Below are 144,179 nucleotides of genomic sequence, written 5' to 3'. Positions count from 1 at the left end.
CATGGAGGTGCCGCTTTTTTCGCCGATATTTTCGAAAGTCATTCACTCTTTTTGATTGACTAGGCTTAATTTAAACATTCGCCACTTCTGGTTTTGCGATTGACGCAAAGGTAAAGACGTCACATTTTTCTTCACGGTACTTATTATTTTATTATTATTCAGAGTCATAAAAGTATACAACGTAAAGAAAGGTATAGGGATTGTTTGTATCAAGGAGTTTTTCATTGGTCTCTGTAAGTTTTAAAGGTGAAATTCTTTGCCTTTGTTTTTAAAGTGAAAGGCAGTAATTAATACTTATATGGTACATTTTAAACATGTTACTGTAGGCGCTAGGTACTGCTTGCCTGCTTCTATCCTTTTTTTTTTTTGCTCAACACACATCCAAAGACCCAGGCAATACCAGGCACCCAGGCTAGTTTAATATGATATTTTTTTTCACTTTTTTCTAATGTTCTCATCAGTTTGTTGAAACTGGGGATGGAACTCCCTATTGGATGCCAACATTCACCGACTAATAACATAAAGTAGCTTGTTTGCCGCTATATTTTGTGATTCGCGATGTATTTTGTTCATCGATTATATAGAAAGGTGTTTTTTTTGGCATATCAAGACTTTTCACGTTATTTAATGCTAAATCCAGTTATTTTGAAGAATTTTTTAAAAAATAGAATATATATATATATATATATATTTTTCAAGTTGGTTTCTATTTAACTCATAGTTGGGACCCTAACAGGTACTGCCACTCCGGGTCAGAGTGGACCTGGGAGCAATTGCAGTTGAAGGGTTACTCAACAGTCCCCATAAGCCCGCAAGCTGGGGCCTCACTATCGCATTTATTTTAAGGTCACATCCAGGACCAATTACATAGAAAAGGGGAGAACTACCGATAACGAATATCATAAATCATTATTGGTGGGTTTGAAAAGAGAAATCTCCAGGCACCGGCAAAAGATGAAGAGGAAATATGTGCCCTTTTACATAAACAATACATGTGTTCAAATCTGATCATAATGACTACGAAATTCCCTAAATTGCACTTCGAATAATTTTCTCAAACCCACACTATTCTGTAGATTTATCCCCTAGTGACTACTAGCTGTTTATCGACTCTAAGAGAATGTTTCGGTGAAAGACATTGCCTAAATGAAAAAGAGATATATGAAACTATGTGTAATTTAAGGCCTAGGACAAATTGTTTTACAAAAAAAAAAAAAAATGCATCGAATTGTTAGAAAGGCGTTAGAATAACTGCATCACATAAAAAAAATGAAATTAGATTTGCCTAAAAAATTTTTTTTATTAATTACGCCTAGGACTTATTGAGTCATATTTTATCGCTCAGTAACGTGTTTCTACGATCAATCGAATCGAAGTTATTGCGACCTTTACTTTTATCCTTGACCTAGTTACTAGAAAATTAAATTAATTTTAAGATAGAGCATGTCCAACATTATGCTCAAGTGTAATGAATAGTGGTCAGGCGAAGTCGATACTGATTACGAAATTCCATGAATTACACTTCGAACAGTTCCCAAACCCACCCTATTATGTAGTATAAGAAATTCTCCAGAAATAAGCAGGCACCTTATTGGTCGGTTTGGCAACCTACGATTGTGTTTGGACCAATCAGATTGTTGTTATTAACTGCCGAGGCGTATTCTTGGCGCTAATTTTTTTTTTATCTTTCAGGGCGCCAGTTTTCAGAAAGACAGCAAGGCGAATGAACGTGAAAACACACCTCTTTGTCCGAGGCATCGAGTCTCAAATCCTTTTGTCTCTTTGAGACGAATTAACGCCCTATTGTGGGGCGAAATGTTATCATCATTTGCAAACACCAATGCCCTTATGTAGGGTGAAATATTCACATATCCAGCCGTTTTCGAGTCCATAGGGAACACACTCACAAAGTTCGTTTTATATAATAGAGATACACACGCACTTTGAAAAATATTTACGTAGTATCGACCAAAGTAAAGATGGAAGAGAAACGCGTGCAACTTGATACAAGCAATGACAAAACAGTAATAAAAGTTCAATCGTGACAGAAATAGCTTTAGCAGCAAACCAAAATTTTGGCAAAGCATCAATAACACATTAAAGCGAAACAAAGTGGTGTCATCATTAGCTGCAAAGCTAAAATAACGCGTTTTTTCTACGAACATAGACTTTCTTCATTACTTAAATAACGTCTCTCAGAGACGAAATTAAGGTCTACATTTTGACCTGCCCTTTGTCCGCCATTCGGACAGTTATTCACAGTGAACTCCATGATGACTACCGGACTCACAGCATTCATCCTTCGAAGGCATCACTCACTCATCGACTTGTTGCAATTATTCTTCGAACAGCGTGGAGGCTTGAATCCTACAAACGTGAAGATAAACCGTGAACTACTACCTTTACGGGTGTTTCTCGCTCTCGTTGCTGTAGAAGCTTAAGATGACATCTTTTGCAACTTGGATCCTTTTACTTGAATAAAATTTACATTGGAGTTTAAAGGGGAGCCTGTTGGTATCTCTGTGTGCTTTATTGCATTCTGCCAAGAGCAAAACCGAAGTGAGATAATATCTCACAGTAAATTTATCCCCATTTCATTTCGGAGTTAAATCAAAAGTCAACTTTCCATCGTCAGGTAAAAGCCATCTAAACCGACTAATAACACAAAGTAGCTTGTTGGCCCCTATATGCTGTGATTCGCAAGGTTCATCGACTACATAGAAAAGAGGAGAACTACCGATAACGAATATCATAAATCATTATTGGTGGGTTTGAAACGAGAAATCTCCAGGCACCGGCAAGAGACGAAGAGGAAATATGTGCCTTTTACATAAACAATACATGTGTTCAAATCTGATCATAATGACTACGAAATTCCCTAAATTGCACTTCGAATAATTTTCTCAAACCCACACTATTCTGTAGATTTATCCCCTAGTGACTACTAGCTGTTTATCGGCTCTAAGAGAATATTTCGGTAAAAGACATATAGCCCAAATGAAAAAGAGATATATGAAACTATGTGTAATTTAAGGCCTAGGACAAATTGTTTTACAAAAAAAATGCATCGAATTGTTAGAAAGGCGTTAGAATAACTGCATCACATAAAAAAATGAAATTAGATTTGCCTAAAATTTTTTTTTTATTAATTACGCCTAGGAGTTATTGAGTCATATTTTATCGCTCAGTAACGTGTTTCTACGATCAATAGAATCGAAGTTATTGCGAGCTTTACTTTTATCCTTGACCTAGTTACTAGAAAATTAAATTAATTTTAAGATAGAGCATGTCCAACATTATGCTCAAGTGTAATGAATAGTGGTCAAGCGAAGTCGATACTAGACTATACAAATAAATAAACTCGTACGAAAATATGACCCCCACCTTGTCGAAGGTAATTTTTCTATTTCGGACAATTGTACATGTACATTCTAAAGTAATTGCGTTAAATTTTCTATTTTTTTTTTATTGGACAACACGTGTGTGCAAATTATTTGCAAAGAGCTATTGGTAAATATATACAATAGTTCGGCAATACTATGATCGTAATCTATATAAGAACAAGTGATCAGACATTGGAATTAAAAAGCACATATTTATCGATTCCTCTATGGCGTTCAGAATTATTGAAAGCTGCTACCATTTTCTAATCTCGGGTAACAACTTTTTACTGAGTAATTCATTTCCTTGAATTGTATTTCATCGCCAAGTACGTCAGCACGTCACAGCTAACTATATCTTCGCATTTTTTTTATAAAACGTCTGTTTGTCACGTTTTAATGCGATGATTTTAAGAAAACATATTAATTAAACGTGTCCAGACATCTATATGACACTGTCCGTCTGTTAGTTTTTCTTTAAAATTCGAAATGGCAATTCGATCGATCTGTCACCCTTAAGTCTGAAATAACATGTTTTTGCTTATTACGCTTACGTTGGTGATAGCTTTGCACCGGCACGTGACACTTTATATTAAAGTAGTTTTCGTTAGTCTATCATGCTTAAGTTTGAAATAGCATTTTCTTTGTTCAATTAGACTTACGATTGAAATAGCCTTTTGTTCGTCTGCGACACTTTATATGGAAATGAAATTTTCGTTTGTCTATCACGCTTAAGTATGGAATAGTATTTTCTTTGTTTTGTCACACTCAGGTTTAAAATAACATTTTGTTTATCTGCTACACTATATTGAAATGTAATGTTTGCACGTCTGACATAAATTTTAAATAGTATTTTTTCTGGCATCCTTAAGTTTCAAAAACGTGATTTTTTGGTCTGTAATGCTTTAGATTTAGTTTTAAATAAAATTCTCGTTTAGATTATTGAATTGGAATTCATTATTGAGAGGAATATTATTTATTAATTTATTTATTGCGAACTATTATTCTCATCTTTCTTAGTTGTTGTTTCACGACATTTCAGCCAACTATTCCTCTGGCAATAAATAAAATTAATAAATAATACTCATCTCAATAATGAATTCAGGACGTTTCAGCCAATTATTCCTCTAGCCTTCGTCAGGTGGTAATCGCGACGGGATAGGAACGCCGAATCTCCTAACTGCATTCTCAACAATTACCACATGACGAAGACCAGAGGATAGTTGGCCGAAACGTTGGGAAACAATACCTAAGAAAGATGAAGATTAATAGTCCGCAATAAATAAATTAATAAGAATTTTCGTTGTTCTATCATGTTAAAGTTTGAAATAGCATTTTCTTGGATCTTTCCTGCTTACGTTTGAAATAGCATTTTTCTTTGATCATTCATACTTACATTTAAAATAACAATTTCATCTCTAAACATGCTGTTCGGGATGCACGCCACCCGTACATAACCGTTCTGGTCAATATCTTCTCAACCTATCGATTATAAGAAACACCAGCGATGTTTTCTTCTATTTCAAAACTGAGTAATTCTTCCGTGTCGTAGAATTGCAGGGAAGAACGGATTTCGATTTAGCGGTTGGAGTTACAGATGCGTATCTCTGTGGAAGTATCGTTTTCCCAAGAGGACCGCACGCACTTCAACATACAACGACAGAAGCTTTGTCCTGCCAATTTCAAACAGTGACATCTTAGTCAGTTATCTATTCCCTAGAATCAGTCTTCCTGTCTTTCTAAATAACCGACATTTTTAAGAGGCTCTCCACCTACAGTAACATGTTTAAAATGTACCATATAAGTATTAATTACTGCCTTTCACTTTAAAAACAAAGGCAAAGAATTTCACCTTTAAAACTTACAGACACAAATTAAAAACTCCTTGATACAAACAATCCCTATACCATTTTTTACGTTGTATACTTTTATGACTCTGAATAATAATAATAATAAAACAACGGTTTAAGTCAAGAGGTTTATTAATAAAAGACAAACAAAGGGTTTCAGAACGAAGATAGTGTTTCCGTGCCACCGAGCATGCGAGGTTAACTCCGGAACTAGAGCCCTACTTGGCATCGTTTCAGTATATATGAACAGTGGTTGAGTCCATTGAGAGGGTGGTTCCCCACAGCAATAAGCACAAGCATCTTTTGATTTCGTTTGTCTGTTTTATGACATTGCAACTGAGTTATATGAATTTCTGGCTGTACAAACCCAGCGTTGCCTGGGATGCAGTGAGGGCCTTTTATTATATATATATATTTGCACATTTTGAAAATTTATACAGAAAACGAAATACATTTTAGTTGCAAGGGAGCTAAGTGGTTTTATATTCTTAATGTAAAAATAAATTATTCCCTCTTGTTGATTTTAATTTTCTGGCCATAATTTTTTCAAATCATTTCTCTCCATGCAACACATGTCCTCAACCCTCACTGTTTCCATTTCATTCGTCGTTACATTGTCTTTTTAGAAATAAAAGAGTGTTCTACGTTCTACCGAGCAAGCGAGGTTTACTCTGGAGATAGAACCCTTACTTGGACCGTTAAGAGTGCTGGTATATATACAGTAAATTCAATAAATATTTTATACAAAGCAAAAATTTAATTTATTTTTATTTCAAAAAAAGCAAAAACAATAACAAAATGCTATTGTAATGTATTTTTGTATGATTTTTTGATACGAGATTCGTATTTATCATACAAAAATACATTAGTCATTGTTTTTTGTTTTCGTGTAATAAAAATAAATAAACTTTTTTGCTTTTTATCGGATACTTATTGCACCCACTATATGCAGAGTGGTTGATCCATTCAAAGGTGATTCCCCTACGACATATAAATATATCGTGGTTCAGTGACTTTGTTGTTTTCTGTCTTTGATACATAAAAATTCAATTTTAACTTATTAGTCTGAATAATGGTAATTATATAGCGCGGCCCACTTTAAAGTAACCCGATATCTTTAATCTTTTTCTAATCATTTTTTTTCAGGTTAAGCGGCCCACTTAAAGGTAGCCTGATCTCTCTCATCTTTCTCTCATTGACCAACTGACACCACAAGACAAAATCCCATTCTTTTTCCAACAAGCCGCACGTCTCACGGATCACTGACACGAGTTAATGACATATTTAAAGAAGAAATAACAATTAGATTGGGTTATGGCCACCACGTTCCCCGGACTTTTCATCATGTGATTTTTATCTTTGGGGAACTTTAAAACCAAACATTTATTCGAATAATCCTCAAAATCTAGATTAATTAAAGAAGAACATTACCAACGCTATCAGGAAACTCACAAGAGAGGATCTAAAGTCAGTATCTGCAAACGTTGTTAAGCGTGCCCAGAAATGCATAGATGTCAACGGGGAGCACTTCAACCATCTTTTATAACACTACAGATAATTTAAACAATAAAAGAATGTTCCTCCTCTATATTATATATCTTGAATGTTTGACGTCATTCTCTAGGCTACTATTCTTATACGACAACTGATTCATTTATATAAATTTGCTGTAAAAAGTAAACCAGATATATTAAGCAAAATGGTTGTTTTGTTTGACGGCATATCAAACCTTTTCGGGTTATTTAATGCCGAATCAATTTTTTATTGGAAATCGTATTCATGTCGCATCCAGTTATTTTGTAGAAGGTTTTTATTCTTCAAGCTTTTTGTATCTTCAATCGCTAAGTTTGTAGAATTTGGTTTGTCTGTTTTATCGTGGATTTTACTTTTTGTTTCCTGCCCTGCAGAACATGAATGAATTTTGCAATGGGACAAGGAGAAGGGTTACAGTATTTATGTTTTGTATATTTTAAGTTAGGAAACCAGTCAGGAAGTGGAGGAGATAGAAAGATAAAAAGAAAATGGAAAGAAGGAAAAGGAGGAAAAGGTGCGTTGTGTTTATTTTTGGTTTTGAAGAACATGATTGAGTTTTGCAAAAGGAAGTAGAAAAACAAAAAAACATCAATGTTAGGGTGCGTTTCGTCTCAGAAAGCCAATATCTTCAGACAGCCTGATCTGGTAGCACCAACATATATATATATCTTAGTTATTTTGATATATATATATATATATATATCTTAGTTATTTTGATATATATATATATATATATCTTAGTTATTTTGATATATATATATATATATATATATATATCTTAGTTATTTTGATATATATATATCTGAGTTATTTTGATATATATATATCTCTTAGTTATTTTGATATATATATCTTAGTTATTTTGATATATATATATATCTGTTATTTTGATATATATATATATCTTAGCTATTTTGATATATATACATATATATCTTAGTTATTTTGATATATATATCTGAGTTATTTTGATATATATATATATATATATATATACCTTAGTTATTTTAATATATATATCTTAGTTATTTTGATATATATATATATATATATGTATATATCTGAGTTATTTTGATATATATATCTTAGTTATTTTGATATATATATATATATATATATATCTGAGTTATTTTGATATATATACATATATATATTAGTTATTTTGAGATATATATATATATATATATATATATATATATATATATATATATATATATATATCTTAGTTGTCCACAGTAATGTTTCGCGGCACCATACCTCTTCAGCATTCATAGACCAGCAACCATCCTAAGCCGGGGATCCAATAAACAGCTATTGAGTCATTAGTCAATATCTCTAACCACCACTGTGGCCTGGTGATTAGAACTTTATAAAGTTCTATATATATATATATATAATGTTCTTTTAAATTTTTTCAATTATCAAAGACGGAAACACACTAAATCAAAAGAGCAACAAAGCTGCTGAAATAGAAAACAACCTCCTGTAACTATCGAGCTGATTACTTACAACGTGTCAATGATATTCCAAATGCCAGCATTCAAAATGGTGGAAAAGTCAATCGACAAAAAAGCTCCATGAACCCAGGCCATTTTTTATTTAATTCATGCCATAATTTTCGCTGTTCTATCACGTAAACATTTTAAATAGCATTTTATTGGATTTTTCCTGACACATTTGAAATAGCATTTTTCTTTGATCTTTCATGCTTACATTTGAATTGACAATTTCCTCTCTAAGTATGCTGTTGGGATGCACGCCACCCGTGCATAACCATTCCGGTCAATATCTTCTCAACCTATCGATTATAAGAAACACCAGCGATGTTTTCTTCTATTTCAAAACTGAGTAATTCTTCCGTGTCGTAAAATCGCCGAAGAAGACTTAGCGGTTGGAGTTACAGATGCGTATCTCTGTGGAAGTATCGTTTTCCCAAGAGGACCGCACGCACTTCAACATACAACGACAGGAGCTTTGTTCTGCCAATTTCAAACAGTGACATCTGAGTAAGTTATCTATTCTCTAGAATCAATCTTCTTGTCTTTCTAAATAACCGACATTTTTAAGAGGCTCTCTACCTACAGTAACGTGTTTAAAATGTACCACATAATTTTAATTGCTGCCATCTCCTCTAAAAACAAAGACAAACAATTTAACCATTAAACTTTATAGAGACAAATGAAAAACTCGTTTATACAAACAACCCCTATACCTCTTTACATTATATATTTTTATGACTCTGAATAATAATAATAAAAATAAAACAACGGTTAAAGCAAGACGTTTATTAATGAAAGACAAACAAAGGGTTTAAACAATACATGTGTTCAAATCTGATCATAATGACTACGAAATTCCTTGAATTGCACTTCGAATAATTTTCTCTATTCTGTAGATTTATCCCCTAATGACTACTAGCGATTTGTCGACCCTAAGAGAATGTTTCGGTAAAAGACATATAGCCCAAATGAAAAAGAGATATATGAAACTATGTGTAATTTAAGGCCAAGGACAAATTGTTTTATAAAAAAAAACAAAAAAAAACTTGGGATCGGTAAGAGTTTCAGTATATATGAACGGTGGTTGAGTCCATTCAGAGGGTGGTTCCCCGCAGCAATAAGCACAAGAATCTTTCGGATTTCGTTTGTCTGTTTTATGACATTGCAACTGTGTTATATGAGTTTCTGGCTGTATAAACCCAGCGTTGCCTGGGATGCAGTGAAGACCTTTTCTTATATATTTTCTTTGCACATTTTTAAAATTTATACAGAAAATGAAAACAAAGGCAAAAAATTTAACCTTTAATACTTATAGAGACAAATGAAAAACTCGTTCATACAAATAATCCCTATAACTTTTTACATTGTATATTGTTATGACTGAATAATAATAAAACAGAACAATGGTGTAAGTCAAGAGGTTTATTAATAAAAGACAAACAAACGGTAATACCAAAGTAATATTGACTTTAAATCAAATAATAAGCGAATAGTTTAAGATGTCTTAATTTTAATATTGTATTCGAAAACCTTGAATGATTTGGGAATCTTTAGGAAAACCTATAATGCATAACTTACAATTATAGTTTTATTCTTTTGACGAACATAAGATGATTAAAATTATAATTATAAATATTTTACTGAACACTTCAATAAAATATTTATCTATTAACGCCTACACTTTATCTTTAATTCGTCTTAAAACTTCCCGTATTATATTTGGGCAAAATTACTTTCCCATAATTTTTATACTTTTTATGGTGCTTGTTTATTTGTGGCATCGCTAATTAAAATTCATCTGATTTTACGTAAACATATTTTTATAGTAAAGATCAGTGACCAAGAAAGGTTGAAAAAATTGTGGTAAATTTGGCCATCCGTAGCTAAAATGTATTTGATTTTACAAGAGCACATATTTGTAGCAAAGGTTAGTGACTAATAAATGTGCAGGAAAGTTGTGCTTCTTTCATGTATTCGTAACTAAAAAAAACTTATTTCACATAACCACATACTACAGTTGGAAAAGATAAAATTCCATTTCGGTTTGATAAAAACTGGTATTCATTTTTGTTGCAGACCATCTACTAGTTGACTGGTTGTGTATAAATCCGAAGAGCGATAGGAGCCTTCTATCATGTCTGAAAGTGACACAATGTTCAACGAACGAGATCGGAGATGCATCGCTGTACAACTCATGCTCTCTCCCGATTCAAGTTATGACAATAGGGCTTTTACCAGCACCCTCAAAATGCAAATCCGAATAAGAGAGACGTGCTTAGGGTGACGTGTGGTTTCAAGTGAGAGCCACATCATGCTACCGCACATATTCGAAGTCGGCTTTAAAGTCAACACCAAAGTGTACCTGGGTATGCTGAAAAGTATGATGATCTCCTGTTGCAATCATATGGCCGCTTACAGACCTTGGATGAGGCAGCAATACTCGGCGCTGGTCCACATGGCAAAAGAGACCCAGGCTTGTCTTCGAAAGAATTAAGTGTATCTTCCTCTCACTGGTATCCCATCTGCTGGACTACTTCGTTTGGCCATACGCCGAGAACATCACCAACATGACTTCCTATTACCCCAAAGCAAAACTGATCTCCGCTATCCGTCGAGTATTCACAGAGTACCCGCCGGCGCTTGTGTACCCTTGCTCCCAGTTCCGGACCCGTATCGAGGATGTGATTGAGGCTGGAGGTGGTTACATTGAATAGCTGTTAGCTTTACTACATAATCAAGTTACCTGAATTGATTCTTTTTTCAACGCAAAATTTAAAATAAAGCTGTAGTGCTGTTTTCTTTAGGGCGACAATTTCATTGTTCCATCCTGTAGCAGCAAAGATTAGTAACGAAGAAAAATAAATAAAATTGTGGTTATTTCGGCCATTCATTACAATAAACGACATAAATAAACGCTTGTAGGGTTAATCTACTTTGGGAATATTGTTAAAATCGTAACAAAACGTCAAAATCGAACCGAAACCTGGAAATTAGATTATCTGCACTTGTCTTCGATGAAGGGGACACATTTGCATGTCAAGTGGAATTTTATTTCGTTATCTTCAATTTATTTCGCCAGTCAATTGCATCTGGATTATTCTCTCCAGCGTTAGCCTTGTCATCGATCAATAATTTCCACGCTATTGAGACACAATTATAACAGTGAATGGTTCACATTTCTGATCTGACTGTATAAACCTTCACAAGGAATACGATTTTATGGAAATAAAACTTAATGGCATCCCTCATAGAAATTTTATTTCAGGCCAGTAAACACATTGTTATCAAACGATATCTGACAAACAAAGGCTGCAGGTCAGTACTATATTATAGTATATTATATACTCACTTGTCGTTTTGGGCGAGTTCATCCTGGGCGTAGTTTTCTATGATAATCAACATTTATATTAATTAAGTAATGGACTAATAACATATAATCTTGGGTTTCTTCGACTCTTCTATCCAATATCTCAGTTTATTGCTGCTGTAATAGAATGCATTGGAGTGTGGTACATAAACTGCTATGTGTCTGCTTAAACAAAGAGTATATATCAAAGTTCATTATTGTCACACTCAAAGCCAATAATTCTACTTTTATCAAACAAAATGATTGGTTGAAATAATAACTTTTACTACTAATACTACTTTTCCATCTTCGAGTACCACCACTACTACTACTACTACTACTACTAATAATAATAATGATAATAATAATAATAATTCTGGTTTCGTTTATCAACGTCTCTCTGGAAAGGGATGGGATTCATTTCCAGAGGATTTCTCTTAACCCCGGCTTCAAACCAGGACCTTCAAAGATCAAGGGTTTTCCTAAGGATGTTGGTGGTATCTATAATAGCAGAGGTCTGAAGGCCGCCTAAAACATCGGGGATTTGTAGCTTTTTCAATGGTCCTTCGAGATGACTTGATACTACTCCTAATGTACCAGTGCAATAATAATAATAATAATAATAATAATAATAATAATAATAATAATAATAATAATAAGAAGAAGAAGAAGAAGAAGAAGAAGAAGAAGAAGAAACATGTACTCCAAACGGTATGGGCAAAATTTCGCTGAAGGTTCATCGAGATGGTAAACATAAGAATCATAATCGTAATAATTATGTAATCACAAAACTCTGTCCACGCGTCCTTCCTTGCTCGCTTGAATCTTGTCGTTGACTGTCAGGCGATTCTATTAAAATACATAGGGATGACAGCTTAATATATACATATATATATATATATATATATATATATATATATATATATATATATATATATATATATATATGTATTTTGGATTACATCTACCAAACCACATTCAACGCACCAACGAATACGACTGCCCCGTATACCTTTCGGAAAATCAATAAGGAGCAACCACGCTTTGTTGCTATATGGGATTACTGCCTTCTCCCCTGGACCAATATTCTGCGTACTCCTTCCGATAATGGACTGTCCAGGTTGTATCAAGTTCCCTTTTCCTATAATTATCTCCATATAATTATCATTCACCACTCCAAAAACTAATTTCAGCCTCTTTTTAGCCTCTCCCTTTGTAAACGAACTTCTCTCCACAATAAAACCTTTAAAACCGAGAACAAGGCCCCCATTGTGTTTCCAGACATGAGTTTTATTCGCCTGAGTTAAATAGTCGATCAACATCCACTAGACGACGTAACCACACAATAAACGGCCCATAAAGGGGAGCAGTCTATATGGAAAAGTGATGACCAAAGAATAAAGAACAGACCACACTTAAAAAGTAATTTTATTAATTGATTTCCGTTTCTTAGTCGGATCGCTCATTATCGACACCACACAATGTTGTGTCTGCACAAATAATTAACAAGAACACGGAAAGTAAAGGTATACAATAATATATTAGGAAGAAAAGTTATATGCATATTTACATGTCTTCAGATATACTTCAGTACGAGATATTCCGGCAGGTGGCGTGTTGCATGTCTTACTGGAGGCAGCTTAAGCGTCTTGCCTATTTAGCGGTCGTTGCCGAACTCCCCCGGTATTGGTGATTGATACCTTTATATATCTTACTCACCCGCCTATGTTTATTAGTAGACGTCTCCACAGCACACAAAATCAGCGAGTACTAGTTTGTTCAAAGCAACATGTACGATTGTTTGTTTAATATTTTATTACACGTAAAACTTAAAGTTGTTTGCGGTTATTTATTTATGAGTAAAATAGCAACTTATGTCCAATAATAGTTTATAATCGTTAATACGTTTCGGCATTAAATAAACGAAAAATCCGTTTTCTCCATTTTTTTAAAAATTCAATTTTAACCCCAAACAAGGCACGGTGCCACTTATAAATAGGAGGCCACTATCGGAAACATAATGTTACAGAGGTATTATGAAGGGAGATGAGTAGCAAGATGTCTGTTCACATTACACTTGAACTTCTGCATGTCAGTACAGTTAGGGAAGCAGGGACCTGGAATGGAATTCCAAAGTCTAGCAGTTCTGGGGAAGAAACTATTGGAGTAGAAGGCTTTCTTACACCTAGGGATCTCTACCGTGAAGGGGTTGGATTTGGCTGCTTGTCAGGTTTGTCGAGGGTATTCACGTCGAGGGGGTACAAGTGCTTGTAGTTTCTCAGAGCATTCACCATTAAAGTACTTGTAGAACAGGCGGAGGGATGCAAAATTTCATCGATGGGACAGAGGCTGAAGCCTAGATGACAGTTCAGGGCCTATCAGGTTGACGACTCTCTTTTGAACCCTGCCCAGGAACGAGAGACAAATAGCAGATGCACCAACCCAAATATGACAACAGTACTCCATACATGAGCGAATGGTGGCCTTATAGAGGTACAGGATACTTTCAGGCGTAAGTAGTTTTCTAGCACGCTAGAGAGAGAGGGAGAGAGAGAGAGAGAGAGAGAGAGAGCCGACCTTATTCGAAGTTAATGTTCCCTGTAAACGTTAGGCCGAGGCGTTTAAAGAAAGTACTTTCGGCTAATATGTTCTTGGTCATTGCTATTGGTGGTAGAGAAGGATTTTTGTAATTATTGAACAAAACAAGCTTAGTTCTGACAACATTGAATGTGACCATCCATTTTGTTCCCATTCCATTACAGATTGGAGGCCATCCTCTAGTGTTTCTGCCATTTCCTTAGATATGTATTCGTTTGTTTTCCCTTCGTGCCTGTTATAGAGAGTGGTGTCATCAACAAATATACCCGTCTCAGAAAGAATTTTATCAGGGAGGTCATTTATGAATATCAGGAATAATAAAGGTCCTAAAAACATACGTTAACATGTTTTCGTTTTCTATAATTCCTAATATACCATTCTACCATTATCGCATTTTCTATTTCGTTGTTTCGGCTTTCTTCTCATTGCGCTGTTTCCCTTTTTCGATTATAATCGCCATATTTCTGTTTATTTCTATTGTTTCCAATCGTTAAAATGAAACACATTCGCTGACGTATTGATTCGGTGTCTCCAGGGAATTTCTTCGATTATTACAACAAAGACTTTGAACAACTTTAAGAATAAAAAACACATAAAAAAATCGGAAATCTGGTTTGGAGATTACGTATAGCTACTTACGTTTTGGGAGCTTTTTGTTGAAGATAATTTGGATAAACTTGGAAATGTTTATGCGAACACAATGCAATAAATATCCCTAGTCGAATTGATTTGATAAATATCCCTAGACACATAATTGCACGAAATTATTTTCTTGTAGTATTTTTATAGTGAACAATACATAAAAATCAATCGACAGACCAGGTATGGTCAACCAACCATATACTGAGTAATTCGACTATTTCTGAGGATAACATCAAGGACTATGTAATAAAATTCGAGGAAGTTTTAGGACCTGGAGTATTTATCTCTTAGTTTGGATTTTGGATTTAGCTTTTATTTTAAATGTAATATTTTAAGTGTCAGAATGTTCACGAATTGAATTGCTGACAAACATTACATAATAATACAGGGTGTCCAAAAGTCATTGAAAGGTTCTGAACTTAAAAAGATTCTGTAATTTAATTATATCTTTCTGTAATTTTAACACAATCTTACTAAGGCATTGAGAAATTAAAAAAAAAAATCATGCAAAATTCAAAAACATTCATTTATGAAAAATAATGTCTTTTAAATGTTGCCCATTTTCAACTTCACATATTTGTGCTCTTTCCAAAACATTATTCATGACAGATTGCAGAATCTCTGGATTGCGATCTAGCTCCATTATTTCATTTTTCGATGTTTTCCGTCAATTCCTGCAGGGTTTTGGTTTGACGTTTTGTGGTCTTCCAGCTCGTGGGACGAAATAAGGGATTATGCAATCTGTCACGGAAGAGTTTTGGGAAGAGCACACATATGAAAAACATGAAAAAGACGTTAGGTTTCATAAATAAAGATAATTTGAATTTGCGTTTATTTAAAACAATTCGCCAATGTCTTAGTGAGATTGTGTTAAAGTTACAAAAATATATCATAAAAAATAAGGAATCTATTTAAGCTCAAAGTCCTTCAGTTATTTGTTGGACACCCTGATTTAGAGATTTGTAAGTATAGATATTTCTTAAGCAACTGAGTTACAGTCAACACAATGCATATATACGAAAGACAGTGCTAGGATAGGGAGAAAAGAGAGTGAATCAAGCAATTTATTCCTTTATATAAGAAATAGTCGAAAATAAAGCGATAGAAAAGCATACACATATGATTCATATAAAAACAGTAGTAAACAATTTCAAAAGTGAAAACTGATCCATGTAGATATTAAACCTTCGAGCATTTTTCTTTCATAATTGTTTTTTATTTAAAACAAATTACGTTTTTTACTATGCCATAGAAATTGTTTCTCTTACACAATCTTTTTAATTACATTTTCACCCCAATCAAGATACAGTGAGACTTTTATGTAAGGAGGCTACATTTATGGGGCATAATTTGCAGGGTTACTATGTAGGGATTTGAATAACAAGATGTCTGTTTATATTACACTAGAATTTCTACGTGTCAGTACAATCAGGAAAGCAGGAAGCCGGAAGGGAAATCTAAAGTTAAGTAGTCCCAGAGAAGAAACTATTAGAATGGAAGGCTTTCTGGAAACTGAGGATCTTTGCTGTGTAGAGGTGAAATTTTGTTGCTTGTGGAGTTTGTCAAGGATATTTACGTCGAAAGTGTACGTCGAAAGGGTTTGTCAGAGCATCTACCACTAAAATACTTGGAAACAGAAAAGGATGTAATATTTCGTCGGTGGGACAGAGGTTGAAGTTTAGCTAACAGGGCGGAACCTATCATGTTCGCGAATTTCTTTTGAATGTGGCAACAATGCTCTGTACATGGGAGAATGGTGGTCTTGTAGAGGTATAGGATACTCTCAGGCATAAGTAACTTTCTAGTACGAAAGAGAGAGAGAGAGAGAGAGAGAGATAGAGAGAGAGATAGATAGATAGAAAGAGAGAGAGAGAGAGAGACCGTCTTCTTTGCAGCAATGTTTTCGATGTATCTCTTCCAACTCATGCTCCTTGTAAACGGTAAGCCGAGGAATTTGAACGAAGAATGGAGAATGGTGGTCTTGTAGAGGTATAGGATACTCTCAGGCATAAGTAACTTTCTAGTACGAAAGAGAGAGAGAGAGAGAGAGAGATAGAGAGAGAGAGATAGAGATAGAGAGATAGATAGATAGAGAGAGAGAGAGACCGTCTTCTTTGCAGCAATGTTTTCGGTGTATCTCTTCCAACTCATGCTCCTTGTAAACGGTAAGCCGAGGAATTTGAACGAAGTACTTTCAGGTAATGTATCATTAGCCATCGGTGTTAGCGGTTGAGAAGGTTTCTTGTAATTATTAAAGGAATGCAAGTATAGTATTGGCAGTATTGAATGTTCCATTTTTATCTCCATTCCACCAGAGACTGGGGGGCATCTTCCCTTAGATTTTCCACTATTACCTTGGACATGTGTTCATTCATTTTCCCTTCATGTCTGTTATAGAGCGTAGTATCGTCAGGAAATACACCCATATCAGGATTATAAGTCATTGTTCCAACTCCTCTTTTTATTTTACTCCTTGGGTAAAGCACTATCGTATAATAATTTCACCTACTGCTTAATTAACGTTATTTGTTTGTAAATAAAACAAAACAGGTCGAGCACTGTAAAAGCGGTGGGCGAGTGCCTATATAAATAGACATTTGATGAGATCGTTAACGAGCATCGATCTTATGAGCCGTAGGCTAGAACAACCAACTATCAACTAGATGGCAAGGAATGGGTGCTAGTCCAGCCGCAATGATAGGCTGTGATACAGCGAAAAAGTCTGTATGTAGATGACTATATATATATATATATATATATATATATATATATATATATATATATATATATATATATATATAAATGTTTAGAGGTACAGAATTTATATATAGTTTAAAATATAAATTTAAACGTAAATAAATTTAATTAGTGTCCCCGTACTTTTGGCACATTTAATAAGTTCCCCATTAGAACTCTTTATTTTTCGACACAATATTATTTAGGTTGCTATCGATTTTCTCCTGACGAGATGATAGCCGAAAGAGCTCTCGAGAAACTTCCGCCTATAATTTTTTTTAAAAACTATATATATATATATCCTTCAGAATGTGAGAGAATATAAAATCATTTCCAAAGCCAGACAACGTTGCAGCTCACAAGGGCCATAACAGCTAACATACCAGAAGTCCAAGACTTGAGTTTCGCTCCCATTTGGCCTCATCAGTTAGACACATCCGAACTCGGGATCGGATTCGAAACCTGAGCTTCTTGCATGCGAGGCGAGCACCCTACCAACCTAGCAAACGCGCCACGCAGAAGAATAGAGATATATTAACTAACACAGATAAAACGAACCACGGCGAAACCCGACAGTAGAATAATACTTTTTCTAGAAGTGATGTGATCATTGCGACCAGCTATAACCCAAGCCGCTGTCTCATAAGTATATATATATATATATATATATATATATATATATATATATATATATATATATATAGACATGGCAGAAATGAAACAGTTTATTTCAATAAAATTATACTTTATAAAACAAAAACAAAAATAATGGTCACAAATTTAATAACTAATATTTGGTATTCATTTCCTTTGCCGTTTTTAACGCTAGGATCCTTCTAGGCATATCATGTTGAGTAATTTTTCTCATGTCTAACGCTAAACGTTCACACTTAGACGATGGCTTCCTTTTTCTTTTTGCGAGGCTTCCGGTCTAACATGTACCAATGGTTTTCAATTAAATTCATATTCGGAGATTGACTCGGTCATGGAAGCTTATTAATCGCATTTTTGTGCAACCAATGCTGTGTCGCCCTAGTATAGTGACAAGGAGCTCCGTCTTCTATAAATAGGGAAATTAACTTGGTTAATTTTTCCATTTAAGAATATTGGTAACATATTTAGCAGAATTGATGTTTCCTTCGCACTGTACCAGGTCTGAGCCATCAATCCAAATTGCACCCCATACCATAACCGATAAAACCTAATGTTCAAACTTTTGTCGAGGGAGCCATTACCCTTTCACTGTCGGGCAATAATGCAAATCCTGACATCAAAGAAAATGATATTGGTCTAAAACGTCATAGGTCTTTCCACCATTTCACAAGACCAATCTTTTCTTCGCTTGATATTGGCAGGACGAAGAAGAGGTTTTCTTTCTCGCAGCTCTACTATAGTAGCCCAGCTTGTGAAGATACTTACAGTTTTTCTGGGACTGACACCAACATGTTGCAATGTCATAAACTTTGCATCAAGGATCCTCTTCAGCATTTCTTTTCACACGACAACGTTTTCTTTCATAGTGGGGCAGGGCGGCCTGACTGAGGTTTTCTTGTACTCTTTTGTGAATTGTACGACCACTCTATTAAAAGTAGAAAGGAGTATTGAAAGATTCCTTACTATTTCACGTTGACTGAGACCACCTTCATGTTGATGCAGAAATTCTGAAACATTTGATACTCCTTTGGTTCGTGACATGCTTCAATGTTGTTAGATGCAAGTTTACTGAGAAACACTAAGTTATTTCAGTATTATTCTTATCGGTAAATATAAAAAAGCATACATTAATTTCAGTAAAAATATTTATCTTGGTGTTTATTCGTTTCTGTCATGTCTGTATACATATACAGTAAAACTCCTTTAATTTGAACTTCCTCTACAGTTGGACTTCCTCTCATTTGGACTTCCTCTCATTTGGACTTCCTCTCATTTGGACTTCCTCTCATTTGGACTTCTTCTAAACTTGGACCTTCTCTAAACTTGAACTGTCTCGTCATTGAAATTGTATTAGCATATTTGATGCGGAGTTGCAGTAAAACCGTTTACATGGTTTAGTCAGATATTGCGCAGAAATGTTAATATTGGTACTATGTAATTAATGTAGATTAGCTATTGATATTTAATTTACACTAACTGTAATTTTCTTTTCAGATTGCTATATTTAAAATAGTGAAAAACAACCCATCACAATGGCTTGCAACTCTAAAAGAAAACAAGTGATACTGACTTTACTCGAAAAACGTCAAATTCTAGAAAAATTAGACGCTGGAGTTGAAAATAGCGTTATATTGAGCGATTATAAGATTAGAAGAAATACGCTGTTTTACATCAAAAAGAAAAAGGAGGAAATATTGAAGGCTGCTACTTTCTCTCCAAATAAAAGACATGTCAAAAGAATGGACTCTTCGCAGACCAAAGCAAGTTGAATTCGATCGAATATTGCATGAGCGGTTTGTAGCAAAACGGAATGAAGGTGTAGTAATATATGAGCCCATGTTAATTGCTAAAGCAAAATCTCTTAAGGAAGAGTTGTAAATCGAAGAAGATATGAAATTCAGTGAAGGATGGCTTAGGAGCTTTAAGAGTAAACAGGGTATAAGACAATTAACAATGTCAGGCGAACAACGGTCTGCTGATACACACGCAGCATCAAATTATTGTGACAAATTCAAGACGATAATTGCCGATTATTTAACACCAGAGGATGTTTACAACGCTGATGAAAGTGCCGTAAATTGGAAGTGCTTACCTACAAAAACATTAGCCGGATCGGAGGAGCAGAAATTAAAAGGATTCAAATTAAATAAAGAAAGACTATCAGTGATGGCATGCGTTAATGCTTCTGGAACTCATAAACTTAAGCTTCTTGTCATCGGCAAATCAAAGAGTCCCCGAGCATTGAAAGGAGTTTCGCCTTTGCCAGTATCCTATTATTCTTCACAAAATGGATGGATGAATCAACAGTTGTTTAAAAAAAATGGTTTTTGCAAGAATTTGTGCCAGTTGTCTAGAGGCGTTTTCTTGATTAGATAAACCTGATTCAAAGTGCTTGCTTCTGTTGGAGAATTGTAGAGCACATCCTCCTGAGTCAGAACTAGTGTTATCTTGTGGAAATATTTTTGTGTGCTACTTACCACCTAATATGACTTCTCTCATCCAACGTATGGATCAAGGGATTATTTGGAACTTAAAATGTTTCTACAGAAATGATTTTATGATGAATATGATAAATAGTACAGTGAGTATCAGCGATTTTCAGCGCCATTTTACTATCAAAGATGCCATATTTTCTCTCGCAAGTGCATGGAATCAAATTCGAGCTAGCACATTAACAAAAGCATGGGGTAAATTATGCCCAGCGCCAAAGGTTTCTGAACTGAACTAATCAGAGAATACATCTGGTCTAGAAAAAATTCTTGAAACCAAACGGTTACCGACCAACCACGCTGTTCTTAAATCACTTAATGCAAATGATGTTGAAATGTGGGTGCAACAAGATGAGGAAACTACTGATCAATATCCTGAAGGCAGTAATGGTGATGAAAATAGCGACAACTCCCATTCTCGTGACCCTAATGTAAATAACCAAGAACGCTCTGATGAAGCAATATCATGGGATGATGCAGAAAAGTCTATGGAGACGGTTATAAAATTTCTAGAAAAAAAGTCCTTACTTTAGTGACAACTATGTTTTGCAAGCAATGTCACTCCGAAGAGATATAATCATAAAGAAGCTACAGAACTAAGACATTGTAGATTTTCGTGATCGCTTAAAAAATACAATGGCAGCGCCAGAGAGCTCAATCGATGAAAATAGAAACTGCAATGAGACTCATTCAATGAATAACTAAAAAAACTGTATTTTACATAAATGTATGTTCTGTAGATGATAACTTAGGTAAAAAAATACTTAACAAGTAAGAGTAGATTTAATTTATTTTCAATATTTTTGTTCCTGGTAATAATGTTTAACAATTCTTACTTTCGATATATCGTAAACTCAACTTAATATATACTTAAAGTATCATATAGCAATGAATTTCATTTACTATTTCTTAATTCTTAGAAAATTAAAGTTAACTGCAGCACATTTTTTTATCACGAAACTTGAACAATTTGAATGAAGCGGATGTTCAAATTATAGGAGTTATACTATATATATATATATATATATATATATATATATATATATATATATATATATATATCGGATTGTATGCATCACATCGTCACGCTGGACTTATTTTGGAATCCATTCTCTCTAAAGAACTATTTTGCATTTCGGATCAATTTGAGAGGATTTTCATGCAAGCTGAAATATTATACGCGGTTTGTTTATATATATATATATATATATATATATATATATATATATATATACATATATATATATATATCCAACATTTTTTACTCTTTATTTGGCAAGTTATAACTAAAATCAATTGCGGTTTCACTTATTGCCTTAACTAGCAAATTCTAGAATTGCTACAAATATAATTTGCTGATTTCTTTATGTCCTCTGATGAGAAGAATAACAAGAATAGCATTCTTTTACACTCCGTGGAATAAGGATTTTGTAAATTGTTTTTTGAATACAGTCGAACAATAAATGTTGATTGTAAAGTTCAACTTAGTTTTAATATTCTTTCTCTTATATATATATATATATATATATATATATATATATATATATATATTACTAAGTTTTACATATTATCAATAGAAACTGAATTGTAATTTCCGGTTGATTGTATGCCGATGACTCAGCAACTAGGATTTATTTTACAAGTTTTGCTGGGGATATAACAGACATTATTTATTTTTGTATATAATTACATATGTCTCCAGTTTTACATTTACGTTACGATTTCAGTCACGTGATCACATATGTCGGAATAGTCAGAGAGCAAATCAGCTCTCGACAGACTCTGCCATAAACACCACTATTGTTTTTTTTATTAAATTTTCACCACAAACAAGGCAGATTACCACTTTGATGTAGAAGGCTACTATCAGGGACATAAGCTAGAGGGGTACTATGTGGGGAGTTGGGCAGCAAGATTTCGGTTCACGGTATACTTGAACTTCTACATGTCAATACAGTTGGGGAAGCAGGAACCCGGAATGGAATTCCAAAGTCTAGCGGTTCTTACTGGTGATTTTATAAAATTATTGTTATATAATGACCTGAATTAAAGTTTAAAATGCAAAAACCAAGTATCATGGTTTGATTATGTATTTAACAGAAACATCTATTTTGAACGTGTCCCTGTCATGTCAAAGAACTTACTGTTGATTGTATACCCCTGGCCATTCTGTTTGTGCGACGATAAAACTTCTCAGATGCACTTTTGATATTAGACTGTATAAGGGTGTTGATTTCAGTCAAAATCGGACTATTTCTTCTTTTATGGGAAGCATGCCAATACAAAACATATCCAAGAACACTTCCAGACACATAAAATACATTTTTGTAGAATTTTTGAAAAAATCGGTCCAGCTGTTTCGGAGTTCATAGAGAACAAACTAACACACACACAGATACACACATGCAAAATGTCCATTGTATATATAAGTAGATATATAAGTGGATAAGTAAATAGAGATATCAAAATATAAACATAGGAAGTAATTAAATTATTTCAAGTATGGTGCCTGTCTTGATTGCACTCCAATATTTAGATTTCCCTGTTATCTGTTTTCTCAGTGTGCCTCGTGTAATCTGCAATTTTTAAGAGCTTCCTGTCTATTTAAACAATACAGGTGGTAACGACAAACTTGCCACCATAGAAAAGACGACATTATTCCATTTCCGTTTTTCTTCATTTTTTGTTGCAGACCCTCTACTATTTGGCCAGAGCGATAGTAGCCTTCTACTATGTCTGAAAGTGACACAATGTTTAACGAGCGTGATCGGAGATGCGCCGCTGTACACCTCATGCTCCCTACTGGTTCAAGTTATGACAATAGGACCATTGCCAGCACCATCAAAATGCATCGTTGGATTGCCGCAAATATCAGGGTTGTGTCCGGAGTGATGAAAACAAAGTTTCCGGTCAAGGTCATGGTCTTGGGTGTGGTTTCAAATGAGGGCCACATCATGCTACCTCCCATTTTCAAAGTCGGCTTGAAAGTCAACACGAAAATGTACCTGAATGTACTGAAACATGTGGTGATGCCCTGGTGCAATCAGGTAGCCACTGGCAGACTCTGGGTTTGGCAACAGGACTCGGCGCCAGCCCACAAGTCCAAACATACACAAGCTTGGTTTCAGAATTAGGTTTGTACCCTTGTCTTACTTTGTATCCCTACTTCCTCGATCTAAACCCACTAGATTACTTCGTTTGATCATACGTCAAGAACATCACCAACATGACCTCCCACAACACCAAAGCCAGCCTGATCGCCGGCATCCGCCAATCTCCCGCCGGCGCTTGTGGAAAAGGCATGCTGCTAGATATGTATCGAGGCAGTGATTGAGGCTGAAGGGTGCTACATTAAATTGATGTCAGCTCTACTACATAATCAAGTTACCTGAATTGATTTTTTTTTCAATAAAAGTTTTAAAATAAAGCTGTAGTGTTGTTTTCCTTAGGGTGACAGATTTATCGTATTGTGTGTTCTATTTTCTTTATTTCGTTACAGAACTTCCAATATTTCTATTTGACTTTACATTTTACTGCTTAATGTACGTTACATGAATAAGACTGGCGAGTACAGCAACCAAAAACTAGGATTAAAGTATTTTGTCTCGTCTTCCAGGCATTAAAACGTATTTGTACTTGAAAATCAGAATTCAGTATAGCGGAATAAATCCAATCGAATTTTACAAGCTGTGAAAACGAGAGTTGATAAGACGGTAGAAAAAAAATTGCATTGGGAATTTCAACAACTGGAACTTCTTTTAGTAAAAAATGTACAGATAATGCGAAAAGATGTATTCGCTCGGAAATCGACATGTTAACATTGATAGAAACATATTCATTGTCTTCTTTTTTTTTTGTGTGTGTGCTTGGACCAATTTTAGAGTGGCAGGTTCGTATGCAGTGGATGACACTCCAGTGGCAATGGTGTCTCTCCGCTGTTCCTGACTTTATTTTTTATTTGTCTTTATGGAAGCGGAAATATAAAGAAATGCTTTGGCGTGAAGCCTACATGAAAATTACTAAATCTCACCACGCACCTTGCTTATACTACAGTTAATAGACCCTTTTTATGTTGAGTGTCAACACGTGGTTAACGCAGTACTCGGCTTGGTCCAATTGCTTAAGTCAATTTAAGAGCAAAGAGGTCGAAGGGTTGAAACTGACCGGGTTCAAACCAAGTGACTTCCATAAACAACGCCTGCACCTGCACACTAGTAAGGGATCACGAGGCAGGTCATTGCGTTTTGAGTACAAGACTCTTAACGTTGGTTACCACCCACACATACACCTTAAAATAAATAGTTTTTATGCATGAGAGAGCTTTTCTTTCAGGTGCGACGACGTCGGGACACAAACCACCCGAGGACACGGACAAGCGATTTGAAGAGGATATAAAAAATACGTTCTGCTTCGTTTTTATAAACCCCTCAATAATGCTGATGTACAGTAAAAGTGAACCAGACTTCCCTTTCGTAAAATTTACATATAAATTTGTTTTGCGAGATTAATGTTTTTACAGTTTTTATTGTATGCACAACTTTTTTTTTACATGGTAGTGACTGCTTATCAAGGCCCGGAAGCCACTCGGGGATAAGGGTTATTGCGTGTACAGTAATCAATGGGATAGTATCGTAGTAATCATTAGTAATGGAGATTTGATAAAGGGTCTTACTTAAGGGGATGGTTTATCAGGAATTTGTTTATGTTGGACTTGAAGACATCCAAGTTGTAGTCAGGTGGGAAACAGGCAAACGGAAGAGAGTTCCACAGGCGTGCACTTCTAAGAAAGAAGCTTTGTTCATGGAATCGACGTCTTGATTCAGGCACAGATAAAGAATGAGTAAATTTATTGACAGTGTTTCAGCTAGACGGGTGTTTTACGTGAAAGGTTGGCGAGGGGGGACCAGGGATTGGAGCTAAGAAGAGCACTTGCCATGGAAATAACGATAAAACAAAGACAGGCTCGCAACGTCTTTTCTGTGGGAGAGAGGTTGTAGGGAAGAGAAAAAGGGCACCTTCCACTAGGTCCCGAAGTCTATTTTGTACTCTGTCAAGGCAGGATAGGCTGTTTTTAGCAGCTCCTGCCCAGATGTGACAGTAGTCCTCCGTCCTTGGACGTACATGTCTTTTATATAGATAGAGAATTGCATCAGTAGTTAGATATCTTCTGGAGTGGTAGAAGCAATTCTAGATGAAGAGAGAAACAAGTGCCTAAGCCGAGAAAGATTTCTCATATTCTGGTCCCAGATGTAACAGATACTACACTTTGTTTCCAGTTCGAAGTGTATGCGTCTAGCAGCAAAGTCCCACCCTACACAGTAAAGATCCCTAGATGTAAGAGAGCATCTTACTCTAATAGTTTCTTTCCTAGAACTACTAGATTTCAGAATTCCCTTTCGGGTTCCTACTTTCCCAACTGCACTGAAATGAAAAAAGTTCAAGGGGAATGTGAACAGACATCTTGCAGCTCAACTCCCTACATAGTATCCCTGCAACTTATGCCTCTGATCGCAGCCCTCTTTATCTAAGTGGCGCTGTGCCTTGTTGTGTGTTAAAATGTAATAAGAAGTACGAAGTATGAAAGGAGAAATCTATGAAAAGTAAGATATTTATATATTTTATGTACATATAGGGAAAATAACGAAAAATCTAAGCGAGGGAAGGCCTATGTAAAACGTAAGTGGGGAAACGTAAGTAAACATTAAAAAAATTATTAGGTTGCTGCAAAAATAATTTCGTTTTTTTAACATATGTAAACGGCCCAGTCGGTGGGGCATTAGAATACGCCGACTGCCCCCCTGCAGAGGGTAAAAGTCTCTCAATGGGAGTCCTGGATATGACCTTAAATTATATCCAGTGGTGAGGCTTCAGCTTGTGGGCTTTGGGTAGTCTGGAGCCACCCTTTAATTACAATTGCTCCCAGGTCCACTCTGACCCGGAGTGGTAGTACCTGTTAGGGTCCCAACTATGGGTTAAATAAAAACCGACGTGAAAACAACAAATATATTCTATTTAAAAAAAAATTTTCTCCAAAATCTTTGGATTCGGCATTAAATAACCCGAAAAGGGTTGATATGCCGTAAAACAAAAACAACCAACCAACATATGTAAAAAAAACGACATTATTTTTGCACCAACCTATTATTAACATAAGTGAGAGAATGTGTTTAAGACGAAACTGATCAGATGTCAAATGAATGATGTATTTTCTAAACATAAAGATTCATTAAGTGAAATCCGAAAGAGATCGTTCCGTTTCTCGCAAATAAACACGGATTAATTTCGAAACCGTCAACGCACGTTTATTAATAAACGAAAATAGAACGCGATTAACAAACGCCAATAAAAAAAATTGTTATACAGTGAACTTGTATTTACACGAGAAAAAAAGTGTAAAGATCTGTTTAGAATTAAAATTTAAGAAAGAATTTGGAAATGAATCATAGTAATTCGATTCGACAATTATAGACACATATAAGAAGTAAACACATTTAAGAAGTAAACACATTTATGACTAAACACATATAAGAAGTAAGCACATATAAGAAGTAAACACATTTATGGCTAAACACATATAAGAAGTAAAAACATTTATGCCTAAACACATATAAGAAGTAAACACATATAAGAAGTAAACACATTTATGGCTAAACACATATAAGAAGTAAACACATATAAGAAGTAAACACATTTATGGCTAAACACATATAAGAAGTAAAAACATTTATGGCTAAACACATATAAGAAGTAAAAACATTTATGGCTAAACACATATAAGAAGTAAACACATTTATGGCTAAACACATATAAGAAGTAAACACATTTATGGCTAAACACATATAAGAAGTAAAAACATTTATGGCTAAACACATATAAGAAGTAAACACATAGAAGAAGTAAACACATTTATGACTAAACACATATAAGAAGTAAACACATATAAGAAGTAAACACATTTATGGCTAAACACATATAAGAAGTAAACACATTTATGGCTAAACAGATATAAGAAGTAAACACATATAAGAAGTAAACACATTTATGGCTAAACACATATAAGAAGTAAACACATATAAGAAGTAAACACATTTATGGCTAAACACATATAAGAAGTAAACACATATAAGAAGTAAACACATTTATAACTAAACACATATAAGAAGTAAACACATGTAAGAAGTAAACACATTTATGGCTAAACACATATAAGAAGTAAACACATTTATGGCTAAACACATATAAGAAGTAAACACATTTATGGCTAAACACATATAAGAAGTAAACACATTTATGGCTAAACACATATAAGAAGTAAACACATTTATGGCTAAACACATATAAGAAGTAAACAAATATAAGAAGTAAACACATTTATGACTAAACACATATAAGAAGTAAACACATATAAGAAGTAAACACATTTATGGCTAAACACATATAAGAAGTAAACACATTTATGGCTAAACACATATAAGAAGTAAAAACATATAAGAAGTAAACACATTTATGGCTAAACACATATAAGAAGTAAACACATTTATGGCTAAACACATATAAGAAGTAAACACATATAAGAAGTAAACACATTTATAACTAAACACATATAAGAAGTAAACACATATAAGAAGTAAACACATTTATGGCTAAACACACATAAGAAGTAAACACATTTATGGCTAAACACATATAAGAAGTAAACACATTTATGGCTAAACACATATAAGAAGTAAACACATTTATGGCTAAACACATATAAGAAGTGAACACATATAAGAAGTAAACACATTTATGGCTAAACACATATAAGAAGTAAATACATATAAGAAGTAAACACATTTATAACTAAACACATATAAGAAGTAAACACATATAAGAAGTAAACACATTTATGGCTTAACACATATAAGAAGTAAACACATTTATGGCTAAACACATATAAGAAGTAAACACATATAAGAAGTAAACGCATTTATGACTAAACACATATAAGAAGTAAACACATATAAGAAGTAAACACATTTATGGCTAAACACATATAAGAAGTAAACACATTTATGGCTAAACACATATAAGAAGTAAACACATATAAGAAGTAAACACATTTATGGCTAAACACATATAAGAAGTAAACACATTTATGGCTAAACAGATATAAGAAGTAAACACATATAAGAAGTAAACACATTTATGGCTAAACACATATAAGAAGTAAACACATATAAGAAGTAAACACATTTATGGCTAAACACATATAAGAAGTAAACACATATAAGAAGTAAACACATTTATAACTAAACACATATAAGAAGTAAACACATGTAAGAAGTAAACACATTTATGGCTAAACACATATAAGAAGTAAACACATTTATGGCTAAACACATATAAGAAGTAAACACATTTATGGCTAAACACATATAAGAAGTAAACACATTTATGGCTAAACACATATAAGAAGTAAACACATTTATGGCTAAACACATATAAGAAGTAAACAAATATAAGAAGTAAACACATTTATGACTAAACACATATAAGAAGTAAACACATATAAGAAGTAAACACATTTATGGCTAAACACATATAAGAAGGTAACACATTTATGGCTAAACACATATAAGAAGTAAAAACATATAAGAAGTAAACACATTTATGGCTAAACACATATAAGAAGTAAACACATATAAGAAGTAAACACATTTATGGCTAAACACATATAAGAAGTAAACACATATAAGAAGTAAACACATTTATAACTAAACACATATAAGAAGTAAACACATATAAGAAGTAAACACATTTATGGCTAAACACACATAAGAAGTAAACACATTTATGGCTAAACACATATAAGAAGTAAACACATTTATGGCTAAACACATATAAGAAGTAAACACATGCATTGCTAAACACATATAAGAAGTGAACACATATAAGAAGTAAACACATTTATGGCTAAACACATATAAGAAGTAAATACATATAAGAAGTAAACACATTTATAACTAAACACATATAAGAAGTAAACACATATAAGAAGTAAACACATTTATGGCTTAACACATATAAGAAGTAAACACATTTATGGCTAAACACATATAAGAAGTAAACACATATAAGAAGTAAACGCATTTATGACTAAACACATATAAGAAGTAAACACATATAAGAAGTAAACACATTTATGGCTAAACACATATAAGAAGTAAACACATTTATGGCTAACCACATATAAGAAGTAAACACATATAAGAAGTAAACACATTTATGGCTAAACACATATAAGAAGTAAACACATTTATGGCTAAACACATATAAGAAGTAAACACATTTATGGCTAAACACATATAAGAAGTAAACACATTTATAACTAAATACATATAAGAAGTAAACACATATAAGAAGTAAACACGTTTATGGCTAAACACATTTATGGCTAAACACATTTATGGCTAAACACACAAATAGAAAAAAATAAGATTTTAGTGGCATCTTATATGCCAAGTCAGGCCCACAATGCAGGCAACGCCGAAGGCAAGATAATGGCGCGATTCGACACCAAATAGAGAAATAAGAAAAAGAAAAGAAATGTAAAAATCAAGGCATAAAGTATATTTTTAAGTGCTGATGCATTAAGATTACGACTTCATTTTCTACATTTTGCCGAATTATTTTGCCTTGTAAACCCAACGAATATGATATTCCTCGTTTAAAATGAAACCAAATTAAAAATAACATAATTTACACAACAACCGCAATTTTCATTTTTCGCTTGCTAAATAATTTCTTTTAGATATGTGAATGCATTATGATATGCAAATATTTGCAGGTGTCTCCATCCATCAACTCCTGTATTAGGATGGTGCAGAAATGGTGCTGTATTAGGATGGTGTAGAAATCCGGAGTTCTTGAAGCGATGAATTCATTGAAGGCCGATTCGGTATCATCTCGGCTTTTGAAGTATTTTTCGCGCAGGAAGTTGTCGAGATGCTTGAAAAAGTGATAATCTGTAGGCGAGAGGTCCAGTGAATATGGCGAGTGAGGCAGAGTTTCGTAGTCGAATCCGTTAAGCTTCTGCAGGGTCAGTTGAGCAACATGCGTTCGAGCGTTGTCATGGAGGACAATTGGTTCCTTCATGTTGACCAATCTCGTGCACATACGTTGGAGCTTCTGGGGCATTTTATCAATCTGCCGTTACACCAGCCAAGGAAAATAATAAAATCTTAACAAACCATTTATTCTTTAAAAAAACACAGTATTACTGTTATCTGGATATATAGCTCAGTGGTAAAGCATTCGACTACAGCTCGAATGATCCTTACTTAAAACCCGGATGTACCTCGTCACTTTATTTTAATTTCTTCTAATTAATGAGTTTGCGATAAAAATATAGGTATCATCTAAAATCGCCGCAAATCATTTCTTCGTTTTTATACTTTAAAATTTAATATTGACCAGAAGTGACCATTTATTATTTTATTTATTAAAAATATTTTTTTTTTGCGAATTAATCCACCGGGAAAATTATTCTTGTAATATATAATAAGCAATAGAAGTTTGATTCTATAATAATACATACGATATCTGCGTGTATATTATTATTATTATTATTATTATTATTATTATTATTATTATTATTATTATTATTATTTTTATTATTATTATTATTATTATTATTATTAATAATAATAATAACAACATTAATGAGAATAATAAAATATTAATAATAAAAGTAGAAGAAAAATAACAATAATAATAATAATAGAAATAACAATGACAATAAAAAACTATAATAACAATAACAATAATAACAATAATAATAACAATAATAATAATAATAGTAAAAATGATAAAAATGATAAAATATAATAATAATAACAATAATAACAATGATAATAAGAATGACAATAACAATAATAATAACAACAACAATAATAATAATAATAATAATAATAATAATAATAATAATAATAATAATAATAATAATAATCTGCATAAATAAATATCACGTTTAAGCGTAATGTACGACCGGACAACGCCGGGCGTTCAGCTAGTCTATTTATACATCTCAGACTGTTTGTCATCACAGAAAAGTTGTTTTGTAGTGTCACCGTTTTTCTGTGTGGTTAGACGTGCAAGTACTCCAAGCTGGGATCAAAACGCTACACACACACACACACACACACACACACACACACACACACACACACACACACACACACACACACATATATATATATATATATGAAATTATTGGATCGTTAACACGATTCGGTAATCGATAGATGCGTAACCAAGCAGATTAAACAGTAATGAGAACACATTTTGTTCTACAACAGTATTTATCATTTACTTCTTGAATATATATATATATATATATATATATATATATATATATATATATATATATATATATATATATATTGTACTCAATCCCTTGATAAAAAAATGAATAATATAATAAATAATAAAAAAAATAATGTAAGGGGAGATACTAATGCTGATATATAGTTAATGAATCTTTTTATTATTCATTATATTATTAATTTTTTTTATCAAGGGTTTGAGTACAATATAGAACCGTTGATTTAACAAAATAAAATACGCAAACAAAATAAAATACGCATCAAGTGCTCTTGAACCCCGAATCACAACGATACAACATACTGAGGATGGAATTCAGCTCCGAAATATATATTTATCATTTACTTCTTTAATATATATATATATATATATATATATATATATATATATATATATATATATATATATATATATATATATATATATATATATATAAGCATAGAGACCTCACATTGCCCAGGTTTGATTGCAGATTAACAAATGCTTCACTCTTCTAGGACTTTTATTAACATCGAAATTCATGTAATCGATAACTTTTCAAATCGATTGCCTGCTCTGGTCGAGGACCGACTTTGGTGTACCGGGAGGAAGGTTCAGATGCCTTTCTGTGGTGACTTATTCAACAATACATTGCAGTCTGCATTGCACTGTAGAAAAAACTACTGAGCTTATTGTTTTCCAAAGGTTTAGTAACCAATGATGTTTAACGAGGTAATTACAAGAGTGCTCAATATCGAAACAGAGCAGATTATATACTTTATTTGTTTTTACATAAGCAGTAATATATTGCTACACATTCATGAACATCTTTCGGTCAGCAAGTTCCCAGTAACTAGAGACCTCCTCAGGCGATGCAGCTTATACAAAAGCAAAGTTTGCAATGAAAATATCATGTCTTCCTCGTTACTATAAGATTTTGTTGTATGTTAATAAGATTCAATAGGTGTACAGATGTGAATCTGTGTATTAGATATAGGAATGAATGGTAAAAGGTCAAACAGTAGGGGAATGTGACATATCTATGCTAAAGGAGTTTCAGATTTAATCGGGATTCTTCAGTTATATACAACATAATTGAAACACCGGTTTCCGCTGGATCACCGAAGTTAAACAACGTTGGACCGGGTCAGTACTACATGGGTGACCATTTAGGACTTCCAGGTGCTGTATGTGCTCTCCGATTATCTCGGCATTTTTTCTCCTTGACACTGGACAAAAACAGTGACAATTCAGGATGGGTGTGGGTTGGGGTTGCGCAACCCTTGTCTCACAATTATATATATATATGTATATATACATACATATATATATATATATATATATATATATATATATATATATACTAGCTTTTATATATATGACCTTTCAAAACTTTACCTAACAGAGTTAAAAACAAAATACCAACACCGAACCAATGTCGGTGTAAAACAAATTCTTGGCCCTATCGGATCCTCATTCGGGGCACTCCTTGCAGCAGACAATGTCACCATCCTCAACAATCCACAATCAATTCTGGATCGTTGGAAGGATCATTTTGCTACTCTACTCAATAAAGAATCTGCTGCAGATGAGGACTTTCTCAAAATGGTCCCACAGTACCCAGCGCAATTATAGATGAATGCACCATCATCATTTACAGAATTTCGGATTGCGATGGAGCAAATGAAAGTAAAAAAAGCCCTCGGGTCTGATAATATCCCTTTCGAACTTATCCAACATGGTGGACAACATCTTAAAACAAGACTATTCACTCTCATTCTTAAGATGTGGGAAGAACGTCAAGTACAAAACAATCTGAAAGACGCAGTAATAGTAACCATCTTCAAAAAGGGTGACCAAAAATCATGTAATTATCCTGGGATTTCACTTTTGCCCATAATGGGAAAAATTTTTGCCCGCATACTACTAGATCGCTTGCAGTAAGTCACGGAATCAGTCCTCGCAGAATCTCAGCACGGCTTCTGTTCCTCAGAAGAAAAGCAGGGAACAACAGAAACCCTCCTTTCTTGTATTTTATGACCTACAAAAAGTATTTGATAGCGTTCCAAAGGACTCAATATGGACATTTCTCAAGCAATTTGCTTGCTCAATCCACTTTGTAGAACACATCTAGGCATTGCATGACGGCATGTCAGGATGAAAACAGGCTCCCTCGACAAACCCTGTACTCTGATCTTAGCCACAGAAAAAAGAACTATCGGCCGCGCTCTACAGCGATACAAGGACCAACTGAAATCCACTTTAAAAAACACCGGATTTGATCTTCACACCTGGGAAACAACAGCTCAGAATCAGTGCCTGTGGCTCTAATCCATCATACAAGATACAAAAGCATATGAAGCAGAAAGAAGACTGGTGGAAGTTCAGAGGCAGGCAAAAAAAAAAAAAAATCGTGCCCAACAACGTCGCCCCCTGCCAAGCATTGCTTGCCTTCTCTGCCCACACACATTTCATGCTCAGATTGGTCTGAGAAGCCATCTGCGATCCAAACAATGAGGGAAGAGGAAACTGAAATTCTTGGGTATGAGAAATCGGCCGAAGATTATATACTAGCAGACCGCCCAACGTTGTCCGGTCGTAAAAACGCACACACACACGCATACACAAACATACACATACGATGTGGGTGCAATAAGTAATGCCCTTGAACCACTTACCATAGAAGTAGAGCAACGACACTTGGCACAGTTATTAGTCTTTCTCTACATGGGAACCACCCAGAGCAATGCATTTCTCCCATCGTTTGATGCAGCTCTGGAGACCGTTTTTTTAGAACACCCCAGGTTGATCCTCCAACCACGACGTGACTTCAGAAATCAAGGCTACATCATCTGGGAAACGCTTTTCTTTCAAAAACAACTTCATGGCTGGAAAGAGGTGAAAGTCAGAAGGTGAAAGGTCAGGAGAGTCGGGAGGGTGGGGAGATTTTTCATAACCACACGCCCGTGCTTCTGATCTTGGCGACATGCGAGTTGTGGACCGGTGAGTTGTCCTGCAGGAGGATGGTAGCTTTGCTGATCTTGCCCCGCCTCTTGATTTTGATAGCTTCACTTAATTTCCTCAAAAGTGAATCATAATAGGCTCCTGTAATTGTAGTACCCTTTGCCAGGAAATCTGTCATCACTATTCCGTCCTGGTCCCAGAAGACTGTGAGCATGACCTTGCCATCGGAGGGCTGCACCCTTGCCATCTTTGGAAGTGGTGAGTCCAAGTGCTTCCACTGCATTGACTGGGCTTTGGTCTCTGGATCAAAGTGATGGACCCAGGTTTCATCCTGTGTAATCAGTCTTTCGAAAAAGTTTGACTCATTTTCTTAGCACATCTCCAAATTCATCCTCGAGCACTCGACGCGTTCTCGCTTCTGGAATGGTGTGATCAAACTGGGAATCCATCTGGCAGACACCTTATGCATATGCAAATGGTCATGAATGATAGTTTCCACAGGCCCTGTACTTATCTTGACATCTTGGGCTGTTTGGCGAATAGTACTGCGCCGATCTTCAAAAATAGCAGCCTCAACTTGACGGAGAGATGCCTCATTAATGGCAGATGGGGGCAACCAGGTCTGGGAGCTGTTTCCACAGACTTTCTGCCATGTTTGAATTCACGATGCCAGCGGTTTACAAGGTCATAGGATGGGGCATTATCACCATAAGTTTCTTTCATGTCATCAAAAGTCTCCTGTGGTGTGCGTCCTTTCAAAATCACTGCTCGACATTCAACAGGCTCTATTTCACGCCTGACTCAGTTCAAACACCTGTAAAACAGAAACCACAATTAGTTCAGAGCTATAATTTACCACATAACCTGTAGAGATATAAATCATTGCACATGCAAAATTTCAGCTAGATCAGACAACTGGAAGTTGGTCAGGGGCATTACTTATTGCACGCCCCTCGTACACACACGTATATATATGTGTGTGTGTGTATGTGTGTATGTCTGTATGTGTATGTATGTATATATGTATGTATGTATATGTGTATGTGTGTGTTGAATATAGTGCTTGTATAGTTGTGTTTTATTGCGTACAAAAAAAAAAAAAAAAAACAGCGTTCTCCCGAGCATTATTTATTAAAATGAATTCCAATAAGATGATTAATATCCTGTTAAAATGGGATAAAAAAAAATCAATGCTATTAGATATCGAAAACGGATCACAAGTATATAAAACGTTTCGAAAGAATGCGAGAAAACATTTATGAAACTCAAACAGGAAAACAATTCCTTAATATTGAAATATCAATACCGACTGCAAAACAATCGATCTGAATGATTTAAGACAGCATTTACAAAGTTTCCCTTTGTGTTCTTCGAACTCATGGTGATGCACCTTTAAAGCACAATATTGTATACACTCTATCTCATATATTCATAAAAGTAGATGTATTTCTCGATCTGGCATTAGTATTAAAAGCCTAGTTGTTCTGTTTAATTTTAAAATTATTTAAACTAACTTTTAAATATATTCAGTAATGGATATACGAGCGACTACGTGACGGTTAAGTAATTTGCCTATTACTTTAAAAAACAAGCATTAATATATTACTTATTTATTTTTAATGGTTGCTTATTAAATAGTTGGTTTACTATTACGCTGAATTCTATTTATGCATAGTTTCTACATTCTGCATAATGGTGTAAAATGGAAGATGAAAACGTTCTAGAACACATAAATATATTTTATATCCACACACACACACACACACACACACAACACACACACTTAACTATATATATATATATATATATATATATATATATATATATATATATATATATATATATATATAGGGTGACCCATACTTCATTTTACAGTTTGAAAATCAAATAACTTTTTCTTAAATTACTGTATTTAATAATTTCTTTTTATTACACAGTTTATAGTGTGGGAATTTGTTCTGACTTAATGACGAAAGGTAATGTTTCTTAAGTAGCCTCCATTCTCAGCTTTGCAATATTATTATTTTTATAGTTATTGCTATTATTATTATTACTGTTATTAATATTATAATTGTTGTTGTTGTTCTTCTTCTTATCGTTATTATTGTTGTAGTTATTATTATTATTATTATTATTGCTATTGTTATTAATATTGTTATTAATATTGTTATAAAAATTGTTGTTTCACTTTTCACGTTTCTTATAATTGTAATTATTACCATTACTATTATTATTATCATTATGAAAATTATTTTTATTGGCATTGTCTTTATTATTGTTATTATTATTATCGTCATTATTATTATTATTATTATTATTATTATTATTTATTTTTATCAATATTGTTATTATATTTGTTATTATTATATTATTATTATTATTATCCTATTAGCATTTATTATTATTATATTATTACTTTTATTTTATTATTATTATTATTTTTTATTTATCATTATAATTATTATTTATTATTATTGTTTTTACTTTATTATTATTATTATTATTATTATTATTATTGTTATAATTTTTATTATTTGTAATATTTTTGCTATCATTACTGTTATTTTTTTATTGTTATTTATATTATCATTATTAATATGTTTATATTTACAATTGTTTAATTTTTATTGGTATTATATCTATTATTTGTTGTTTTTTTTATTATTATTATTAATATTATTATTATTATTATTATTATTATTATTATTATTATTATTATTATTATTATATGGAGTAGTAACACAAGCCATCATCAAAGATTTAACTTTGAGAAAACAATTTGGGGAATTCTCTGAAGTCTGACTGACGACAAATCTCTGCAGATTTGCAGCTCTTCTGAAAACCATTGCAGATAGATTTGCGATATCGTAACAGCCGCTTACCATTGATTTATTGCTGGCAGCAACCATTCGTCTTTACTAGAATTTAAGTGGCAACAAGCCTTTCCAAAGCTTATTATTGTTCTTCTTGTCTTTTTTGCACTCATCCAGCCGAAATCTGGTGCTTACTCTCAGTCTTTTCGTCCGCCTTCATTTTCCTCGTTTTGGTTTGGTGTTTGCTTTTGGACACACACATACACAAACACAAACACACACACACAAACACACACAAAAACACAAACACAAACGCACACAAACACACATACACAAACACACACATACAAACACACACACAAACACACGCATACACATGCACACACAAACACACACATACACATGCATACACAAACACACACATGCACACACACATACACACACAAACACACGCACACACACACATACACACACAAACACACACACATACACACACAAACACACACAAATACACACACAGATACACATATACACATACACACACATACAAACACACGCACACACGCACACACGCACACACGCACACACACAAACACACACAAACACACACAGATACACATATACACATACGTGTACACACACATACACACACAAACACACACAGATACACATACACACACAAACACACACACACATACACACACAAACACACACACAAACACACACACATACACATGCACACACAAACACACACACATACACATGCATACACAAACACACACACATGCACACACACATACACACACAAACACACACATAGACACACAAACACACGCACACACGCACACACGCACACACATACACACACAAACACACACACATACACACACAAACACACACACACATATACACATATACACATACACACACGCACACACATACACACACAAATACACACACAAACACACACACAAACACACACACACACAAGCACACACACACAAACACACACACACACACACACACACTCCAGTTTTCGCGATTCCATAGGATTCTCCTTTGTGTTTCACATACACACACGCACACACATACACACACAAATACACACACAAACACACACACAAACACACACACACACAAGCACACACACACAAACACACACACATACACACACACACTCCAGTTTTCGCGATTCCATAGGATTCTCCTTTGTGTTTCACATCTACATCATTTTCTGCATGTCCAGTTTGTAGTTTCTGCGTTTTAATTTCCGCATTCATGAGTTTTCTTTAATATTCAAGCAGTTTTCATTACTGTTATCCTTGTTTCTTAGCAACCATCCCTCTGATTCTGATTTCTCCATTCTCTTTTAAAAATTTTTTGGTATTGTTTCCTAGCACTCCTACTATTAGTGGTGTTATCCCGACTTTTTTCATCTTCCGTATTCCTTTGAGCTCTCTGGCCAGTTCAGTGTATTTGCTCCGCTTCTCCGTCTCCTTGATCTTCACTCTGTGGTCTGCTGGGATGAAAAAGTCTACAATCTGACAAGTGTTTTACTTCTTCTTCTCTTCTTCTTAATCTTCTTCTTCTTCTTCTTCTTTTTAATCTTCTTCTTCTTCTTCTTCTTCTTTTTAATCTTCTTCTTCTTCTTCCTCTTCTTGTTTTTCTTCTTTTTAATCTTCTTCTTCTTCTTTTTAATCTTCTTCTTCCTCTTCTTGCTTTTCTTCATCTTCTTCTTCTTCTTCTTCTTCTTGTTCTTATTCTCCTCCTCCCCCTTCTTCTTCTTTATCTTCTTCTTCTTCTTCTTCTTCTTCTTCTTCTTCTTCTTCTTCTTCCTCTTCTTCTTTTTCTTCATCCTCTTCTTCTTCTTCTTCTTCTTCTTCTTCTTCTTCTTCTTCTTCTTCTTCTTCTTCTTCTTAATCCTTTTCGTCTTCTTCCTCTTCTTCTTCTTCTTCTTCTTCTTCTTCTTCTTCTTCGTCTTCTTCTTCTCATTATTATTATTATTATTATTATTATTATTACTATTATTATTATTATTATTATTAATTGTTAATCTATATTATTTTCAATTGTTTTTAATGTAGTTTCATATTTTTGCTAGTTTTAAATATTCGTATTGCGAGAATGAGTTTATATTTTGTTTTATCGAATTAAATTTTGAAAACTTCCTCTTCTTCTTCTTCGTCTTCTTCTTCTTCTTCTTTTTATTTTTCTTCTTCTTCTTCATAATCCTTTTCTTCTTCCTCTTCTTCTTCTTCTTTTCCTCATTATTATTATTATTATTATTATTATTACTATTATTATTATTATTATTATTATTAATTGTTAATTCATATTGTTATCGGTTGTTTTTAATGTAGTTTCATATTTTTGCTAGTTTTACATATTCGTATTGCGAGAATGAGTTCATATTTTATGTTTTATCGAATTAAATTTTGAAAACTGCAGGTGAATTTGAATATTATCAATATTTAATTGTTCTATTGTTTGGTTTTCTATAAGACATGTATGTTCCATTATTTTAATTAAATGAAATGTCGAAAAGATTAAATTCTTTTAATTTCTACAGTTCTAATTGTTTGTATTATTATTTTTTTTTGATTGGACTATTGTTTTCATCTTGAATGTTAATGTGTGCAACGTTTAAGTTGGCGGAACCTACGACCTTCGTCAGGCACCTTGGAAACAAAAAGAAGAAAAGATACTGGCTCTGCATTCTTGCCAGTTTTTGGTAAAACTTTGCAAGTCTTTTCCATTTTTTTTATTGTTTCTTTTTTATTGCCCCCCCCAACCAAGACACAGTGCCACTTTGATGTATGTGGCTACTATCTGGAATATAATTTATAGGGGTACTGCGTGGGATCTGAACAGCAAAATATCTGTTTACATTGTAGTTGAACTTGAACGGTTTACATTATACTTGAACTTCTGCATGTCAGTACAGACGAAGAAACAGGAAACCAGAAGTGAATTCCAAAGTATAGCAGCCTTAGTGAAGAAACTATTAGAATAGAATGCTTTTTTACATCTAGGGATTTCTATTGTGTATGGGGTGGGATTTTACTGCTTGCCGGGTTTCTCCGGGGTATTTACATCGAGCGGGTACTAGGTCGTAGTCCGTCGGAGCATCTACCATTAAAGTACTTGTAAAACAGGCAGAGGGATACCGAGATAATATCATTATTATATATTAAGTTTTGAGTTTTTGAGATGAGGGCTGATTGTTTATACTACTTATTTTAATTCGACTGTTGTTCTCATCTTAAGTATTATTTGTTCAACGTTTTTTGGGAAGAGAAAAGAGAAAAGTTATTGGCTCTGTAGATATTTTCGTATTCTTGGAGTTAGTCTGCTGTATGGCTGTGGTTTCGTATGTGTGAAAAAAATTGGTTGAAAAAGAAAGTTACTTGCTTCAGATTTCGCCAGTTTTTGGTAAAGCTTTTCAAGTCTTTACATTTTTTTTGTTTCGGGTCCTTCCCGATTTGGTATTACAGTTCTGATTTTTTTAGATGAGGACTGATTGTTTCTATTACTTGTTTTGACCGGACTATTATTCTCATCTTCAGTGATGTTTGTGCAACGTTTTTTAATATCACTCGGTACGAACCAAAAACAAAAAAAAAAGTGGGAAAGACTTGAAAAGCTTTACCAAAAACTGGCAAGAATACGGAGCCAGTAACCATTCTTCTTTCTTTTCCAAGATCCCTGACGAAGGTCGTAGGCTACACCGACCGAACCGTTGCACAAATACCATTTGGGAAGGTTAGGCACTGTATATAATTTACTCCTGACGATGAAACCCGAAGGATTGGAAAGTATTCGGACTTATGATAAATATGGTGATTACATCAGCCAGTTCCTGCCAGAAGTGAAGACTGTTATTCGACCATTTGAAAGGACCAAAAATAGAATTAATAAACAAAAAAGTCTGTTTATTTAATGACATACACACACACGCACACACACACGCACACACACATATATATATATATATATATATATATATATTTGCAGTCATCGACACAGTCCTGTTTCGTGATATCACAACTCATCAGTGCCGCTAGACTAGCACCTCTCCGAGGCTGAGGATTGAAATAAAACTATCGCGTTGATAGTTAGCAGTTCCACCGATCGATCCACGGGAGCAGTGCCCGCAAATAATCTCGCCAAATATCTATTTTAAACAAACATCTGTCCACCATTTTTATAGTGCTCAATCCGCTTATTTATAAACAAACAGCGAACCTTGCATTTTTAAGCCAATTAAGTAGGGGGTGAGATTATTTACAATAGTGCTCTATTTAAAGAGGGGGCTTAAAATATATTTGTAGTCATCGATATACCGTCCTGTTTCGTTGTATCACAACTCATCAGTTAGACTAGCACCTCTCCCAAGCCGAAGATTGAACCGAGAACCATCGCATTGATAGTCAGCAGTTCCACCGATCAACCCACGGGAGCAGTGCGCCCGAATAACCTCACCAAATGTCTATTTTAAACAAACATCTGTCCATAAACAAAATGAGCTTAGGTATTTGGACAATGCCAAAACATTGTTAATTCACTGCCCGCATAGCAGTAGCCGTATAGCGCAACGGTTAGAAGCTCCGACTTTTATATGGCCGATCGGGTTTCGAGCCTTGCTTGTCTAGCCGCTGTGAAACAGCAATGTATGTGGATGACTATATATATATATATGGAAGACTATATATATATACATATATATATATATATGGATATCTCTCTCTATATATATATGGATGTCTATATATATATATATGAATGACTATATATAATTATTTTTTTTACTGTAATAATTAAATACCTACAGACACTAGTGTTTCATCCTTTCGGGATTCTTCAGTGCAGGGTGTCACGATTAACACCAGTCGGACGATTCGAACCCCGCGACACGAGACATCTCTGGCTCGATTAGCGGAGACCGTATCCATTCGGCTACCATTAACCGTATGAAATAGCGTTGAATTTTAAACATTTTAATTTAAATGTTCATTACGTCAGTCAGACAGTGATCTAATCGTTATACGATGATCTATGCATGACTATATATATATATATATATATATATATATATATATATGGATGACTATATAAATATATATATATGGATGACTATATATATGTATATATATTGATGACTATATATATATATGGATGGCTATATATATATATATATATATATATATATATATATATATATATATATACGTTGCTGTAAATTTATCATGCATCAGTTTTCTATATATGGTTTCTTCTGATCATTCTCACTTATGTATACTGTTATACTGCCTTATATATATATATATATATATATATATATATATATATATATATATATATATATATATATATATATTATAAAGACAGGTAGTTTGCTTGAAGCATTGCTGGTAAATAGATATGAAAGATTATAAGGATTTTCACCATACAAATCAGTAAATATGAACTTACTGTTTTATATAACTGTGATGGTAAATATCTTTAATATATATATATATATATATATATATATATATATATATAACGTATTTATTTTACACGAAATACGATTACTGTAAAAGATGCTTCAAGTTACTTGAGCAATGGCTTGCCGATACGTTCAATTAGCTGGGATTTGAATAAGAAAGACAGCCAATATATTATATAAATCCCAAATCGCTTCCTGTCGACGATGTCTCTCGCTCTTTATCTTCCACCCTGTTTTTATCGTTTTCATTAAATATTTTAGTACTTATCTTATTCACGGTTGGGTCTAATAGACTATTCAGATCTTTTTATGATTTCGATTCTTTTGTCACTTTCCTCTGTAAAGAGAAAGAAAGAAAGAGAGAGAGAGAGAGAGGAAAAGAGAAACAGAGAGAAAGAGAGTAATACAGAAGAAAGAAATAGAGAAGTAGAGAAACGCTAATGATATCACTTGCTTGTGTGCGCATTTTATCTGCATATAAATGTTTATGATGGTGCAGAAGAATACTCTACATAGAGGGCGAATCATATGCGAACTAGTCAACTGAAAGTGAATGATACAGGTAAGTAAAACCGAGAAAAAAAGATAAAGATGAAAGAAAGCGGAAAAATGTAAGAATAAAACAAAATTGAAATATTATAAGGAGGAAAGACTCATGGCGAAATGAAGCGAATTCTATGACCTACTAAAACCGGAAAATCATTACGGTCTTCAGATGCAAACCAGAACTTAACGTTCTGTAAAGAGATAAGGATACAACAAGCTACTCTCCTCAGCGTTTTGCCTAACCAAATCGCTTTACAAAAAATGATCAAGTAAAATATCGTCCAAATGCAATTTAGATAATCGGGCCTCGCATCAGCGAGGAGAACCGATACGTGAACAAGCCGCGGAGAGCAAGGCCCCGAAACGGTGCGTATTCTCTCCTGAAGACCCGATATTATCTGGAGGGCGAAATTAAATACCTAACAGAATAAATACTAATATATACAAGTCTACGAGTACATAAACTAAGAAATTTAATGAAATATCCAAAACAAACGATAAACGCAACAATATACTAGTCCCAGTAAATATCTCACTGCTGATGCAATTCTCTATCTATATAAAAGCCAAGCACGTCCAAAGATGGAGTATTGTTGCCACATCTGGGCAGGAGCTGCTAGAAGAAGCTTTTCCTGCCTTGATAGAGTACAAAATAGACTTCGAAGCTTAGTGTGGGATGCCCTTTTCTCTTCGCTGCAACCTCTCTCCCACAGAAGAGACGTTGCGAGCCTGTCTTTGTTTTATCTTATCCTCAGCAGAACCTGACTACACCGTTTAAATTCCTGTCCTGTGGTTAATTTTATGCATCAATTCTAGTTTTGTTTATGAATTGGTGCCTTAATATCTTACTTTGCTTTTCAGGTATAGCAATTAGTAGTAAAATATTAAGTTTAATATTTTTTTGAAGAATGAATCAAGAAGCTAGTTAATCGTTGAGCAGAAGTCATAGAAAATGAGGAGAATTATTGTAAAAATTTTAAATGCCGTAATGTGAATGTTTCAAATGAAATAACTGTGTTGAACAAAAACGGCATTACTTTCTTTCCAACCCGAAAATTAGATTAGATATGATTTGATTGGTTGTTTGGTTGTTTTTGTTTTACGGCATATCAACCTTTTTCAGGTTATTTAATGCCGAATCTAGTTATTTTGAGGAACGATTTTTAATGGAGTATATATATTTTTTTAAAGTCAGATTCTATTTAACCCATAGTTGGGACCCTAACAGGTACTACCACTCCGGGTCAGAGTGGACCTGGGAGCAATTGCAATTAAAGGGTGGCTCCACACTCCCCCAAAGCCCGCAAGGTGGGGCCTCACCATCAGATATAGTTTTAGGTCATATCCAGGACCAGATATGATTTGATCTGACCAAGTGACAATTTGATTTGCTGTTTAGAAGAAAGTTCTTGGGGAATTTTTAATTTTGATTTCAAATGATATATTTTCGTATAAGTTTTCGTTAAATTTACAATAATTTAAAAACAATTATGTCTATTTTTGAACGTTGAATACAAGATAGAAAAAAAGCAAATTCGCACAATTATTTTCAATTCAAGCTAGGCCGAAAAGCTGCTGAAAAAGCTCACGATATCAACAGAACGTTTGGTCTAGGAACCAATACTGAATTCACAAGACAATTGTGGTTTTAGAAATTTCGTGTCGGCGGCCAGAGTTTTGAATATGGTGAGCGTAATGGTCGGCCATCGAGTGCTGAGCCTTAGTCGAAACCAATCCATGCACAAATGTTCGAGAACTTAAAATTGGGCATTACATATATGGTGATTTGCAATTACTTGAGAGAGATTAGAAATATAAAAAAATTACGCAACAAGAACGACCCGTTTCTCGACGGGGTTGCGACTTGCGATGAAATTTGGGTTCTTTACGACAACCAGCGACGCCCAACTCATTGATTCGTCGCCGAGTAAGCTCCACAACACTTTCCGAAGCCAAAGCTGCACCAAAAGAAGACCATGATGACTGGTGGTCTTCGACCGTCTCATGCATTACAGTTTTTCGAATGCAGGCGAAAGCCATTACGGCGGAGAAGTACTATCAATAAATGGATGAAAGGCATAAGAAACTTCGACGACAACACCCAGCATTAGTAAACAGAAAAAGCCCGATATTCTCCTCTACGACAATGCCTGATTGCACGTTGGTTAACTGACCTAGCAGAAGTTGAACCAATTGAACTATGAAACTTTGCCTCATCTGGTATAATTTACAAACCTCTCACCAACCGACTACCACTTTTTTCAAGCATCTCGACAACTTCCTGTGTGAAAAATACTTCAGAAACGTAAGAAATATCAAAAACGCTTTCAGTGACTTCATCGCCACCAGAATACAAGATTTTTACGTTACTGGCATAAATACACTTGTTTTGCGTTGGCAAAATTGTGTTGATTCTGATGGTGCTTCTTTTGATCAGCAAATAATTGTTTGAGCCGAGATATGCTAATCTGAATTGAAAAGTTGAACACCGCAAGGTTTCTTGTCAATCTGATATTATCTTTCTAGCCTAGCGTATCTTTCATTGTTGATGTTTTATCACTGCTATGATGTTTTACCACTGCTATGATGTTTTATCACTGCTATGATGTTTTATCACTAGGGCTATGACAACAGCATATTCTTTTCCTTGTTTTTACTCTCGAGTATATATCCATTGTATATCTTATATATTTTTATGAAGAGTGATGTGGTTCTCGGTTGATTTATTATGTCTAATTTTGTCGGATATATACTCGAGAGTCAAAACAATGATAAGTATATGCTGTTGTCATAGCCATATTTATCAATAATACAGAATACGATTCAAACTAAACCGGTTTCTGCAGAATGAGATTTACGTAAAAAGCCGCTATAGCCGAGTTAAACAGTTTATTAGTACATATGATAAGTTTAGTTTGGGGTTAATTTAAGGTTAGATTAGGATTAGGATCGATCTCTCTATTTTTAATTTTGCCTTTTACGTTAGGCACAGATTTATTTTGCGAGTTTCGACTTGTAAACTGTTTCGTTTGTTTCCGGCTTGTTCCTGTATTTTTTATTCAGTATAAACAGATTGGTTCGTAGGTTATATAAATCACTCCTTTTTGAATATTCATCCTTATTTATCCGTCCATAAAATACGAATAAATCCATGTCTGGACGAACCATGCTAAACCGTGTTTTGAGCTTTGAATAAAATTTAGCATTGTTTAATAAATAATGATGAAAAATACAATGGCCAGTGTGCCTTGTTTAGGGTGAAAATGTAAAAAAAAAAAACAAAAAAAAATATGTCAAAGGAAAATATTGATTCAACAAAAAACATCCTTTCTGTTTTACTATTTTCTCCTCCCTGCATTGGATAATAATGCTGTTCACATTTTCAAAATCGGTTTTACCTCGTAACAATTCACAATCTCTCGTTTTAAACGAGCGACAGCGATTTCTGAACGTTTCTTTTCCTGCTAATTCCCAGAGGTCCGCAGGCTTTTGATTTGACAAGAACGGCTGTTTCGCCTGTCAGAAAAAATCGCTCGCCAAATCCTTTTTCTATTATTGGATCAGGTTTTCTTGCTGGAAAGTCAAGAGTCTCGCTCGCCCACGCGGTATTTATCCATTTATGGAAGGATAGGCCTTTCATAAATATGCCAAACATGTAAGAACCATAATGTTACGCAAACAACTCATATATTTACTAGTCAACCACTTTTCAAGCATGTATATATAAATATAATAATGCTATGATATTTTTATAAGGGACTTCCACTAATCTAGGCTGGAAGGCAACTCGAGGATAAGAGGCAATGAATGTAAGGTCGTAAGAGAGACAAAAGCGCAGTGATTGGCAATGGTGGAAATTGGGTAGACTTATATTATTTAAACAGACAGCTTAACGAGGGCTTGCTTATACTTGACTTAAAGACGATCATGCTTTAGTGAGCTGGAAGGTAGGTCCACGGTACAGAGTTCCATAGGAAAGATACTTCGTTCATAGAATTTTCGTTTAGATTTTGGAACAGATAGAGAGTCGGATGATTGTTGACAATGGTTATAGCTAAACAGGTGTTTTATGAATGCCCTAATCTATAATATAATCTCACCTGTCTGTTTAAAAGTATGTATGTATGCCTTAAAATTTCGACAGAAGTGACGGATTTTCACGATATCAGTATCATTTTTAAGCGCGACATTCGCACGACAAATATCGAAAAATTGGCTAAAAACATTAATTCCATCACCCTCAACTAGGTAGTTTTCTACTAAGAGGATCGTTTTTTTTTGCGTCGCCATTTTTGCAAGGCATCGTATCGGTTGGAATGACTTTACTAATTTCAATGTTCCGAACTTCCGGTCACGTTATGGAGAAAGAGTAAGATGTCAGGTTTTCTTTCGCTTTCTTTTCCGCCTTCACGTCAAGGGTTCGAGCCTTCCTGCCTAGTACCACTTTTTGTTTTTGTTTTGCTCAACACACACCTGAAAAAACACCCGGGAAAAGCCAGGCACCCAGGCTAGTATTCAATAAGTAATACAATGGAAATAAAGGTGAGAGAGTTAATTATGCGTTTGCTTAATTATATTAACGCTTTCTATGTCAGTCTAATACAATAAAACGTCAGCGGTAAGAACGCAGGTATATTTTTATATAGTTCTATAGGCGTCATCAAGATAACTCTATGCAATTTCTTTAATCATTTTAATCCTTAATATTTTAATCAGTTTAAAAACCCTACGCTCGGCACTGTCCGGTGCCATAATGCGTGTGTTTGCTTTTATAATCGCTCTGATTGAGGATAAATTGTTTTATCCTTAAAATACATCGATGCCTGCGTTCAGTCTCGAAAGACAAAGGATACCCTTTGTAGGGGTAGCTGCACGTGTAATTGTGAGGTAACGATTGTGCAATCTCTAATCACACCACTCCTGAATCGGCACTGTTTGAATCCAGTGTCAAGGAGAAGTCCAAGACGACTGGAAACAATGTTAATATAAGCGGAGAGCACATACAGCACTTGGAATTCCCAAATGGTCACCCAGTTAGTACTGACCAGGCTCAACTTTGCTTTACTTCAGTGATCTAGCGGAAACTGGTGTGTCAACTTCATCAAAATACATATTTATCTAACAATATGATTATCTAGTACATGAAAAGTCAAAAAGCGTGGAAATAAAGGCGAGAGAGTTAGTTATGTTTTAAGCGCATAGCTTAATTATATTAACGCTTTCTATGTCATTCATAAACACATGTGTTAAGTCGCGCCTGGTAAACAATTATTTCCCAAAATAATCACGCCAGCTTGTGAATAGGTAACAGCATTTGTTATCATCATTGGCCCCGATTCTTATAAATCAGTAGCCTTCCACATCACATATCTTAAATGTTTCCTGTTTAACAACACAGTTGCCATGTGTCTGAAGCCTATATTTAACAATATCATCTCACCTCCGTCATCTTTCAGGACGTTTCACCACCGAATCTACACGACTTCCTCAGTTCTCTCGATTTCACATGACAGTTTGCACTTTCCAATCTTGTATCCCGTAGCAGGTTATCGGAGTAGGTCATTCTTCTTCTACTACGGTTTGAGTGTCCATCTGTTGACATCCAGAAAACTAGCTTGCTTGCTTTCTCTTCACTGTGTCTCATGCAATGACCGGCTACTTTTGACTCGAAACTTCACTATTTAACAATAAGTCTAATTAAATGAGTGGAGCCAAGACGTTTCACGTTAGGTAAAAATAAAAGACGCGTCCCTTTACCCTCAGTGTGTCTTGGGCAAGAATAGCCTCGTAGTGCCCATCCATGTCCAGGCTCAGAGCACATATATTTATCCATATTAGTATTGGGCAGGCGATACGTCGCTTAAATTCGGTGATCTAAAGGGAACCGGTGTGTCAACATAATTATGCCGTATATAGGTAAAAATAAAATGACAACAAAACTAATTGAATTCTAATAAAAAGTCAGTACAAACGAACCTCTTAAAAGTCCAACTTTTCCTCTCGTGATAGACTCGCTGATAACATAGCTGCATTAGAGCTATGCCATATTGAAAGGTTATTGGTAGAACTATCCATGGGTGGACAGATTTTACATCAAGTGATAGGTGTGTCAGAAACTGACCTTACGAATGCGTGAAATATATTGAATAATTCGACCCCCTGTGTTTCCAAGATTATAACTACTCGAAAAATGTAATTCAAAACCTAATTTTTTTTCAATTAAAGGATCAAGGATCAAGGATCAAGGTTTCATTAAAAAAGAAAAAACAAAAAAAAAACAACCGAATAAACAAAACAACGTGGTTTTAAAAAAAGGTTTTAAACTTCGGACTTTACAAGTAAATTTCTAAAAAACACTTCTTTTTTTGTTTTCAATTGTAATATATTATTTATTGATCTTTTATCTTCAATTACTCACCAATTTACTTTAGTGAGTAAATTAATTATTTACTTTTTAATAGACATTTCAAAATGGGGGGGGCGTGAATTAAAAAAAAAACAACAAAAACGTTTGTCTAAAATATTATATTCAGTTTATTAGTAAGATCATACAATTTCACATTGACCCTGAAAATATCGTAAAAATTGAATCAATGGAAAAATTTTAATAGATTTTTAAAGTTTAAAAATTGAAAAATACTGAACTTGTAACATTCAAAAAATTGAAAAATATTGAACTCGTAAAATTCAATTGATTTCATTACTGCTGTTTTAAAAAAAAAAAAAAATATTATTTCTATTACTATACTATACAGCTTTAATAGTTTATTTTGGAAGTATAATCCATAAAGAAAATAAACAGCCCACTTTTAAGGGAGAAATTACGAGTTTTTTTTATATTTTATTCGCAGTTTCGTTTTAGGGGTGTCAAAAATTCCCCCCAAATTCGGATACACCTAATCAAACGATAATATTTTAAGACCGTAAAATCCAGGAGTAGTCAGCGCCATACTCTACCGTCCCTTTGATTGTCTCTGTTTCTGCTTGTGGCAAACAAGTGGATGTCAGAGTCGAAAACACAAATCAATGAAAATAAAAATCAACGCTGCTTCTGCGTCATTCCTTTGTGTTTTCTTGACCAAATTTTCTCCGCTGAGCTGAGCTGCTCTATGCCAGTGATAAAAACCTGCAATCTTCGAGGTTTAACGGATAACTTTAACCAACGTGGAACATGATACACGAACTTCATGAACTCTAGACAGAAGTCTGACTTAATTAGCAAAAGCTACAGCAGCAGCAGATGAAGAAGCAACAGAGGAGAAAATAGCCCCAAAACAACGTGTTAAAATGAATATAAGTATCCTTTAGTATTATTAAATTGGCTCAGTGTCCTAGGTTGCTAGTAAAGCGTACACTAATAAAGATTATAAGCCTTCTGTACTTAGAAAAGTACCCTATATTTCGGCGTATAAGGCAACCGTCAGATAAGTCAAGGTACGGTTTTGGTTGTTTTGTTTTACGGCATATCAACCCTTTTCAGGTTATTTAATGCCGAATCTGGTGATTTTGAAGAACGATTTTTTTAATATAGTACATTTGTTTTTTAATTCGTATTCTATTTAACCCATAGTTGGGACCATAACGGGTGCTACCACTCCGGGTCAGAGTGGACCTGGGAGCAATGGCAATTAAAGGGTGGCTCCACACTCCCTAAGGCCTGCAAGCTGGGGCTCTCACCATCGGATATAGTTTAAGGTCATATCCAGGACCAAGTCAAGGTACAAAATTTAAGCAAATTTTAATAAATTATCGTATATCGCTTGTATAAGACGACTGCTAAACCACGAAACCATGTTTGTTTAGCCTAGGCTAGAGATTACAACACCCGGTATCATCTAATATTCATTTTTAAGGATGATTTTTTTTAATTTTAGGAGTCGTCTTATACGCCGAAATAGATGGTATATTAGTTTCTTTTTAAATAAATGCTTTCAATCCAGCAATTCACTATTTACTCGGGCCGTCTTAAGATTTTGTGTATGATATCTAACCATTGTTATTTCGTCCGTCTTCTCAGCCCTTTCCAAAGGCATCCATCTTAAGTCTAATTTTCACAATATTGCTTTCGTTTGCGCGCAGTACATATTTCTCTCGGAGACCGGAAGTCTAACGCAACATCTTTATCTGCATGATAAGTAATATTCTTTTATTCGGCTTCATTCGTCGATAGCGTCATAAATAGCAATATATTATACTGTTATCCGGTAGATTTTGAATTGGAGTCGATCGATTGTCTTGTGATTACTAAGGACACCATTGGCAATACGCTATTTCAGTGACATAACATTGAATCGAGGAGAGATTTCGTTGAGGATACTGAATAGATATTCGAAAGTACTTGTCACGAGAAGATTCTAGCTGTATAACATCGCAGGAACAAAAAACAAAACAAAACAAACAACCAAAAATCACACACACACATAATACCCCCTCCCAATAAAAAAAAACACAAAACAAAGGAAAGAAAAAAAAATCCGACTCGGTCCTCTCCTTTTCTATGTGCAAACGAAACGCATTTATTCGTGGTTTCTCCAAAACAATAATTCGAAAGTCTCTTCACACACACATGTGCTTTTTAAAACTCTTTGTCCCCGCCAGTGCCAGCCAGCGCCTTCTCGCCCTAGGATTTACACACTCATCTTACCCGGCAAGCAACTTGCTTCTCTCTGATCACGTGGTGTATTTTTTCTCTCCTTTTCTTAGGACGCAGGCTCGCACACACTTACTAATCTGCATATGTACTCCAAATGCTGCTGCTGCTAATATTTTTGCTAGCCAGCTATCCTTTCAGCTGCTGCTGATATTTTCACATACGCCCATACCCCGCACTGTTACAGCTATTTATCTGAATGGGACTTAGTCAATCTGTATCGGCAATGAACTACTTAGTCTTCCTGGTCTTCAGGTTATGCCAACCACTCGATTAGCGAAATACTGTGCTCAGTGTACCGGATGACTTCCTACTCTAATGGTTTCTCTTCTAAGATAACTTCCCTTGAAAATCTCCGTCATGCTTTCTGCTGTTCTAAATGCATCTACATGTATAAATTAAAATGTAATGTGAACAAAAATCGTCCCACCGAACATAAATTGTCTTCCTCTCTATAAATCTAGCCCTGTCACAGCAGCTACTACGCCACTGTGGCATTATGGCCAGAATAAAAATAAAATGAAATAGACTCTATTAAATAGATTTTCAAACAGAAGTCGTAATAATCTAAACCATAAGAGGCTATATGCCTGTCTGTCTCTCTCCGTATTTTCAAACTCTATCTCCTCCGTAACTAAAAGTCTCAGAGCAGCGATAGGAACCTCAAATAATTGGATTTTTTATGGACCGTCCTTTTATGGGTCTTTAGCCCGTTAAAATAGTTTTTAAGAGTTCAAAAATGGGTCAAAATTGAAAAAAATCGTTACACATTTTGTATAGCCATCTTAGTTTAGTTTTGATTTTAAATAAAGTTAATATGCGTGTTACACTGGTACAGTGGTAACGCCTCCAGTGTTTGAGTCGATACGGTTATCAGTACAGATCAGTAAAGATGGGATAATATGATGCAAGCGTGAAAATATATAAAGATATACATTGACTTTATCGTTCCTAGCGTTACATGTTATGAATTGTGTCAGTTCGCCATTTTTTTTTATCGTTCAACTGCAAGTAGACTTGGCCACATTTATAGTAATTACATCTAATTGTAGGAAAAACAAAAATTGTACACCCTTAAAATTTCAGGGATGCAAGGGAGATAATCCCTGTCGATCTTTATTAGAATCAACCCATTTTTTTCACATACGAAACCACAGCCATAAAACAGACTGACTCAAGGAATACAAAAAAATAATATATAAATATGCATATAGTGAGTGAGGGGGAAAGAACAAGCGAAAGAGAGAAAGAGAGAGAGAGATAAAGAGGGGGGTCTATCATTATGCGTTTCTTTTTCGTTACTTACAGATTGAAATTGAATTTTGTTTCCTTTTCCTTGAATAATTTATATGACGAATATTTCCAGTTAAATCAATTCTTCAAAAGAGGATTAATAATTTTGACATGCGTTTTCATTTGTCCTTATTGGATGTGGCATTTTAAATTAATGGAGATGATGGAACTGCTTTTATTTTTTTTAAGATACGTTACCAGAGTGTAGTCATGGGTGCGAAACCGATAACATAATTTGAATTTGAGCATAAATGTTGTCATACGTGTGTGCGCATTACAATCATATTTAAGTGTTTTGAATTAAGATATCTTCTTGTTAATTTGTGGAATGAATCTATAATCTATACATATAAAAGCGAAAATGTGTGTGTGTTTGTGTGTCTCACAAAAACTTTCGACAGAGGCAACGGATTTTCACGAGTTCGGTACTATTTTGAAGCTCGACATCTTGGACGATAAATATCGGAAAATAGGCCCAAAACATTAATTCCTTCATCCTAAACTAGCCATTTTTGTACAGGGTGGGGTAGCCAAAAAACCGTACTCTCATGACAAGATGGCTGTACGCATGCGCAAATGACGTCGGAACATGAATTATTTTAAATATTTAACAAAAAAGTCCTCTTAGCTCAGTTCATTAGAGCGCGGCGTAATAATCTAAAGGTTGTGAGTTCGGTTCGTGGTGTGAGATGTCTGTTTTTTTTTTCGATTTTTAAAGGTTTAATATTGAAAAAGGGTTATTTAAGCTATTTTTCACGTTCTATGTTTTTTTAAAATTATTTTTCAGATTTTTTAAAAAGAAGTTTTAACGTTCGTTTTTCTGTTTTTTTTTGCATCACATTCGCGTTTTCTTTTTTTGTTTTTGTTTTTCCGATTTTAAGAAATTTTAACATCGTTCGTTTGCCTTATGTTAGTTCTTTTTCGTTGTTTTTTTTTCGATTTTTTTAAAGTTTTAACATTGTTTTTAATAATATTTAAACAGGGTGATTACTTCGCTTATTTTTTTGTTTTGATTTACCCCACCCCGCCCACCCGAGCACACATACCTGTAAACACCTGGGAAACGCCGGGTACCCCCGCTAGTAATCTTATAAGTATCGCTTCCATAACCATAAGCTTATCAAAAGTACATTTATAAAAAAGTTACCGCTTTTGATACGAGTATAATAGCAAATAATAATAAAGATTATGCGAACAATAAAATGGTCGTCCTAGAAAATACGACATGATTCCATTTGGCCACTTATTAACCTGACGAAGGCCGGAGGAATAATTGGCCGCAACGTCGTGGAAACAATAATTAGAAGATAAGAATAATAGTTAAATAAAATAAAATTGACCTTTTACAGGGGTTTAAAAATTAATCGAATTTCTCAAGTAGGTGACATTTCATAAAGTGTTAAATTTCCTCGTCTTGCCATCTCTGATCTCTTTTGTTACACAGTAAAAACAATAACTACAACATATAAAAACAAACATTTTCTTTTCTTCATACGTGTACAAGGTACAAAGCAGAACTTCCATGATCGAAGTTTCTTTCCAAGAACTGTCCGTCTCTAGAGTGTAATACTACGAGATAGTTCACAGCTGACGACATGATTAATATCTTGTTGAGCCGTTCTCGTATATAAAGAACATTCTGTATAGATCCATTCATTGTTTGACATACTCCACGTTTCTTTCTCTCACCATACATATGACAGAAATCCATTAATTCTTATCCGCTTGTGAACTCTGCGCCTTAAAGAGCGGTGTCTCGTTAGTAAAACAGTAAGTAACGTATAGACTTGCGTTTTATGCAACAGAACATACATACTAGCTACTTGGTCCCCCGACAAAAGGAGGGCGGACTTGTAAATTAACGCTTGCCCGTTTATCCGTTCGTCTGTCCGCACTTTTCTCAATAACTACGCAATGTTTACTATAATTACTTTTTCAGTAAAAGAACATGCCACTACGCATATATCTTTCTTTTTTATTACAAAGGATTCGCCACTAATAAAGGCCCGTAGACCACTCGAGTATAAATGTTCATGAATGTAAAGTGGTAGCGTAGTAATTTTCCATGGTATAAATTGGGTAGAATTTGATTATTTAACATTACAGCTCAATAAGAATTTGTTTAGATGGGACTTGAAGGCTACAATATAGTAGTTGGTCGATGTAAGCCAGTGGAACTGTGTTTAAGAGTCGTGCAGTTCTAGGAACAGAGATTTGTCTAAGGAATCTGCGTTTAGATTAAAGCGCAGATAGAGAATGGAGAGGGCATTGTTGATAATGGTTGTTGCTAGTCAAAACGGTTGTAGCTAAAATTTTGGGAAAGAAAGACGATGGATTGGAGCTCATACGAGCACTTGCTATGAAAATAGCGATAGCGCAGGGACAAGTTCGCAATGTCTCTTTTTGGGAAAAGAGGTTGTAGAGATGAGAAATTATCATCAACCATTAGATTTCGAAGCCAGTTTTAAACCCTATCAAGTTATGATAAGTCGCGCCGAGCAGCTACAACCTAGACGTGGCAAGAGCACTCCATTGTAGGACGTATTTTCTATCATACAGAAAGAGGATGCCATCGGCAGTGAAATACCTATTTGAGCGGTAGAATCATACAACTATTTGTTTCCAGCGATCTTCCCAACAAATTTGATGTATGTATTCCATTCTAAATCACGAATAAATGCCAGTCACAGAAGCTTGCCAAGAAATGATGCTCTCCCAAGACGAGAGTCATTCATTTCAATTGGGGTGTGACGGAAGCCAGAACGACTATGAAGAAAAGAGAGAAACTGGGTTTAGATGCGCTAAAGTTAACCAGGCACTCTTTTCCCCATTTTACACTGTGCTTATTGGCCAGGTGTATACCCCTCAAAATTCTGAACTCTTATTTTATGTTTCAAGTGGAAACACTCGAGTATTTCTTAATACTTTGAAAATTAATAATGCCATCGTATATTTTTTTTTAGTGTATTTGTACATTCATACAGAAGAAAAAAATTCTCACACGTACAGTGAGATATTGTTATGCTGTATAGTCACCAAAAAGGTGACATGTTATATACATATATATATATACATATATATATATATATATATATATATATATATATATATATATATTTGCGTGCGTGTGTGTTTGTGTATGCGTGTTTCTAAATCATATGTTCTTATCTATCTATCTATCTATCTATTTATCTCTCGCTTTCTGTCTGTCTGTCTGTCTGTCTGTCTGTCTCTGTCTCTCTCTCTCTCTCTCTCTATATATATATATATATATATATTTTTTTTTTAAATAAAATACTAGGCGGAAGTTTCTCGAGAGCTCTTTCGGCTATCATCTATCTATCTATCTATCTATCTATCTATCTATTTATCTCTCGCTTTCTCTCTGTCTGTCTGTCTGTCTCTCTCTCTCTCTCCCTCTCTCTCTCTATATATTTTTTTTAAATAAAATACTAGGCGGAAGTTTCTCGAGAGCTCTTTCGGCTATCATCTCGTCAGGAGTGCATCGATAGCAATCTAAATAATATTGTAACGAAAATAAAGAGTTCTATTGGGGAACTTATTAAATGTGTCAACGTACGGGGACATTAATTAAATTTATTTACGTTTAAAAACGATTAAAAATATTGGCACAACGAGGGAGAAAAAAAAAAGCGGGAGAAAAAATTCAAAGTTCCCCAAAGAGAAACAATGCGTTTGATGTTTCTTTTATATATATATATATATATATATATATATATATATATATATATATATGTTTTGAGAAAAATAGAAAAACCGAATGACATTTTTTAAAAGTGTATACATAGACATTGAACAACCCAACCTTCCCATACGCACACATATGTTTGTACTTCCCGACATGGGTAGGATTCAAAAACTGTTCTTTTTTTAGTATGGTCTATGACTTTTTCTTTTCTTGAATTTTTACTTCAATATCCTGAAGATGTCCTCTGAAATAGGGACAAAACGTTGATTATTTTAATAATTTCATTCAGTTTTTCTATTTTTCTCAAAGCATAACGTCAACCACCGCTGGTATTTTTATTTTTTTATTTTATATATATATATATATATATATATATATATATATATATATATATATATATATATACGTGCGTGCGTGTGTGTGTGTGTGCGTGTGTGTGTGTGGATGCGTGTCTCTAAATCATATGTTCTTATCTCTCTCTCTCTCTCTCTCTCTCTCTCTCTCTCTCTATATATATATATATATATATATATATATATATATATATATATATATATATATACCAGCTGTACCCGGCCACGCGTTGCTGTGGCCCAGTTTGTTAAAATGGAACACATGTGAAAGAAGAGAAAAGTCTGATTCTTTTTTTCAAGACAATGTACAAATTATTTATTTTTTTTAACAGATGTTAAGAAAATAAACAGAAAAATACTTCCATCATTAATTATGCAAAAAAATAAATAAAATGTTGATTTAGTGTTTCAATATGCTTATAAATTACGATAAAACTTGCTGAGTATGCACTGTTTTACGGTTGTTGTAAAAATGGAACGGAAACTTTAATTTCGCTTCATTTTAATCTTTCTTAATTTTTTAATTGTGCGCCCCCCCAAACGAATATAATCAAAACAGTAACATTCAACAATTGTACTTTATGTATATAAAACACAAAATGGGTGTTTGTATTACTGTACACATAGATTCGAAAAAGTTGTTACAAATAAAAAACTATACAAAAGGTGTTATAAATAAAAAACTATACAAAATACTGTTAAAAACCCACCGAATATATGTCATATATGTTGCTGTAGAAAAAAAAGTACTTGAATTTAAGGGAATTTTTTCGGAGAACTTCATTCCATAAGGAATACGTATAATATAAACTTTTTCGATATTTTCATTTTTTAATGTCTTGATTTACAAGTACCAAAAAAGGGGTTTGTATTACTGTACACATAGATTCGAAAAGTTGTCAAAAAACAAATATATAACAAATAAATGTTATCAAAGGCAAGATAAGTTACTTTTCTACCAAACTGGATATATTTTTTGTGTTTTTATTCAATGTAACATATTTATTCAGCTCGAAAAACGTACAGTGTTTACCGATGTATTCGAAAATTCAAGATGGCGTCTCTCACACCCTCTTTAACACCGTAAGTTTGGGAAAAGGTGTTACAATTAAAAAACTAGATAAAATACTATTAAAAACCCGCCGAATATATGTCAACCTATGTCACGGTAACATATATTGAGCGAGTTTTTAACAGTAGTTTATCCGGTTTTTTATTTAGAACATCTTTTCCCACACTTACCGTGTTAAAGAGAGAATCAGACGTCATCTTGAATGTTCCAATACATCGGTAAACACTGTATGGTTTTCGAGCTGAATAAACATGTTACATTGAATAAAAACACGAAAAATATATCCAATTTGGTAGAAAAGTAACTTATCTTGCCTTTGATAACATTTATTTGTTATATATTTCTTTTTGGACAACTTTTTCGACTCTATGTGTACAGTAATACAAACCCCACAAAATATTTATTAAAAAAAAATTTAAAAAAAAAAAAGTTAATAACGAAAGGGAAATAATTCCATTTTTAAACGAAAAATTCAGTTTACCTAACTTACTGTATTAATGCTATTTTTTTTAAGCAAGAAAAAAAAGGTAAATATCCAGATACGCTACTACAGAACACCGACCACTCTAATTTGTTTTTTTTTTATAGGTAATTGAGGTCGCTGACAACGAATCTGATAGTCAAACTTGGGGAAAATTTACCGTTTGCATGGTATTTACCCCTGAACCCACGAACTGCTTTCCACCATTTTGCAGCATCCGTTTATGCTACGCGCATGCACGCTGTAGCATAAACGACGGCTTCACCAAGCAAACTATGTTGGGGGGAGGGGATTTTTTTCCAGGACATAGAATTTTCTAATTTTCAAAAATACATTATAGCGCTTTTTGGGTGGAAAATTTAAAATTAGCTGAAAAAGAAATAAAATAAGAAAAGGAAAGCACACCAAGTTGGAGTAGGGGGGTAATTTATCTGGTTTTTATTTTTACCTGGAACATCGAATTTTCAAATTTTCCGTAAGTAACACACCGACATTTACCAATTAGAACACCATTTAACATTTTCCGAAGATTTTACTTTGTACATTGGGGGCGCGAACGGGGGGGGGCGGATGTGATGGTGGCGCGCGCGCGCCCCAACATCACATCCCCCCAAACAAATTAGAGTGGTCGGTGTTCTGTAGTAGCGTATCTGGATATTTACCAAAAAAAAAAAATATTTAGGTTTGGCTATAAATTCCTAAACTCATTTCACCTTAAATAATTTAGGTGACTGAAATAGGAATCTAATTGAATCTTTAATTTCCTTAATAGTATCCGATAATTCATTTTTCTTCGAGTTATATCGAATTCATTAATACGGACTTTAGGGGCTTTTTTCGTAATGTTACTGTAAAAATATTTTTTATTGTTACAAATTATGATGCTTTAAAAAAAGCAAAAATAAATTCTTGCGTTTTTTATTTACTACTGAAAACCATAACTTTAGTTAAGGTATTTTTTGTTTAAACAAAATAAAACATTTTCACCAAGAGTTAAGTAAAAATAATTAGTTCATTATATTCTGCGATCATTATTTGAAAAATACTGCAATTTTCATTAAAATTCGTTAATTTCCTGATTTTTGGTGAATTTTTAAGTAAAGGGAGGAGTCAAAATGTGCATACACTTTGAGCGTCGGCATTCATTTTTCGACCACGTGTGGTTAATTTAAATTAAAGTTCAATCACATGGTTACATTATCAATAAACCCATTGAAAATTTACCAATATTGTAAACACATTCTGTTTACATTAAGCCTGTGGTGTTTTTTTAGTGATGCAATGTTGTCAACTGAGATTTAAAAAAAGACCCGCGAGATCAGGAGAAAGAAATGTCCAGAAAATCGCTCGCCAGTTTGGCAGAAAAGTAACTTATCTTGCCTTTAATAACATTTATTTGTTATATATTTGTTTTTTGACAACTTTTTCGAATCTATGTGTACAGTAATACAAACCCCTTCGGGGAGATTGGAATGGCCCCACCCCACCTAAAATGTACTTGGAAAAATCGATTTTATAGTGAGATTTAAGAATGGTTAGTCGAAAAAAAAGGTGAAAAACAAAACAAATAATCAATAAATAATTGTTGTTTTCACGTCGGTTTCTATTCAACCCATAGTTGGGACCCTAACAGGTACTACCACTCCGGGTCAGAGTGAACCTGGGAGCAATGGTAATTAAAGGGTGGCCCCAGACTCCCCAAAGCCTCACCACTGGATATAGTTTAAGGTCATATCCAGGACCCCCATTGAGGGACTTTTACCCTCTGCAGGGGGGGGGGGGTAGTCGGCGTATTCTAATGCCCCCCCGACAGGGCCTTACAGTTTTGACATGTATTATGTAATGAGTGTTATTATTAGATGAAAGGTACTAAATATTCGTATATGTTTCGTTGTTCTTATTTTGTGTTCTTGTTTAGATGACGACTTATATATTTGTTGTTGTTCATATTGTGTGCTGTGAGAGATAGCATATTAGTGACATTAACAGGTGCATGTAAAGAGAGAGACAGTTGTACATTTTTATAAACACAAAGTTCATATTAATACAATTTCACTTTACCTTTGTTTTGGTGATGATGATTTTCACAAAGTTCTTATAACATAAATGGACAATACCTTTTCTGTTGAATAACAACACGAAGACGCAGATACAAAAGATGAAGATGTTCTTTTTATTATTCCATATGACCGGTCAATGGCTTTGCATCCAGGAATTCAAGTCTTACATGAGTTCTTCTTCTAACCTCGCTTCCATGTCAGCTTGCTCTCTCTTCTCCCCGACTCTGATCTTACTCCCATCTCACTCTCGTCTCACTCTCTCTAACTAACTTCGAACTCTTTCCTATATTGAGAAATCACCTATGTCTGCTCAATGTGACTATAAGCCACGTGTCATCAACATGCGCGATTTGCACGTTTTTGAAACCGTTTCTGACGATCAGGAAATTTCCCATTCTACTTGTTGTTTTACAAAGGAATTTAACCTACTTCTCTAATTCTATAACCCATATTTTATTATGCATAACAATGTGAATAGTTTCAAGCCAAATTTGTGTTTATTAAATATTTTATCAGAATCAACAATTTACTGGACATTCCATTTAAAACCTATCGCTCTTTAAAACTTATCTACAGGGTTCGATTCCCGTTTTATCTGATATTATTTTCATTTAACTAATTCTCTCTTTTTAATTAGATGAAAAGGGGACAGCCCTTTTCATGTAACACACGTTTTGACATGTTTTGACAACTTTATCAAAACATAATTCACATCTCCTCGTTTACTTCGCCAGTAAGATAGACATAGAGATTGATCGATAGATAGATAGATGAATAGCTAAACATATAAACAGATAGATAGATAGATAGATAGATAGTTAGACAGACAGACAGACAAATAACAGATAATTTCTATTCTGCTCGGAAACTATATAGCAGTAATCTTTTTGTAGTATGCTCTTTTTTTTAGATCGCTAGTTCCGAACGACTGGAAATTAATTGCAATTCAATTTCCAGTCAATTCACGATTCGTATTTAAGCACATTATTTCGACATAAAAACAACACGCAGCAAAAATGCAAACAACTACAACATATTAAATAGTAACCAGGATTAAATATTAAAATCGATGGGATGAATTGAAAAATATTTTCTTTTTAAAAACATATTCGACAAATCTGTTTAGCAATAAAATCTCACCCCTTCACTGTTGATGTCCCTAAATGCCAGAAAGCTTTCTATTCTAATAGTTTATTTCATCGAACAGCTAGACTTTGGAATTCCCTTCCTGCTGTCTGCTTCCCTGGCTTTACTGATACATGTCAAACTAATAAGAACAGGTGACGGACAGACACGTCAGCCGGTCAGCTATTAGATTTTTCGTTGCAATTTTTCCAGTTTACAGTTTTGACATGTTTTGACATATTTTGACAACTTTATCAAAACATAGTTCACATCTCCTCGTTTACTTCGCCAGTAAGATAGACATAGAGATTTATCGATAGATAGATAGATAGACAGCTTAACATATAAGCATATAAATAAATCGATAGATAGACAAAGTCCATATAATTTAAACTATATAACAGTAATCTTTTTGTGGTATACATTTTTTTTATAGATCGCTAGTTCCAAACAACCGGAAATTAATTGCAATTCTATTTCAGTCAATTCACGATTTGTATTTAAGCACATTGTTTTGACATAAAATCAACACACAGCAATATATTAAATAGTAATCAGGATTAAATATTAAAATCGATGGAATGAATTGAAAGATATTTTCTTTTTAAAAAACATATTCGACAAATCTGCTTAGCAATAAGATCTCATCCATTCACTGTTAATATATCTAAATGCCAGAAAGCTTTCTATTGTAATAGTTTCTTCTCTCGAAGAGCTAGACTTTGGAATTCCCTTCCTGCTGTCTGCTTCCCTGGTTGTACTGATACGCAGAAGTTTAAATGTAACATAAATAAATATCTTGTTTATCTTTCCTAGACATGGCCCCAAATAGTAGCCCCTTATGTCCAAGTGGCGATATGCTTTGTAAGGGGGTGAACACGAGTAATATATATATATATATATATATATATATATATATATATATATATAAATGGATCAAATCTGCCATAATAAACTGGTAAAGAATTTTTTACATTCCTTGTAGAAAAACGCCGTCCATCACAAAATAAAACATTCTTTTTACTTTATACATAGGATTTCAGCTTTATCTGACTAACGTAGCGATCATGTTAGTTAATAGCAGCAATTGGAGCCTCCCCAAGACGAGAGCCATCCATTTCAATTGATGCCAGGCGGGGATCAGAACATTGATGATGTAAAGATAGAAGCTTGGTTTTAGATGCATTAAAATTAACCAGCCACCTCTTTCTCCATTGTACATCAGCAGTAAGGTATCTACTGGAGTAATAGAACGATACTACTATTTTTCCAGCAGCCTTGGCAACGGATTTGATGTAAGTGTTCCATCTCAAATCGGAAGTAAAGGTTAGACCCAGAAGCTTGTCAGTACATGGAGCTTCCCCAAGACGAAAGCCATTCATTGCCAGACAGGGACCAGAACGCTGATGATGGAAAGATTGTAGTTTGGTTTTAGATGCATTAAAATTAACCAGCTACCTCTTTTCACATGGTACCACGTGATCAAGATCAGAGGAGGGAGAATCAGAGAACTTGGTCGTTTTAGTTTCCGATTAAAATATCGATCGTATTAGTTAATAGCAGTAATTGGACATTTTTTTCGTAGGTTATTTTTTGTTTGTTGTTGAAATGTCGACGAAAAATGGTTGTCAGCAATTTAGTCTTTTATGTTATATCCATTCTACAGAGGTAAGGGCGGAGAGAGAGAAAGAGTGCCCCTGTGTGTGTGTGTGTGTGTGTGTGTGTGTGTGTGTGTGTGTGTGTGTAAGAGAGAGAGAGAGGGAAAGAGAGAGAGAGAGAGAAAAAGACAGAGAGAAGTAGATAGATAGATAGATAGAGAGAGAAAGAAAGAGAGAGTTAGAGAGAGAAAGAGAAAGAGAGAGAGAGAACGAGAGTTAGAGAGAGAGAGAGAGAGAGAGAGAGAGAGAGAGAGAGAGAGAGAGAGAGAGAGATCGGAAGAAGCTGTATCAAATATCACCAATCACCATTGAGCATTCCTACGAAAGTCGCCCACGGCTGTCACAGATGAATTATTATTCAGTATTTCTGATAAATCATTATTAAACTCGAACTGAATTTATCCTGATTACTGATCCCAAAAGGGAGATAAATCGTGCAAACGTTTTGGAGACACGACAAAGCGTTCAATTTAGACGATAAATCATTTAACACTTGATTAAGATAAAGCATAGGTAATATTTCGTCAACGCTGTTGAATCGTCATTTTTACTGAATGTCATATAGAATAACATAATTGCTGATGAATTCAGTCAATAGTCTTATTTTTATCTGTTAAATGTTCTAGGCGGTCATTTTTTTTTATTCATCTTTTCGTGGTATTAAAAACCTCTTTCGAATAAATATCTCAGATCTATTGAACAAAGCTTCTTTCTTGGAACTGCAAGCCTGTGGAGCTCTTTTCCGTCTGCCTGTTTCCCACCTGACTACAACTTGGATGTCTTCAAGTCCAACGTTAACAAATTCTTAATGAACCGCCCCCTTAAGTAAACACTTCATCAAATCTCCACACTAACGTAATGTGCGTACTTGAAATAACCCTTATCCCTGAGTGGATTCCGGGCCTTGATAAGTGGTGACCACTGTGTAAAAAATAAATAAATAAATAAAAAATGAAAAAAACTTTGTTTGGCTAATCTTAATATCCTATTTTTATCGGCTACTTTTTAATTAATCTTCTATCTATACTCCTATAGGCCCTGGATATGACCTTAAACTATATCCAGTGGTGAGGCCCCAGCTTGCGGGCTTTGGGGAGTGTGGAGCCAGCCTTTAATTGCCATTGCTCCCAGGTCCACTCTGACCCGGAGTGGTAGTACCTGTTAGGGTCCCAACTATGGGTTGAATAGAAACCGACTTGAAAACAACAAATAAATTCTAATTAAAAAAGTTTTCTTCAAAATCTTTGGATTCGGCATTAAATAACCTGAAAAGGGTTGATATGCCGTAAAACAAAAACAACTAAACCAAACCATACTTCTATAAATTTGTTTTTTTTCGTGTGTATGTAGATTCCTATTAAAAACCCTTCTTTCATATTTATTTAAAAAGAAAATACAACTTTGTTATATATGGACCGTGGAATTGCATTCATTTGCAAAAGCTTTAGCTAATTTGCATATTCTTTTAAACATTCATCTTAATTATTCCTCTGCTAGTTTGTTCGGTTTTCTTATAGAAAGATCATCTTTAGTGAACTATTACGTGCAATAAGATTCATGACAAATATTCTATATGATTTATACTTGCGTAATATTTGCGTAAAAAGGTTATAGTAAACACAAACATATATGCGTAACTATATTTGTTTAAAAATTTTGCCTACAAAACCCCTCTGTCAGTTTTTGGTCTACATACATGAAACTTAATAGATAGAGTATTTGCATACATGTGAACTTCATATTCAGGTTTTAGCCAGGAATATCGGTGCAAAAGTGTGAAAATTAAAGAAATGGAATTTTCCAGGTGAATGTCGAGCCACTGCATTACGAATATGCATGCATAACGTAATAACTATTGGTTCGTGTTTTAATTTTAAGCTTTGCATCAAACATGTCTTCATAGGCCAGGCATTAACGTTAAAGGAAAAAGTAAATCGTAAGCTAAACGTTTTGATTTCGATTCTCAGTGATGGCGCACGAGTCATTTCTTTTACTATATATTGAGTCCAAAATAATCTATAATATAAATCTCACCTGTCTGTTTAAATGTACGTGGGTATGCATGTATGTATGTATGTATGTATGTATGTTTGTATGTCCCACAAAAACTTTCGACAGAGGCGACAGATTTTCACGAGATCGGTATAATTTTTAAACATAACCCTTCGGACGACAAATATCGAAAAATCGGCAAAAAACATTTATTCCTTCACCCTCAACTGGGCACATTTCTTACGGGGGATGGGTCACTTTTTTCGCCGATATTTTCGAAAGTAATCCCCTCTTTTCGATTGTCTAGCCATAATTTAAATCTAAGTCACTTCTGGTTTGACGATAGGCGCAACAATAAAGATGTCACGTTTTTTTTTCACATCCTTTTCCTCCTTCGCGGTACGGGTTCGTGCCTGCCTGCCAACACATCACCAAACCCCTAGGCAACGCCGGGTACTCAGACTAGTATAATAATGAATACGAAATCTGCATTAATCAAAATATCATATTTGAGTGTATTTTATGACCGGGCAATGCCGGGCAGCCTGCTAGTTTAAAAATAAATCTTGAAAATGTTTAATGCTATTCTTTAAATAATGTGCTGGTTTATCACCAGTTCTTCTTTAACATTATATACATTCGACCAGAAACACATATCTACACGAAAACTGCTACTAGTCTCTCGCTTCTAGACAAGGTTCAAAAGAGAGTCGTCAATCTGATAGGCCCTGGACTGGCATCTAAGCTTCAGCCTCTGCCCCATCGACGAAATGTTGTATCCCTCTGCCTGTTCTACAAGTATTTTAATGGAGAATGCTCTGACGAACTGCAAGCACTTTTGCCCCCACGACGTAAACACCCTCGACAAACCCGACAGGCAGCTAAATTCCATCCCCACACAGTAGAGATCCCTAGATGTAAAAGATATTTCTACTCCAGTAGTTTCTTCCCCAGAACCGCTAGACTTTGGAATTCCATTCCAGGTCCCTGCTTCCTTAACTGTACTGACGTGCAGAAGTTCAAGTGTAACGTGAACAGACACCTTGCTGCCCTAATCCCCACATAGTACCCCAGTAGATGTTGTCCCTGATAGTAGCCCTCTACACCAAAGTGGCAATGTACTTTGTTTGGGGTGAAAATAAAAAAAACAGAAAAAGAAAACAATCCTCGATTTCAATACTACCAAAACAAATATATAATACGAAGTACCGTCAATAATTTTCCATAATGTTTTTGTACGGGCACTTTTATTTATAGCGCACTCATGAAACTCTAGTTCCCTTCGAAGTAATCTCCTCCGGTTGCAATGCATTATTGTACCGTTCCAATAACGCCAGGAAGAAATCATCTTGTGTAAGCGTCACTCTGTCTTTCATTTTCTCCATTGTCTCATAACAACAGACACTAAGGTTTTCTCCGAGCTTATGGAATAAGAAAAAAGTCACAGGGAGCAAGGTCGGGACTATAGAGAGGGTGAGAAACGATCTTGATGCCCATCTTGGTCAAATAGTCGGTTTTTCTTTCCGAGCACCCTTAAGACAAATTTCGCACAAATCTTCCGCATCTTCAGTTCGCAATGAATAATTGTGTATACAGTTCCCACACTGACATCAAACTGTGCAGTAATTGTTGCTATAGACACACTACGGTCTTTATCCATGAAATTCTTTATTTGGCCAATCAACTCTAGTGTTCTGACTTTCTTATTCCTCTACACCATTCATCATCCCTCAAAGACTCCTCGCCTTCCTTGAATCTCTTATGCCACTCAAAAACCGATGCTCGATTCATACAAGATGGTCCAAAAGCAGTCTAAAGCATTCCATACGTTTCTGTGGCATTTTTCTGAGTTTAAAACAAAATTTTATTGCATATCGTTCTTCTGAAGTGTCCTCACGTCCAGATTGCATTTTTAAAATTCACTAGTAGTGACAATAAGGCTTTAGTGGAATGTATTCCAATTCATGCTGTCGCTGTTCATTTAAACCTAAAATCATAAGAATTGGTTAATCATCTCATAAGATGTATAACAATAACTTACTGAATTTTCAAGAGTCTACAGCAATTTTAAATGACCGTACAAAAAAGTCTGGAAACTTATTTAAAGCACCTCATACGTCTATTACATTGATAGGTTATCTTTTGTGGTAAACTGTATTAATCAGTTATTTCATTTTGTCTGTTGTGTTAATAAATATCGCCATAAATTTCTAAAATTATCATATTTTGGTTGGGTAAGATAATTATCTTTGACCATGAAACAGGTACATAATTTTGTTGGGAGAAAGGCGAAAAGCATTCCTACTCGTCTTTTTAACTAGTTATTGAACGAACAGGATACAACGGAATTCAACCTATGCGTTAATTGAAATCTCCCTTTAAGCACATAAATTGGTCTTTTAATTAAGCCGAAAACAGACTTCTATGTACATTTCCAAGGCATACAGGGCGTCACAATAAAATGTATACACTCTTTAAATTATCTCAACTTGCAACATGAATACGCTATGCCACGTCCCCAAGAGATGTTTAGGAATAAAGAATGACACTTCCAGCAGGATGGATCACTTCCCCACTATCATCATGACGTAAAAGCATCTGCGAAACAGATAGGTAGAATGAAAAGGAAGTATCGAGTACTGTCTACGCTCACCGGATTGGAGCCGCCCTGGATTTTTCTCTTTTTGGGGGCGATGTAGGGGGGGGTGGGTAAACACAGGATTCACACCACAAAACGAGCTACAATGAATGAGTTAAAAGCAGCCATTGAAAGAGGATATGCGAATATATCAATTGAACTGATTAGGAACGTTTTCGATTCAACTAGTGAGCGTTGTCAGCTGTTCATGCACAACAATGGCCAATAATTTGAACACTTTTCTCTCTTTTTATGAGCGATGTGGGGGGATGGTAAGCACAGGATTCACACCACAAAACGAGCTACAATGAATGAGTTAAAGGCAGCTATTGAAAAAGGATATGTAAATATATCAATTGAACTGATTAGGAACGTTTTCGATTCAATCAATGAGCGTTGTCAGCTGTTCATGCACAACAATGGCCAATAATTTGAACACTTTCGATAGTTAACTGGTTTCTATATTTGTTCACAGCATTTTGGTGTATGAAACTTTTCTTTCTTATAATAAATATTGGTTTTATGGTCATTTAAAGAAGGTATACATTTTATTGGGACACCCTGTATATCATTACTTAAATTTGTCTCGTGTTTCGTTTTTAATACTTTTATTTTCAGTTTTGTTCACCGCATCTTCAAGCGATTAATTTAATTTCGCCAAGACTTATTTGATCTCGCATATCATTTCAAGGGCGAAATTCTGACAAACTTAATCACATATAAAACCTTTAATGATGTCTCAAGAGACAATGGTTACCACCCCGTCAGGGTAGCTGCACGTGTAATTGTGAGGAAAGGGTTAGGTAATATCCAACCACACCTTTCCTGAATCGACACGGTTTGAGTCTTGTGGCAAGGAGAAGTGCTAGACGACTGGAAACAACGCCGAGATAAGCGGAGAGCACATACAGCACGTAGAATTTCAAAATAATCACCATTTGAGTACTGACCAGGCTTAATGCTGCTTAGAAGGTGACGAGTCTCCATAAACATTTTGTAGAGCTTTAATGATTTCCGTCGGTTTCCATTCCAGTTTTGTTAGAAATTTAATGTTTGCACGAACTTCAAATTGGCTCATTTTGGACTGTCAAAAAGTTAATATTATAAAATATTATCTGAAAAAAAAAGAATAAAAGATTTAGAATGCTGTAACTTGTCAAATTTGTTGTTAAGTAATCAGTAGTGCAATTAAACCTTGTTTTGTTGCTCTATTTTCATTTAGATTGAATTTATATCACTTGTCTTAAAACTTTTTGATTTACCCTCGTATGTCTCTATATGTTGTCTTTCAGAATTTAAAATTAAACCACGAAACTTATATATTGCTCTATTCTTAAATATTGAGCTTTTCCTTTTATGCTAGGATCTCTTTAAAAGTATTACTTCAAGTAATATCTATCAGGATTTTTCATCTGAATTCTATCAGTGTCTAATCTACCTACCTACAAGAACTTTTTCTTTTACACTTCCAAACACCCGAGCAACGCTGGGTACCCCCACTAGTATATATATATATAAAAGACAATGACAGCGCGTGTTTTTCTATGTCCAACAAAGGCTTTTTCAGCCAGGCTTCTTGGTGGTGGAGGGGGGTATTCTTTAGGACTTTTTATATACTCACTAGATTTTAATATCTACGATTTGCGAAGGGATGTCATCTCTAGATTTATTTTAATCGATTTTTATAAAATTCACGCTATTCCACCCTCTTGTGTATTTGTTCGTGCTTTTTGTATTAAAAGCGAAACTGAACTGAAAGCAAAGGTATCAACATTATTATGCCATATAGCTGAAAATGTTAGTAAATCACTACACCAGATCTATAACAGTTTTAACCATGATGCATCACGCAGTGAAATATTCCTGTTTTTTTATTAATATATCTATATATTAATACGATAGCGTGTGTGTTATTTTGTGTGTCACACTTACATCTTTTTTCTTCCGAGTGGCTGTCGTTTAATTGTTATGATCTTCCCTTTCTTGTAATAAATAATTTCACCGAAAATTCTTCATGAGTTTTAATTGTTATGAGCTTTAATTTCTTGTAATAAATATTTTTACCAAGAATTCTTCATGGGTTTAGGTTTCGATTTTGATTATAGCTGATGGCGCTCAAATCATCTATTTTTTTAATAAATATTTTAACCAAGAATTTTTTATAAGGTCTGGTTTCAGATTCGATTATAACTGAAGAAACTAAACAGACACACACACACACACACACACACACACATACACGCATATATATATTCTTCATAAGTATATATATATATATATATATATATATATATATATATATATATATTGTGACGTGTCCCTTCTGAGGTTTGCTTTATTATCCGATCATGATAAATTAATTTAAAAAAAAAATAATTTCCCCAGTTCGCGTGAAAGGCCGCTATGGTGCTATGTGCTAGTCCGTATTTAATTGACTTCCTCTATCAAAAAAGACAGTTTTGATTTCGATTATAGCTGATGCAACCAAGTAATACTGATATATATATATATATATATATATATATATATATATATATATATATATATATATATAAACAGAATGCAGGTGGACGGACCTGACTACTCAACGTTTCGCCCGATTTATGCGGGCTTTTTCAAGAGGGATGGTCATTGACGAGAGGGTCAGAAGATTTGGGGCTATATATAATGATGGGGGAAAAGCAGCGTGTTTTCTCTATGTAAATTAGATGCCTATGTACATATATACATTTTGTGATTAGAGAAAATAATAAATTAGAGTAAACTAGCGTAGTGATTTGAAAGATTACGTCTAAAAATGAAAAGTAATAAATTAAAAAGCAATAAATTAAATAAATTGATAAAATGAGACGAGAAAATTAATTGGGCTAAGAAAATATCATAGAGATTTAAAAGATGGCGTCTGGAAATATAACCGTGATAGATTAAGTAAATAAAATGAAACGAGATTACGAAGGGAGTTTTTAAAAATTAGAGACAATTGAATTGAGATAAAATAGCGTAGTAACTTAAAAGATGGCGTCTAAAAATAAGAATAGAAAGTGATAAAATGGCGTCTAAAATAGACAGTGATAAAATAAAATAAAGTAAATAAGTAAAATAAAAATAATAAAATGAAGTCAAATTACGGATGGATTTTTTTCATATATATATATATATATATATATATATATATATATATATATATATATATGTGTGTGTGTGTGTGTGTGTGTGTGTGTGTGTGTATTTACTTTTTAACCTGTGTCTAAATTGTTCTCTTTAATAATTATTTTCGACAGATAGGGAGCAACATGGAAAAAACCCATTTCTTTGTTTAATTATATTGCTGGAATGGGAGATTATAGCCGTCTCAATTAAACGTCGTGTAGATTTGTCATTTACGTGTTTAAGGAAAGTAGCTTCGTTAAGATTAAAATGGTGGTCGTTCTCCATGATGTGACAAAATATGGCGTTGAGTTTTTTTACATCTCTTTTGTGTTCATACATTCTTTTATTTAAATTACGTTGAGTTTCTCCTACGTATATTCTTCAACAATCAAGGTAGGGTATGGAATATATTCCGGCTTTGGTGTTAGTGTTTGTATTAGTCATAATTTTACGCGTTAGATCCCTGATTGTTAAAGAGTTTAGTTTTGTTATTTAGATGCCTGTCTTATTTAGGTTCTTATAGATTGTGTCGTTGTTTTTATTAGTTGGTAATGTTAATTGTCTGTCGTGTATCTGGCTATTTAGGGAATTGTCTCGGTTTCGATTATGGTAAAATTTTAGTGCTTTCCTTTTGTATTTGTCAGAAAATGTTGATGGTATTGTAAGTTCATGAATGTACGTTCGATATATTCAAATTCGTTCTTGATGTATTCTTCACTGCATATTCTCATATCCATAAGAAAAATTCGTATTAGAATACCTTTTTTCACTTCATCATCGTGATGAGAATAAAAATGTATGTAATCGTTTTTATTCATTACATTCCGATGGACTTTAAAACTTAGATGATCATTGTTATTCATGACTGTCCAGAAATGGTATGGAGTTGTTTTTTTCTCTTTCATACGTATAGTTAATAGTAGGTTCGATCTTATTTAATTTCTCAGTGATATTCTCTATTTTGGAAGACATGGAGAGAAAAATTGTGAGGTTTTCGCATGTCTATTTTTGGAATTCATAGAAACCGGACACATGAAATATAAATTTCCAAAGAGCACTTCTTATTATTTGATGATATTATAATTTTCCGCCCCATGTAGTAATTGTCTGTATTTTTGAGATGAGATGCTTTCATTGATTGAGATTGTCGGACTGACTTCCTCATCTTGGTTGTTAGAGTCACAACATTTCGGCCGTTTTGCCCTCCGGCCTTCATTAGGTATTTTGTATCGGGTTCGAGACTCCTAACAAAACGGTTCCCCAGTTCGATACAAAACACCTGATGAAGTCCGGAGGGCAAAACGGCCGAAACGTTGTGACTCTAACAACCAAGATGAGGAAGTCAGTCCGACAATCTCAATCCTCTCCATGTCTTCCAAAATAGAGAATATCACTGATAAATTAAATTTTCGGATTTCATAATGTTAGATTGTCGAGAGAGAGAGAGAGAGAGAGAGAGAGAGAGAGAGAGAGAGAGAGAGAGAGAGAGAGAGAGAGAGAGTACTTACCGTTTCTGAGTTTTCTCGCAATAATTCTTTTCATGTATCAATTTCTATCATGTTTTTCTAACGTTCTTTCGTATGATACTGTAAGAAAAAAATGTCTTTTTTCTTTTTGATGTGATAGCCAAAAGACGTTTAGCTGTGAATGCTTTACTAAGAGGAGCAAAAATGATAGCCAATAGATTACCTTCCACGGTCATCATCACCATATCGTATGAATCCGATGATTCTGTTGTTCGCATTGGTTTCCCCGAGATTTTCTCGTCAGAATTCCTTCTAGGAAGACGTCCGATACGTACGGAAGGACTTACGAGAAATTTTCCAACATCGTAAGCGAAAGTGATTTTTTGTGGAACGGACTGGATTCGAACTTGGACGGACCAGGTCGTCAGTCTGTATCGTTAATCACTAGAGCACCGTCATCTCTCAATTTTCAATATTAATAATGATATAGTAGAGAGAGAGACTAGCAACGGCTCCTCTGTGAGAAAATAGTTTCAAAGAAGAGAAAATATATCTTCTCATAAGAATTTAAGTTAATTTTTTACTTTGGCAACAGAGAAAATAATGCTTTGTCGAGTTCGTCTTAATATGTTGAAGATTAACGCAAAAATTAATATATTTGATACTAAATTATGATGACAGAAACTCGTAAAACAAAACAAATAATTAAAAATAAACGTTATATTGTAAAACGTATACATTGTTGAAGATAAAGCATGTCCAAAAAGTCACTGAAGGGTTTTGAACGTAAATAAATTCCTTATTTTTGATGATATCTTTGTGTAATTTTAACATACTCTAAGATATTTGAACCTTTATAAATATCATACAAAATTCAAGCAATCTTTATTTATGAAGAAATAATGTCTTTTAAATGTTACCCATTTTCAGTTTCGCATATTTGTGCTCTTTCCAAAACATTATTCATGACAGATTTGCAGAATCTCTGGATTGCAATTTAACTCCCTTATTTCGTTCCTGATGTTTTGCTTCAATTCTTGTAGGGTTTGGGGTTTGTTAACATAGACTCTTTCTTTAATATAAATGCAGAAGAAGAAGTCAAGGATAGTCAAGTCTGTTTTGGAAAGAGCACAAATATGCGAAACTGAAAATGGGTAATATTTAAACAGCATTATTTTTCATAAAAAACATTATTTTTCATAATTAAATATTGCTTAAATTTTGCATTTTCTAAAAAAATTCCGATGTGTTAGTCAGATTGTCTTAACTTTACGAAAAGATATCGAAAATAAAGAATCTATTTAAGTTAAACATCCTTCAGTCACTTTTTGGACACCCTATTGATCCTCCTATTACAGTATTAAGCAACAATGGGCATGGCTAGTACGAGATGAGATATCCTTTGGGAATATTAGGCACTGTATAGGTTAGTGGAACAGCACTATTGTCACAGGAAAGGTAAATTGCCTTCTTCCCTCCAAGAGTCTATGAGAGATCCTTGTCAAGGTCAAGAAACCCACTTAGCCACGGTCCTGGATATGACCTTAAACTATACTCGATGGTGAGGCCTCAGCTTGCAGGCCTTAGGGAGTGTGGAACCACCCTTTAATTGCCATTGCTCCCAGGTCCACTCTGACCCGGAGTGGTAGTACCTGTTAAGGTCCCAACTATGGGTTAAATAGAATAAGATTTAAAAAACAAATATACTATATTAAAAAATCGTTCTTCAAAATCACCAGATTCGGCATTAAATAACCTGAAAAGGGTTGATATGCCGTAAAACAAAACAACCAACCAACCAATTAGCCACGAATCAGGGTAAGGTGAGTTTATTGAAAGCGGCGTACTGATGTAATACGGAAGCAGCCAGGAATGATTTTGCACCCGGCTGTGCTGGGCAGAATCCTTTGGCTACAATGGTCAAGACAATCGTACAGTATAGAAACTGCTCGGACAGAAAGAAACTGCAACCTACTCTCTGTACAATTGCAAAAAAGCTGTAGCAATACAAAAAATACTTTCGAGAAACAGCATGAATTAATAATGAGCAACAATGAATTCATTGCTGACTTGAGGGAGATGGATGAATAGAGAATCATAACCGTAAATACCTCTACAAGGTATGATATAATTTTAATGAATGAAAACCGCCTAATTGGTTCTGAAAAAAAAACAAAAAACGAGAGAACTCCAATAAATGTTTGATTGAAAGTAAATTTGTATCTATATATGTTGTATAACGGTTTTTTTAATCGGCTGCATTGGTTTTCCCGAGTCTTTCTAGAATCAGACACTGCCCATAAATAAAAATGGTGCGATGGAAACTTTTAGATTCAAACTCCACGTTATCAGGTCGCCAGCCCGTGTCGTTATTGACTAATATACCTTCTTATTTTCCACTTAATCCGGTAGTCTAATAATCATGCGATCTCGTCTGATCCCGAATGACCGACGAGATTGGTTATTTAATCATTAATTTTATTGAGAGTTTATTTTAATTACAGCCCGAGATATGGATCAACAGGTTAATTACCGGTTGTCTGGCGCAAATATAAACCGGCAATGCAAAGTGCAACCAAAGCCAAAGAAAATGAGTTTTGATTAAAATCAAATTCTAACAATGTTCGAGTACAATTACAGAAAGACAGCAAGAGTGAATAAAGTTCAACAAGGGAGAGATAAAAGAGAGAGAGGGAGAAAGAAAGAGAGAGAGAGAGAGAGAGAGAGAGAGAAGGTGGATCTATGTGCGCTTAACGATGAAAGTGCTGTTTCTTGGCTAGGATCAGAGCGTAGTATCTGTTCTGATACCACACTTCGCCTTTTCTGTCTGTGGAGAAGAAATCCTTCTAGATAGAGCCAATTTTTATTTTTGTCCTCATCCAGCGTGCCCCTTTTTGAGGATCTGGATTTTCCCCACATTAATGACCGACCTTGTGTCTAACTCTGCCCTCGTGGGGAAGCAAGTAAAAAGGAACGATGAAAACGCTATTTCCAAACTATGCGAGACAGACCAACAGTTTGAAAAGTGGGTTCATTTAATTACACATGCGTTCGACAGACGCCAACAACAGTAATCGGATATATAAACATCATTCTGACTTAACTCTAGGCACCCCCATAAAATGCTAGGATTTATCACAACCATATCAGAAGGAGAAAAACAAACAAAAATAAAACGAACAAAAAACAAAAGAACTGTCTAATTTTCTGCAAGTAAATATTTTATTATTCGAAAATTTGAAAAAAAAAAATCAATTTTATTTTTTAATAAAAGGCAATATTTATTAAAAACAATTTCCCACTCGTCTGCTCTTTCTAACTGTTAAATCTTTATGCATGACGTAGTTTTAAAATGTCCGGAAAGGAAGTGAAGAATAATATTGATCTTTTTTGTAATAAACGAATCATGGAATATAAGAAATATTTCAGACATTGTTGCTGTGATATTTTACGCATCATGGACAGAAAATCTAGCTTCACGACTACGTTATCATCTGCACATTGTTTCGGTTGAAACTGGAATCAGATTTTGTAGTATATATAAAATTCCCGGATTTCTGGATTCGTATCGACATGACTTCGCGCTTTTAAATACCACGTGATCGTGTGCATAAAGTATGTCATTTATTATTATTTAAAGAAAAGGCAAGTGTTTGAGCTCAACTCTGGCCAGCCTCGTATCAGCCTCGCTACGTGGTTTTGAATATCACTAAATGCAAAATCTTGAAAAAAACAAAACAAAACAAACAAAAAACAACAACACGTATTTGATCTCGACTTTGCTTGGCATTTTATCAGCATTGATCGGAAGTGGTTACAAATATCACGTGACCTCGCGTCGAAAAAAGTGGCCTTGATTATTCCTAATAAAATAGATACGTATTTGAACTCAGACGCGATTATCGCGAGACGTGGAAGTAGCGTATTTCGGTTTCATTTATTATTTCTCTGATTGTCATGGTTTGAATATTTTATTATTCGAAAATTTGAAAAAAAAATCAATTTTATTTTTTTAATAAAAAGCAATATTTATTAAAAACAATTTTCCCCTCGTCTGATCTTTCTAACCGTTAACTCTTAAATTGCTATAGTGTTTAAAACAGTGAATTTACTTATATTACACGCGTTCGATAGACAAAACAAAACTGTAATTAGACATATAAACATCCAACACTGCATATCATACCAGGACTTATCACCACCATGGCATATAAGAGGAAGAAAAAGAAAAAAAAAACAAAAAACAACAGAACAACTGTCCAATTTTCTGGTTAGTTGTTTTTGGATTACGGCATATCAACCCTTTTGCAGGTTATTTAATGCCGAATCCAGTGATTTTGAAGAACAATATCTTTAATAGAATTTTTATTTTCAAGTCGGTTGCTATTTAACCCATAGTTGGGACCCTAACAGGTACAATCACTCTGGGTCAGAGTGGACCTAGGAGCAATGGCAATTAATGGGTCGCTTCACACTCCCCAAAGGCCACAAGCTGGGGCCTCAAATCGGATATAGTTTAAGGTCATATACAGGACCCCAATTTTTTGAAGATAAATATTTTAGTATTTTAAAATGTCCAGAAAGCAAATGAAGATTACGTGACGTAAAAGGAAATCGACTGTAATCACAAGGGCTATGACAACAGCATATTCTTTTCATTGTTTTGACTCTCGAGTATATATCCGACACAGTTAGACACATTAATCAATCGAGAACCACATCACTCTATATAAAATCATATAAGATATCAACGGATACATACTCGAGAGTCAAAACAATGAAAAGAATATGCTGTTGTCCTAGCCCTAGTAGTCATCACTATGGTATATAAGAGGAAGAAAAACATAAGGAGGAGGAAAAACACACACAAAAAACAAAATAATAAACTGCTAAATTTTCTGAAGATGAGTATTTTATTATTCTTGTAGTGAAGTAGAAAAAAAAAGAAATTAAAAAAAAAAAATAAGACACAGCTGTTCCTTCCAAAAAGGTTGAGCTCTTCAACGTCATAAAAATAATTCACCGCCACTTCTTCCAACCGTCGTTTCACTCTCTGCGCTCTTCACGCCTGCTTTAAAAAAAAAAAAAAAGAAAAAAAAAAGTACCGTTTTTATGCTGCCCATTTCTCCACTTATGCAAATTGACTATCAACCAGAGCCATCTAGTTTTCCATTTCTCCAAACAGCCAATTTGCAAAGGGGGACAACTCAAACCACAATTCTCAAATTTGAAAAAGAGTTCAATTTTATATTTTAATAAAGCAATATTTAAAAAAAATCACACTCCCCTAGTCTTTAAAACAGTTAAATCTTAAATTATTATCGAGTATTTCAAACAATGTTACTTACTACTATAATGTTGTGTGTATTTAGGCATCCTTTTTTTCATTAATACAAACGTTGTTAAAGACAACAAAGAGCTCCTGTTTTATTAGGCCTTTTACTATTTTTTTCAATTTTCTGATTATCTTTTTAGTGTGTAGATCGAGACCATTAATATAAGTGTCATGTGTAGTTCGAAGTTGACCGCAGTGGTGTTTTTCGTCTTTCCAAGAAGACACCACCAGGAAGATCGTGTGAATATTATTTGGGAGGAGTCTGGAAGTTTTTATATAGTAGTACCAGTGAATCAACGTTATTATGTCATATAGCTTAAAATGTTAGTAAATCACTACACAAGATCTATAACAGTTTTAACCGTGATGCATCACGCAGTAAAATGTTTATGTTTTGTTTTTAATCTGTAATTTTATAGACATATAAACATCCAACACTGCATATCATACCAGGACTTATCACCACCATGGCATATAAGAAGAAGAAAAAGAAAGAAAAAAAAACCAACAGAACAACTGTCCAATTTTCTGATTAGTTGTTTTTGGTTTACGGCATATCAACCCTTTTGGTTTACGGCATATCAACCCTTTTGGTTTACGGCATATCAACCCTTTTGCAGGTCTATAGTTTTAATCTCTCACCTGTCTGTTTAAATGTATGTATGTATGTTTTATATAATATTAGTGATGAATGAGTACGAACTGTGCGTGTCCATTTTTGGGAGATATATGTGCCTAATTGTGTGTCAGCACTGCCTGTCTGTGAACACAGTAAAACAGAGCTGCTTCCCGGATGACTATAACATTGCCCTTTTCAAGGTCAATGTAAGCAGATTTTTTGCTGAGCCGTTCTCTTAAATAATCGGTTTGTCTACTCGTTACAATCATTATTACAAATCACATAGGTGTCGCATCGTCTATCTGTCCAACCTAATAACCAAGGAGATATAAGAGCCAAATTGTGTGTCAGGGCTGGGTCAGGTAGGAGTGGGGGTACGACAGGTATTTAAGTCTGTTTTCGCTGGATATCGTTAAAGACCAACAAAAATTTTATTTAAAGCTTAAAAATTACATACCAACGAAATACTCATTTCAAATTAAACTGCAACAGACTACAAAAACGCTGTTTAAAACTCTAACATAACAGAGTAACGAAAGAGCCATTTGCAGCGTGCATCTGACAAGCCAACGAGATTTTTATTCAAACTTAAGTGCGACAGAAAAACGAAAATTTTATTTGAAACTTATGCATGAGAGAGAAGCGAGTATGATATTTACAACTTAATTATAACAGACCAATTGAATTTCTATTTGAAATTAAGTGTGGCAGACAAACTAAAATGATACTTTTAATTCAAATATGAGAGACAAACGATATTGCTATTCCATTGTTACGCGTTCAATGTTCTCTGAAAGAAACTAGTGGTATAGAAAAATTTATAGAAAAAATATTATAAGGAGATATCTTAACAGCAGATCGATGAAGACTTAAAACTGATTGTTATTTAACACTTCTTTATTATTTTGTTATTTTTCCCTTCTCTTCTCTGTTAAGACCAGCATCATTAGGGACGTTTACTTCAACTAGGGTTGCTACTTTCTCCTCCTTGTCCCACATCACTATGTCAGGCTTAATAGCTCCATTTTCTAGGTATGTAGCTGTAGGAATTTCGTACTCATAGTGAGTGGTGTATGACTTATTTCCAACTGTTCTTTCTGGTAAACATGTTCACAAGACTTGCTAGCGTCACCGACTGATTGAGCCTCTCCCTAACCGATAGACGGAGCCTCTTTTGAATATTATTGGACGCATTTAAAATAAAAGATTCAAATAAAATCATATTATTTATCGATGAAAATTATAAAACTTACCGAGGACGGATCGGCCTTACGACCGATGTAATTTACGAATAAAACAAGAAAATGAAAAAGAAAATATGTAATTAAAATCAAATTGGATAGTAATTACAATGAAATTAATACAGTTCTATTATGAGAAAGAAATACCAATGCCTTATAAAAAAAATAACAGAAAAACAAATAAAATTCGTAATTAAATAATTAAGCTGATTAAGTCAATATAAAAAATCATCACCGTTGAAAATACTTTTTTTTAAAGAGATTAATTATAATTTTTAAGTTAATCGGTCAAATTTCCAAGTTTATGTTTCTGACGTTTGAATAAAATGCCCATGATCTTTAGTGTTTAAATATCGATTTGCAGTCTGACATAAAAAGGACAGGTTTGTCTTAGGGCAAGCAATTATACTCCTCATTATCTTTGAGTTGTTTTTTCACGAAGTTTCGATCAACTATTCCTCTAGCCTTCGTCAGCAATTACCTAGAACTGCACACCTGGGGAACTCTCTTCCTTTTACCTGCTTTCCAGCTGACCACAATATGGCCGTCTTCAAGTCCAATGTAAACAAGTTTTTTGATGAGCCGTTCCCCTTAAGTAATCCAATTTACCAAATTTACACTTCTAACGATTACTATGATATTGTCCTTTTGACCACTATACACTCTTTAACCCTTATCCTCGAGTAGCCTATAGGCCTTTATAAGTGGTGATTCCTTTGTAAAAAAAAACATTAATAATCATATATGTCTGTTATTTTTGTTTCACAGCATGGTAACCCTTTTTGGATTGGTTGGTTTTGTTTTACGGCATATCAACCCTTTTCGGGTTATTTAATGCCGAATCCAAATATTTTGAAGATAAATTTTTGATAGAATATATTTGTTGTTTGCAAGTCGGTTTCTATTTAAACCACAGTTGGGACCCTAACAGGTACTACCACTCCGGGTCAGAGTGGACCTGGAAGCAATGGCAATATAAGGGTGGCTACACACTCCTAAAAGCCCGCAAGGTGGTGCCTCACCACTGGATATAGTTTAAGGCCATATCCAGGACCCCTTTTTTGGGTATGGTTCCTAGTGAAGTTTGTTGCTTTTGTTTTATTGAACCTTACTATTTGATGCGTTTTAAGTGAGGAAGCCAGTGAGGAAGTGGGAGGAAAAGAAAAAGAGGGGATTGTTGTTGTTGTTTTTACAGATTTTGATTATGTTTTTACAAAACAAAAAAACAAAATAATTTAATGTAGGATGCGTTCGAGCAAGGAAGCCAATATTCTCAGACGGCCTGATTTAGTAGCACTAGCATAATAATACAATGGATCTGTTCATCCAAACCAATAACCTCTATTATCTCATCGGTTGATTATTGTTTTGAACTAAAAATATGGTACCATATGTGACTCGATGAAAGCCGACTGATTTAGAGTACGTAAAGTGAGTTTAGGAACAAACAGCTGATTATAAAGATGAGTAATGAAATAAACAATGTTCGTTTTTCAGAAAGTTATTTTTACAATGCTTCAAAAAAGGTAAATGATCTCCCTTATTTCGTTGACTGTTATAGCTGTTAATTCAAAAACTATATATTCGATTTTACTTCGGAAGACATTTTTTTACTAAGGGGTCAGTGTTTTTCAAGACCAAAGGGTTAATGAATGTCGGGTATACTGTAATACTGTTACAATATTTTTTAACTATAATGGGGTATGATCCCACATAGCCGGGAGATTCTATTTATAAACGATGCTGCTAGGAACTGACGAATCGAATTAATTCACGTTCTGCTACCAACGAATCAGAAACCAGAATTAAATATTAAACCTTTCTGTAACAATTTCGCATATGTTTTGTCCGTCTCAACACGGGAAGAATCTTTTGCTCTGTGGATTCCAACTTGAGAACTGTCTACTGCAAACCAGTCACCTCTCAGGACTTGTGTAGAACAACGAACTATCGGAAACTGTTCTGTCTGCTGCAAACAAGTCACATCTCAGGACTTGTGTAGAACAACGAACCATCAGAAACTGTTCTGAAACTAAACATGGCTTACACTTCTAGAAATACAATATCGTGATTATTAGTACATTGAAATTAGGCTAGTGCGTGATTATTTAAGAGGAAAGCGAAACAAGAATCTATTTATTTAATTAATTGGATTTCTTATTAAGATTAATAATTTTATTATTTATTAATTTATTTATTACGGGCTATTATCCTCATCTTTCTTAGTTGTTGTTTTACGACGTTTCGACCAATTATTCCTCTGACCTTCGTCAGGTGGTAACCGCGACGGGATAGGAATTCCGAATCTCCTAACTGCATCCTCAGCAATTACTGCCTTCCATAGTTGTTGTCGTCTCACCACGTTTTTAAGTAGGATTGAAACCGCTATGTTCAGACAATGCTCATCTGAAATCGTAGAGCTTCTACGTCTCTATCAATTATATCACGAGCCCCGAAGGGCGATCAAGGTTGGATTTTTTTGTTTTATACATCCACATTTATTTGTTATCTAATCTGCCATTGTCGGATGGTATATTATTTAATTGGAATTCTTATCAACAAGTAATTTGTATTATTTATTTATTGCGGACTAGTACCCTCATCTTTTAGTTGTTGCCTCGCAACGTTTCGCCCAACTATTCCTTTGGCCTTCGTCAGGTGGTTAACTACAATTGGATAGGAACTCCGAATCCGTAGTGCAGTAGATAGAGATGTTGAATTTCTACGGTTCCAGGTGAGCATTGTCTGAAAATAGCGGTTTCAATCCTAACCAAAGCCGGTCAGAGGATTAGTTGGACAAAACTTAGTGAGACGACAACAACTATGGAAGGCAATAATTTCTGAGGATCCAGTTAGTGGGTTTAGGAAAAAACAGCTGATTATAAAGACGAGTAATGAAATTAACAATGTTCGTTTATCATAAAATTATTTTTACAATGCTTCAAAAAAAAAAAAAGTAAATGATCTCCTTTATTTCGGAGTTCCTATCCCGTTGCGGTTAACCATCTGACGAAGGCCAGAGGAATAGTTGTCAGAAACATCGTGAAACAACAACTAATAAAGATGCGTATAATAGTCCGCAATAAATAAATCGATAAAGAATCTATTTGCATTAGATTTGAAAGCGATTATGCTATAGTGAGCTGGGATGCTTCCCCGTGTTATTGTGTTCCACAGACGAACAGTTCTATGTAAGAAACTTTGTTCATGGAATCTTTGTTACGTTTTAATTACCGATAACAAGTAAGGAAAATTATTGTAGTAGTTAGCCAAGTATTCGTTGTGAATTTTTTTTTACCGGTTGACATAGATTTCAGCTTAAACAAGTATGACAATATACGTTTGCTCGTGGTGGGTTGACTTGATGAAGAAACGTCTTGGTTACCTGGGACTTTTCTGCTCCACTGGTGTTGCCAAACGATCGTTTGCAGGGGAGAGTTACTTGTTCCGTCATGCGAACGTTTCCAGATTCCGTCGGTTAAAAAACGGTATAGCAAAAAAATAAAAACATACTTCGTCGTTGTCTATTTCTGGTCGCAACGGCAACAGTTTCTTTGGAAGTAGGAAAGAGTTTCTTGGTTTTGCAACCAGCTCCCCCCTATAATTCTTTGGAAAATCAAATGGAGACGTACATCTTTTGTTGCGTTATTGTGCACGACTTCTTGGTGTTGGTTTTCTGGCTGAAATGAGTTCTGGCACAAACAGGCTCAGAGGTGAGCAATGACACGCAACGCAGCTTATTTTGAATAAAAGAATCTCTACTTTATTTTACAAAAAGTACAATAGGTTACAAATAAAAAATAATGAAACGTTTTAACAGATTTAGCTACCCTTTTCTAGCTTCTTGTATTGGGGGAAAAGGGGGTGTCCCACTCTTTTGCAAAGAGACAAAATTATGTGTTCACCCTATGTTGGTCAGTCGAAAGAGAGAGAGAGAGAGAGAGAGAGAGAGAGAGAGAGAGAGAGAGAGAGAGAGCTATAGGAATAGGATTATGGGATATCTATTGCCTAACTCTATATGGCACACTCATGGTGACACACCGGTTCTCGCCAGATCACCGAAGCTAAGCAATATTGAGCCTGGCTAGTACTAGATGGGTGACCATATGGGAAGGCTAGGCACTGTATTTTCCGCGAGGTAAAATACCAGGTTAAGAAACTGGCGTAGTCTATCCTTCTCTCGAGGAAATATAAAAATCATGACTACAGGGTGGAACAATAAAATTGTCGCCCCAGAAAAGACAACATAATTCCATTTCCGTTTGATGAAAACCGGGTTTTCTTTTTTATTACAGACCATTTACTAGTTGGCCAGTTGTGTACAAATCCTAAGAGCGATATGAACCTTCTGTCATGGCTGAAAATGACACAATGTTCAACGAGCAAAATTGGAGATGCGTCGCCTTACAACTCATGCTCTCTAACAATCCATATTATAACAAGAAGACCATTGCCAGCGCCCTCAAAATGGACACCCGGACGGTTCAACGTTTGAGGGCACAGTACAATAAAGTTTCCAGCAAGGTATAATATGCACAAACGGCAGAACAATATCTGAGGTGTGTTATAGGCTTATTATTTCTCAAATTCCTCGATAATCTTAGATTTCTATACTTTTCTGCTGAGAAGTCACGGCCAAAATCGGTTAAGATCAATGGAAGTGGTAAAATATTTTCTCTCTAATAATAGTCTTCGGTTTGGTTTAAAGCGAGGGGCTTATCATGCCACCTTGCATCTTTGAAATCGACTTGAATGTCAACACCAAAGTGTACCTGCATGTGCTGAAGAGTTTGGTGATCCCCCGGTGCAATTGGGTTGTTGCTGGAAAACCCTGGTATGCCAGCAGTTTAAAGAGATCCAGGCTTCACTTCAGAAATAATTCTATGACTTTGTACCCTTCTCTTATTGCCCCCCTTTTCCCCCGACCAACCCTGCTGGACTACGTCGTTTAGTCATATGTTTAGAACATCACCAACATAACCTCCTACAACACCAAGGGCAGCCTGATCACAACCACCCGCCGAGTATTCGCCGATCTCCTGCCGGCGTTTGTAAAAACAGTATGCTTTCAGTTCCGGACACGTATCGAAGCAGTGATTGAGGCTGAAGGCGGTTACAGTAAATACATGTAAGCTCTACTACATAATCAAGTTACTTGAATTGATTTTCTTCAATAAAACCTTTAAAATAAAGCCATAGTATTGTTTTTTTAGACCACAAATTCATCGTTAGAAAAACGTTATCAATTTCCCAATATACGCTAATCTATTTCAAATGAACGATACATATTATATACTTCGGTGAAACTGGTAAGAATCTTGGAATATCATTCCAGAACGAAATGAGAAGCTAAGAATACAACACCATCACAGTTTTGCTTAAGATTATGCAGGCAATTAGTGAACCGATCGGTGTTAACTAATAAATTTGAAATCGATCAAATTTACCGAACTTCCATTACTATCGATTACTATATCGTCCTTTTGACTACTGTACACTCTTAACCCTTGTCCTTGAGTGGTCTCTCGGCCTTGATAAGTGGTGACGCCTATGAAAAAAAAAACACAGAAAGACGCAAATAAACCCAAATCGCTTCTTTTGTAGATTTTGACCTGCGCACTGAAATATTAACGTTATTATTTCGAAATTATTATTTAACATGGGAAGAGTGTTGACGTTTTGCAACTATTCTTTATTACAACTATACTGCGTGGTGAATGTTACATAATATTTTAGAATGTTCGCTAGCGGGCGAGGAGACCGGCTTCCAATTCTCTGCCGAGTCATGCCAACGCCGAAAATAATGGTACTTGATGCCAAATTGCGAAACTATCAACATTATGAAGCGAGGGTAAAAATGGTAGCGGTCTCCCCTGTATCTCAATGTTTTAGCAACTGAAAATGACGCCCTCCGGTCTTTCTCTTTACTAGGGCTGTGACAACAGAATACTCTTTTCATTCTTTTTGACTCTCAAATATATATATATCCGACACAGTAAGACACGGTCAATCAACCGAACACCACATCAGTCTATATAAAAACATATATGATATCAACGGATTTATACTCAAGAGGAAAAGCATACCTGAGATGTTGGATGAGGCTGTGTAGCTCCTTCTCCCAGGAAAACGTATTGATCTCTGATGGCATTCTGGCTGGAATCTTCCCTGTTCTCAGGGCCGCTTCATTCGACTTAAGACGTTTACGGCAGACACTAGAAACACACACAACACGAGTCGCAATACATATGAGAAATATAATTAACTATTTATTTTTATAAAATGTATACAATAAAATGTATACAATATATATATATTTGGTCAAGATCAAAGTGTAGTATCTGTTCTTCAGATGCTGCACTTCATTTTCTTGTTCTCTTTCGGTGGAGGAGAAATCCTTCACGACTGAGACAATTTTTATTTTTGTACCTTTTCTCCACGTTAAAAAACGACCCTGGTGTCTAACTCTGTCCCGTGGGAAGGCATAGTAAATAGGTACAATATTAACAATCAATTTACAGATCATACAATCGATTTTTACAATTACTTCTTTACAACTAACTAACCTTAACTAGTGTTGAAGGAAAGGGGATGCCCCCCTCTTGTTTACAGAAAGGGAAAATAACACGCGCTTACCTCATGCTATCCGGACAGAAAGAGAGAGAGAGAAAAAGGAAGGGGATTATGGGATCCATTTTTGTGTATCCCTCCGACTACGGCCAAATCACAGGTGGGTGGGGGGTGCTAACAATTACCAACACCGGGACACTAAGATATAGTGCATGACGGATATAAGTGTAACCCGGATATAAGAGAGCGTGGTGAAACAGAGGAAAGTCTCTTATATCCGGGTTACACTGTACCTTCAATGTGCAAATAAAAAAGATTCAAAATTTCGCTTATATTGTAAAAAAAACAAACTTCTTTATTTTCGTTACTGAAAACATTGAAGGCGAAATCCTGCGAAGGAGTAGATAATTAATATAGACTGGGGAAATATTTATTATTATTATTATTATTATTATTATTATTATTATTATTATTATTATTATTATTATTATTATTATCTATATATAAATACGATAGCGTGTGTGTTCTGTTGTGTGTCACGCTTACATCCGGGTCGTTTAATTCTTATGTTCTATTTCTTGTCATAAATAATTTTACCAAGAATTCTTCATAAGTTTTGGTTTCGATTATGGCTGAAGGAACTCAAGTTATATATATATATATATATATATATATATATATATATATACACTAGCAAAAGTACACTTCGTTGACTGGGTTCAAAAACAGCCTACAGAAAATGGACTCTGATTTATGAAAGTATGATAGCTTATGAAAAAGAAGCGTTGTAAAGAGATAGCTTCGAATTTGGGGGTATCAAAACCAAAGCAAAATATGATGAAAGTAAAAATAAAATAGATAAACCTCATAATTTATTATACCACACCTGTTCATACTGAAACACTTATCACAATATTCTGTGGATCTATATTAAAAAACCTTGTTAAACTTTGTGACATATTTCCATTCTATGGAGGTCAGGCGCGAACGAACATCCCATAATTTTATTATACCATATTTCTTCAAACTGAGACATATTTATTAAAGTATACTTACGCAGATTGATATGAAAAGTCTTTATTAAAGTTTGTGCCTATTTCCATTCTATGGAGGCCAGGTGCGAACGCAGGCCCCACAATTTTATTATACCATCCCTATTTAAGTTAAAACATACTTATCAAAGTATTCTTATGCACATCTATACAAAAACACTTGAAAAAGAATATGCTGTTGTGAGAGCCCTACTTATTTAATATTTTGATAAATACATGTAATATTTACCGTGCAATTCTTACTGTGTCATTTTTACCGTGCCACTTTTGCCGTGCAATTCTACACGAATTCATTACTATAATCCGTACATTGCCTATATTTTCGTTCGACTATTCCTGCTACAAATGTTAATTTTCAACGCAAAAGTAGAAACACAACAGAATTTAAAACGTGTATAAACACTCAAGAAAGCAACAGATCTCTTTTCAGATAAGAATATTTTTAACCGTTTCGCATTCAAATAATAAGTCTAATTAGAATGGTCATTATTGTAAACATTTAACGGTATTTATTATGATAATCAGAAGTGACGTTTCCAGAGCATTCATCGTAAAGCCCAAATATCAGCTGACGTGATATTGCAAACAAACACAGGAAAAATTTAACGAACAACATTATCCTTATTATTTTTTATTTTTATTTATTTATTTTTCGAATTAGTCCACCGAACAAATCAATCGTAGTAATCTCTATTCTATTCTTCTATATAAATAAAATGAAGTCATTTTCCCCCTCTGAGTTTGACCTTAATAGGATTAAAACTGAAGACATTTCATGCAAATGTAATATGCACAAGCTGCAGCACATTATCTGAGGTGTGCTATAGGCCTATCACCTCTACACTTGCTCGATAATCGTACATTCCTATATTTTTTCTGGTGAGAGTTCACTGACAAATCCTGTAAGAATCAATGGAAGTTGTAAAATCTTTTCTCTCCATTTGATTACTCCTCTCCTTGCTCGCCATTTAAATCGCCGCTCCGTCGTTCACGAGGAACTAATACGAACGCACACCGGTTAGGGGAATGTAGTTACATACAAAAACTGAAATGCTTCCTACTACGGGAAACGAACGACGCATAATTATACATTGCTTATTTCGAAACATTATTAAACTTTTATTACATTATTATTACATTATTACACTATTATTACATTATTACACTATTATTACATTATTATTACATTATTATTACATTATTATTATTATAATATTACACTATTATTACATTATTACATTATTATTACATTATTAAATTGTTACATTATTATTACATTATTATTACTACATTATTACATTATTACATTATTATTACATTATTATATCATTATTACTACATTATTACATTATGACATTATTACTACATTATTAAATTATTACATTATTATTACATTATTACATTATTACACAATTATTACATTATTATTACATTATTATTACATTATTACATTATTACATTATTACATTATTATTACATTATTACATTATTATTACATTATATCATAATTATCATTACATTTTTAAATTATTATTACATTATTACATTATTATTACAGTATTACATTATTACACTATTATTACATTATTACATTATTACATTACAATTACATTATTAAATTATTTTTACAGTATTACATTATTACATTATTATTACATTATTACATTATTATTAGATTATTATTACATTATTACATTATTACACTATTATTACATTATTACATTGTTACTACATTAATATTTTATTACACTATTATAACATTATTACCTTATTATTATATTATATCCTTATTATTACATTATTACATTATCATTACATTATTACATTATTACATCATTATTACATTATTACATTATTATTACAGTATTACATTATTACACTATTATTACATTATTACATTTTTATTACATTATTACTTTATTATTATATTATTATTACATTATTATATTATTACGTTATTATTACATTATTACACTTTTATTACATTATTACATTATTACACTATTATTACATTATTACATTATTATTCCAGTATTAAATTATTACATGATTATTATATTATTATATTATTATTACATTATTACATTATTATTATTACATTATTACTACATTATTACAATATTATATTATTACACTATTATTACATTATTACATAATTACAGCATTATTACATTATTACATTACTAGCGGGGGTACCCGGCGTTGCCCGAGTGTTTGTTTCCGGGACGGGGGGGGGGGGAGTTTTAAAAATGTTATGGTAGGTAAGTAGGAAGGATCAAACCAGGAGTCATGAGTAAAAATAGGAAAATAAAGTGTGAAACAAAAACAAAAAAAAAACATCTGCAACGTTAACAGTTCAGCCACCAAGAAAAGTCCATTCCAGTTGTTTAGGAAAAAAAAACAAAAACAAAAAACGACTACGGTAGGTCGGCGCAAACGTGAAAATATAATGTGAATTGTCCAGCACGCTAACCACTACGCCACAGAGCACTGATGTGATTTTAAATAACTTCACATGAAAGAACTACGAAGCCAAACCGGTGTTCTGTTCTCAACTGTTCCTTGTGAACGATCCCCAAACGGTGTTAAGTGGTGGCAGGGGGAGGAGGAATTTATTAGAGAGAAAATATTTTACCACTTCCATTGATCTTAACCGATTTTGGCCGTGACTTCTCAGCAGAAAAGTATAGAAATCTAAGATTATCGAGGAATTTGAGAAATAATAAGCCTATAACACACCTCAGATATTGTTCTGCCGTTTGTGCATATTATATATGACTGAAATATCTTGATTTTTAATCCTATTAATGTCAAAATCAGATGGGAAAAATGAGTTCATTTTATTTATATAGAGATTATTACATTATATCATTATCATTACATTATTATTAAATTATTACATTATTATATTATTATTACATATTACATTATTATTACAGTATTACTTTATAACATTATTATTACATTATTACATTAATACATTATTATTACATTACTATTACATTATTACATTATTACTACATTATTAAATTATTACATTATTTTTACATTATTATATTATTACATTATTATAACAGTATTACATTATTACATTATTATTACATTATTAAATTATTACACTATTATTACATTATTATATTATTATTACATTATTACATTATTATTACATTATTAAATTATTACACTATTATTACATTATTATATTATTATTACATTATTACATTATTATTACATTATTATATTATTACTTCATTATTACATTATTATTACATTATTACATTATTATTACATTATTACTACATTATTACTTTATAACTTTATTACATTATTAGTACATTATTACATCATTATTAGTACATTATTACATCATTATTAGTATATTATTACATTATTATTATTACATTATTATTACATTATTACATTATTATTACATTATTATTACATTATTACATTATTACTACATTATTACATTATTACATTATTATTACATTATTACACTAAGATAAAAAAGTTTCTCTCCTTTTCTTTTTCTTTCATTAACATATAAAATATCATTTCCTTTACATTCCGTTTCGTTTCGTTCGCTGCTTTCATTTTCTGTTTACATTTTTCCCATTACTGCTTTACATATTAATTTTCCGATTAACGCATTACAAAATGTAAGATGCTAATTTTTCACTTACAGCGATTACGAACAAATCAATCGCGATTAGTAACAATTCAATTTAGGTGTGCTTTAACATATTTACCGGCTCACATCGAGAATTACTACATTTCAAAATTTAAACAATGCATTTCTATATGCATCTTTAAAATCCGACGTTCCGGTTTACTGCGTTTCGTATGTTTTTGTTTCGTTTCTTTTCAGATTGCATTGCGGTTTTCAGATTTCATTGCAGTTGTAAACATCGTTAAGATATAACTCATACCAAAATGAATTTCACTACTGACGCTATTTTTAGCACAAACAAGGTGTTTGCCTTTTGGTAATATTTACTGCATCAGATTATGAGTTGACTTTACTCATTATCTTCAAATTATACAAAGAATATTACGGTTTATCTTGAAATGTATTTGTACATTGCATTTACTTCACTTCAAAAATTAACTAACTTAAGCTCGCACTGAAAAAAATCTCACCACTTTCTTTCCCTAACGTGCACAATTTCTTCCCTGGAGGAAATTACGTTTGGTCCTTCATCTTCAAAATCCTATTCAAGTCACCTAAATTAATTAGTGTGAAAGGAGCTTAGAAATTTCTGCATAAAATAATTTGCCGGTAAATTATTACATTACGGCAAAACCATCGTTCAGATTCGACAAGTCAACTTCGATAGGCTTACGGTGATGCTGACACCGTTACGGGTTGTCTATTCCGAAAGACTTTCTTAACAGTGGGAGGTTTTGGGTGTCTATTCCGAGACCAGTTTAATTATTAGGTAAACATTTATTGCATAAAAATTTATCAAATATAATTGGACAAACATTTATTGTATAAAATTTATCAAAATATAATCGGGCAAACATTTATTGTATAAAATTTATAAAAATATAATTGGACAAATATTTATTGTATAAAATTTATCAAAATATAATTGGACAGATATTTATTGTATAAAATTTATCAAAATATAATTGGACAAACATTTATTGTATAAAAATTATCAAAATATAATTGGACAAACATTAATTGTATAAAAATTATCAAAATATAATTGGACAAACATTTATTGTATAAAAATTTATCAAAATATAATTGGACAAACATTTATTGTATAAAAATTTATCAAAATATAATTGGATAAACATTTATTGTATAGAATTTATCAAAATATAATTGGACAAACATTTATTGTTTAACATTTATCAAAATATAATTGGACAAACATTTATTGTATAAAAATTATCAAAATATAATTGGACAAACATTTATTGTATAAAAATTTATCAAAATATAATTGGACAAACATTTATTGTATAACATTCATCAAAATATAATTGGACAAACATTTATTGTATAAAAATGTATCAAAATATAATTAGACAAACATTTATTGTATAAAAATTTATCAAAATATAATTTGACAAATATTTATTGTATAAAATTTATCAAAATATAATTGGACAAACATTTATTGTATAAAAATTTATCAAAATATAATTAGACAAACATTTATTGCATAAAAATGTATCAAAATATAATTGGATAAACATTTATTGTATAAAAATTTGTCAAAATATAATTAGACAAACATTTATTGTATAAAAATTTATCAAAATATAATTGGACAAATATTTATTGTATAAAAATTTATCAAAATATAATTGGACAAACATTTATTGTATAAAAATTTATCAAAATATAATTAGACAAACATTTATTGTATAAAAATTAATCAAAATATGATTAGACAAACATTTATTGTATAAAAATGTATCAAAATATAATTGGACAAACATTTATTGTATAAAAATTTATCAAAATATAATTGGACAAACATTTATTGTATAAAAATGTATCAAAATATAATTGGACAAACATTTATTGTATAAAAATTTATCAAAATATAATTGGACAAACATTTATTGTATAAAATTTACTAAAATATAATTGGACAAACATTTAATGAAAAATTTGCGTAAAAAATTGTAGTTTTAATACAATTTCGTAATGAAAGCAACATCGCATTTTTATAAAATAGTTTATTTTTGTCTCGGACAAATGAATATTGCGAAAAGTTTATTGGAAATTAAAGCAACTATATAATCGGAAAAAGATTCATTGAAAAGTTTACGTAAAACACTTAAAAGTTTAATTAAACAATTTGGTAATGAAAGCAACATCGGATTTGTATAAAATAGTTTTCTTTTTTATTCCAACAAATTAAACGCTATTTTGAATTAAAGCAACTTTGAAAGATCAACAAAAAATTATTTTAAATGATTGTTTTTTTTTTCTTTTTTTTACGGGGAAGTGGGTTGTTTTCTTATTTATTGTTTTTTTTCTTTTAACGGCAATTGTTCTACACTTTAAATTTGTAGGTTGATAAAAAAATTACAACGGAACGAAATTTAAGCTTCCTTTCCATTTTTACAGGAACCGAACAAATAAGGGGGATTGATTTACTAGGATTTTTATTAGAAGCTGAGCACTTATTAAAGTTATTTAGTGTGGAATTTTTCGCATTTTTGTTACATTTGCTACTTTGCAATCGCTGGTAGCCCACTTCAAAAGTAGAATACAAGATGAAGTTAAACAGATATCAACATTCTATTTATTTATGTTTTTCATAATTAATTAATTAATTAATGATGGGGGCATTTTTTCTGTTTATTTTCTTAACATCTGTTGAAAAAAATTAATTTCTACATTCTCTTGAAAAAAAAACAAACTCTACTTTCCCCTAACTATTTACAGTGTTCATATAAAGCATTCATCTTTTCTTTTCATAATAAAAAAATCCGTTTGCAAAAAGAAACGTTTACTGCCAATTTTCTTTAAAAAATGCATTTTTTTGTGCAAAAAAAAAAAACAATTAATGATAAAAAAGGAATCTTTTTTTGAGGAAAAAAATTGCGGAAAATATTAAAAGTAAATAAACAATACAAAATGCATTTTTTCTTGAGGAACGTGTTCCATTTTAACAAACTGGGCCACAGCAACGCGTGGCCGGGTATAGCTAGTATATAATAATCAATAGCAGATGGATTCCATAATAATACACTCGTAATCTACAAAAATTAAAATATCATGTGTATAAAAAGCGACGGATCATGTCATATTTCAGGAAGCGACAGATCTCTTTTTTAAAAAGAATATTTTTGAACCGTTTCGCAGTTCAAATAATAAGTTTAATTAGAATTGCAATTATTGTAAAAAATTGCAGGTGTTTATTATAAATCATATAAGTATGAATATTTATATTTATATATTTAATATATTGGAAAATAGTGATTTCACTTTTCGTTTTCCAATTAGAATTTTAATTTGCGATTTAATGATTTACATGGAAAGTGTCAATTTTGACATGTTCGTTTTAGAAAGCAGAATAGATGAGAGAATAATTGATTCATCCTAGAATTGCTAGTGTAAGAATGTGTATATTTCATGTATATACATATACATATATTAATATATATATATAATTTATAAAATATGATATATAATAATTTATTATATATACTATGTCTCTATATATAATAACTATTGAGTAAGATGATTCATAATTTATAATTAAAAATCGTTTTTAAAAGGAAGAACAAACAAAATCAATAAATTGTACGATCGTTTCGGAAACGATGTTTTATTGAGATAGAAAATATGTCTTGAACAATAATCTTATCATTTGATTTTATAAAACAAAGTCTCCTCATCAGCAAAAAAGTGGGTGGGGCTTTAAAGACACAAAAAATAAAACTAGCATTTTTAAAGTAAGGCAGATATATCTGGATAATACTTAAAATATAAAGGGAAACGGTTACTTTTTATGTTGATAAAGAAAGTAAGATAAAAATAAAATAAAATAAAATCGGGTGGTAAGGTAAGGTTAAGAGGTGATATTTTAAATATTTCTAATAAAAATACATATACCTTTTAACGGTCTGCTTTTAAAGCTCGTAAGTATCATGGTCAAGGCATTCATTGGGATGTTAAATGTAGTTTATGAATGAATTGTTTAAGTAAGGTAGATATATCCTTTATTCGCCCGTCTTTAAAGCTCGTAAATATCTCAGTGAAACAATTCATTTTCATGTTGTTAAATGTAGTTTATGAATGGTTTAAATGATAATTAATTATAAATTATGAATCATTTTACTCAATATTAAAATAGCTCTAGGATATATATGCCTATCGAGCTTATTATACAACGGGCACTGTTTTCTTTTACTAGTATTAATGCATTTACTAATGCATTAAAATAAACTCCGCTCTTTAGACTGTTGTTCTAAGTTCCTTAATATATATATATATATATATAATTATAAATTACTATAATTATATATATATATATATATATATATATATATATATATATATAATTATAGTAATTTATAAAATGTATATGGCGATTAAGCTACACTGAATATTCCGCGTTTCATCCACTCTAGGACTCTTCAGGCTTATGCGCGAATTCTGTGGTTGTTTATCGTTTTTATATGCTCCTCTTCTATTGAGATTTTAAAATTTCAATAGAAGATGCGCATATAAAAAGGACAGACAACTACAGAATTCGCGCATAAGCTTGAAGAGTCCTAGAGTGGATGAAACGCGGAATATTCAGTGTAGCTTAATCGCCATATACATTTTATAACTTACTAACTAGCTCTACCTACATATTGATCACTTTTGAAGTAAATACTTAAAGTTTAAGCATAAATCTATACTTTCGTGTATTAATTTTATGTGAGTAAATTAAGTAGTTATATATGTGTGTGTGTGTGTGTGTGTGTATATATATATATTATTTTTTATAAAACATATTTTTTCTTTTAAGCTCATTTCTAATTTTCTACTTTATTTTATTTTATTTATCATTTCATTTTTTTTCCATCATATTTTCCCTTTTGGCAATGGTTTCAACCATTTGTTTGATTAAAAATTCGATAATATGCGTACACTTTCTTACGTGGTCTTATGATTTTGACTATATATATATATATAAATATATATATATATATATAAATGGGGGAGTTAAAGAGAAAAGAATATAATCAATTTTTAAAGAGAAGACTTATAAAGCTCAACAATTTAAAAAAATTTTTTCAACAAATACACACACACACACATACACACATATAATTTAGGTTAGGTTAGTTACTCTTTTTGTTTTTTTAATTTTAAATTTTTTTATAGTTTTAACGATTAATAAATTTCCAAGCTTATATATGCTAAAAAAAAATTAATTGATTTCAAGTATTTTAACTCTTAACAAATAGACCCGCACTTTAAATAGCTTCGTCTTGATTATTTTCACCATACATTATGTTGGTTGTACTCAGGCGAATTTGAACGACTTTTTTATATATAGATATAGTATATATAATATAAAGATTTATATATAAAAAAGCAGCAGTCCCTATTATGGTCGGGTAAATAAAATAATCGAGAATGAATCTATCAGATTAGATGTTTGAAAAAATCCGCAGTATGGTCGTGTGTGTGTTTGTATATGTGTTTGTATATGTGTGTGTGTATGTGTATGTGTGTGTTTGTGTGTGTGTGTGTTTGTGAGTGTTTGCGTGTGTGTGTTTGTGCGTGTGTGTATGTGTGTGTGTTTGCGTGTGTGTGTTTGCGCGTGCGTGTTTGTGTTTGTGTTTGTGTGTATGTGTGTGTTTGTGTGTGTGTGTTTGCGTATGTGCGTGTTTGTGTGTGTGTTTGCGTGTGTGAGTCTATCAGGCAGTTGTGCTGAGCACTCTCTTATGCCGTAGTAAAGCATGGATCCTCTACCCCTACCAGGAAGTTAGAGTAAACGCCTTCCACCTTCGCTGCATCTGCAGACTGCTCGGCCCGACCTGGCAGGACCGTGTCATCAGCATCGACGTCCTAGCCAAGGCGCGGATGTCCAGCATGTGTGCCATCTTGATGACCAAACGTCTGCACTGGCTGAGCCATGTAAGCCGGATGGATGATGGACGAATCCCTAAAGACTTTTTGTTTGCGGAGCTTGCCTCTGGCACAAGATCTACTGGCCATCCGCTACAAGAATGTCTGCAAGCGTGATCTGAAGGCCGGCAGTTTCAGCCCCTCGAAGCTTGAGATTGTTGTGTCAGACATCTGAGACGACTGGAACCACACGTTGGCGGGAGACGGGTTCCTGTAGAAAGGAGAGGACCGATACAGTTTCGACCCCCGGCCCAGGTAGAGATTTTTTCCGTCTAAAGAACGCCGGCGCTAACGGAAACATCCCTACCTATGCTGAGAAGGAGAAAAGCTACATCTGCAGCAACTGTGGCAGGTCCTGTAGGTTCCGTATCGGCCTGCACAGCTACACAACAAGCTGCAACCCCCCGAGTGAATCAGGACACGGAATTTCACGATTTCTCGAGATGGATGGCACCCGCCCCCACCAAAAATTTCTTTCATTTCAACGATCGATCTTATCCTTAAGAAAAACGGGCATAGAGTGATATAGATTGGCAAATATAAACTGCTTAACTATATATAATCATGAAAATATATTCTGTCACTGCTCTCCTTGTAATTCAGCTATCAGAGAAGCAATCTTTTAAACATATTTAACCGTTTTAATGTGTTGGCGTCTATATACGTCAAATATTTGTAGATGTTAATGAGAATATAATAATTTATTTATTTATTTGCGGACTGTTAACATCATCTTAATAGTTGGTAAAAGATATAAATTTCAATCAATCCCTGAGTTTAAAAAGAAGGCGTCGAGGCGCCGGGTCAGTAGTAAAGATTCTGTCTTTTATAGAAACATTGTGTAATTTGAAACTATTGAAGCATAAACGTTTTACTTTTTAACATTTTGATTTAAACTTTTGAGATTTACTTTAGAGAAGTTATTGAGGCGACGAGAGTTATTTCCCTTTAATTATGGTACACGATTGTTTCACCAGGTTTTAGTCAACTATTCTTCTGGCCTTCTTTGGGTGGTTAAATGCGATGGGATAAAAACTCTGAGTCTCTTAACTCTGTCATCAGCAATTACTGCCTTCTATAGTTATTGTTGTCTCGCCACGTTTGAGCCAACTAATCCTCTGACCGGCTTTAGGTAGGATTGAAATCGCTAACTTTAGACAATGCTCACCTGGAACCGTAGAGATTCCACGCCTCTATTCATTGCGCCATGGGCTTTGAACATCTCTATTCAGTGCGCCTTCGAGGCCTCTGGCGCAGTGGATAGAGGCGCGGAATCTCTGGGGTTCCAGGTGAGCATTGTATTAAGATACCGATTGTTCAGTAGGTTATTGTTTTTTTTTACATAGGGCTACTACGTTTTTTTTTTATATATGAAACAATTTGGTTGAGAAATATTGAGTTAACATTTTCCTGTGAAAACTATAACTTTTTGGGGATTGCAAAGCATGGAATATCCCATTGAAGCAAGCCAGTCTCTTTTTAACATTCGTTTGAATTGCATCTCTATTCGCCACAAATCAATGACTGGGTTTGACTAAATAACAACACATTAAAAAGAATATGTTGGTTTTACATGTAATCTCAATTTATAAGTACAGAAATACATTATAGTATGCAAAAAAGCATGTAATGAAGAGTAAGCCGACAGACGTTAAACAGGCAGACTGGACAAAGAGGGCAAACCAAAGCAAACTGGTGGACTCAGGTTTAAAACTGAAACAACCTTAACAAGTCCATAATGACGTTTCAGTGACGTAGGAAACCACGCCCCTCCTCTGCCGCTAAAATATATAGAAACGCACATGGTACATTTTTTAGTCAGTCAGTTAGTCTTCAGTTCGAGTTAGTGTCGACAGTTCGAGTCGACAGCTACAGTTTTCGTAAAATGAATGTTGTATTGTTGGTATCATAAAAGGGGCACCGTTGTATGATCGTCTAAATGTTGCTGTCTATTTGCGATATATTTATATCTAATTGTTCATCTGCAGTTGTGTGTGGTGATACATGTATTTTGGACATACCTTAACTTCATGCGTCGTTGATCTTGTCTACCTAGAATTCATCTTGTTCTGGGAGGAGAGAGTGGAAACCTGTTTTAGACGAATATTCATTCACTCTAAGACGATGAATGGTTTTATATAGTTTTTTATTCACCTTCCAGATGTTGATCGCGGAAGAATGGAAAGTGAATGTCTTTGCTTGCATAGATCTTATTTCCACACACATCAGCTTCTCCGCGCAAGTTAAGGGGAGGGGACGACCTGTTAAGCATTTCGCTCTTCTTTACGTCCAAACCCAAACTCACTGATCACGTGACTCACACGCAGATCCGATCAGCTGACCCTCACTTTCGGTAAAACGTGTCTACAATTAATTACATTTTCACCACAAACAAGGCAAATTGCCACTTTGGTGTAGGGGGCTATTATCAGGGGAAACATCTAATGGGGTACTATGTAGGGATTAGGGCAGCGAGATGTTGGTTCACGTTGCACTTGAACTTACGCATGTCAGTACAGTTGGGGAAGCAGTGACCTGGAATGGAATTCCAAAGTCTAGCTGTTCTGGGGAAGAAACTACTGGAGTAGAAAGATCTTTTACATCTAGGGATCTCTACAGTGTGGGGGTGGGATTTTGCAGCTTGTCGGGACTGTCGAGGGTGTTCACGTCGTGGTGGGGGCAATTTACCATATTTCTTACTTATGTTCGACCTATTTCCTAACAGGAAGACTTCTCGTGGAAGCGACGAGAGGTAGGATGTTTGGCAGATGAACTGATAGAGAAACTCCTGCCTTTCTTTTAATGATAGGCAGAGAGTAGGGGTACGACTTCGACCTTGAAACAAATAAAATTCCAATTGTCCAGAGAAATGAGACTTGTGTTATTATGAGCTTTTTGTTCCAGTCAAGAAATGCGGATGTAAAAAAGATGTAAAAAAGTACGTTCTGATTTTATTTTATAAAGCCTCGCAAAAGGACGTATGTGCTCTAACGTGAACATTTGATGCAATAAAAGCAGGCACCCCTTTAGCACCAGAACAGAACACATATTTATATGAGAAGAAATGAGTGATCTCAGCAATGACAGCAAGTGCAGGTTCTGCCACACAGAAGTAGAGAGTGTGAGCCACCTGACATCTGACTGTAAGGTTCTGCTGGGTGACAGCTACTATACAACTCGACACAATGGAATGTGTACATATTTCCACTGGACGATCGGCAAAAAGCTGAATATCGAATATACCAGAACATACACCAGAACATGTTTACCAGAACATGTTTACCAGAAAGAACAATCGGATATAAGTCATACACCACCCACCATGTTTATGCAATTTCTTAAAGCTACGCACTTAGAAAACGGAGCCATAGAACCTGACATAGTGATATGGGACAAGAAGGAGAAAGAAGCAACCTTAGTAGAAGTCAGTGTCCCCAATAATGATGAGTTAAAAAAAACTGAAAGGGAAAAGACTATGAAATACCAAAGTCTTATGTCTGACATAAAAAGAAACTGGAATCTTAGGAAGATCTCTATCATTCCAGTTATCATGGGAGCAACTGGACTCATGAAAGAGAATTTAAAAAACTACCTGGCAAATATCCCCGATGGACCAAGTGCAAGAGAGATTCAAACAATTGCAATTAAAGGGAAAGGCAGAATCTTTCGAAGATCTGTCGGTTGGATTATCTGAGTTAGTGGGTGAATGTTTGGCATCTGCTTGGATGCCCTATCCCTACTTTTAAAACTGATTAAATTCAGATTACTATATTAACAAACAAAAACGAGACTTGAAAAGATACTTTCAGTTTTATGCTTAGAAGTGTATGCTCACAATGCAACTACGTTCCACATCTAACATCAACTAAATGGCTACAAGCTGATAACATTTTTTTCATGTTATACTTGGTTTATAAAGATAAGCTGTTGAGATTTATGAGTAAAAAAGAAAAAAAAACAGATTACAATGCGACAAACAAGACGTTACTTTATTTCTTTTATAGTTTAGAAAAGCTTTCAATCGAGATGAAATCCCATTTTCTTCCTGTTCTGATCAGCCAATATATCAAAAACATTAGAAACAAATTGTTTGGTGTAAAAGATGTCAGAAATACTTGATATAATGGAAATCATGAATGAGACTGAACTCAAAGTTGTCTATTTACTGCTTTGCAATAGATTCGAATGTACATCAAGTTGCAATCTAAGACAATATTAAGTGTTTGAAGTAGAGAGTTTGGTTCCCTTTTAAAGATTTGCATTTTACCAGATATAACAATTATGATTCTATAATGAGAATAATTATTCTATAAAATAGTTCACCAATTCTGATGGTTATTTAGAAAAGTGCAAACAAACGAACAGGAGTGAATTACTAGGTTGAATCCCTCCTTTGTTGAGAAACCAATCATACATACACACACACACACACACACACACACACACACACACACACACATATATATATATATATATATATATATAACATAATCGCGCTTCAACTTGATTATAAAATGTTCATTTTTGCTTTAAACAAAATGAAAATAAAAACAAAAAGAATAAAGTGCAAAAGCCCGAGCATCAAACCAAAACAGATCAAAAGAAGGATCAATTCTAAAAAAACAAAATATCAGAAAAAATGTCAACGAGAATCACAAACGCATTCATTTTTACAAAAAAATTACATAACAGAAAATATGCAAAATTAAAAAAAACAATTAGTTACTCCGTATTGAATTCATTGGACTACTATAGAATAATTACAAATAACAAAGCGATTCCTAATATGATTATTTTCGCATGCTTTGTGTTTACTCGCGTTCAACCATAAAAACGCATATCGCCACTTGGACGTAAGGGGCAACTATTTGGACCATGCCTAGGACTGATTAAAAAGATGTTGGTTTACATTACATTTAACTTTTGCATATCAATACAGTAAGGGAATTTCAAAGCAGCATGAGAGAGAACACAGTCGTATATATATATATATATATATATATATATATATATTTTTTTTTTTTTCTTAAATTTTTTTTTACACAGTGATCACCACTTATCAAGGCCCGGAAGCCACTCAGGGATAAGGGTTATTGCAAGTACATTACGTTAGTGTGGAGATTTGATGAAGTGTTTACTTAAGGGGACGGTTCATTAGGGATTTGTTAACATTGGACTTGAAGACACCCAAGTTGTAGTCAGGTGGGAAGCAGGCAGACGGAACAGAGTTCCACAGGCGTGCAGTTCTAAGAAACACGTTTTGTTCATGGAATCTACGTTTTGATTTAGAAACAGATAAAGAGTGGGGAAAATTTTTCACAGTGGATTCGGCTAGACGGGTGATTTTCGTGAAAGATTGGCGAGGGGGGACCAGAGATTGGAGTTCAGACGAGAACCTGCCATGGAAATAACGATGAAACAAGGGTAGGCTCGCAACGTCTCTTCTGTGGGAGAGATGTTGCTGGGTAGAGAAAAGGGCATCCCCCACTAAGCCACGAAGTCTATTTTGTACTCTGTCAAGGCAGGATAGGCTGTTTTTTGCAGCTCCTGCCCAGATATGGCAACAGTATTCCATCCTTAGACGTACTTGGCTTTTATATAGATAAAGAATTGCATCAGTAGTGAGATATCTTCTGGAGCGGTAGAAGGATCCCACCATCTTTCCAGCGACCTTGGCAACAGACTTGATGTACGTGTTCCATTTCAGATCAGGAGTAAAGGTCAAACCCAGAAGCTTGTCAAAACACGGGGCCTCACCCAGACGAGTGCCATCCATCACAATTGATGCCAGATGGGAATCAGAGCGTGGATGATGTAAGGATATATATATATATATATATATATATATATATATATATATATATATATATATATATATATATACAACTTTTTTATTTGAATAAAGATACGAAAATAGGTAAATATATACATTTTTAAAAGGATAACTAGTTTGATTTTTTATATAAAAATACGAAAATAAGTATAAATATTTAAAAAATACTTTACAAAGGATGCGACTGAGGTAAAGTGTTCCTGCTTGTTTTCTTTTCCTCATAAAGGAAATGTTTCTTTTCCTTAATGTTTCATTGTTAAAGTGTTTTTTATTTAATAAGTCTGAAGAAAGGTTGTTCTTGTAAAAATTTTCAAACGACACTTTTTGTTGTTATCAACCCTTTTCTTGAAGTCTTGGTTTTTGTTAAAACGGTATATATATATATATATATATATATATATATATATATATATATATATATATATATATATATATATACAATTTAAAAGAAGATTAGAACAATAGTCTAAAGAGCTAAGTGTATTTTAATGTAACAGTGAAATTACTAGTTTAATTAAAATACAGGAAATAGAAAGTGCTCATTGTAATTTAGATATATAATAAGCTCGATAGTTAAATGTCCTAGAGCTAATTCAATATTAAGTAATGTGATTTATAATTTAAAATTTAAAAATTAAAAAAAAAAATTTTTTATTTAAAAATCAAATTTTAATCAAATTAAAAATCAGTTTCATAAGAAGGAACAACAACAAAATCAATTATCTGTACGATCGTTTCGGAAATCCGTGCTTTTTATTGTGGTATACATGAAGTTATGTAGAACAATTATATATAGTTACTTTGGTAAGCACGCTCCTCTCATCAGCAAATTTAGGAGGATTTTTATTGAATTTAAAAGACACCATAAATAAATCTAGCATTAAAAGTAAGGCAGATGAATCTGAAAAAATTGAAATAAAAGGTTTGGATTTAAAATTTATAAGAAAATTAATATGGGTTAGAGATAGAAATGAGTAGAAAAAAATATATTTTTGAATTTACATAATACATTTGATTTAAAAATATATAGAGATAGTTACCTTTTAGTTTTTCTTTTTTGAAATCAGGAACTGTGTTTAAAGTAGTCATTTAGATGTTTGCTATAGCTTTTTATTTTATTGAATAATGAATTTTAAAAGGGCGACGCTCGTGCAATAAATTGTTTCCGTTAGCGTATTTTTGATTTAAATACGCTATAGTTTATATATATAGAGAGCATATTTATTTTATAAGTTTTTAAGGGGAGATAATTGTCATGTGTTATTGACTATATTTATTATTTGTTTTACGGGTCTAAGGGAGTTAATTGGTCTAACTTAATTTAAAAAGGAGATAAATTTTGTGCACTATTCCAAAAACCTAGAAACAAACATAGCCAGAGAATTTTTTTAAAATATTAGATAAGAATTTTAAAGCCCCCCATAGATATAATAAAATTTTCAATAAGAACACAATTAAAGTCTCTTACTTTACTATGCCTAACCTTCATCAGAAAATAATTAGCTCTAATAATAAGAAAATTAATAAACTACAAAATACAACTATACAAAATACATCGGACTGTAACTGTAGAAGAAAAAATAAATGTCCCCTACAAGGCTCATGTAAAATTAAAAATGTTATCTATAGCTGCATAGTATCAAAAACTCCAAATCTACAAGAACCTATTAACAGCCATAACTCAACTGCCAGATTAAATAATAACACCAACTTAAACCAATCTACCGATCAATTACTAATCAACCCACCACATAATAATCCAACAATAGACCTAACGGAAAATAATCACAATAATCAAGAGGTAATATATATTGGTTCCACATCTGGCTTAATAAAACATAGAATTTCAACGCACAAACATTCTTTTAAAAATAACTCTCTATCAAACCAAACTACTCTATCCAACTATATTTGGCAACTAAAGAATATCAATATTTCTTTCAACTTAAAATGGCAAATAATTGAGACTTGCAAATCATATAAACCAGGAGATAAATTTTGTGCACGATGTACAAAAGAAACACTAAAAATTTTAAAATATGAAGATATAAAAAGTACAACCAAACTATTAAATTCAAGACACGAGCTTCTGACATGTAATCATAAACGTTGGTTTAAATTTAATAAATATAAACCACCTTAAATCATTAAAAATTACTCATTAGTAAAAATAGATTACAATTGTTTTTTTTGTTTTTTTAAAATTAAGTTAGACCAATTACCTCCCTTAGACCCGTAAAAAATAATAAATAAAGTCAATAACACGTGACAATTATCTCCCCTTAAAAACTTGTAAAATAAATATTCTCTCTCTATATATAAACTATAGCGTCTTTAAATCAAAAATACGCTAACGGAAACAATTTATTGCACGAGCGTCGCCCTTTTAAAATTCATCATTCAATAAAATAAAAAGCTATAGCAAACATCTAAATGACTACTTTAAACACAGTTCCTGATTTCAAAAAAAGAAAAACTAAAAGGTAACAATCTCTATATATTTTTAAATCAAATTTATTATGTAAATTCAAAAATATATTTTTTTTCTACTCATTTCTATCTCTAACCCATATTAATTTTCTTATAAATTTTAAATCCAAACCTTTTATTTCAATTTTTTCAGATTCATCTGCCTTACTTTTAATGCTAGGTTACATTATGGTGTCTTTTAAATTCAATAAAAATCCTCCTAAATTTGCTGATGAGAGGAGCGTGCTTACCAAAATAACTATATATAATTGTTCTACATAACTTCATGTATACTACAATAAAAAGCACGGATTTCCGAAACGATCGTACAGATAATTGATTTTGTTGTTGTTCCTTCTTATGAAACTGATTTTTAATTTGATTAAAATTTGATTTTTAAATTAAAAAATTTTTTTTTTAATTTTTAAATTTTAAATTATAAATCACATTACTTAATATTGAATTAGCTCTAGGACATTTAACTATCGAGCTTATTATATATCTAAATTACAATGAGCACTTTCTATTTCCTGTATTTTAATTAAACTAGTAATTTCACTGTTACATTAAAATACACTTAGCTCTTTAGACTATTGTTCTAATCTCCTTTAAATTATTAGCTCCCTATAACAGGTTGAGTTTATATACGTAATTGTAGATATGTTTCATAAGAAGGACTTGCAATTATCAACTAAATGCATCCCTATACCCCCTAAAGACACCTTTATAACCAGCTTAATTACAAGTATAAATACATTTATAAGGAACTTGAGATGGAAAGCCTACCATTTTGATAATTACCAAAATGAAACCACAGAACCAATACACCACCAACCTGGAGAAATAAAAGAAACCATCCTCAGACAAGACAATGAAGAAAGAAAAGCAGCGAAATACTACAGACTAAAAACGTACAAAAACCCTAAGAGAAACATAGACACTGAAAATTTTGAAAATGACTTAATCAACCTGATTAAAAATATTAAATTTAAGAAAAATAAAAAATATATCACTCCAACACTTTAAAAAATAAATAAATTTTCAAAATCTATTTCTATAAGCCACCAAAATAAACTCATAGTACCGGCAGATAAAACTGGAAATTTCTACACAATGGACTATATACAATATAAAAATCTAATATATAAAGAACTTAATAAAAATTATAAAACTACTAATAAATCAGCACTAAATAAAATAAATAATTATGCAAAAAACATTTTAACTAAACTTAAAATTGATAAATACACAGAAATAACGGTACCAGGTACCCCGAGATTTACTTTAAAAGACCACAAACACAGCTTCAATATTAACCCTACTATTAGACTCATTTGCCCCTCGAAATCAGATATAGGACTGGTTAGTAAAAACATATTAGATAGAATTATCCCCAAAATTAAATCCATAATAAAATACCCACTATGGCAATTTTCCAACCAAGTAATCGACTGGTTTTCTAATATTCAAAATAAAAATAATATTAAATTTCTTTCTTTTGACATTGAATCAGATTACCAATCTATATCACCTATCCTACTTAATAAATCTCTATTAATGGCACGAAAATTAACAAATATAACTCAAGACGAAATTAAACTAATACTTATAGCTAGAAAGTCTTTAATAACATTTGATAATAAATATTGGACCAGGAAAATACCCCTAACCACTTCAACATTTTAATGGGATCGACGAACTCGACTCAGGTCACTGATCTAGTTGGCCTTTTCCTTTTAAATGAAATATATTGTATACTCCATAAACAATTAAAACTTGAAGGAGGGCTATATAGAGATGATGCACTTTTCATAACGAATTCTACTAATAAAAATTATGAAAAAGCAATTAAAGCTCTACATAAATTATTTTAAAATTATGGACTTAGTATAAAAATCGACCCTAATAAAAAAATTGTTAATTTTTTAGACATAACCTTAAATCTTGAAAATTCTACCTTTGAACCATACCATAAACCTAACCAATCACTTCTATATGTCCACAATCAATCAAACCACCCTAAATCAATATTAAAATCAATAGTTCCCAATATCGCTTAAAGAATTTCTAGACTGTCTTCTACTAAATCAATATTTACCAAAAATGAAAAATACTATAATGAAGCCCTTAAAAACTCTGGATATAATTCACAAATTAAATTCATAAATAAAAATGATAGAAACATAAACTGCATTAAAAATAAACCTATTAAGAGCGTAATAACATATAATATGGCAATGTCTTCCCGTATACGAGTTAAGAAAAATAATCAAGAGACAAAAAAAGATAAAACCAAACTACAAATATTAGATAATAATACAAATAAACAGCAAACTAAAACCCGTAAACGTAAGAATAGACACAAGGAGATCCTATGGTTCAACCCCCCGTATTCCAAAAACCTAGAAACAAACATAGCCAGAGAATTTTTTAAAAATATTAGATAAGAATTTTAAAGCCCCCCATAGATATAATAAAATTTTCAATAAGAACACAATTAAAGTCTCTTACTTTACTATGCCTAACCTTCATCAGAAAATAATTAGCTCTAATAATAAGAAAATTAATAAACTACAAAATACAACTATACAAAATACATCGGACTGTAACTGTAGAAGAAAAAATAAATGTCCCCTACAAGGCTCATGTAAAATTAAAAATGTTATCTATAGCTGCACAGTATCAAAAACTCCAAATCTACAAGAACCTATTAACAGCCATAACTCAACTGCCAGATTAAATAATAACACCAACTTAAACCAATCTACCGATCAATTACTAATCAACCCACCACATAATAATCCAACAATAGACCTAACGGAAAATAATCACAATAATCAAGAGGTAATATATATTGGTTCCACATCTGGCTTAATAAAACATAGAATTTCAACGCACAAACATTCTTTTAAAAATAACTCTCTATCAAACCAAACTACTCTATCCAACTATATTTGGCAACTAAAAAATAGCAATATTTCTTTCAACTTAAAATGGCAAATAATTGGGACTTGCAAACTATATAAACCAGGGGATAAATTTTGTGCACTATGTACAAAAGAAACCCTAAAAAATTTAAAATATGAAGATATAAAAAGTACAACCAAACTATTAAATTCAAGACACGAGCTTCTGACATGTAATCATAAACGTTGGTTTAAATTTAATAAATATAAACCACCTTAAATCATTAAAAATTACTCATTAGTAAAAATAGATTACAATTGTTTTTTTTGTTTTTTTAAAATTAAGTTAGACCAATTACCTCCCTTAGACCCGTAAAAAATAATAAATAAAGTCAATAACACGTGACAATTATCTCCCCTTAAAAACTTGTAAAATAAATATTCTCTCTCTATATATAAACTATAGCGTCTTTAAATCAAAAATACGCTAACGGAAACAATTTATTGCACGAGCGTCGCCCTTTTAAAATTCATCATTCAATAAAATAAAAAGCTATAGCAAACATCTAAATGACTACTTTAAACACAGTTCCTGATTTCAAAAAAAGAAAAACTAAAAGGTAACTATCTCTATATACTTTTAAATCAAATTTAATGTGTAAATTCAAAAATATATTTTTTTTCTACTCATTTCTATCTCTAACCATATTAATTTTCTTATAAATTTTAAATCCAAACCTTTTATTTCAATTTTTTCAGATTCATCTGCTTTACTTTTAATGCTAGGTTTATTTATGGTGTCTTTTAAATTCAATAAAAATCCTCCTAAATTTGCTGATGAGGAGACCGTGCTTACCAAAAAAACTATATATAATTGTTCTACATAACTTCATGTATACTACAATAAAAAGCACAGATTTCCGAAACGATCGTACAGATAATTGATTTTGTTGTTGTTCCTTCTTATGAAACTGATTTTTAATTTGATTAAAATTTGATTTTTAAATTAAAAATTTTTTTTTTTAATTTTAAAATTTTAAATTATAAATCACATTACTTAATATATATATATATATATATATATATATATATATATATATATATATATATATATATATATATATATATATATATACAGTGTGTCAAGGGAGACGGATGTTTTTAAGGAAAACAAAATTCTGTGAATATTCAAAAAAATTATAATTTACATAAAAGCATTTACTAAAAAATGCCTATTCCTTACAACTCACCATATATATATATATATATATATATATATATATATATATATATATATATATATAAGTGAACGTGTCTGTGTGTCTGTGTACATTTCCCTAAACAATAACTCTGTCATTTTTTAGTCTACAGACTCAAAATTAGATATACAGGGTACTGAGATTTGGGAAAATCGAAGTGATCGGTGTTCGGCCAGAAATTTTGCGATTAAGCGGTCAAAGTTCAACGATTTGATCCTTGAGAACTCTACCAAACTCCTCCGACAATTTTTGGTCTACGCACTTGAAAGTTTAGATATAGGTTCCTTGGACATGGATCTTACTTAATAATTTGATTTGAGCCCAGTAAAATAAATTTTAAGGGGTCATAATAGGGGTCAAAGTTCAAAGAATTGGCCTCTGCGGTGTCTTCCAAATTCCTCAGACAATTTCTGGTCTAAATATTTGAAATTTTACATAAAAGGTATTCAGAGATAGGGCAAGCTTTTTCATCAGTTTGGGTTGAAAATTACCAATATATAAATGTATGTATGTATGTGTGTTTGCATGTCTGCCTTAAACTTTCAATAGAGGCGACGGATTTTACCAAGATCAGTATCGTTTTAAAGTTCGACCTTTCATACGACAAATATCGAAAAATTGGCTAAAAATATTACTTTCTTCCCTTTCAACAGGGGGGGTAACTTTTTTCGCCGATATTTTTTAAAGTTATCTTTAGATTGTCTAGCCTTAATTTAAAAAAATGTCGCTTCCGGTTTGGCAGTGGTGGTAACAGTATAAACGTTAGGTTTTACCCGGTTCTTTTCCACCTTTGCGGTACGGGTTCGAGCCTGCCTTCCTACTACTTTGTTTTACTTGTCTTTTTATGTTTGTGCCACAAGATTGAGAAAACGCTGTTCCTATTCGATCTCTGTGTACATTTTCTTGATTAGATTATTTTGTATTTTGATATCCACAACATTCTATCTGATTAAATATTTTCAAAGTTTTTGTCTCCATAGTTTAAGATTATTTTTCAGTTTGTCTTTAAACCTGAACAATGGACGTCTCACACTCTGACTACCTTTTTCCAATTGAATGTTAGTGAATTGCTTTTAAAGTCGACTTTCATCCAGGTAGACAAGGTGCCCTCCCCAACGGAATTGGGATATCATTAGATACGCTTCAATTCTTAATATGCCACTTAATATGCCACAATCAGAATTGTTAACCGTATATATCTATGTTAAACCACATATACTCCGAAGGCAATGTTTATGAAAATGTTCTCAAAAATCTAATTTTAAAAAATTAATTACGTGGTGAAAGAAACAAAGTAACTTACAGAAACAGGTGCGCTTTTCTCTTTCATTTGTAGAAGGCTCGGTAATATACACGTGACACTGATTGGCGTAAGAAGACAAAAACTGTTATGAAAAGGACGAGTTGGAAGCACGATGACAGTTGTGTTTTCGACAGGGAAGAGAGAGAGATAGGGAGAGAGAGAGAGAGAGAGAGAGAGAGAGAGAGAGAGAGAGAGAGAAAGGACGGTGGAAAATTACAGTAAAATTTAGTCGTGCGAAAGAGGAGTTTGAACAACTATTTTTTCTTCATTTTATTTTTGTTTTCATTTATATGGATACATTTTATTGAATGTTAGTTTCTTTCTGGACATATTTATTTGATAGAAGAAAACTTGCAGAGTGCAGGCATTTTACGTTCATATTACCAGCGTATATAACAACAGAAAATTATTCAATTGGACGATGTGCCTTCGATATGAGATCCATTCTTCCGATCCATACAGCAATATTGAAATAATCACGGCACGATAACCAGCGATTTAAGTTTTAATAGAAAACTATCTTTTATTCAATACTGCGGATCGTAGTTTTGCATAAGGCACTGATACTTTTGAAATGTTATCTGTTTTATACCCATTGAGCAATGTTGATGTATTCATATTGCTTTCTAGAGAAGAAGAGGATCTAACGTACTTTAAAGTTTGCTCATCGATCAAAATTTTGCGAGGAGCTTCCTCATAGGAAGGCTTTGGAACCCTTGTTGCAAAGGGGTTGTCTTTGGCTGGAAAATGACTTTTGTTTAACCAAATGCTTTTGTTGCATTGGAAAACCTATCAGGTATTTCTCTGCGCTACCTCAAAGGATGTGATAACAAGCACAGCATCATTTACAGAAAAAAAGTCACAAATCATTTTATTTCAACGTAAAAAAAGCCTTAAAGACACGTCTCTTTGCAGGAATCGTTTTTTTTTTATTTTTCATATCAATCATCTGGAGAAAGTCGAAACACTGATGACCTTGGCTTTATTCGATTCTTTTTCATTTGCTATATATCGGTGCTAATATTTTACCCTTATATATATATATATATATATATATATATATATATATATATATATACATAACTAAATATATATGTATATATATATAACTACTTCATTTACTCACATAAAATTAATATACGAAAGTATAAATTTATGCGTAAACTTTAAGTATTTACTTCAAAAGTGCTCAATACCTAGGTAGAGCTAGTTAGCAATTCATTAAATATAAAATGCAATTAAGCTACACTGAATATTTCGCGTTTGATCCACTCTAGGATTCTGCAGGTTTATGCATGAGAATATTCCGTGTAGCTTAATCGCCATATATATTTTATAAATTACTATATATATATATATATATATATATATATATATGTATATATATATGTATATATATATATATATATATATATATATATATATATATATATACGAGCAAACAGTTTATAAAACATGTTAAAACACTTTGAAAAATAGTTAAAAACATATTTAATCTGAAAAGAAAACACTTGATAAGTGGATAGTCCTTAATCCGTGGAGTTTCCAAGAAATACTTTCCTTCTCTCTCTCTCTCTCTCTCTCTCTCTCTATATATATATATATATATATATATATATATATATGTGTGTGTGTGTGTGTGTGTGTGTGTGTGTGTGTGTGTGTACGAAATAGCCATTAATACCGAAGTCATAAGACGACTCCTCTTCCACTTTTTAAAATGTCCGTGGAAAGGAAAGGATGATAGAAAGAGTAGAAATGTTGAGTAATCCCCTGCTATTGCTGTCCACCTCCAAACCGCCCTTCCTCACGACCATCGACCAGTTTCTACTGGTCACGAACGCTTTGCTATACAGATTATTGATTTTGCCAAAAATCCAGTTATTGTACCAACGACAAATGCACATGAAAAGTACTTTCTTCACTTTTATTTGCGGAAGCCGACCGACAGACCATAAGTGCTGATAGGAAAGGTCGGATTATACCTTGTCTAATTCAATTTGCCCCCCCCGCTATTCTGATTAACAAAATGACCATAGCAAAGACAAATTTGACACCCACACGAAAGACACTCAGCTATTGTCTTACAGTAGTGAAACTATGCCATCGAGAATTGACCGCAACCTCATATAGAATATCACGCGGTATACATTAAACTCCCTATTTTAGTATTCTCTTTCTTTTTAGCTCTGTGTCTCCCCCTTTCTCTCTCTCTCTCTCTCTCTCTCTCTCACTCTCTCACACACTCGCTGTTAATTTAATTTCAGAGATACCAAATAAAAATAAATCATATAAAAAGATTAGTTTGGCTTGGTTATTTATTTTTTATTTTTTTATTTTTTGACGGCATATCAAACCTTTTCGGGTTATTTAATTCGAATCCAGTTATTTTGGAAATAGTATTCATGTTTCAGCCATATATTTTGTGGAATATTTTATATCTTCAATCGCTAGTGTGTTAGTGTTTGGTAAGTTTTGTAGTGGATCTTATCGTTTTTGTTCCTTGCTCTGCAGAACATGAATGAGTTTTGCAATGGCAGAGGGAAAAGAGTTACAGTATTAATGTTTGGTACATTTTAAGTTAGGAAACCATGCAGAAAATAGGGGAGATAGAAAAAGAAAAAGGAAATGGGAAGAAGGAAAAGGGGGGTTGTTGTTTTTGTTTTTTGTTTTTTGTTTTTGTTTTTGCAGAACATAAGTCTTGCAAAAGAAAGTAGAAAAACAAAAGCATCAATGTTCGATGCATTTCATCTGAGGAAGTAAGCACCAGATGAAGATTGGAATAATCAAAAGGTAATATCACAACAGATAGTAGAGGTATTTAAAATTAAGTTGGAAATGAAAAGAGAGTAATAATTAAAATATGGAACTCGCTTGGTTTAATTCGTTAGAACAAAGAAAAGGTGAGTTTGCAAAATACTCATATAAATCTGTTTGTTTCTGTGTATTGATATTCATATTAAAAACTCTTTTTTCTATTTATTTAAAACTAGCTTGGGTGCCTGGCTTTGCCCGGGTGTTTGAGGGTATGCGTTGAGCAAAAAAAAAAAAAAAGTGGTAGCAGGCAGACAGGCTCGAACCCGTACACCGAAGGACGAAAAGCACGTGAAAAAAAAAACAACAACAAAAAAAAAACCGAGTACGTCTTTGCTGTTGTATCGATCGCAAGACCGGAAGTGATGCAGGTTTTAATTAAGGCCAGTCAACCGAAAATAGGGGATGACTTTCGAAAATATCGGTGAAAAAAGCGACCCCTCTCTTTAGAAAAATGCCCAATTGAGAGTGAAGGAAATACTATCTTTAGTGAATATTTCGATATTTGTCGTCCGAAGGGCCGAGCTTCACCACGATACCGATCGCGTGAAAATCTATCGCCTCTGTCAAAAGTTTTAGGCAGAAATATATACATACATTTAGCCATACATACATACACACATACATTTAGGCATACATACATATATTTAAGCATACATGCATATATTTAGGCATACATATCTACGTTAGGCAGACATACATACATACATTTAAACAGACAGGTGAAATTTATATTATAGACGACAATACTACTTTGTTATATATGGGCAGTAGAATTGCATTCATCCGCAAAAGATCTAGCTAATTTGCATATTCTTTTAGACATTCATTATAATTAATTCCCTATTAGTTTTTTTCGGTTTTCTCATGGTATGATCATCTTTAGTAAACTATTACGTGTAATTATATTCATGCAGATATTCTATAAGATTTACACTTGCGTAATATTTGCGGAAAAGCTTATAGTAAATTAAAATTTATTTCTATATATATATGTATGTGTATATATATATTTGTTTAAAAATTTTTCCTACTAAACTCTTCGGTCAGTTTTTTGTCTACAGACATGAAACTTAATATATAGGGTATTCGAACACATGCGAAGCATTATATTTGAGTTTTAGCCGGGAAAATTTGTACAAAAGTGTGAACATTATAAAGAAATGAAACTTGGCAGGTGATGGTCGAACGACGGCATTACGAATATGCATGCGTAACATAATAGCAATTGGTTCATGTTTTAATTTTTTTATAGTTCAGGCATTTACGTCCAAGGAAAAAGTAAATGGTAAGCTAAACGTTTTGGTTTCGATTCTCGGTGGTGGCGCACGAGTTATTTCTTAAAAACTTTTAAAATCATTACTATATATTGGGTCCAATATAATATAGTGATAAATACGAAGTCTGCATTAATCAAAATATAATATTTTAACATATTTTAGCACTGGGCAATGCTGGGCAGCCCACTAGCAAATTTATATTATTGGGATTTTTCGGACTACTGTGTTATCTTAAATGTTATTCTCACAGCCTGTGACAATCTACCGGTGTCAGCTATGACCGGGTAGAAATCTTAAGTCGTGAAAATAACATCAACGATGCATTTAAATACAATGTATTCTTACATGACAAATCACAATCATAAATATGACAGCGAATTAATCTATCTATTCTCTGCTTGATACATCTTTATTGTTTTAAGCTAAAAAAACAAAACTGAAGTGTATAGTATTTTTAGTATTGAAGTGTTTTTAGTATTTTTAGTATTGAAGTATTTTGTATAGTATTTTTAGTATTGAAGTATTTTTAGTTATTAGAAGTGTATAGTATTTTAGTATTGTCTATTTTTCTTCGAGTATCAAACAAGGCAATAATTTGTTGCAATCAGTGTGTAAAAAAGTGTCCTCGCTTGAGAAGTGCTTCCTGACATGTTATATACAAAGAAAACATATTAAATAGCAGTTTTCATACTTCCTACATTAAAATAAATAATATAAAAAAAGCGGCATAGAAAGTTTAAATTTGTTTACTGAATATGATTTGAATAATTCTTTGTAATTTTGCAATAGCCAAAAAATAATGTATTTTTAATATTTTTTTATACTTTTTAATATTATTTAGTACGTTTTAATATTTTTAGTACTTGTAATATTTTTTAATATTTAAATATTTTTTAATATTTTAATAATTTTTAATATTTTTAATATTTTTTAATATTTTTAATGATGGGATATAAAGGCAGAAACTACGAAAAAAAATAATAAAGAATTTTACAAATTAAATTATTTATTTTATTAATATATACAATCACTAAAAAATTCAACATGTAATTTTTTCTTCTTTAGCATTAATATTTTGACTGTATAATAATAAAAAATAATAAAAAGAAACATAAAAGTGTCAGAAAAAGGTAATACTTTACATTTTTTTCTCATTTCAAAACAATAAAATAGTAAAAATTTATCTTCTAAAAATTACGTTAAAAGAAACCCATTATATTTTCGATTGGAATGGTTTCCATGGATCTTTGCATTATTTGTATTTTTTAGACTACTGTTCTCGGTCGATGTAACCTTCGATCTTCTTTCAGGTGTAAATTGTCATTCTCAGAACTCTTTCTGTCGAACTCGAGAATATTCGGCAGAATCCACTTAGAGAATCGAAATAATACGAATAAACCGGAACTTATTCGACCCATATATGCGGCATAATCACGTTTGCCATACTGGTTCCCGTCAGATCACCGAATTGACGCAACGGTGAGCCTGGCCAATACCTGATGGGTGACCATTTGGGACTTCCAGATGCTGTATCTGCTCTCCGCTTATCTCGGCATTATTTCCAGTCGTCCTGCACTTACGTACACCCAGCAAACTGCACATGATACCAACTGTGATCCTGAGAATCTGCTTTGGTTGTTTTTTTTTTTAATTTTACGGCATATCAACTTTTTTCAGGTCATTTAATGCCGAATCCAGTGATTTTGAAGAAAAAGTTTTTAATAGAATATATATATTTTTTTTACAAGTCAGTTTCTATTTGTTGGGACCTAACAGGTACTGCCACTCAGGGTTAGAGGGGATCTGGAGCAATGGCAATTAAGAGGTAGCCCCATACTCCCCAAAGCCAATAAAATAGTAAAAATTTATCTTCTAAAAAATACGTTAAAAGAAACCCATTATATTTTCGATTGGAATTGTCATACCGGTTCCCGTCAGATCACCGAATTGAAGCAACGGTGAGCCTGGCCAATATCTGATGGGTGACCATTTGGGACTTCCAGATGCTGTATCTGCTCTCCGCTTATCTCGGCATTATTTCCAGTCGTCCTGCACTTATCCTTGCCATTGGAATCAAGCAGTGCCGATTCAGGGGCGTTGTTGTTGGAGATTGCGCAAGCCTTGCCACACAATTACACGCGCAGCTGCCCCTACAGAAAGATTACATATTCGAGTAGTACAAAGAATCGAAATAATACGAATAAATTGGAGGTCACATCGAACGAAACGTTGTGAAAATAACACTCAAGATGAGAACAGTAGTTCGAAGAGTCCAACTCATACGAATTAATAACAAGATGCACCTGAAGAAGGTCGGAGGTTACATCGACCGAAACGTTGTGAAAATAACACTCAAGATGAGAACAGTAGTTTGAAGAGTCCAAATAATACGAATTAATAACAAGAAGCACCTGAAGAAGTTCGGAGGTTACATCGACCGAAACGTTGTGAAAATAACACTCAAGATGAGAACAGTAGTCCGAAGAGTCCAACTCATACGAATTAATAACAAGATGCACCTGAAGAAGGTCGGATGTTACATCGACCGAAACATTGTGAAAATAACACAGAATTGTAAGTTTAAATCCGTCCTTGATAAATTTTTGCTACTAAAAACAACTTTTAGTCAGATTTGAATGTCTTTGCGAGTGTCTAACTCTAGATGGAACAACACTAAAAGAAGTCATTGCGTTTACGTATCTGAGCAGCAACATAGGTTCCACAGAGAGATATATCGAAATTCGCATCTCAAAAGCATGGACAGCATTGGATAAGCTGCAGTTAATATGGACGTCAAGGTTAATTGACAAACTGAAAAGGCAGTTCTTCAGAGTGGTGGTGAAGTATGTCCTTGTTTACGCTGCTACAAGCTGCATATTCCCCAAAATATTGGAAAGAAAGGTAGACAGTACGTGCACCCATATGCTACAAACAGTGTTAAATATATCATGGCAAGATCATTCTACGGCGCAGCAGCTTTACCAAAACCTACCTGTCATATCTACTACGATAAGGGAGCTACGTCTATAATTTGCCGATCTTTGGCAGAGGAGCAAACAACAGCTAGTGAGAAATGTACTTTTTGTAGACGCCACGGCACGAGCGCACGAGCATAGGACGATCTAGATGCACGTACATCCAGCAAGCTGCACATGATACCAACTGTGATCCTGAGGATTTGATTTGGTTGGTTATTTTTTATTTTTATTTACGGCATATCAACTTTTTTTCAGGTCATTTAATGCCGAATCCAGGGATTTTGAAGAAAAAGTTTTTAATAGAATATATATATTTTTTTTTTTTCGAGTCAGTTTCTATTTAATCGATAGTTGGGACCTAACAGGTACTACCACTCCGGGTCAGAGTGGACCTGGGAGTAATGGCAATTAAGGGGTAGCCCCATACTCCCCAAAGTCCGCAAGCTGGGGGCTCACGATCGGATATAGTTTAAGGTCATATCCAGGACCAGTGAGGATCTGAGGCAGTTGTTGGAAAAAAAGGGAAAGGGAAATCTTAGAGAGAGAGAGAGAGAGAGAGAGAGAGAGAGAGAGAGAGAGAGAGAGAGAGAGAGAGAGAGAGAGAGAGAGATTTGTACATAATTGTTAACTAACGCTGTTGCCTATTACGACATTTCTTAAAAGGACAAGCCATGCAGGAAATGTAAACATCATACATCTCGTAAGATCCTTTATTTTTATATTTATGTAATTTTAACACAATCTTGCTAAAACATTGGGAAATTTAAATAAAAAGATGCAAAATTCAAACAATCTTTATTTATGAAAAATAATGTCTTTTAAATGTAACCCATTTTCAGCTTGCATTTATTTAAGTATAGCATTGAACAACGTACGCAAGTTGTAAAATTTTTTACCAAAATCAGGGATCAAGTGTTTTGACTCAAATAGCTTATCGACGGTATTTCCACGTAAGAGATAGTGCAAGAAAGAAAGAGTCTACATTAACAAACCCCAAACACTGCAAGAATTGAAAGAAAACGCCAGGAACGAAATAAGGGACTAAAATCGCAATCCAAAAATTCTGCAATCTGTCAAGAATAATGTTTTGGAAAGAGAAATAGACTCTAATTTTTTATTTTTGTATTTCTTTCTCATCAAATATTTCTTCGAATGTATATATTAGACGCACTGCTCTTTATGCTTCTTGTAGAGTTTGTTCTCTTTATTGCTCTAAACACGTTCTCCCACGACAAGAGTACAGCTATTCATAAAAATCTAGGGGAGGGAAAAGGACACACCTACGATTGAAAGACTCGAACTGAGTCTGAACAGGATTAAACGAAACCAACCATTTCGCACTCTAAGCAACAACTGAAAGCAAGTCAACTTCTAGATAAGCTCCATATTTAAGCTGATCTGAGATGCGAGTAGTCCTCTTAATAATTCTTAATAATATAAACTAGCGAGACCTATGAAATTTCCACAGCGGACAATTTCATTTGTAATATATCGAAATGTTAGTATTCTGTGCGTTTCCAGCGTAAATGGAGACACCCTGATATTATTGTAGTTTTTTTTTGTTAAAACTGCAAAATTATATAGCTAAGCGTAACCCGGCAGTACATAAAGTGTATTCATACGTAGGGAAGTTATGAACATGTCCAGGTAACCTACATCTAAAATTTCAATTCGTATATATTATTGTAGAGTCAATTTTTTTTAATCAATTCTTATATATTATAAAGTTGTGATTTCAAATATAAAAATATATATATTTATATGATTTGGGCGCATCAGCTTAAATCGAAACCGAAACTTATGAATTAGTTCTAGAAAAATGACTTGAGTGCCAGCGAATATAATCGAAATTAAAACGAAACCCTACGAAGAATTCTTGGTAACATTATTTATTACAAGAAATTGAAGGTAATTAAACAACAGTCACTCGGAAAAATAAAGATGTAAGCAAGGCCCACAAAAGAACACACACGCTATCGTATTAATACATAGATATATCATTTTATTCGTTTTTAGGATAACATTTGTATATCATAGATGCGGTGCCTTAGATAACTAAAATATATTTTGAAACTGAAACGAGTAGCGTATATCTCAGACATGTCGAAAATCATATAAAAACGAATTAATCTGGTTTCAAAATGAGGACAGTTTTAACAAACTCATTCTATTTTGAATTTCCATTAAACACTTAACAAAAAAAAAAGACCTGATTTTTTAGGTTTATTAACGTTTTAGCGTTTAATGTTTCATTAACTGAAACTCAATGATCGCTTTGAATATCCTTATTCCGTTCAATAAATGCTAGCCACAACGTACGTATAACGTTGACATTAGACTATAATACGTAGAAAGTGAATACAGCACATAGAAAATCAATTAGCCGCAAGGATATCTGTTAACGAATGGAAACTGTTATCACAATGGACCATACGAGTCATTCCATCATTTTCCGTTCTGTTTTGCTTTCGTCTCTTTAAGCTTCGTGTTTCGAAGTCGACTTGAAATGCGATGCTGTTTAATTGAAGATTTATTGATGAGTTCAAATCCCCTGTGTCAATCTTCTGTGTGAACTTCTCCTGAACCGAGGAGGGACGGTCGCTTCACGTGATACGCTGGTTCTAAATCACGATTTACGTGATTTATATTCTTTGGGGGTTTTGTTTATAGCAAAAATAACAATACGAATGTCTTTATTTAACATTAAAACAAAAAATAAACGGTGAAATATAATCGCTTACGAGAGATGGAGGCGTGTCTTAGCTATAGTGTACTCTTCCGCCCAACCGCCATAATGCTAAATATAATATATCGAGAAAGAAATTACAAGCCCCCTCCCCCTCTCTCTCTCTCTCTATATATATATATATATATATATATATCTTTACGATGCTGTAAATTTATCATGTATCAGTTTTCTATGTATGATTTCTTCTGATTATTCTCACTTATGTATACTGTTATACTGCCTTATATATATATATATATATATATATATATATATATATATATAATAAAGAAAGGTAGTTAGCATTGCTGGTAATAGATATGAAAGGATTTTCACAATACAAATCAGTAAATATGAACTAACTGTTTGATATAACCGGGATTTTTTGCGATCTATTTCCTTTCAAAAAGAAAAAAGGGCCAAACAATGTCCCTAAAAAAGGATATCGCCTTACGATATTTAAATGTTTTTTTCCATTTATAGAATGGTACCTTTTCTGTTATAAAGAGGTAATCGCTCGAAATATTAATACCTTCACTATCTCGATTACATAAATAGATAGTAGATATACGAAGTTAAATAAAATAAGAAAACAATCAAGACCTTTCTTTTGTCCATTTTTTTCATACGCCACGCCAATAAGACAGCCGGTTCTCTGCATTGCTATAGCCTTCTTATACGCTTGAATATATATATAGACCAGCAACTACCTCAAGCCAGTATCGAAATGTATATATATATATATATATATATATATATATATATATGTATATGTATGTGTGTGTGTGTGTGTGTGTATAAGTGATTTCGTCAGTTTTTCAGTCTGTGAGTGTTAAAAACGATTTATATCAAACTATTCAGTAAATTTTTTTACTGCAGACTTAAAACATGATTAATGAGAAATTCGGATCTATAAAACAAATTAAATTCTTAGCCTGTGGAAATCTGGTCTAAGTGGTCAAACATTGAAAATAAAAATTGAAACTCAATATACAAATATCCATTTCTACATTAATGTCAGTTAAATTTTAGAGTTTTGATGGTAAGGAATAAGGCTGGAGGCTACAAGTTTTGGTTTGGACTCTAGCTGATTACACTCATGTTTCTTTTTACAAACAACTACTATATATGTAGTAAAATATAATAATAAATCTTGGCTGTATAATATCTATATATCAATACGATACATAATAATAATAATAATAATAATAATAATAATAATAATAATAATAATAATCTATATATTAATACGATAGCGTGTATGTTAATTTCTCTGTCTGTGTTACCAAAACTGCAATTATAACTGATGGCACTCCGGTAATATATTCTTTTATAATAATTTTATCAAGGATTCTTCATAAGTTTTTGTTTTGGTTTCGATTATGGCTGAAGGAACTAAAGCTATATATGCATATATATATATATATATATATATATATATATATATATATATATATTCATAAGTTTTTATTTCGTTTTGATTACAGCTAACGCGCCCAAGTCATATGAATATATATATTTTTATTTTTGCAATCGCAACTTTATAATATATAAAAATCAATAGAACATTAACTCTATAATCATATATACGAAATCTGCAAGAATTAAAATATATTTAAGCGTACTTTACGGCCGAGCTTTGCCGGGCGCTCGTGCTAGCTTAGATAAATATTTTTGCAGTTTTAATAAAAAAGCTACAATAATATCAGAGCGTCTCCATTTGCACCGGACATCTACAGAATGCCAACATCAATATATTACATATGAATAAGTCCCCTGTGGAATTTGCAAAAATCCCGCTAGTTACATATAAATACTGGATAAATAAAAATAGCATATTTAAGTATATTTTACGACTGAGCCAAACCGGGAGGTTACTACAATATATTACGTCCAATATATAACACTGCCCCAAATAATTGTCATGGTGCCTTAGATGTTTCAACTGTTTTTAATCTCATTTGAATGCGCTGATTCCAGAAATGCTGTAACTTTTTTCTATCAGATCTAAATTTTCTGCTATGGTATACTTCCCTTTTGTATGAAGCCAATAATTACAATAAAAACAGGCAAATCGAAGAAACAATATTCTTATGTAATTTAAGACATATATCCATGAAATCACACCAAAATATTCACAATTAAAGCTTGAAGCTGTAGAAATGCTAGCTGTAGATATCAATCATCAACATCATCACTAAACGTTTTATCACTTAATGAGGAACCCTTCCCTGGTCTTTAGCCATCTAACTCTGTCTCGAGCTATTCACTGCCAGGTGGGACCCATGTACTGTACCAGGTCGTCCCTCCATCTCGTTCTCGGTCTTCCCTTTGGCCTCGTCTTCGCGCAGTGTCTACTCCGTTGTTCTGTTGGCCCATTTGTTGTCATATTGCCCTGCCCATCTATGTTTGAATGTTTTGTTGGCAGTATTGATGTCAATAACTCTTGTTTGTTGGCGGATCCAGATGTTTGTCTTTTTGTCTTGTCTAGTGATGCCTAACATTATCCTCCCCATTTTCCTTTGTGCTACTGCCAAGATTTTACTTTGTCGAGTTGTCAGGGCCCATGTTTCACTACCGTAGATCATCACAGGTAATACAAACTTATCGATCTTCCCTTTGATTGCTATACTTGCTTTTCGGCTTCTCATGATATTCTCTACTTTCCTAAAAGTGACCCATCTTAATGCTACCCTTCTCTTTATCTCAGAGAGAAGACCTCCATCTTTCGTAATTTCCTTTCCCAATTAGTTATAGCTTTCAACTTCCTCTATGGCTATTCCATCAACAATTAATGGCGACTTATACGCGTACTGGTTTAACATCACATTGGTCTTCTCAAGATGCATGTTGAGGCCAACCGGTTTGCTATAAGAGTGGATATCGTTTAGAATGTCATTTCGTTCCTGAGGAGAGTGTGCCATCAGTATTATATCATCAGCAAAGATGAGATGTGACAGGTGTTCGCCATCGATGTTGACTTCTCACTTCAGGGAATAGATCTTGTTATATGACCGTTCTTTCTGGATCTTGTCGTTGCAAGTTGCGAATTAAAAATGCCATTTCTAACACTGTATAACACATCGACCCTCTGTAATCTTGAACTACCACGTTTTCGTTGTACTTCCGTTACAAAGGAGCATACATTACACACACATACACACAAAATATATAAAACTTGTTGTCGTATCTGACACTCCCTACAACGAAAAAGAAAACAATATTTTAACGGAAACGCAGATACACTAGATTAAAGTAAACATAACTCAACTTTCAAATTGATTTAGAAAGTGAGCAGATAAGCAAAGATGAGCTGTGACAGGTGTTCGCCATCGATGTTGACTCTCCTACCCTCCCACTTAATCCGATTGATTATCGCATCCTGGAGACAGGTTGTGGAGTGTCTTTGGCGAGATGTCACATTGTCTTGTTCCACTCTCCAGCTTCATCTTGTTGCTGGCACGATAGATCTTTAAAATAGAGGTAGCCCCATTTCACAGATCTGCCAGCAAGGTGATGTATGTAGAGTCAACTCCTTGGTAGCCATCATCATCAATAAATTGACATTTTACTGATTCTGCATGAAGGGCTCCGATAATCATCGCTATTGATAGACCAACAGTAGTCTGCAAGTATTGTGGTAGCCCAACGACTTTGATAGTAAACTTTGATGCTGCTGCTGATGCCTTGATGGAAATGCTCCCCTTGCTCTTCGTCCACATAACCTAGATTTTCTGAAAAACGGACAAAATAGTTGTACAGAAAATGGAACTTGATGCTCATATTTGGACCTACTTGATGGAGACTTATAGGTAATGTATTAACAAGCTCTTTGTGATTAGGCGCTATTATTTTTACCAAGAAGAAGTACACTACATTCGTAAACGCCGTCCAGACACTCAGTTCTACAGGATTCATAAAATTACAGAAATTGGCATTATTCATTAAATTCCGAATCTGGGGAAAATTCTAGCTTTTAATTTCTTTATGGTTAGGCCTGGAAATTTAATGCAGATATATTTGAAACAGTTTCCATCATTCTCAAGAGCTTTCACAAGTTGTTTCGTGATGCCAAGCTTTATGTGAAGAGAAAGAAACACAATTTTAGAAGGCTCCAACAATGAAGAAGCCAGAAAACTGAAAGTGCCAAGAACCAGTTCACTTTGGCCAGGCCTTTTTTTCATCCCGTGCCCTGTTCTTGCTTTGCTATCTCACAAACACAAGAAGCAAGGACAATTTGTGTAGCTACCTTGTTGTCTGAGGAGAAACCCAACCATTTTCGAACCGACACATATGATTCATTGGTGCTGTTTGTATGAAAAAATTTGATTTCATAATATTTTATCTTTGCGGGTTGTTGAAGCGCCTAGACGATGTGATCCATATAAGGTGTCATTGTGAAGAACACATTTTAAACTTCTTTTGAAACTGTTTATAAAAAGGCGCCAACCTTGAGAATAATATAGCTCGGCAACATCGTCGCAATATACTCTGCCGTTTTTATGAGTGAAATATGGGAAGAATGCAATATGGCGTTTTCTATAGAAGGTTATGAGAGTCCCAGGCTGAAGTAGATTTTTTTTCGTTGAGTCTTGAACCTGAATGTCCAGAAGATTTTTAGAAAATGTTGAGATCTCTAGTCAGATCATTAAGTTCTCATTGAGAAAAAAAGCTGTGGTAGTAAAAAACGAGGAAAACCGCCATTTGAAACAATGGCTTCACTATTGTCAGTAAACAAAACAGAGGCTTGGTCTTTTATAGAACCAGGCAATTTCTATTCGGGCAAGTCTTTAAACAATGGAACAGGAATTGCAATACCTAAGATTTAAAATAAGAAAAATATGACTACTACGGTGGGAGCACATGTTACCTCTGCTCTTCAATTTTACTGGAAAATGCCAAGTAACGAGTTACTCTTGAAAATGAAGTTAGAGCGTATTCCAATTCCAATGATCCGTATTCCAATTCCAATGATCTGTATTCCAATTCCAATAACCTGTATTCCCATTCCAATGGTCCGTATTCCAATTCCAGTGATCCCTATTCCAATTCCAATGATCCGTATTCCAATTCCAGTAATCCGTATTCCAATTCTAATGATCCTTATTCCAATTTCAGTGATCCGTATTCCAATTCCAATGACCCGTATTCCCATTCCAATGATCCTTATTCCAATTCCAGTGATCTGTATTCAAATTCCAATGATCCGTATTCCAATTCCAATGATCCGTATTCCAATTCCAGTAATCCGTATTCCAATTCCAATGATCCTTATTATAATTCCAGTGATACGTATTCCAATTCCAGTGATCCGTATTCCAATTCTAATGATCCTTATTCCAATTTCAGTGATACGTATTCCAATTCCAGTAATCCGTATTCCAATTCTAATGATCCTTATTCCAATTTCAGTGATCCGTATTCCAATTCCAGTGATCCGTATTCCAATTCTAATGATCCTTATTCCAATTTCAGTGATACGTATTCCAATTGCAGTAATCCGTATTCCAATTCTAATGATCCTTATTCCAATTTCAGTGATCCGTATTCCAATTCCAGTGATCCGTATTCCAATTCCAATGACCCGTATTCCCATTCCAATGATCCGTATTCCAATTCCAGTGATCCGTATTCCAATTCAAATGATCCGTATTCCCATTCCAATGATCCGTATTCCAATTCCTGTGATCCCTATTCCAATTCCAATGATCCGTATTCCAATTCCAATGATCCGTATTCCTGTCCGTTATCGCTGATCGAATACCAAACTTGGCGAAGTGTTTTTAATTGTGTTAATCACTGTGCGTGACATAGTGTTCTCTAGTTTATAAATAATTTATAAATAGTTTCCCATCTCCCTGGAAAACCTCATCAGTATGCCCTGTATTTAAGAATTCAGGTGATCGCTCATCCCCCTCTCAGTACAGGCCAATAAGTCTCCTGTGCGTCATGAGTAAGTTGCTAGAATCTGTGTTAAATACAGAAGTAATCAAACATCTCAACAAAAATAACCTTCTTAGTGACACTCAATATGGTTTCCGTTCTGCTAGATCTACAGTAGATGTCATTACAGTTATATCGCATAGGATTAGCAAATCTCTCGACGGTGGCAATCTTTCTAGAGCAATTGCTCTTGACATATCTAAAGCCTTTGATAGGGTATGGCATAAAGGTTTACTTCATAAGATCGCTAGCTATGGTGTAGCTGGAAAAGTCTTCTCAATTATTAAATCATTTCTTTCTGATAGGTTCATAAGAGTAGTAGTTGAGGGGCAAAAATCAGAAGCTCACAGTATTAATGCCGGTGTCCCTCAGGGATCCATCCTGGGCCCAACTCTTTTCCTGATCTACATTAATGATCTTCCAAATCATATCCTTACATCATTTGTAGACATTTATGCTGACGACACTACCATTTATGGTACCACATCTAAGACAGTAAACGAGCAAGTTCTCTCCAATTCTCTCTCCTCTGATCTTGAGCACGTAGTACAATGGGGAAAGGAGTGGCTGGTTACTTTTAATGCATCTAAAACCAAGCTTCTCTCTTTACATCATCAACATTCTAATCCACATTTGTCATCAATTGAAATGAATGGCTCTCGTCTTCAGGAGGCCTCAAGTTTTGACAAGCTTCTGGGCTTGACCATTACTCCTGATCTTAAATGGAACACGTATATCAAATCTGTTGCCAAGGCCGCTGGAAAAATGGTGGGATCTTTCTATCGATCCAGTAGATATCTCACTGCTGATGCTATTCTCTACCTATATAAGAGCCAGGTACGTCCAAGGATGGAATACTGTTGCCACATCTGGGCAGGAGCTGCTAGAAAGGACTTGTCCTGCCTTGATAGAGTTCAAAATAGACTTCGTAGCCTCGTAGGAGATGTCCTTTTCTCCTCCTTGCAACCTCTATCTCACAGAAGAGATGTTGCGAGTTTGTCTCTGATGTATCGTTATTTTCATGGAAAGTGTTCAACTGAGCTTCAATCTTTGGTCCCCCCTCGCCAAACTTTCACAAGAAACACTCGTCTAGCTGTAAACACTATCAATAATTTCCCCCACTCTTTATCTGTGGCTAAACCTAAACGTAGATTCCATGAACAAAGCTTCTTTCTTAGAACTGCACGCCTGTGGAATTGTCTTCCGTTTTCCTGCTTTCCGGCTGACTACAATATGGTTGTGTTCAAGTCTAAAGTAAATAAGTTCTTGATGAGCCGTTCCATATAAGTTATTAAATTTACCAAATTTTCATTACTAATGATTACTATATTGACCAATTTCTACTGTACACTCTTTAACCCTTATCCTTGAGTGGCCTCTGGGCCTTGATAATGTGGTGATGCCTTTGTAAAAAAAAAAAAAAAAAAAAAAAAATATCGAAATATCTTGTAATATAGTCTATAATTACATATTTATTTATAATTACATATGCCTTATAAAGATAAAAACAGTTGTCGCAACTTTCATTCATGATGTTACATGTATTTCGTGATGTATTAACGATTCGGATGGTTTCTGGTTTCTATGGTTTAAAGAATATGTGCACGGGCTTACCTTATATTTTATTTGATTATTTATATTGGGTCAATATATAACTTTCTTCGCCCTTCCAATGCACTTTTCTATCCCTTAATGTCCAGTACGAATCTTTTCGTTTGCCTTTTAATACTAGTCCCTTCACAACCGATATCTCACCATGAACTGGTATGCATGGCGCTATTGTAGATGGCACATCTTTGGTTTCTGGTTAAGTTAATTTTGTTGTTGCCTCTTAATCAAATAAAAGACATATACAACTGTTTCGTCAGTGATTTAGGGTAATTATTTGTCAGTGTTTTAAAAATAAAAACATTAAATTTACTTAATTTATCCATCTTTATATTAAACCTATTATTTATTTGCTTACTAAATTAAATAACGAAGTAGATTTAACTACGTCCCCACAGCAGAAAGTTCTCATCGATCAAGCTATTATGCTCATTTTTTTTTCACCACTTATCAAGGAGCAGAAGCCACTCGGGGATAAGGGTTATTGTGTGTACAGTAATCAATGGGATAGTGTTGTAGTATTCGTTAGTATTGGAGATTTGATAAAGTGTCATTACGTTATTACTTAAGGGGGCGGTTCATCAGGAATTTGTTTATGTTTGACTTGAAGACATCCATGTTGAAGTCAGGAGGGAAACAAGCAAGCAGTAGAGAGTTCCACAGGTGTGCACTTCTAAGAAAGGAGCTTTATTTATGGAATCTACGTTTTGATTTAGGCACAGATAAAGAGTGGGGGAACTGATTGACAGTGGTTTCAGCTAGACGGGAGTTTATCGTGAAAGATTGGCGAAGGGGGAACCAGAGATTGGAGCTCTTGCCATGGAAATAACGATAAAACAAAGACAAGCTCGCAACGTTCTGTGGGAGAGAGGCTGCAGGGAAGAGAAAAGGGCATCCCCCACTAAGCCACGATGTCTATTTTGTAATCTGTCAAGGCAAGGGTAGGCTGTTTTTAGCAGCTCTTGCCCAGATGTGATAGCATTATTCCATCCTTGGACGTACTTGGCTTTTATATAGATAGAGAATTGCATCAGTAGTGAGATATCTTCTGGAGCGGTAGAAGGATCCCACCATTTTCCCAGCGACCTTGGCAACAGACTTGATGTACAAGTTCCATTTCAGACCAGGAGTAAAGGCCAAACCCAGAAGCTTATCAAAACATGGGGCCTTCCCTATACGAGAGCCATCCATATCAATTGATGCCAGATGGGGATCAGAGCGTTGATGATGTAAAGATAGGAGCTTGGTTTTAGATGCATTAAAGGTAACCAGCCACTTCATCCCCCACTGTACCACGCGCTCAAGATCAGAGGAGAGAGAATCATAGAGAACTTTGTCATTTACAGCCTTTGATGTGTTGCCATAGATGGTCGTGTCATCAGCGTAGATGTCAACGATGAAAGAAATCTAATTAGAGCCAATTTTGAAAATTACACAGTGCGTTCACTTCAGTATTTTAATCCCTACTTACTTGTGATTACACACTTAAAAATAAAAGATGTTTCCCAATGATAAATTATACAATCGCCACAAACTCCTTTCGTATAAAATTCTTATAATAAAACCAAACAGCACTGCTAATGCACTTCGCTTAAGACACACATTATTAAAAAATCTTGATGCTGAAAAGTGTCTGATATGATAATAACGTCTAAGGGAACGCACTCTCAATTCTTTTATTCATTTCATCGTCATTGCATCGTCTTATTAAAAATGTTGTATTATAGTTTTCCTAGATTTTATAACTTTTCTCTTGTCTGTTTGATAATTATTTTCACGTATTTTAACTAAGACTGACACTAATCGCTAAAAAGTACTGCGTTGTTCATAAGCAACATTCTGTACTTCTTTCTGGAGAACGACTAATCGCTACTTACACCAGAAGTAGAAGATCGCCCAAAATATCTACTTGTTGCGGGAAATTCATAGTGTTATTTTTATATAATTGTATAATTTAACGATAATGCATGTATTAATGAAGCCTGCTTATGTTTGAGGGAATAAAGTGTTCTTCAATTGCACTATATTACACAAGGAAGCTTGCTTTTTAACAGGCAGAAACTGGGGATTCGAGTTTGGTATTTTATGGGGATTATATGTTTCTGCGAAAATCGTTGAACTTTCTATTTTTCCCTTAGCCCCCGTCTCTCTTTCTAATATATATATATATATTTAAAACCTTTTAAAACTATTAGTGTTGGGACGACTAATCGAAATCGAGAATCGGAAAAATTAATTCCAATTTTCCGATGCCAAAACGATTGTTTTAATTGTTTTTTATTTGATTTTGTTTAAAGCAAAATCTTCCATTGCTGATAATAATGATAAAATAATAAATATTTATTGATTTTAAATTATCAGTAAAGCTAAAATCGATAGATAATTCTCCACAAGTGTATTTTGATGTTTAGGTAAATATCTGCATATTTACCATGTGTTTTTATGAAAATCGGTGAAAATAAAGACTCTATAGTTAAATAAGTAGATATTTATAAAGACTCGGAATCGGAATCGGTAATTGTATCGGAATCGGGAATTTAGCACAAAATCAGTAATTGTATCGGAATAGGGAAAAATATTGGAATCGTTCAATCATTAAAAACTATATAAAAAATATCCTTCGTTGGAAAATTATTTTGTCAATTTCCTGCATCGATGAATCATTTTACCTACATGAACAGACAATAGTACCAATGTTCTTAAAGGGTCATCATTTGTTTAGCAGGAAACTCTTTCGGAAATTTAAAAAAATGAAAAATATACTAAAATCATGGCTCTCCAGAAGTGTTGATCAAACACCACCTCCCTTAAAACGCATGAAAAAAAAAATTTTGATATGCTAGATTTAGTTTTATCCTCCAGATAAATTAGGGTAACCTGTCTCCAAAAATCATTGTGCCCATTATTTGAAAGGTACCGATTTTATATAGTGTTTGGTTGAAGGCATTCTAAAACTTCTCGTCCCCTTTTTTGTTATTAGTATCATTTTTATATATTTATATTCTTATGCGTACCATATCTAATTATTATTTATTAAAAGTATATAGGAAATATATATAAACAATATGTATAAAATTAAAATTAATATACATATACATTCTATATGCAATGTTTTAATATTATATATATATATGTGTGTGTGTGTGTGTATGTGTGTGTGTGTGTATGTGCGTATGTGTTTGCTGAAGATTTCATAGGTTGTATTGGATTCTGAGATCACATTTTGTGTTTGCCATGGAGGTGATGCCAAGTTATTTTTTCTGGAGATTTGAACGTATTATTATCTACAGAATATGTCATTTTGTCATTCTTATGAATCTTCCGTGAAGTTTTTTCTCTTCCCACTTCTCTTTTCTCGTTTTGTCATTTGTCTCTGTTTTCTGTTTTATTGTTGTTTTTTTTCAGTGTCTCTCGCTGCCATAATTATCCTTTCAGTGTTTTGCATTATAATTTTTCTAGTCCTTTTTTCGTGTCCTTCACACAGTCTTCTATACAGATCAGTCCTCTTCCGCCGTCTTTCCTTTTCACGTAGAGCCTGTCAATATCGTCCTTTGAGTGTAGTGCATTATGCATAGTCATGAGTTTCCTGTTTTTATGGTCGAGTTGTCCCAGTTCTTCTTTTGTGCACTCTATAAACGGTCCAGAATATCTTACTAGTGATACTGCCCATGTATTTATAACTTTTATTAGGTTTCTGCTATATAGCTTCGTTTCCAGGAGTTTTCTTGTTCTGAGGTATTCCTTTCCAGTTTTCTCTTTCATTTCTGTTTATCTGGTGGTGTCCGCTTCCAGAATTCCCAAGTATTTATAGTTGTCTTGTTCCCCTAGTGCCCTCATTTCTGTTTGGTTGGGTAGTTCCATGCCTTCTGTCGTTTCCAGTTTTCCCTTTCTTATAACTAGTTGTGCGCACTTTTCCATTCCAAATTCCATTTGGATATCTTGGCTGAAGATCCTAGTAGTGTTAATTAGTGTCTCTAGCCCCTCTTCGGTCCTTGCAAAAAGTTTCAGATCGTCCATGTACATCGGGTGGTTCATTTTTTCCTCTGTATTGGAGAACTTGTATCTGGCTTGGGACTTTCCCAGAATACTGTTCAAGGGCATCATGGCTATGATGAACAGTAGTGGTGATAGTGAGTCTCGTTGGAAGATGCCTCTTTGTATGTTGATCTCTGTTATGTGTTGTCCATCAGCTGTTATTTTATACATTTTAGGCATTCTATTATCCATACTTGGGGGATCCTGTCGTACACTTTTTTTGTAGTCGATCCATGCCATGGCTAAATTCTTTCTCCTCCTTTATACCTCCTTTAGGATCTTTTGATCTATATATAGTTGCTAGGGACGGTTCCTTTCTCCGTGTCCTTCTGTACCAGTGTAGTTCTACCTTTTGTCATCCATTCTGGTACGCTTGCTTCCTTTATACATCTTCTCAGCTTTTCGGCAAGTCTTTCGTGTAAGGTTGTGAATTTTTTGAACCAGTATGCATGTATCCCGTCGTGCCTTGGTGCTCTCCAGTTTGCCATTTTTCCTATGGTTTTCTTTAGGGTTTCCTTGCTTATTTCATTCGCTGTTCCTTCTTCGATTTGTTGTAACTGTTCTTTCATGTCTTTCAGCCACTCGGCATTTCTATTGTGATCTCGTCGCTCTTCCCATATATTATTCCAGTAGAGTTTTGTTTCTGTCGGATTTGGTTGTTCTGTTTTTGTTTTTCCTCCGTTCACATGTTGGTAGAATTGGCTTTCATTAGTTTCAAATGTTCTGTTTTGTTTGCATTGTTCAGATTTATATCTATATATTTTCAATCTCGCTTCTTTTGCTTTTATTTTTTGGTCCAGTTCTTCATGTTTCTTGTTTTAGCCTCTTCCTGCCAGTTACATTTCCAATATTCCGTTTTCTCCACATTGCTTTCTTCCTGTTGATCATTTTGGTTTCTTTTTTATGTTTGTGCATTTGAGTTTCTAGTCTCATTTCCCATCCAGGTTTTGTTGGTCCGTTTGTTTTTCTGATTTGAGATTCGTACTTACCATTTTGGCGCCTGCGTAAATGAGGTTATTTAAGTCTGTGACTGTATTTGTTGGGATGTGTGGGAGGAGCTTGTTAACCTTCTATATTTCTGTTTTAATTTCTTCTACTCTTGGTTCCTTAACGATGGGAGCTTTGCTTTTTCCTCGTTCATCAGTTGTATTACTTTATTTATTTAATTTGCTTCATTCTCTGTTAGTTCTTTTTCGTTGTTCTCGGCTTCCACGTTTGTAGACTTCATTGTTTGTTGGTCCTCGGCCATTGTTTTTTTTTTTACTTGTGAGGCTTCAACTTGTGGGGGTTCTCTACGTGCGGTTCCGTTGGGGGATGCTTTTTGTTCAGTTTCATCATTTATTTTTCGCTGAATTTCTGTTAGTTCTAGTTTAGAGAGCCAACCTTTCTTGAGTATCAGTCATGCTTGGTCCGCAATTCTTTGTTCTGTCGTATGGTAGTCACTGGATAGGTCCAATAGTTCTTTCATTTGTTTCCGGTAACCTCTATATCTATATTTAGGATGACTTATTATTATTATTATTATTATTATTATTATTGTTGTTGTTGTTGTTGTTGTTGTTGTTGTTGTTGTTATATTATAAAAATAAAATACCAGGGAAATTCTTGACCTGATGACGTAGTCTCCCTGAAATGGATGCTTACAGAAACACTTATGCACATTAATGTTTGTATAAATAAATTTTACACACACACACATATACACAAGCACACACACATACATACATGTATACATATATACATATGCATATATATATATATTTCGCGGGTGTTTGGAGGTGTGTGTTGAGCAAAAAAAAAAGTGGTAGAAGGAAGGAAAGCTCAAACCCGTATCGCGAAGGAGGAAAAGAACGGGGAAAACGTGACGTTTTTGCTGTTACGACCACCGCCAAACTTGAAGTGACGTAGGTTTAAATTAAGGCTAGACAATCGAAATGAGGGAATGACTTTCGAAAATATTGTCTAAAAAAGCGACCCCTCCCTGTAGAAAAGTGCTCAGTTTAAGGTGAAGAAATTCATGTTTTTAGCCAATTATTCGATATTTGTCGTTTGAAATGTCGAGCTTAAAAACAATACTGATCTTGTGAAAATCCGTCGCCTCTCTCGAAAGTTTTAGGCAGACATGCAAACATACATACATACATACATACATACATTTATATATTGGTAGCTGAAATTTTCGACCCAAACCGTTTGAAAAGCTTGCCCTATCTCTGAATACCCTTTATGTATAATTTCAAATGTTTAGATCAGAAATTGTCTAAGTAATTTGGTAGAGACCGCAGTGGTTAATTTTTTAATTGCTTTGATCCATAATATGGCTCCTTAACATTTATTGTTTTAGGCTCAATCAAGTTATTAAGTTAGATCCATGTCCAAGGAACCTATGTCTAAAATTTCAAGTGTTTATACCAAAAATTGGCGGAGGAGTTTGAGTTCTCAAAGGTAAAAACTTTGACCCCTTAACAGCCAAATTCCTGGTCGAAAACGGATTACATAGATTTTCGCAAATCTCAGTATACTGTATATCAAATTTCTAGTCTGTAGACTGAAAATTGACAGAGTTATTGCGTAGGGAAATGTACACACACAGACACACATACAGATAGACAGACACTTTCACTTATATATATATATATATATAATTCAATTAATATATATATTCCTATTGATTTTGTAAATATTAATTAAATTTTTGTCTGTAGCCTTCTTCACAGAATAGTTTATTTAAAATAGGACGATTTGTGGGAAATTTTTCGGGGAAATAAAATATGTGAGATTATTCTGCTGATATTGGGTATGTTTTTTTTAATCTACGGATGAGGTTATTAGATTTTGTGTTGAGGTACCTGAGCTGCTCAGTCATGATCACCACCAGTACTGAATTTGTCAAATTGCCTTCTTTAGTTAATGTTTTGTTATGGCTTTTGTCGCATTAATAATCAATAAAACCGCACCACAACAGTGTAATGTATTGTTTTAAAACAATCTGTTTGAATTGTATTTCTCGCAATTCTTACGATCAAAAATTTTATTGAGCTGTTTTTTAGTGTTTTAGAAAGGGAAAAAGGGTTAATTTTTTCTTCACCAGAAGCCATATTTCCTATAGTAAGCATTTTCTTCTGCAAAGTTAAATGTCCAAAACCAACTAGCAAATACCGTGTAAGCTTATCGTTATTTCAATAACATCTGGAATTTGAAAAAAAAAACACGCTTAACTTTGTCAAGAGAAATTGAGACAGACCGTGAAAAATAATTATTCGCGTACGTCATTTGTACTTAGCAAACACGTAAAGAATTAAGTCATTTTTTGCAAAAGGCACAGCAGGTAAAAAATAAATCAATAAAAGTTTCACATACGAATTCGTCGGATATTTAAAGCGACGGATTTTATTTTTGCTTCGTAAAAACGCGTACAAATAAAAAAATGTTAAAAAATTTTATTTCGCGAGATTGTTTCTAGTAAGACTACAAATATAGCGTTCAACAAATTAAGTTACAAAAGGACTGCTAAACTGTTGTTCTTCAAACAAAAGAATTGGGGAAGAAAACTTGTTTTTTCTTACTAAGGAATATTTCTTTAATACAAGCGTAAATTGTAAACTGAATTCGTATGATGGATGCGAAATTCAAAGATTCACTGTTGGAATTGTTCCAATTCCAGATAGAGCAAAATCTCGCGTTACAAAAGCAGCAAATTCAACAGGTAGAAAGAGTAGAGAGATTTAAACAAGCATTTGAAGAAAAATGCTTCAACAACAGAGACGCTTCGAAGAAATATTGATGAAAACACAGGAGGAACAAAGAACATTCTGGAGATGACACAGTTAACTAAATCGGACGATAATCATAACGCATTTTCTCAAATAGCTGTGTGGGCCGCTATTGAAAATTTCAATTATAATCCAGAAGATGATGTCACTTTCGTCCAGTACTATAGACGATATGAGAATATTTTTATATCAGATTGTAGTACTTGGTCAGACGCGAAAAAAGTTATGCTTTTGCTAAAGAAATTGGAAACAACCGAACATACAGAGTTCGTGAATTTTATTTTCCCAAAAAAGACGAGTGAGTTGAGCTTCCAGGAAACAGTTACGCTACTTACAGAACTGTTTTCTGCAAAAACGTCTCTTTTCCATAAGCGATATAAATGTATGAATGTTACTAGAAGAGAGGAAGACGATTACACTACTTATGCAAGTATAGTGAACAAGCATTGCGACGATTTTAAACTGGATGAATTATTATCAGATAATTTTAAATGTTTAATATTTGGGCAAGGGCTTGTCTTAAATAAAGACACTGAAATAAGGCCTCGTGTTTTAAATAAACTCTAAAACGAACCGAATTTAAAACTACAAAACTTAGCGGAAGACTGTGAACGGTTTATTGCGTTGAAACAAGTCAGTCGTGACATAGAGGAAAGCGGAGTGTCGCATATTAAAAAGATCCATCAAAAGAAAAATTCGACTTAAAAAAATAACCAGAGAAGGAAACAAGGAAAAGATCCACCTGGACCATGTTGGAGGTATGGAAATAAACATTGGTACAATGAGTGTCCCTACAAATTCAAACAATGTGACAACGCCACCAGAAAGGGCATAAAGCATCGCATTGTAGAAAAAAATCTGGCAGAAATACATCCATTAAACTTACGAAAATTGAACATGAGGAGCAAAATATTCGGAAATATGTACAGGTCAAAATGTTTAAAAAGAAAGTAAGGCTACAGCTTGATAGTGGATCTGACATTTCCATTATTAATGTACAGACATGGAAGAGGTTTGGGAGCCCCACTATGATTAAATCACATAAAACGGTGAGAAGCGATGGAGTATGTGCCATCTAAAAAAACTTGGTCATGCAGACGGGTTATCGAGGTTAATACCTAAGCAGACAGAACCATTGGAGGATATGGTAATAGCAGCCATTCAAGCGGAAGTTGAAGTAAAAAATACGTTATGTGACACGAGAAGAGAACTTCCAGTAATGCTTGATGAGATTAAGAGTAAGGCAAAGGTGGACGAATTTATTATACGCACGAAGGAAAGGATCAACACTAACGAACTGGATGAAGAAATGTATTCAATTTGCAATAACGTCCTGTTATATAGCGACAGACTCGTAATTCTTGCGACATTACAGAAAAGAATTCTCAAGGAATTTTATTGAGAACATCCAGGTATATCAAGAATGAAAAACCTTATGCGCTCTTTCGTTTCTTGGCCAAACATGGATAAGGGAGACCAACTATGATAAAATCACATAAAACGGCGAGAAGCGTCAGTGGCGAAAAAATTACTTTCGAAGGAGAATTATTGACGAATATTTTTTCCAGAACAAGGCAGAAAAATCAAGAATTTTTGTCATGCGAAAATCAAACCTCTTTGGAACTGATCTTTTCGAAAAGTTTAGATTACGGGATCTGCCTTTAAGCTCATTTTGCCAAAAGGTTGAGAATTCGAATGTGGAGGCAGAAAAACTTAAGAGGGAGTTAAAAGAAATTTCCCAGACGTATTTTTAGGCGGTTTAAGAAGGTGTACAAAGCGCTAGCAAAATTTGACGTAAAAGTAAATGAACAGCCAGTGTTCAGAAAGAAAAGAAATGTTCCTAACGCCGCTATAGAACAGATAGACGATGAATTAGAAAGACTCGAAAACATGCGTGTCATCGGAAAAATTGATCACAGTGAGTGGGCTGCACCAACGGTTTACATCAAAAAGAAGAGTAAGGAGATTCGGGTTTGCACCGACTTCACGACAGGCTTAAACAGCGCATTGCAAGATCACCATTATCCTCTTCCAAGCCCTGAAGAGATATTTGCGAAACTGAGTGGAGGGAAATATTTTTCTAAAATCGACCTCAGTGACGCGTACTTACAAGTTCCAGTCGATGAGGAGTGTTCAAAGCTGCTATGTATTAATACCCATAAGGGATTGTACAAGTTTAACAGACTTCCTTTTGGGGTCAAAGTCGCCCCTTCGATTTTTCAGCAAATTATGGACATTATGTTAAATGGGTTGTATTTCGCAGAAGGAAAAATCAGGAAGTGTAGAGTGAAAGCATCCTCCGACTCAATTCAGATCGTGGGCAAAACCGGACCGACCTTGGTCTAGGATTCATTTAGATTTTGTAGAACCGCTAGATGGGTTCTACTTTCTCATTGTTGTAAACAGCCTATCTAAATGGCCGGAAGTATTAAAATGTAAAAATCCCACATCCGAGGTAACTATCACCTTCCTGTATGAACTATTCGCTAGGTTTGGACTGCTTTGTTACAGACAATGGAACGCAATTTACGTCTACCGAATTTAAACATTTTTGCGAGGATAATCTAATCGAGCATATAACCATTTCGCCATACCACCCAAGAAGTAATGGATAAGCAGAGAAATTCATTGACACATTCAAGAGAGCTCTGAAAAAAAGCTAGTGGCTCGCCGACGAATAAGTCAGTCCAACAGTTTCTACAAGTCTACAGAGTCACTTCGAATGCAAACATCGGAATGTCGAAGACACCTGCTGAGGTTATGTTCGGACGCAAGGTTAGATCGATTTTTCGCAAGTTGTTACCAAACCAGGATAGGCCAAACCTGAAAAAAAAAACGATAACAAAAAACTGTACAAAGTTGGCGAAATAGTCTTCTAAAAGATTCACAAAAATAATAAGACTTTCTTGGGAGTCCGGCATTGTTAAGAAACAAATAGGCAACATGGTCTACATGATTAAGGGACCAGACTTCGTGCACAAACGTCACACTAACCAAATTCGGAAAAGATACTCGAACAGTGAGGAGACCAGATCGCCCGAGGAGGACATCATGGACACAGTGGTTGATACTTTTCAGGTGGCCATTCCAGAGACAGCTCTGGAGAACAGAAGATCAAACAGAAAACAGAAATTAACAGAATTGATTAGGGTGAACCCAAAACAAAAACGTTATTAATCCAAGACGAGATATTTTCAAGGGGCGGGGGTGTTATACCGGCCTTCCTTGAACAGAGGAATTTACACCGATTAGCACTATAAATAGCGCTAGTAATTCCAACACCGGTGAGAGAGATGCGACTTCACTTCAACGGCTAGCCGAGTGCCCAGCAGATATACACGCTTTCCTATCTTTGTACATTATTGTTAATACACTTGTTCCTTAACCGAACCTCGACTTGATTGTTCTTATTTTTACTGTTGTTCCACGACATAACAGTAAATAATTATAATTATACCAAATTTCCACCACAAACGATTTTTACGCTACTATCCCAATGACTACAGTACACACATTAACCCTTATCCTCAAGTGGCCTTCGGGCCTTGATATGTAGTTACCACATTTCTTTTTTTTTTAAGTAAGCAATTTTATACCTCGGAAGATAATGATATGCGCTTTGATGTTTCAGATGATAGTCTTTGGGCATGTCAGTCTCTGCTGTATACCCACAGGAATTAAGATGGAATGCTTGGGTCTGCTGCCTTTTGGGTACTGCTTCCTGCGTCTTATCCTGTTCTCCAGCATCAGTATATAATTGTTCAACTTAATTTTTTCCCGAGATTGAATAGACTGGGCGAAAACTGTTGATGAGTAGCGTTTCCAAGAGAAATTGATCGGAGTTGTCCTCTCGAATTCTCTAGTTAGTTGCGATCCGGGCAATATAACATTCTAGACACCCACGCCTCATTAACTGCCATACCCATTCCGAGACATTGCACAGGCAATACGTTACTGCATGATTTTAGCTAAGTATTATTTATTTAGCCAATGTATGTATTGAGCTTATGTAAAAGTGTCACTGCGTCAACAGACATATATTATTCTCGCGCGTTAGGTGTTGTCTACCGGCCAGCGACATAAATTCCTGTTTCATTACAATCACCTCAGGAAGATATATTCTAAGAAGACAATAGAAATGTAATAAATGTGTGACATCATAGCAAAGTAAAAGCCTGAATATACAGATTGGGAAAGGCAAATAAGATGAAATGACAAAGCTGATTTCTGAAGAGGTGTTTATTTAACCTGCTGGCTTAAAAGCTATAAAGGAATCTCTTTGAAACAATCGACTGACGCACGGATCTTGTCATCGAAATGCTTGGACGCATTTAAAACACACACACACACACACACACACACACACACACACACGCACAAAAGAATGCGTCGATTAAATTTGCTAATTTTTGCGATGAAGATGCTATTTGCAACGTAGGAGTTATATTTCGTTTCTGACTATTTGAGATAATGATTGATAATTCATACGTTTTCAATTATTCGTGTTATTTAGCCCAACGAAAGTTATATTTCAGACGAAACAGTGACAGTGACAGTGATTTCAACGATCATGCTATTCAAATTAATCGGGATTTACTAACAAACATACTATTGCGAACAACTGATAGTACTATTTAAAATTTGATCGGAGCAGATCAATAAAAAATGTTAACAACGAAATTTCAAACGTAAATATGACCAAGCCACAAAATGCCATGTCAAACTTGAATGAATTAATACATTATTTAAATCAAGAACGAAGAGTCAGCAATTAATTCCATTTAAAACTTAATTGCGACAGACTAACGAAAATTCAGTTTCAAATCTATTTGTTAAAAACCAACGTTCATGTTTTAAATTTCATCGTTCCCAAGACATGGAATGTTAAACTTAAGCGTTGTAGACCAACTAAAATTCGTCAACGAATAATTCTACTTAAAACTTTATTCCGACAGACTAACGAAATTCAGTTTAAAACCTATTTGTTAAAAACCAACGTAGATGTTTTAAATTACATTCTCCCTAAGACACGGAATATTATGTTAAACTTAAGCGCTGTAGACGAACTAAAACGCTATTTCTGTCTTAGTCGCGACACACTAAGGAAAATACTGATTTAAATGTAAACTTTCCCAATGAACATTCTATTTCAAGGATAAGCGTGACAGAGCAATAAAAATCGTATTTTAAACTTGATCCTGACTGTAGATTTTCATCGTGGGATGTTAGGTGTTGTTTTATGGCACTAAATGATAGGTTAGTCGTTGGGAGAGTGTTCTTATTGTATGGCCAATGTATGCGTTATATATATATATATATATATATATATATATATATATATATATATATATATATATTATTTTCGGGATGTCAGAGATTATATAATTATTTCCACAGCCAAATAACGTTGCAGCTTAAAAAACAATGATAGCCAACAAACCAAAAATCCAAGACTCGAGTCTCACCCTCGTTTGGGCTCATCAGTTAGACATATCCCAAACCGAGATTCGAAACCCGCGCCTCTTGCATCCGAAGTGGCATAGTGTATAATAATGAATATCTCCAGTATCAAATTAATACCAAACGATATTCATTATTATACACTATGTCCAAAAAGAGGGAGGATATAACATATGAGAAATATTTGGAATCAAGTCTCCCCTTGCTATTATTTCAGATCATTTGAAACCATAGCAGAAAGTTTTAGTCTCCCGTCCACCAAGGCCAGAGGTTTTCGGGAAATATTAATTCATGTACACACACACACACACACACACACACACACACACACACACACACACACACACACACACACACACACACACACACACACACGTATATATATATAGATAGATTTAGATATAGATATAGGTATAGATACACACACACACATATATATAGATAGATATAGATATAGATATAGATACACACACACATATATAGATAGATATAGATATAGATATAGATACACACACACATATATATATATATATATATATATAGATATAGATATATATATAGATATAGATATAGATACACACACATATATAAATATAATATATATAATATATAATTGCCATCATAAATACGTTGGTGAAACTCAGCGTAAATTGGAAAAAAAGCTCAATGAACACAAAAGAGATATAAAAAATAGCAATTCTCTAAGTGCATTATTCTCTCATTCATTGCAACATAAGCACACCTTTGACTTTAAACAAGCAAAAGTAGTTAAATTCATTTCAAATAAACCGCGCCGGAGACTTCTTGAATCTGCGCTTATCGCAATTTCAAACACTATTAAACAACGTGGAGGTTTCTATAACATAGCGCCATTAATAAGTAAACTGTTACTAAAAGAGCATTATTTAACTGTGGACACAGGTTAACTTTCTCACACCATTCAAACACCCCCTGTAATAATTAACACATAATCTCAATCAATAAATTACATAAAAAACACTCATTTCATTTCTGTTACAAACTTATATTTGAATTTCAACAGATATATCTTTTTCTCAATAAGAATATAAACTTGCGTTCATAGTTTTAAAATTACATTAACGACTATATGACGTCACTAAAATTTCCTTCTCCTTAACAGCGCCAGCCCTCACCCCTCCTTTTTGAATTTCCAATATCAATTTTCCGTTTCTCTGAAATAGAACTGTGTCACACTGTGCACGTGAAACTTTTTCAAATATTTTGTACTGGTATATTTTTTGGTTTCTTAATCTCATTCATCCAGAGGAAGTCTCGAAATAAAGACGAAACGTTGATGAAAACACATAATACGGTTTGTTCCTTTTTATTTTCTCTCCCTCTCTCTCTCTCTCTCTCTCTCTCTCTCTCTCTCTCTCTCTATATATATATATATATATATATATATATATATATATTCAATAGTCTCCATGGTATGTCGTGGCGCTTTGTCAAAGTCTTTTTTCAGATCCCAGAGCATGATGAGGTGTTGTTGTTCAAAGCTCTTCTCTCGTAGTTGTCGCACACAGAATATCATGTCTACTGTCCTGCGGAAGGATCGAACACAGCACTGGGACTCTGGTACGCCGTGTTCTGCGAGGATGAGGAGGCGGTCAAAGAGAATCCGGGCGAAAATCTTACTAGCAATGCTTTGCAGTGATATTCCCCGATAGTTATTGCAGTTCTCCCTGTCCCCAGCAAGGTATGGTTGTCTACTTCCTCAAACTAGTGCGTGTCCCCATACGATGGACTGACCGGGAGAGTCTGCCATCGGAACCTTTTCTCAGATCCATTCCTCATCAACAGCGGCCTGAAGCAGGGTT

The sequence above is a fragment of the Euprymna scolopes genome, chromosome 8, assembly GCF_053919585.1.
Source record: "Euprymna scolopes isolate OS-2025 chromosome 8, ASM5391958v1, whole genome shotgun sequence".
Taxonomy (NCBI): domain Eukaryota; kingdom Metazoa; phylum Mollusca; class Cephalopoda; order Sepiida; family Sepiolidae; genus Euprymna; species Euprymna scolopes.
This window is presented reverse-complemented; position numbering follows the sequence as displayed.